Here is a 126,880-nt window from a genome sequence, read left to right as displayed (position 1 = left end):
TTCACCCACACCGCGTCTCACAAAGACACAGCGGCTTCAACCAAAAATCTCAAATTTGGACTCCAGACCAAAGGACAAATTTACACCAGTCTAATGTCCATTGCTTGTGTTTCTTGGCCCAAGCAGGTCTATTCTTCTTATTGGTGTCCTTTAGTAGTGGTTTATTTTCAGCAATTCGACCATGAAGGCCTGATTCACAGAGTCCCTTCTAAACAGTTGATGTTGAGATGTGTCTGTGACTTGAACTCTGTGAAGCATTTATTTGGGCTGATAACTCTAATGAACTTATCCTCTGCAGCAGAGGTAATTCTGGGTCTTCCATTCCTGTGGCGGTCCTCATGAGAGCCAGTTTCATCATAGCGCTTGATGGTTTTTGCAACTGCACTTGAATAAACTTTCAAAGTTCTTGAAATGTTTTGTATTGACTGACCTTCATGCCTTAAATTAGTGATGGACTGTTGTTTCTCTTTGCTTATTTGAGCTGTTCTTGCCATAATATGGACTTGGTCTTTTACCAAATAGGGCTATCTTCTGTGTACACCCCCCTACCTTGTCACAACACAACTGATTGGCTCAAACGCATTAAGAGGAAAGAAATTCCACAAATTAACTTTTAAGAAGGCACACCTGTTAATTGAAATGCATTCCAGGTGACTACCTCATGAAGCTGGTTGAGAGAATGCCAAGAGTGTGCAAAGCTGTCATCAAGGCAAAGGGTGGCTATTTGAAGAATCTCAAATATAAAATATATCTTGATTTGTTTAACTGTTTTTTGGTTACTACATGATTCCATATGTGTTATTTCATAGTTTTGATGTCTTCACTATTATTCTACAATGTAAAATAAAGAAAGAAAAACCCTTGAATGATTAGGTCTGTCCAAACTTTTGACTGGTAGTGTATAAAGAATGAAATTATTCACAGTATTGTGGTAAGAATGTGCCCAAAAAGCTGTCCGAATTGCTGATTTCTGAAGATGTTATGATCAATAATTGTAAACAGTAAATAGGATAACTTTGTATATAATTTTTAATCAGCCCACATCTATGAATATTTACATGTATAAATCGATTTTAAATGTTTGAAGATTAAATATTGCAATCAAGGATTTAAACATTATTTGGACAGCTATTTGGGCACATTTTTATCACAATTCGGTGAATAATTTAACATCTTTATATATCTGGCACACCTGGCTCATTTGGTTGTGTATTCTACATCACTATGAACATTTTAATATATTATTGGGCATACTACAATTCACAGGAGGTTGGTGGCACCTTAATTGGGGAGGACGGACTCGTGTAATGGCTGGAGCGGAATTGGTGGAATGGTATCAAATACATCAAACACATGGTTTGATGCCATTCCATGCACTCCGTTCCAGACATTATTATGAGCTGTCCTCCCCTCAGCAGCCTCCACTGCTACAATTATAATTTATACAGGTATGGTCATGTGAAATTGATCAAATACGACCCCATTGAGTTGTTTGGCAGCCATATTGGAAAAAGGCTTCTGGTGGATTAACCCTTTACACCCGTGGGAATTGGCCTATATGGATAGGGCTAAATTGAAATGTTTCTTACAGAAGAAAAATGAAAAGCATATGCATAACCATGGTAGCAATTGAAAGGGAACCGTTTGGAGAATATGGAGAAATTATTAGACCAAAGGTGAGGACACAAGTTCACCTGAGACAAGACTGAATCCAAACATTACACTCTTGCTGTTGATTTATTGTGCATTTTACATTTACTGTACTTTTTGCTGCATTTGTTGATAACGAAATCTGAAAATACTCTGGATACATTCAGTAACATGATAAGAATATTCCTGCAACATAAAACAAAAAATGACAAGGGTTTGAGTGAGAGGACTAACTGGTGTATCCAAGTGGCCACATACCTCTCCAAAGTGTTCACAGTTCCTTAGTAATTTCAAAGCACTTTTATGACTCAAAGAAGAGTCCTCAACTATAAGGTGCTTTTTTGAGCTCTGCTAGCTGTGCTGTTGAGGAACTAGAGCAGGGATGGGCAAATTCGATGGGGGTGGGGGCCACAAAAAATCTGAACTCATCATGAGGGGCCGGCCACAGTCCCCCCCCTCCCCCCCACACACACACACACACACTGCGAGCAAAGCATTTTAGTGGCCCCGCTCTTGACAGTGGAGAAAACATTTTTACGTTTTAGAGTTAATTTCGTGCAATTATACTTACTGTTGTTGTTTATGCAATCCAAACACGGTCCATTATAAATCGCAATCTAGGTCAGATGGGAATCATTTGAAAGCTTGTTATTTTGCCAACATGACTGGCTAAGTTAAAAAATACAATATTACAGTGTTAGGCTTTTACAATGCAATTCAGTGAAACAGATCGTAATGTTGGTGCACATAGAAAAGGAGTCATGAGTGCATTCAGGTGTGTGTGCCGCGGCAAATTTTCTTCACAATAGACAAACATTCTGTTCAGAACAACCCGGTATGACGCCATGTCATCTTGTAACTGTACATCAAACATAGTGATCATAAACGTTGACACTGTTTATGACATGAGTTTTATGTTATGGAAATGTGAAGTGCACATTTGGACTTGTGTGTTTGGCTTGCTTGTATGACATCAAAGCGGCATTTATTATATAATCCTCAACGTCTCATCTTTCAAAACACATTGAGTCCTCTTAATTTACAGCATTACCCTCACTCAGACAACATTTTCTAAAGTTGCCCAATTAGCGGGAGGGATGGGGGAGACTTCTTGTCGCGCGAGGTGCTCAAGTTCAGAACGGCTGTCAGTCAAAACCCATATACAGCACTGTGAAGCGCCTAGCCAGAGCTCTGACGTCATGTATAGCATGTTACTGTACAGCCACTGCGTTCCAATTTAGGCATTTATCCGTGGAAAAATCTGCCATTTTCAACCCGTATACGGGTATGAGTGTAAAGGACTACTGTGTGAATCCTGTGATTGCCTTACAGTGCATTCGGAAATTATTTATATAGACTTTTTCAAAATGTTGTTACATTACAGCCTTATTCTAAAATTGATTAAATAGTTTTTCCCCCTCATCAATCTACACACGATACCCCATAATGACAAAGCAAAAACTGAAATTTTTGCAAATGTATTACAAATAAAAACAGAAATATAACATTTACATAAGTATTCAGACCCTTTACTCAGTTCTTTGTTGAAGCACCTCTGGCAGCAATTACAGCCTGGAGTCTTCTTGGGTATGACACTACAAGCTTGGCACACCTGTATTTGGGGAGTTTCTCCCATTCTTCGCCCCAGTCTGAGGTCCTGAGTGCTCTGGAGCAGGTTTTCATCCATTCATCTTTCCCACCTATCCTGACTAGTCTCCCAGTCCCTGCCGCTGAACAACATCCCCACAGCATGATGCTGCCACAACCATGCTTCAGCATACGAATGGTGCCAGGTTTCCTCCAGACTTGACGATTGGCACTCAGGCCAAAGAGTTCAATATTTGTTTCATCAGACCAGAGAATCTTGTTTCTCATGGTCTGAGAGTCCAAGCAGGCTGTCATGTGCCTTTTACTGGATGATTTAAGGATGATCAGTGGAAACAGGATGCACCTGAGCTCAATTTTGAGTCTCATAGCAAAGGGTCTAAATAATTATGTAAATAAGGTATTTCCATTTAGTATTTTTATTTTTAATAAATGTGCAAAACTTTCTAAAAACCTGTTTTCGCTTTGTCATTGTAACCCTGTTCTAGCTGTGTGTGTGCAATTTGGTGCTTCTATCACCAAAGTTACAATCCAAAAACATTGCTTCCCAACTACATGGAATCCTATGGCTAAGTTTCTAACATTCTAATGTCAATGGCACAATACGGGCTATTTTAAAACAACAGTTGTAGGTGGTGCTTTCAAAGTTGGTTATAGTATATATTATTTTTAATGTAATTTCATGACTTTTCAGAACCACTTGTCAAACTAAGTTTAAAAAGTATCAGGGTTTCCTTTTAAAGCAATTTTTACTGTTAATTCTGATATGTACCCTAGAGGCCAAAGGTCAGTTATGTTGACCTGAATCTAAGCTTTCCAATGATAAATGATTAAAGGGTATACGTGAGCAATAATTTGTTGTATACTAACATTGTTTGTCATAGGGTAATGTCCCTATGGGAAATATGAATGGAATGGAGGGATGAATGAAAGCCTGACAACACAGAGAAAGCTGCCATTGCTGCACTGCCACCACACATTTTACAACTCTAGGGACATAGACCTTCAAGAAAATCACTATGGGACATCGTCACCCCAAGTGAGCCCGAAGTCCCACATTTGTGGGGCTTACCCATGGACTATAAAGAGCAGAGGTGGGCAACTCTGACTCTGGAGAGCCACTGTGTGCAGGCTTTTGTTGCAGTGTAACACTAATGCAGGGGAGCCCATCCTTGGCTGACTGTGGATGGGTTGGGTATAGGAGTTTGGAAACGGTGTCCAGAGAACATGACTATGTATCTAGTCCAGCCTAGCTCTAGAGAGCCCAAGGGGGCATTCCTACTGTAATGTAATGGATGGAATTGGAGTCATGATAAGGGAAAAGTCCAGCCAGACAGTTGCATAGACCATAGGGCAGAGTCAAAGCAGGACCAGCCAGGCATGTAGTATGGCACAGCATGGTGGAGGCTGACCCACTGAATTAGATGAGGGCTCACTTCCAATGCCCTAGAAAGTGTCAGTGTTATTTTTATATTTATGGTGATTTGTAATCATTTCATTGTAAATTGCACAGAAAATGTATAGAATTTAAGTCATACCACAGATTTTCAATTGGATTGTCCCGTGTAGCTCAGTTGGTAGAGCATGGCGCTTGCAACGCCAGGGTTGTGGGTTCGATTCCCACGGGGTGCCAGTATGAAAAAATGTATGCACTTACTAACTGTAAGTCGCTCTGGATAAGAGCGTCTGCTAAATGACGTAAATGTAAATAAGGTGCCATGTAGAATAGGCTTATTGGGAATCATGCCAGTCCTATATGCATTCATCCAGTCTATATAGGCCTGAATGGCTCTGCATTTACTTACATTCTGAACATTTCAGTAGGCTCCTGAACATGGCCCGATAGGAGCCAGGGGCCAAAGGAAGGAAAAAAGAGAGGTGACTGAAAAACCTCATCATTATAAAGAAGTATTCAAGAGTGTAGGCCTACTAGGCTATATGAAATATGTTGTTGCATGGTGCAACCATAGAGATCCCATTAAAGTATTCTAATTCCTAATTCTAAGAGTGCAACATGGTATTTCAGATGATCGATAGCATCTCCATAATTTACCACCATGCATGCAGTTGCAATTCTGATTTAACCAGATACATTGTATCATATTTGTATTGCATTGCAACATATAGGCTACATGTATTGAAATACACACTTTTCATCTATTGCATTTTCCAGAACCTGGAGATAACAGGCCATTTATTCTATCCCCAATAAATTGCAGCTGCGCTGGATTATTTTGTCGGCTGATTATTTTTTCGCATCACCTCTTCGCCACAGCCAACAAGGGTTTGCTGCCCGACGTTTATGTTCACCTTATGCTAAGGGTGGCATAAATGACGGGTGTAATCATGGAAGATATATATTGGGACAATTTTCTCGCATCAAATGAGGCTATATGAGTTTAGAGGAGAGCCGCTACGTGTGTCTCCCTCTCTCACACCGACCCCCCTCCTCCTCCGCTGGCAATTTATAAAGAACAAAAAATTCGACTAGGGAGGGGGTTGATACGCCGAAGCTGAAATCGAGAGGCGAACCCAGGAAAGGAGTATATTGTACACGCGACTTTCCCCCCCTTCGTCCCCCAAAAGGAGGGGGAAAAGTCACAATTGTGGAATCGAAAAGGAAAATAAGGTTCAAAAGACGTGAAAACGTCTTCCGTTGTGGATATCGTATATCTTTTTAATTCGAAAAAATATGGCCGAGAACGTTCTGGACTCTGGCCCGCCTTCAGCAAAGAGGCCTAAACTATCCTCTCCGGCACTGTCTGTCTCCGCCAGCGATGGGAACGGTAAATATTGTTTTTAATTTGGTTTGTTAGGGTATTATTTTGTATGTTTATTTGGTATTATTTTTAATGATTTGTGATTTTTATTCGAAATGGAAAGGGGCCGTGCGATTGCCCCACTGTTTTTGTCGTACTAGCTCTAGCTACTTGGTAGCTAGCGAGTGTGTGTCGGACTTGACTAGCAGTAGGCTAGTAATTTCAGAAATACGATGAACGCTGGCTACTTCTGTAGCGAGTTACGAATGCGGGGCTTAGATTGATGGCTACCTCGCTGCATGGGTAGTTGGCTACATACTTAGTATATTTGTCGTTATTATTTAGGTATTAAATACTTGCAAATAAAAATGGTATGTCAACAACACGGCTAATATTATTTTAAATTAATATCCCCGAGATTGACAAGGACGCGTTCCTTTTAGGCGACACGGCTAACGTTAGCTAGCTAACTATTTTTAAGTAGCTAACGTAAGCTAAAGCTCTAACTAGTGTTTAAGCTTACGGCTTGATCGGTGTGGCAAATGATGGTTGGAAAAATGTTTTATAATAAAGTAGCTAACTAGCTAATTCAGCTAACTAAGTGGCAATCCATGAAACACAAATGGTTCAATTCGCTCACTAGTAAATTGGCTTGCCTAGCCAAGTAGCTAGCTACTTTGCTTGCTAGTTAGCTATTTGTAGGTTGCTAGCTTGCTGTTTAGTCAGCTCGCTAGCTAACTTTCAAAGCGAGTTATGACAAAGCTCTCATCGCCATTCAATGCTAACTAGCTAACGCGTTAACTCATAAACACACCAACGAACAGTTAACTTAAACACTTTCTGATGTTTAGACATTTTCCAACAGAGTATTTCATAAAGTTAGCTCATTAACGATAACTATATATAACAAACGATATAACGTTAGCTAGCAAACTATTTGGTGAAGTTTCCTTCACCTGGTTACCTGGTAAAGTTACATGTTTCCAATTTAGTAAGCTAGCTTAGTTTTATTGATGTTTGCTAGCTAACGTGAATTACATAGACATAGTTAGATAGCTACTGCAGCAGGCCCATCCATGTAACGTTAGCTAGCTCGCTAACCGAGTGATTAAGTTCAAATTGCCATTGTTAGTTTTTCTGAAGATGTGTGGGAGAGACTGCAGGACCCAGGCTAGCAACTTTATACAAAAAGCAAAAAAATTACAGGGTTAAGACAAAAAGCCATAGAACTGGGCCACATTATTTACCACTGATGTGTTAAAATGGCCTTCTGCAGATGCTCGCTAGTAGTTATGTGAAAAGGCATTTTTGAAACTGTTCGTTCATTTTGCCATTGCATATCTACGGCCTCCCATTGTCCATCTATTACGTGCTAAAGTCAGCCACTTGACACAAAATACTTTGAGGTTCCAAGGTACCCTAGTAACAGAAAATTATCCAGTGCCTGTACTGCACTTTTGAAATGTATTTTTCCCCCATAATACTCAGAGAATGCTGTGGCAGTCCAATGTATCCAGAAAAACAATCCTGTAGGCCTATATGTAATTTTTAAAATTATCTAGTTGTCATTTTGTGATGATCAGACTCATCCCTGGGTTGTGTTCAATACTCTGGCACATCTTTGCAAAACGTTACCCTTCTGTTTCGCTCCATTTCAATGTTTTTTCTCCCGTTTGTTGCCTACTGAACATGACCCTGGTGATGGACCTGTGTGTCCAGAGGGTCTCTATTAACCTGTCTCTCTCAGTGTGGCGTTAACGCAGTGTCGAGCCCCATCCATCACACTGTGTGTGTAAACCTGTCTCTGTCTGCGCCAAGCTTTAGCTCGAGGTCCAGCAGTCTGTGGTCGGCCACTGTGTGTGTTTGTGGGGGGGAGGAGAGTGTCTGTTTGGGCATCCGCCTTCATTTCAAAGCTTTGGTTTTCCTCATTATACAAATGTAGTTCTCAGGCTATGTCAATTAGCCACCTCATTTGATGCAACCATGTCTGATTTATGTTTGAATGCAGTGCGCTGGATTTGGTTTTGTTAAGAGTAATTTATTCTTATGCCAGCAATGTACCCTAGCACACCTCTCACTCCTTCTCTCCCTTTCTCTTTTTTAAAATCTTCCAATCCCCTCTTCTCTTTCTCCATACTCTCTTGTTCTCTCCCTCCCTGCACAGATTTTGGCTCGTTGTTTGACCTGGAGCATGACCTCCCTGACGAGCTCATCAACTCCTCAGAGTTGGGCCTGGTCAACGGAGGGGACCTCAGTCAACTGCACACCAGCCTGGGAGGAGGAGGAGGAGGTGGGATGGGGTTGGGCCTGGGCCCTGGAGGAGGAGGGGGTGGCCAGGACGCGGTGGCCAAGCACAAGCAGCTCTCTGAGCTCCTTCGGTCAGGTGCTCCGCACGCCTCCACCCAGCAGGGCGCACTGGGCAGCCCAGGCGGGGCCAGCATGGGCCACCTGGGGAACATGAAGGCTTCCCCTGGGCCCCAGGGCATGGGACAGCAGCAACACCTCTCTCCCCAGCAGCAGGCCAACATGATGCAGCAGCAGGCGGGGATGGTGGGCGGCATGAACAGGGGCATGATGGGGGCCCAGAAGGGCAACGGACAGCAGCAGCAATCCATGATGGGCGGGCAGGTGATGAACGGATCCCCCAGGATGGGCTTCTTGAACCAGGGGATGGGGGGGAACAGTAACCTGCTGGCTGAGAATCTGCAGCAGCAACAACAGCAGCAGGGGGCTGGTGGACAGTCTGGACTCAGAGTACAGCAACCTGGAGCAATGAACAAGGTATGTATGGACCCTTCAGACAACAGGGCAGATATGTTTTTTTAATTGACCAGTTCTTTATTTTACCAAGGAGGGGACATTAAGATTGGTGTATTTTTTTCAAGTAAGCCCCCCTGACCAAGAAAGCTATATGCAGTTATTTTTTGCCCACACAACATTACAATGCAACAGTTTATTCACGCGAAAAGAGAGCAGGCTAAAATAGCATTATTCATTACTCATATTAAGGATGTATTAATCATGGTTTAAAAAAAAAAAAAAGATCAAAAAGATATCAAAAGCTCGGGGTGGTTAAGGGCTCTGTCGGGGAGGAGGAAGACCATTGAAAAGAGCATGGCTGGGATATGGAGGGAGAAAGCTGGGGAGGAGGGATATATGCAAATTGATGAAAACATTCACTTAACCCCCAGCTCTTAGAGAGGGGGAGATGCACACACACCAGCGCCACTGCCTTCTGCATTGCTTGCTCTTTGGGGTTTTAGGCTTGGTATCTGTATAAGCACTTTGTGACAACTGCTGATGTAAAACGGACTTTATAAAATGTGATATTTTACTACAAATTGGGAGCCCTGTGGAAGCCCTTGATTAATTGAACACATCAGTGGTCGTCTTATTCCAACATGTCAACATGAAATGTGGGGCAACCGTGGCATGGCGGAGTGGTAATTGGGCTACCTGTTCTGAGACATCATTAATGAGTTAATTGAACCCACCAACGCTACCTGCCGCTAATTGATTAGAAATTAAGTATATTGTCTCTCTTTAGAAGTGGTTGATTTAATTGGTGTGTAAATGGCAGGGAGGGGAAGATGATTAGTGGTAAAAAGCAGCATGATTTAATAATCGCTCTCTGAAAGGGAGATGGTTGTTCTTTTAGCTTTGATGCTCTTCACTTTGTTAGTGAGTAATACCCCTGTGGTTGTGTTCATTTAACAGGACTACTCTGTCTGAAACGACACAATTCAATTGACTTGAACACTTACATTTTCTAACTCATTGTTTGGAACAGCATATAAAAGCTGTAGAAATAGATGTCAATTTATTTCACTGTCGTTGTCCCCCCCCTCCTCAGATGGGTATGATGGGTAACCCGGGCCCCTATGGAGGCCCCTATGGAGGGCAGCAAGCAGGCCAAGGCCTTGGGGGAGCAGGGCTGGGTCCTCCACTCCAGAACAAAGGCTCCATGCCCAACAGCCTGGCCCAGTTCAGCATGGACAAGAAGAGCCAGCCCATGCAGGGCATGGCTGCCATGGTAAGGAAGTTGGCTAGCTAGTCTCCTACCTATCATTTCTAACTTACCTGTCACGGAGCCTTCTTATGCAGGAGGTGCTACCTTTTTTGGGTACCAGTCAACTGCAATGACCAGCCCTTAACCTACGATTATGGTTGCATTAATGTCGGTTGTTGTCTTTTCTCTGTTCCTCCGCTCTATCCCCAGGCCTCCCAGCAATCTGCTGCAGGTGTGGGCGGTGGAGCCGGGGGCACTGCAGGGATGGTCCCCAACGCCCAGGGAGGCCTGGGGCCTGCCGTGTCTGCAGCCGCAGCAGCCGGGGCACCCCCTACGGCCGACCCCGAGAAGCGCAAGCTTATCCAGCAGCAGCTAGTGCTCCTGCTCCACGCACACAAGTGCCAGCGGCGGGAGCAAGCCAACGGGGAGGTGCGCCAGTGCAACCTACCACACTGCCGCACCATGAAGAACGTCCTCAACCACATGACCCACTGCCAGGCCGGCAAGTCCTGCCAAGGTGAGCTGATGAGACGCAGAGTAGACCTGCAAGATGGTTCCCTGTCACACCTATACCCGAGATGTGTATGATATTCATCAAGCGCTGTCTGAAGTACTCATCACATTAGCTTTTTCTCCCTCCCTCCCCTTTATATTTTCCTTCTCTCTCTGTCCCACCCCCCTCTCCCTCTCTCTGCCCCAGTGGCTCACTGTGCTTCATCCAGACAGATCATCTCTCACTGGAAGAACTGTACGCGGCACGACTGTCCGGTCTGCCTGCCGCTCAAGAACGCAGGGGACAAGAGGAACCAGCAGTGTGAGTGTATCTGCTGTTCTCTCTCTACCCCTCCCTCCCTCAGTCTGTTAGCTGGCTCGTGTAATAGTTGTATGCGCTTGTAGTAGTCTTATTGGGTTTAAAGAGCCGTCAGGTCTCAACTCTTTCAAGTAGTGTGTATGGATGGACATTGTTTTATGATTGCACTCTGCCATGGACTGTTGCCTTATAAATATGTTGTAAGTGACTACGTTTTAAACTTTGACAGAAGAATGCCTTGTTCCTGACCTAGGTGTTCATAGCATATGTCCTAGAGGACAGAAGTATTATCAGCCATCGATCTCTCCCGTCTCTACAGCTCTACTAGGAGGTTCTGGTGTAGGTCTGGGTAGTTCCTTGGGCTCAGTGCCCGGAAGCCAGCCCAGCACCCCAAACCTCAACCCCCCCAGCCAGATGGACCCCAGCTCCATCGAGAGGGCCTACGCAGCCCTGGGGCTCACTTACCAGGGCACCCAGATCCAAAACCAGGCCTCTCTGCCCTCACAGGGCCTGCAGAGCCAACCGGGCATGAGGCCGCTCAATCCCATGGGTAAGCTGTTTAGTTAGCTAGTCCAGTCTACTGTATGTTTTTTTTATTTAATTTTTACTGGTGTAAGTAATTGATGTACTACAGCAACAGTGTGCATGTTCCTCTTGGGGATTGAAGCTGTAACCAGTCAATATCCACAGTAGTAAGTTTATACTGCTGCTTTCCCTAACCCGAAACCTCCCCCTCTTCTCCACTTTAATGGGAATTACTCCAGCACACACACACACACACACGTTTACCTCTGCACGTTTTGTTTGTCAACATTTGTCAAGTTGACCTTTTTATCAAGTCATTTGCAAATAAAACATGCAGGGGGAAGAATTTCTGTCATTGACTTCTAAGTAGTGTTTGTTTTTTTGGATTCTCAGAGCCACAAACAAAGGTCATGTTGAATATTGACCGTGTGTATTAATGTTTCTTACTCCCTGTCAGGTGGTAACCCGATGGGGGTGAATGGAGGAGTGGGTGTTTCACCCCAGAACCAGCAGGCCAGCCTGCTACAGGACACCATGCTACACCTCAACATGAACTCCCAGGGGTGAGTAGCAGACCTGCCTTCAAATATAATTATTAGCTTTCTTTTCAATACTTCTAGCTGCGTTTTGGCGCAATGGAACCAATAGAATAGTCCCAAAAGTGCAAATCCCATCGACCACACCTGACACTCCAGGCAGGCGCTATCAAACACTCAAAGTTAAGTAATTTCTGGATAAAAACATAAAATAATTTTAGTGATGAATTTAACTTTGTGTTCTAGTCTGATGAGCGACGCGGGCGGGGCGGGTAACATGGGGTCCATGCCCACGGCGACCCCACCCTCGGCAGCGGGCATGAGGAAGAGCTGGCACGAGGACATCACCCAGGACCTGAGGAACCACTTGGTGCACAAACTGTAAGTGACTTTGAGCTGGGATGGAGGGACAATACAGCCTCTGGATGAGGCCTAAAAACACAGTCTTATACAGCTAAAGAGTTACAGCCTATAGATAATGAAGACATCCTGCTAAACTTGGCTTTTGATTTAGAAGTCTTTCTTTCTTTTGAATTTGGTTCAATTAGTTGTATACAAGCCAAAAACTAGCCTCCGTTTCAATGCAGCTATCTCATGTCATAGATGGGTATCCTGTAAGAACATGGAACATTGAATTGCTAGGAAAAATAGGAAATATGAAGAGAAGTATGTGGTAAATGTACCAGCCCAGACATTGCCGAACAGGCCACAGACAGTTTCACAGTAAACTCACATCCTCTGAGATTTCATGCAGTGCAGAACTATAGAAACACTGACTATGACAAAACACACTGACCACATTCACCACATCTAAGCACCTCCCCACTGTCATCCAGCTCAGACACGGCTAGCTAGGTGTGATTGAGTCTGCTTACGACACTCTTCCCTGCTGTATCTCCGCTAGGGTTCCTCTTTTAATCATTATCTCGATGGGACAAAATAAAAGTTAACAAAAGTTTTATTTGCTCTGAAATGTGCTTTGCGTCCTACTCTCGTTCACATTTCCTCCCAGTTTCCCTAATGTCTTGTGTGTGTGTGTAGGGTACAAGCCATCTTCCCGACCCCAGACCCTGCTGCTCTGAAGGACAGACGGATGGAGAACCTAGTGGCGTATGCTAGGAAGGTGGAGGGGGACATGTACGAGTCTGCCAACAGCAGGGTAAGCTGCTACACTGACTGAGTGAAGAGACTCTTTCACTGAGTTTCTATTGAGAGGGGGCCAACCCTAAGACAATACAACTGTCTGTGGAATACAAGTGCACTTCAGAATTTGTCTCCTTTCGTGTATTTGTCTATTCCTATTATGTTCTAACTAATTCCCCCTCTCTTTCCCTTACGCTATTCCCCTTTCTCATCATTCCCCCTCTTCGATCATCCTCTTCCTAACCTTCATTCATCTCACTCTATCCTTTCTCCTTGCTTAATCGCTCTCTCCTCCTCCCAGGCGGAGTACTACCACCTGTTGGCTGAGAAGATCTATAAGATCCAGAAGGAGTTGGAGGAGAAGAGGCGGACGCGGCTCCAGAAGCAGGGTATGTTGGTGCCCACTCAGCCTGGTCCTGGGCCTGGCATGCCCCCCTACAGGATTTAGGTCTCTGGGCCAGCTAGCATGCCCCCCTACAGGGTTTAGGTCTCTGGGCCAGCTAGCATGCCCCCCTACAGGGTTTAGGTCTCTGGGCCAGCTAGCATGCCCCCCTACAGGGTTTAGGTCTCTGGGCCAGCTACTGCCTCTCACTGAGTGGACCGGACACACATATGTAATAACACAAACAGATGCTCAGACAGGATACACATACTCTCTATAGTGCGATCGCTGCAATACATCCGCTCTCTTCCTTATCGCTCTCCATCATTTCGCCTCTCCACCCCTACAGATGGTCCCCTCCCTGACCACTCTCTGGTGCGGCCCGGTGGAGCCAACCAGATGGTTAATAGGATGCAGAACCCTGCAGGTGAGTCCATGGGGACAGGAGAGAGGGGTCGCCAAACAGAGACGTAACATTATTGGGCTGTTTTCAGTGGTGGTATACCTCATAGTTTCACTTGAGAGGTTACTACATTTGGCTCATGTTGACAATCATGTTTTTTTCTGTAACCTTATTAGTGTGCCTTGAGTCAAATCTAATTTTATTTGTCACATACACGTGTTTAGCGGGTGTAGCGAAATGCTTGTGCTTATAGCCACGAAAGTGCAGTACTATCTAACAATTTCACAACATATACCCAATACACACAAATCTAGTAAGGAATGGAATTTAAGAACATATGGCCAAGCAATGACAGAGCTGCATGGACTAAGATACAGTATAATATTATAGAATACAGTATATACAGTGAGGGGAAAAAAGTATTTGATACCCTGCTGATTTTGTACGTTTGCCCACTGACAAAGAAATGATCAGTCAATACTTTTAATGGTAGGTTTATGTGAACAGTGAGAGACAGAATAACAACAACAAAAATCCACGCATGTCAAAAATGTTATAAATTGATTTGCATTTTAATTAGGGAAATAAGTATTTGACCCCCTCTCAATCAGAAAGATATCTGGCTCCCAGGTGTCTTTTATACAGGTAACAAGCTGAGATTAGGCGCACACTCCACAGAAGCAATCAATCAATCAGATTCCAAACTCTCCACCATGGCCAAGACCAAAGAGCTCTCCAAGGATGTCAGGGACAAGATTGTAGACCTACACAAGGCTGGAATGGGCTACAAGACCATCGCCAAGCAGCTTGGTGAGAAGGTGACAACAGTTGGTGCGATTTATTCGCAAATGGAAGAAACACAAAAGCACTGTCAATCTCCCTCGGCCTGGGGCTCCATGCAAGATCTCACCTTGTGGAGTTGCAATGATCATGAGAACGGTGAGGAATCAGCCCAGAACTACACGGGAGGATCTTGTCAATGATCTCAAGGCAGCTGGGACCATAGTCACCAAGAAAACAATTGGTAACACACTACGCCGTGAAGGACTGAAATCCTGCAGCGCCCGCAAGGTCCCCCTGCTCAAGAAAGCACATATACATGCCCGTCTGAAGTTTGCCAATGAACATCTGAATGATTCAGAAGAGAACTGGGTTAGTGTTGTGGTCAGATGAGACCAAAATGGAGCTCTTTGGCATCAACTCAACTCGCCGTGTTTGGAGGAGGAGGAATGCTGCCTATGACCCCAAGAACACCATCCCCACCGTCAAACATGGAGGTGGAAACATTATGCTTTGGGGGTGTTTTTCTGCTAAGGGGACAGGACAACTTCACCGCATCAAAGGGACGATGGACGGGGCCATGTACCGTCAAATCTTGGGTGAGAACCTCCTTCCCTCCGCCAGGGCATTGAAAAATGGGTCGTGGATGGGTATTCCAGCATGACAATGACCCAAAACACACGGCCAAGGCAACAAAGGAGTGGCTCAAGAATAAGCACATTAAGGTCCTGGAGTGGCCTAGCCAGTAAATGTATGCACTCATTGCTACTGTAAGTCGCTCTGGATAAGCGCGTCTGCTAAATAACTTAAAAGTAAAGTCTCCAGACCTTAATCCCATAGAAAATCTGTGGAGGGAGCTGACGGTTCGAGTTGCCAAACGTCAGGCTCGAAACCTTAATGACTTGGAGAAGATCTGCAAAGAGGAGTGGGACAAAATCCCTCCTGAGATGTGTGCAAACCTGGTGGCCAACTACAAGAAACGTCTGACCTCTGATTGCGAACAAGGGTTTTGCCACCAAGTACTAAGTCATGTTTTGCAGAGGGGTCAAATACTTATTTCCCTCATTAAAATGCTAATAAATTTATAACATTTTTGACATGCGTATTTCTGGATTTTTTTGTTGTTATTCTGTCGCTCACTGTTCAAATAAACCTACCATTAAAATTATAGACTGATCATGTCTTTGTCAGTGGGCAAATGTACAAAATCAGCAGGGGATCAAATACTTTTTTCCCCTCACTGTACATATGAGATGAGTAGTGCAAGATATGTAAACATTATTAAAGTGACTAGTGTTCCATTTCTTAAAGTGGCCAGTGATTGCAATAGGCAGCAGCAGTCTATAATGTGCTAGTGATGGCTATTTAACAGTCTGATGGCCTTGAGATAGAAGCTGTTTTTCATTCTCTCGGTCCAAGCTTTGATGCACCTGTACTGACCTCGCCTTCTGGATGATAGCGGGGTGAACAGGCAGTGGCTCGGGTGGTTGATGTCTGCTAAATGACTAAAATGTAAATGTTGATGTCCTTGATTATCTTTTTGGCCTTCCTGTAACATCGGATGCTGTAGGTGTCTTGGAGGGCGGGTAGTTTGCCCTCGGGAATGCGTTCGGCAGACCGCACCACCCTCTGGAGAGCCCTGCGGTTGCGGGCGGTGCAGTTGCCGTACCAGGCGGTGATACTGCCCGACAGGATGCTCTCAATTGTGAGGGTTTTAGGTGCCAAGCCAAATTTCTTCAACCTCCTGAGGTTGAAGAGGCTCTGTTGCGCCTTCTTCACCACACTGTCTGCGTGGGTGGACCATTTCAGTTTGTCAGTGACGTGTACGCCAAGGAACTTGAAGCTTTCTACCTTCTCCACTGCGGTCCCGTTGATATGGATAGGGGGGTGCACCCTCTGCTGTTTCCTGTAGTCCACGATCATCTCCTTTTTGTTTTGTTGAGTGAGAGGTTGTTTTCCTGGCACCACACTCCCAGTGCCCTCACCTCCTCCCTGTAGGCTGTCTCGTCATTGTTGGTCATCAAGCCTGCTACTGTTGTCGTCTGCAAACTTGATGATTGAGTTGGAGGTGTGCTTGGCCACACAGTCATGGGTGAACAGGGAATACAGGAGGGGGCTGAGCACGCACCCTTGTGGGGCCCCAGTGTTGAGGATCAGCGAAGTGGAGATGTTGTTTCCTACCTTCACCACCTGGGGGTGGCCCGTCAGGAAGTCCAGGACCCAGTTGCACAGGGTGGGGTTCAGACCCAGGCCCTCGAGCTTAATGATGAGCTTGGAGGGTACTATGGTGTTGAATGCTGAGCTATAGTAAATGAACAGCATTCTTACATAGGTATTCCTCTTGTCCAGATGGGATAGGGCAGTGTGATGGCGATTGCATTGTCTGTAGATCTATTGGGGCAGTAAGCAAATTGAAGTGGGTCTAGGGTGACCGGTAAGGCAGCGGTGATATGATCCTTGACTAGTCTCTCAAAGCACTTCATGATGACAGAGGTGAGTGTTACGGGGTGATAGTAATTTAGTTCAGTTACCTTTGCTTTCTTGGGTACAGGAACAATGGTGGCCATCTTGAAGCATGTGGGAACAGCAGACTGGGAAAGGGAGAGATTGAATATGTCCATAAACACACCAGCTAGCTGGTCTGTGCATGCTCTGAGGACACTGCTAGGGATGCCGTCTGGGCCGGCAGCCTTGCGGGGGTTAACATGCTTAAATGTCTTACTCGCGTCAGCGACGGAGAAGGAGAGGCCGCAATCCTTGGTAGTGGGCCTCGTCGGTGGCACTCTCCTCAAAGCGGGCGAAGAAGGTGTTTAGCTTGTCTGGAAGCGAGACGTCGGCGACATGGCTGGTTTTCCTTTTGTAGTCTGTGATTGTCTGTAGACCCTGCCACATACAGTGGGGAGAACAATTATTTGATACACTGCCGATTTTGCAGGTTTTCCTACTTACAAAGCATGTAGAGGTCTGTAATTTTTATCATAGGTACACTTCAACTGTGAGAGACGGAATCTAAAACAAAAATCCAGAAAATCACATTGTATGATTTTTAAGTAATTAATTTGCATTTTATTGCATGACATAAGTATTTGATACATCAGAAAAGCAGAACTTAATATTTGGTACAGAAACCTTTGTTTGCAATTACAGAGATCATACGTTTCCTGTAGGTCTTGACCAGGTTTGCACACACTGCAGCAGGGATTTTGGCCCACTCCTCCATACAGACCAATACGGACTTTCAGCTCCCTCCAAAGATTTTCTATTGGGTTCAGGTCTGGAGACTGGCTAGGCCACTCCAGGACCTTGAGATGCTTCTTACGGAGCCACTCCTTAGTTTCCCTGGCTGTGTGTTTCGGGTCGTTGTCATTTTGGAAGACCCAGCCACGACCCATCTTCAATGCTCCTACTGAGGGAAGGAGCTTGTTGGCCAAGATCTTGCAATACATGGCCCCATCCATCCTCCCCTCAATACGGTGCAGTCGTCCTGTCCCCTTTGCAGGAAAGCATCCCCAAATAATGATGTTTCCACCTCCATGCTTCACGGTTGGGATGGTGTTCTTGGGGTTGTACTCATCCTTCTTCTTCCTCCAAACACGGCGAGTGGAGTTTAGACCAAAAAGCTCTATTTTTGTCTCTTCAGACCACATGACCTTCTCCCATTCCTCCTCTGGATCATCCAGATGGTCATTGGCAAACTTCAGACGGGCCTGGACATGCGCTGGCTTGAGCAGGGGGAGACTGTGGTCCCAGCTCTCTTCAGGTCATTGACCAGGTCCTGCCGTGTAGTTCTGGGCTGATCCCTCACCTTCCTCATCATTGATGCCCCACGAGGTGAGATCTTGCATGGAGCCCCAGACCGAGGGTGATTGACCGTCAGCTTGAACTTCTTCCATTTTCTAATAATTGCGCCAACAGTTGTTACCTTCTCACCAAGCTGCTTGCCTATTGTCCTGTAGCCCATCCCAGCCTTGTACAGGTCTACAATTTTATCCCTGATGTCCTTACACAGCTCTCTGGTCTTGGCCATTGTGGAGAGGTTGGAGTCTGTTTGAGTGTGTGGACAGGTGTCTTTTATACAGGTAATGAGTTCAAACAGGTGCAGTTAATACAGGTAATGAATGGAGAACAGGAGGGCTTCTTAAAGAAAAACTATCACGTCTGTGAGAGCCGGAACTGTTACTGGTTGGTAGGTGATCAAATACTTATGTCATGCAATAAAATGCAAATTAATTACTTTAAAATCATACAATGTGATTTTCTGGATTTTTGTTTTAGATTCCGTCTCTCACAGTTGAAGTGTACCTATGATAAAAATTACAGACCTCTACATGCTTTGTAAGTAGGAAAACCTGCAAAATCGGCAGTGTATCAAATACTTGTTCTCCCCACTGTATGTCTAGTGTCTGAGCCGTTGAATTGCGACTCCACTTTGTCTCTATACTGATGTTTTGCCAGTTTAATTGCCTTGCGGAGTGAGTAGCTACACTGTTTGTATTCTGCCATATTCCCAGTCACCTTTCCATGGTTAAATGCGGTGGTTCGTGCTTTCAGTTTTGCGCAAATGCTGCCATCTATCCACGGTTTCTGGTTAGGGTAGGTTGTAATAGTCACAGTGGGCACAACATCACCTATACGCTTCCTGATAAACTCAGTCTCCGTTTCAGTGTATTCGTCTAAATTATTTTCGCAAGCTACCCGGAACAAATCCCAGTCCGCGTGATCAAAACAATCTTGAAGTGTGGATTCCGATTGGTCAGACCAGCATTGAGTAGTCCTTAGCACGGGTACTTCCTGTTTGAGTTTCTGCCTATAGGAAGGGAGGAGCAAAATGGAGTCGTGGTCAGATTTGCCGAAAGGAGGGAGGGGGAGGGCCTTATAGCCATCCTGGAAGTTCGAATAGCAATGGTCGAGGATTTTAGCAGCGCGAGTACAACAGTCGATATGTTGATAGAACTTCGGCAGTCTAGTCCTCAAATTTGCTTTGTTAAAATCCCCGGCTACAATAAATGCAGCCTCAGGATATGTAGTTTGCTTAAAGTCCAGTGAAGTTCTTTGAGGACCGTCGTGGTATCGGCTTGAGGGGGGATATACACAGCCGTGATTATAACCAAAGAAAATTATCTTGGGAGATAATACGGTCGGCATTTGATTGTGAGGTATTCTAGGTCGGGTGAACAGAAGGACTTAAGTTCCTGTATGTTACTACAATTACACCATGAGTCGTTAATCATGAAACACACACCTCCGCCCTTCTGCTTCCCGGAGAGATATTTATTCCTGTCTGCGCGATGAACTGAGAACCCATCTGGCTGGACCGATTTCGACAGAATATCCCCAGAGAGCCATGTTTCCGTGAAACAAAGTATGTTACAGGTCTTGATGTCTCTCTGGAAAGAAATCCTTGCCCGGAGCTCGTTGAGTTTGTTAGACTGAACATTAGCGAGTAGTTTACTTGGAAGCGGTGGGTGGTGTGCGCGCCTCCTATGTCGAACCAGCAGGCCGCTCCGAGTGCCTTTCCTCCGCCGCCGATGTTTTGGGTCAGCCGCTGGAATCAGTTCAATTGCCCTGGGAAGAGCAAACAAAGGAGTCATCCTGGTTACTACGCCCGACGTTACGCAGCGTGTTTAGATTACCACGCCCGACGTTACGCAGCGTGTTTAGATTACCACGCCCGACGTTACGCAGCGTGTTTAGATTACCACGCCCGACGACGTTACGCAGCGTGTTTAGATTACCACGCCCGACGTTACGCAGCGTGTTTAGATTACCACGCCCGACGACGTTACGCAGCGTGTTTAGATTACCACGCCCGACGACGTTACGCAGCATGTTTAGATTACCACGCCCGACGACGTTACGCAGCGTGTTTTAGATTACCACGCCCGACGACGTTACGCAGCGTGTTTAGATTACCACACCCGACGACGTTACGCAGCGTGTTTAGATTACCACACCCGACGACGTTACGCAGCGTGTTTAGATTACCACGCCTGACGACGTTACGCAGCGTGTTTAGATTACCACGCCCGACGACGTTACGCAGCGTGTTTTAGATTACCACGCCCGACGACGTTACGCAGCGTGTTTAGATTACCACGCCCGACGTTACGCAGCGTGTTTAGATTACCACGCCCGACGTTACGCAGCGTGTTTAGATTACCACGCCCGACGACGTTACGCAGCGTGTTTAGATTACCACGCCCGACGACGTTACGCAGCGTGTTTAGATTACCACGCCCGACGTTACGCAGCGTGTTTAGATTACCACGCCCGACGACGTTACGCAGCGTGTTTAGATTACCACGCCAGACGTTACGCGGCGTGTTTAGATTACCACGCCAGACGTTACGCAGCGTGTTTAGATGCACAAGCGCCCAACTGCATTGTTCTCTTTGATCATCCTCATGCTTGTGTTTTCTTCAGGTATGAACCAGTTCAACCAGATGGGGATGCAGTCTACGGGTCAGAGGTCGACCCCTCCTCTCCCCCTTACACCCATCAACCAGGTCAGTGCTCTTTTATGTGCACTTAATGGGCGCTGTTTTGGAAAGAAAGCGTTATACCCAAATACAAACGTTTTTGTGTTCAATAGATCTTATAGATGTATTTTGATGCAAGAGGAACCGTATCATGTCATAGCACTAACGTATACATTGATGCAACACACGGAGTAGTCCCTAGTATCAAAAGTGTCTGAAAGGACTAATATGAGCGCTGTTCTAAACCAATGTCTGTTGTGTCCCCTGTAGATGGGCATGGGGAACCCCAGGATGGGCCAGCCCAACGTGGGCCAGCTCCAGAACCAGTACCTACCCCAGGGACAGTTCCCAGGCTCCGGCCCAGGACCAGGTCTCGGCACGGGGCAGCCCGGCATGGTACAGCCTGCTATGAACCAGCAAGGCAACCAGGGAGGCATGGCACAGATGAGAGAGGTGGGCAAAAGTGGAAGTATATGGTCTGTCGCTGCCCTCAAAGTCCTATGTAGATGCATGAAACGGAAGGACAGATTGGGTACCCTTTATGAGGGATTCTATGCTGTTGGTTTTAATTGTGAACCTCATCACCAAACCAACTAAACACAGTCACTAATGCATTTCCACACATCTGTACATGCACAATGAATCCCTCCTTCCTACCCTAGTGTTTCCTCATGTAGGTTCACTGGAGGGATGCCCCCGTCATACATAATGTATGTTAATGTCTGAATAATGTATGAACTATTAATGCTAAATGCCTTATCTCTCCCTCCCAATCTCTCTCTCCTTACAGACTCAGATACCCATTCCTTCCCCTCTCCCCGTCAACAGCCCTCTAGCCGGGCCCGGCTCAGTCGGAGGGGGTAGCGGTGTCCCCTCGGTAGGGCCCATGGGTCCTCAGAGTGTGGGTGGAGGCCCCTTGTCCAACCTGCCCCTGTCCAACAACCCCCAGCAGCCCAACTCCATCCCCCACCTCTCGGCCATGCGCCAGAGCTCTCCCTCCCCCGCCCGTAGCCTCACCCCCACACCCCACCAAACGCCACCCAGGCTAGTTGGCTCACAGACCCCCCAGCCCCACACCCCCAACCCGTCCCAGCTGGCCCCCCCAGGCCCTCAGCAGCAGCTAGGGCCCGGCAGCCAGGGGCCAGGCTCCAACAAGCCCATGCAGCAGGGGGTGGGAGCGGGGTCCACCACCCCATCTCACCCTGGTCATCCCTCAACAACCCCCAACCCCCATGGAGGCCAGCTCCCTCGCACGCCTCGCACTCCGGTGAGATTTATTAGATAATTTAGAAACGTACAGCTATATCTCCAACACATGGTATGAATAGTACATTGAGTCAGTACAAGTTTTACAAAAGTGATCACAACGTTGACATACAGCTGCAAAATGGAGTAGTTAACAGTCAATGTAATAATCAATTGTTTAGGAATTTCCTCTGACCTCTCACTCACCTGAATGCACTCAATTGCCTGTCAATTTCCAAACCTTCACTGTAACTCCCATGGGGGTTGTTGCATTCTCTTGTAGTATCTATCCTTTTCTAACAGTGTTCTGTCTCTCTGTCTCTCTCTGTGTCTGTCTCTCTCCCCCCAGATGTCCCAGAAGGGTGGCTTCCAGTCCCAGGACGGTCAGGCTCTGACCCCAGCGTCGGTCAGCAGTGTGGACACGGCCTCCCAGCAGGCCTCCCAGTCAGACACCTCTGCTTCCGTGGACCCCAAGACGGAGGTCAAGCAGCAGCAGGATGAGGACGACGATGGGGAGGAAGGCTGCTCCAAGGGGGGGAAGTTATCCAACATCAAGCTGGAGAACAAACCCATCAAAATGGAGGGGGTGAAGAAAGAGGAATGTGGAGGCGACGGGGGCAAAGGTGTTCCCATGGAAACGTCATCATTGGCAGGGGTTAAAAGTGAAGACAGGGTGAAGACTGAAGACCGGAAGCCGGAGGTGAAGAAGGAGCCGAAAGAGGAAGAGAAGGGATCAGAGTCCCCTGGTACACCGTCTGGTGCCCAGAACAAGAAGAAGAGTAAGGACTGCTTTATTCTGTTAATGATTATGTGATCGCATTTGTACTGTGTACAAGTTATGTTTCTATACTCTCTGTGGTTATGTTCCTGCTTCTGCAAATGTATGCAGTTATAATCCGTGTCTGAATCCAACTCGAACCCTAACCTATCTCTCTACCCCTCTCCCTCCTCCTCCTCTCCTTCCACCTCTCTCAGTCTTTAAGCCAGAGGAGCTGCGCCAGGCCCTCATACCCACCCTGGAATCTCTGTACAGACAGGACCCAGAGTCTCTGCCCTTCAGACAGCCTGTGGACCCTCATCTACTGGGCATACCTGTACGTACTGCGTATTCACACTGTTTCAGTTTAATGTTCTATCACAAAAATGTGCTTTTTACATGTGAAGCTAGCCAAATAAATGTCCCACCTGTGGAATAATAAAGGAACCTTAACTTGACCCTATCTCTCTTTCTCCCTCCCCAGGACTACTTTGACATAGTGAAGACCCCCATGGACCTGTCCACTATAAAGCGGAAGCTGGATACGGGTCAGTACCAGGAACCCTGGCAGTACGTGGATGACATCTGGGTCATGTTGAACAACGCCTGGCTTTACAACCGCAAGACGTCCCGCGTCTACAAGTACTGCTCCAAGCTGGCCGAGGTGTTCGAGGCCGAGATAGATCCCGTCATGAAGGGCCTGGGTTACTGCTGCGGCAAGAAGGTGAAATGGGAGTGTGATGCGGGGTTGTGTGGTTGGTTATTAGGGTGTGTGGGTGTCTGTCTGGTGTGTGTGACGTGTAGTGTCAGGCTAGATGTAGTTATTGCATCTCTATTGCATTGCTAGTTTCACATCCAGTTCTGTGCATGGAGACGAGGCTTGGTATAACACCACCATATTAAGTTTCAACACTTTTAATATTGACCATAACCTCGCAGCTATTTCTGACTTTGCTCATGAATGGGCTAAGCTAAGTGGTCAACAGGGATGACTAGAGCGTCTCCTTTTATGAAAACGAGGCAAAGCGGTCGGGCTGAGCCCTTCAGATGGCCCATAAGGCCGGACAGCTGTTGTCATTTACTGTGACGGTGAGCCTGAAGGGCCATGTGAGCCAGGGCTGGCACATTCCTCTGGCCTAACCAAATGACCTCCATGATAACGCCAAAATATTTTCTGTTGCTTTGGGCAGAAGCTCTAGATGTAGCAATAGTCTGTCCTCTTGGGTCTAATGGTGCTCATGATCATGGATTGGGCAGTTTCCCTGGTCGCATGGTCTTGTAAAACTCCTGGCAATACTTAACATAAAGATTTTAATTAGCCAACTTTTTTTCATTCTCCTTCCTCCAGTCTTTGTTTGTTAGTACTTCTATTTTATACTTAAAAAAAAATGTGTAGCACTTTGTTGAAAAGCGCTATACAAAAATTATTATATTACTGCTAGTGTTGAAGGACCAAACTGTTTTGAAAGTTAATTAGGCGATTTTAAAGTAGTATTCCTTTATCATCTAACTTTCTCCTTCCTTCTCCTCCGTCAGTTGGAGTTCTCTCCCCAGACGTTGTGCTGCTATGGAAAGCAGCTGTGTACTATACCCCGGGACGCTGCCTACTTCAGCTACCAGAACAGGTATGGAGAGAGCTGAGGGACACACACGGTGATCAATATCAAAATGATTGTATGTTGAATTTTGTGTTTCTATGGGAATAAATGGTTTGCCACTTCATTTTCATATCTGTTCAGTGTCTGTATTGTCCCATATTTCCTCCACCTCCAGTTGATTCTGTCGCTGCTGTGCTGGTGTTGCTCATCTTGTCCAAATGCTAATCTGCGCTTTGCCTCGGCTTTCTGCTCTGTTGTCTTGTCCTCTGTCCTCCCCCTCTCCTCACCATCCAACCCTTTCGGTCCTCTCCCTCTGTTGTCAATGCCTGTGACATCTGCATTGGCTTGCTTTTGTCTGGTCCAATCATGCGCCTCCAAACCCTACCCCTCCCTCCCCCTTCAATCCTGAATCATGATTGGCTGTTCTGACGACGACCCCTGCCCTGCCCGCTCTGCGCTCCTCCTGCGTGCTTGCTCCCGCCCTGTCCTGCCATGCCTTGCCCTGATTGGTGGCTGCCTCCCTGTGCCTTCTCTGTGATTGGCTGTGCTGTTGGGGAACGGTGTAGTTCACCAAAATTTGGGCTTCTTGCTGACAGGTACCACTTCTGTGAGAAGTGCTTCAACGAAATCCAGGGGGACAACGTGTCCCTAGGAGACGACCCCTCCCAGCCTCCGACGTGAGTATAACGTTACCCTCTAGCCTTCCCTCAACTTGTCTTTAGTTTTAACTTACATTTTATATTTAGGCTTCTATTATTTGACTCCTCATATGCCAAGCTTCTCCCTCATATCTGCTTAAAGTACCTCCATTTGCTGTTATTGGTAATATTTTGTGAATGTCTCCTTTCCATTTCTATGTTTTCTGTGGTATTCTGTCTCCTGCAGTAGTTGATTGTTTTTATTGTACATCTGTACTGCCGCTGTTATTGTGTCTCACCTCTCACACTGTGGTTTTCCTCAATAGGCCTAGATCTGTTCTGTTCTGCAGCATCTCTTTAGTAAATCAAGATTGGCAACATTGCATATTTAAAATATCGGGCCAGGATATCTGGCGGATTTCATGAGTCTTAAACTTTTAATATATGAAATGTTGGACAAGGGCCCAGCCAGAGAATCCAATGATCCCACCTTGTGGTGATTTAGAGTTTGATGCTGTATTTATTTAATGGTTGGTAAAACAAAAATGTGAAATGTCGGGGGGGGCGAAACCCTGTAACTGTTAGACCAGTGGTTTTCATCCGGTGTGCCTTGAGGAGCGCTCCGGTGTGTCGTGAAACTTTTCCTAATCTTGATTTTAATTTTATTATACACTCACTTATAAACGTGACCTGTGGAATGCACTTTGAATTGGGAATTGAACCAGTGCCGCTCAGATAAATACATGGTTACATCTGTATCGTCGTTTCAAGTCCGGTGTTCTCAGGCTGTTGTTACAAAATGGATGATATTGCAGTATGGATCAGATGAGATGGAGGTCATTACCACTAAATAAATGTAATGGACTTTTTTTAGGTGTGCTGCAGATAATCTATTTTAATTTTTTTTGTATCCCATCAAGGTGTGCCATGGTTCAAAGATGTTTGGGAACCACCTAGACTGTGGTTCATCCATCGTACCCTTTCCATTTGTATTTTTGTTAATGAGGCTTTTGACTGGGTGTGTCATGGGGTGGCCTGGTTGACTGGGGGGGGGCCTGGTTGTTGACTGGGGGGCCTGGTTGTTGACTGGGGCGGCCTGGTTGTTGACTGGGGGGGCCTGGTTGTTGACTGGGGCGGCCTGGTTGTTGACTGGGGGCGGCCTGGTTGTTGACTGGGGGCGGCCTGGTTGTTGACTTGGGGGGGCGGCCTGGTTGTTGACTGGGGGGGGGGCCTGGGCGGCCTGGTCGTTGACTGGGGGAGGCGGGGGTGGTGGCCTGGGTGCGGTTGTTGACTGGGGGGGGTGGCCTGGTTGCGGTTGTTGACTGGGTGGTGGCATTTCTTCTTTCTCATTTCAGTTCCATCGGTAAAGATCAGTTTGAGAAGAAGAAGAATGATACACTGGACCCTGAATTGTAAGTCCACCATTAGAAGTATATATCTTGTTGAATAATTGCATTCATATTTACATTTTAGTAATTTAGCAGACGCTCTTATTTTTTTATTTTAGTCATTTAGCAGACGCTCTTATCCAGAGTGACTTACAGGAGCAATTAGGGTTAAGTGCCTTGCTCAAGGGCACATCGACAGATTTTTCACCTAGTCGGCTCTGGGATTAGAACCAGCGACCTTTCGGTTACTGGCACTACGCTCTTAACCACTAAGCTACCTGCCGCTTATCCAGAGCGACTTACAGTTAGTGCATACATTTTCATACTGGCCCCCTGTGGGAAACGAACCCACAACCCTGGCGTTGCAAGCACCATGCTCTACCAACTGAGCTACAGGGGACTATTGAGCGCAATGTAGTTGTGCAGTTGTAAGCAGTCGCAGTGATTCGATTTCGCTCCTCTCTGCAGGCTTGTGGAATGTCTGGACTGTGGACGTAAGATGCACCAGATCTGTGTCCTGCACAACGACACCATCTGGCCGTTAGGGTAAGTCTGTCTGCCTGCCCTGTAACCAGAAAAGATTAGGCAGTTTGAGTCTTAGTAGACTCTGGTTTCTCTAATGAACTTTCTCCCACCAGTTTTAATTGTGATGGCTGCTTAAAGAAGTTGAATAAGACTCGTAGAGAGAACAAGTATGCCGCCAAAAGTAAGTACCAATGTCTTCTTTCTTTTTTTTATCACTAAATATTATTTACCGGTCTCCATTTTGATGTAGTTCTTCCCTCTTTACCTAGCTTACTTGTAACTAAACTAAGCTCATCTCACTCCCTCTCTCCAGGGTTGCCCCACACTAAACTGGGCTGTTATTTGGAGACGAGGGTGAATGACTTCCTGAAGCGTCAGAGCCACCCTGAGTCGGGTGACGTCACCATCCGAGTCGTCCACGTCTCTGACAAGGTGGTGGAGGTCAAACCAGGCATGAAGTCCAGGTAAGGGACAGGCACTGCGGGGGGGGGTAGTAAGCATGTTACCCTGAAGAAATAGATCAGGAGCAAGGGATACAGGTAGTGGTGGAACGAGTGGGGTTAATGTAGTAATTTGCTGAATCCCATATCAACCCCTAGGCACTGAGAGGATTGGATTACTTCTTTCTCTCAGAATTTGAGTTTTTTTTCTTTTCAGAATTGTTAGATGGAGAAGCTGTAACTCTCTGAATGGTGAAGATATAAAGATATTGGTATGCCGGGTTGGGGAGTAACTGATTACATGTAATCTGATTACAAAACTAATCAGTTACATTACCAGCGACAGTATTGTAATGAGATACTTTTGAAAAACTAGATTACTTCTTGGATTACTTTTACATTTTAAGTTTGTTCCACATGACCGAGTCTGATCACAAGTCAGACCAATATGATGATTCACAAATGATGGATCCTTTTAGTATTCTTCTTCTAATGCCTCTTAAGGGGACAGTAGTCTAAAACTAACTGAAAGTAATCAGATAACGTTACTGATGACCAGTAACTAGTAACTAACGGATTACATTTAGAAAGTAACGTACCTAACCCTGTTGGTATGCATCCATTGTAGCATCAATCTCACTCTTGTCGTGTCTCCCAGGTTTGTGGACACTGGGGAGATGTGTGAGTCATTCCCATACAGAACGAAAGCCCTGTTTGCCTTTGAAGACATCGATGGAGCTGACGTCTGCTTCTTCGGCATGCATGTACAGGAGTACGGCTCCGACTGCCCTCCTCCCAATCAGAGGTAATGGTTCTTTTTAAGGGTCAATGTTATCTCGACTCAGTTGGGAGCAGTTTTATGTACATGGATCAAAGGACTGGACCTCATCCTTGCTCTCTCTGTCTCTCTCTCTGCCTACTTGTCTACCCCAGACGAGTGTACATCTCGTACCTGGACAGTGTTCACTTCTTCCAGCCTCGTTCTCTGAGGACGGGCGTCTACCATGAGATTCTCATTGGCTACCTGGAGTATGTCAAGAAGCTGGGGTACACGACGGGTCACATCTGGGCATGCCCACCTAGTGAAGGGGATGACTACATCTTCCACTGTCACCCTATGGACCAGAAGATCCCCAAGCCTAAGAGGCTACAGGAGTGGTATAGGAAGATGCTGGACAAGGCTGTGGTGGAGCGCATCGTGCACGACTTCAAGGTAAGAGGCTTGAGGGGTCCTTGCGGGGACAAAGTTCAAATTTTAATTAAATTGTCTTGCTCTCATCCGCAAGTGGAAGGGTTGAGTACACAAGGACAGAGTCATGGATTGGCTTCTGAGATGGAGAACCATGTTATCACTGTTCATGTTGTTGTGACCACTTGAAGTGGTGTTACTCATTTGTTACATAAAGCAGAAGGAGTGGATCTGTGTTTAATCTCTTTCCCTCCCTCTCGCAGGACATCTTCAAGCAGGCCACGGAGGACCGTCTGACCAGTGCCAAGGAGCTGCCGTACTTTGAGGGGGACTTCTGGCCCAATGTGCTAGAGGAGAGCATCAAGGAGCTGGAGCAGGAGGAGGAGGAGAGGAAGAGAGAGGAAAACAGCACTTCCAACGAGAGCATAGATGTAAGTGAGATGGGTAGTTACTACAAGGTACATTGCAGTGTGTTCTTATGGATCTTTGTTGTGATGTCTTTCAATGTGATAATTTTATTCAATTGTTTTATTTAAATACATGCTTGTATGAACTGCATTTCTACATTCGAACTAAAAATTGTTACCATTGTTAATAATTCACCTTCACCACACATCCAGGCCACGAAGGGCGACAGCAAAAACGCCAAAAAGAAGAACAACAAGAAGACTTCTAAGAATAAGAGCAGTATGAGCCGAGCCAATAAGAAGAAGCCAGGCTTGCCCAACGTGTCCAATGACCTCTCTCAGAAACTCTATGCCAGCATGGAGAAGCATAAAGAGGTAGGAGGGAGAGACCGTTGAATGTTTTTAATGTATTTCTGAACATAAGTTACAAACATTAGGTAGTAAATCGGGCTCCCTTGGAGTAAATTGGTGAGAAACAGATTTTAGGACCGTCTGAACGAGTCACTTTAGCAAACACAAAAATAAATCAAATTGTATTTGTCACCATGAAATGCTTACTTACAAGCCCTTAACCAACAATGCAGATCAAGAAATGGAGTTAAGAAAATATTGATTAAATAAACTAAATTGAAAAGTAACACAATGAAATAACGAGGCTATATACAGGGGGTACCAGTACCGAGTCGATGTGCGGGGGTACAGGTTAGTCAAGGTAATTTGTACATGTAGGTAGGGGTAAAGTACTTTCCACTAAGACAGTATCTTTTCACTCTTCTCTGTTAACCCTCCCTTCTCTCCTCGCCAGGTATTCTTTGTGATCCGTCTGATAGCGGCGCCCATGTCCAACACGCTGGGTCCCATCACGGACCCCGACGGCCTGATGGCCTGCGACCTGATGGACGGGCGCGACGCCTTCCTCACCCTGGCCCGGGACAAACACCTGGAGTTCAGCTCGCTGCGCAGGTCCAAGTGGAGCTCCATGTGCATGCTGGTGGAGCTGCACAACCAGAGCCAGGACCGCTTCGTCTACACCTGCAACGAGTGCAAGGGCCATGTGGAGACACGCTACCACTGCACTGTCTGCGAGGTGAGGGTTAGGGAGGGGAAGGGTAAAGCTGGGACGATAAACTGAAAATTACAGACATTGCCTTCCTCTTACCAAAGCAATTTTGCTTATGTAAAAAAAAATTGTTCTAAAACAATTTTGGGGTCATTATTCTGATCCCTGCAATGAAAGTATATGTCCTGTCCCTGTTTCACTGCCTGTCCCCATGTGTACACGAATTGTGTCCATTGTGCAACATTTCCAAATTGCAATTGTGGGGAAAAACACTGTTTTTTAAAGCGACTACCATTGTCAAAGAGAGGAGAGTGTAAGCTTTCTGAGTATAACATGTATTTCTCATCTCTGAATATTGAGCAAATGGCACCAGCACTTTACAAACGATTGTGAAGCCTAATATGGTTGAGATTATGCGCCCGCGGAGAGTAGCACGCCATTCACATTGAATACATCAAGTAGCCTAGGCCTACAGACTGAAGGTTTTTGTAGGACATTAAAGCTAGAATCCTTAGTTGCTACATACATTTTTGGACTTATAAATTGATGAGTAAAGAAAGGATTGTGTAACCAACACCTACATGCTTTCTCCCCCCCTCTGTCCCAGGACTATGACCTGTGCATCACCTGCTACAACACGAAGGGCCACATCCACAAGATGGAGAAGCTGGGTCTGGGCCTGGATGACGAGAGCAACAACCCGGCCTCCTCGTCCATCGCCAACCCCGGGGACTCGCGGCGCCTCAGCATCCAGCGCTGCATCCAGTCTCTCGTCCACGCCTGCCAGTGTCGCAATGCCAACTGCAGCCTGCCGTCCTGTCAGAAGATGAAGCGCGTGGTGCAGCACACGAAAGGGTGCAAGCGAAAGACCAACGGCGGCTGCCCCATCTGCAAGCAGCTCATCGCCCTGTGCTGCTACCACGCCAAGCACTGCCAGGAGAACAAGTGTCCCGTGCCGTTCTGTCTGAACATCAAGCACAAGCTGAGGCAGCAGCAGCTCCAGCACCGTCTCCAGCAGGCCCAGATGCTGCGGAGGAGGATGGCCAGCATGCAGAGGGTGGGTCAGCCACCTCCAGGACCGGGGGGAAACGGTGGACTACCATCCCCTGGAAACAACAGCACCACAGGGCCCAGTACACCCTTGTCTGTGGGCACGCAGCCCCCCACCCCTCAGACCCCCACCCAGGGGAACATGCCCCAGCAGGGGATGGGTCAGGGCCCCCCAGGGCAGCAGCAGCAGCAGAGCAGCATGACCCAGCAGCACCACATGCACCACCAGTTCCAGCAGCAGATGCAGCAGCAGATGCAGCAGCAGGGGGGAGGGGGATTGATGAATTCTCCTCAGCAGCAACAGATGGTCCAACAACAGCTCCAACAGCAGCAGCAGGGCCAGTCTCCAAATGTTCAGCAGATGCAGCACCCAGGAGGTCTTCCCCCTTACACCCCCAGACCTCCAGGAGCCTCGCCCCTCCACCAGTCCCTGGGTAAACCCGGTCTGGGCCCAGCCACCCCGCCACAGCAGCAGGCCAACACCGGCCAGGGCTCCATGCCCCAGGGACAACCGCAGCAGGGGCCTCCTCCGGCAGCGGTGGAGATAGCGTTGAAGATCCAGCGTGTGGCAGAGACCCAGCGTCAGATGGCACAGGCCCAGGCCCAGATCCTCCAGAGGCAGCAGGCGGCCCAGAGTGGAGGCATGATGCCCCCTCACCACCAGAACCCCCAGGCCCAGATGCAGGGCATGGCCCACCCAGGAGCAGGCATGGTAGGACACCAGGGGATGGCTCCCCAGGGCCAGGGTGTGGCAGGAAGAACCCTGATGGAGCAGCAGGGGATGGTGGTAGGGCCAGGAGGCATGCAACAGCAGTCCCAGCTCCCCCCTCAGGTTCAGCTCCAGCAGCAGGCCCAACTCCAGAACCCCAACCAACAGCAGTGGGGCGGCCCGGGTGGGATGACCCCCCAGCAGAGGCAAGGCATGATGGGACAGATGGGTCACCTGACACCGCAACAACAACAGCAGCTTGCCCAGCAGCAGCAACAGCAGCAGCAACAGCAAGGTCAGACCCAGCAACAACAACAGCAGGCAGGGCAAGGGGGGTTAATGGGGCTGATGGGAGGTCCAGGGGGCGTGGCCGGGGCGGCAGCGGCGATGGTGGGGACAGGGAACCTCCCCCAGGCAGCTCTACAGGACCTCCTGCGTACCCTCCGCTCCCCCAGCTCCCCTGGCCAGCAGCAACAGGTCCTCAACATCCTCCGCTCCAACCCCCTCCTCATGGCTGCCTTCATCAAGCAGCGAGCCGCCCGATACCAGGGAGGTCCAGGGGTGCCTGAGGCACCAGGAGGGGGGCCTGGAGGCGTGCGGTTCAAGGGGGCCCGTGGTGGGGTAGGAGTGGGCCCTGGAGGGCCTGGTGGTAACCAGGTTGTCATGGATGGTCAGCAGGTCAACGTAAACCCCGGTGTGGCCCAGGCAGGTATGAACATGGGCCAGGGAGTAGGAGGAGGAGGAAACATACCCACTATGGCTCAGCTACAGCAGTTACAGCAGCAGCAACAGCAACAGCGCCCCCTCCTGCCTGGGAGTTTGCAGCAACAGCAGCAAATGGCAGCACTACAACAGCAACAAGGCGGTATGCCAGGCCAAGGCACCCCAATGTCCAACATGACTCCCCAGTTCAGAGAGATTCTGATGAGAAGGCACCTGCAACAGCAGCAGCAGCAACAGCAACAGCAACAACAGCAGCAGCAACAACAGCAACAGCAGCAGCAACAACAGCAGCAGCAACAACAGCAGCAGCAGCAGCAGCAGCAACAGATGAGTAACAATGGTCAGTTCCAGCAGCCCCAGCCCCCTCAACAGCAGCAGCAGCAGCAGGGTCAGGTCCAGCAGGGCTTCATGCAGCAGGGCCAGCCTGGTCAACCAGGCCTGACCCAGTCTGGGGGAGGAGGGCCGCAGCAGGGGGGGCCCCAGGGGCCCCAGCCGGGTCAAGGGCAGGGCCAGCAAGGGCAGGGCTACCCTGGAACCATGTCCCAGCAGGTAGCCACAGCCCTGCAACAGAGACTGCAGCACCAGATGCAGATGCAGCAGCAGATGCAGCAACAACAGGATGGTGGGGGGCCTGGGCAGCTCCAACAGGGTCCCCAGCAAGGCCAAGGTGGTCCCCCCCAGCCCCAGTCCTCCCATACCATGCTCCAGCAGGCCCTCCACCAGAGACTCCTCCAGCAGCAGCACCTAGGAGGGGGCTCGCCCGCCCAGCACGGCAGTCCTATGAGCCCCCAGCAGCAGATGGCCCAGTCCCCCCACCTCCAGGGTCAGGCTCTGGGCGGTCAGTCACTCAGCAACCAGGTGCGTTCTCCTCAGCCTTCCCCTCGGCCACAGTCCCAGCCGCCTCACTCCAGCCCCTCGCCACGCATGCAGCCCCAGCCTTCCCCTCACCACATCTCCCCCCAGACCCAGACAGGCTCCCCGCACCCGGGTCATCTCTCCCAGCACCACCCTAGCATGGTGGCCCCCCAAAACCCACAGCAACAATTGTCACAGCAACAACAACAACAACAGACTAACTCTGGGGACCCGGGTACGTTTGGTTCGGACCCCAGTGCTATGATGTCCCAGATAAGTGGGATGGGGGGCTTTCATGGCCCGGGGCAGTCGGACATGTTGGGTAATAACAACCAGGACCTGGGGACGAACATTAACCACAACAATGTAGACATTATGTAACCTACTACTACGTCTGTCTCGGTGCTCTGAAGAACTGCCCTCGTGGGTCTGGCTGGGATGGAATGGAAGGGGATGGCAGTTTTAGAAGTTATTTTTATTTAATATTTTTCTGATGTATAAATGAAAAGATCTTAACTTCCTATGGGAGATGCACCATTTAAATCTACAAGTCAATAAATGAATAAATTAAACGAATGGTAAGTTATTGCTGTTAATATATATCTATATTTTTGCCAATTGTGTACAAAATGTGTAAGGGTTTTCTGGACGGGAGAGTTCTTCCTTAGTATATGACACAAGTAATATTTTTGGGGACTGAGAATTTTTTTGCCTTTTTTTACAAGTATTTTTAAGATTTTAAATGTGGTGGGAAATTAGTGAGTTAATACAATGGACCTTTTTTTATCGTTCCATTTTCCTTCATAAAACCAGTCATGATTGTATCTGTTTTGCAGAGAAGTGTTTTGAGTTTTTTAAATATTATAATTATCAATATTATTTTCGCTGTATCTGCAAACAAACATCACAACATATCTTCCTTTTTTGGGTGGGTGGGTGAGCTTTTTTTGGTGGGTAAATGTACCTTGCGCCTGCTACATTTCACATAGAATATATTTTTGTTAATGACTGTCCAAAAACCGAGAGGATTGAGAAAGGTGAGTTTATTCTGACTTTTTTTATGGTTTGTTAGGGATCCAAGTTAAACTTAAACAGTGTTGCTGGGGGGTGGCTGGCTGATCTCCCTCTTGGACTGACTGAGCGTTTCAGGTCGGAAGCTTCCTGTTTGATGCCCAGATCTTCTTCTACTCAAGCCACCTCTCCCCCGTGTCTCCCCCCCCCTTTTTTTTTTTTTTCTCCCATGAATGTGCACTCCCCTTTTACCCCCACACTTACTACAGAATGATGGATGAACTTACTGCAGATGTTGCCAGCTGATTCGGATAGATTGATGGCTGGATATCTGTATGTAGTGTGTGTATATACCCTCATGAACTGAAACACAGGGGATATGGCGGTGGGGAATGTATAGAGGGGTTTGCAAGGTATCGTCATTCTATTTTTTTTTTTACTTTTGTCAACTATGCCGCCCTTCCCCGCCTCTCTTCCTAGTCACATCCCCCTTGTCGTCTTTTGCCCTGAACCGTTGGGTTTAATCTAATATTACTGTACAAAGAACTGGACTTTAATGAAATACTGCTTTTGTAATAAAATGAACAGCATAAATTTGAGCTGTACAGACTTTAACCTATGAGTAGAGACTCTTTCTACTGCAGATGTTCTCCTTTGATTTGGTTTCCTAGCAACCGGGGCTCCTCCCAAACTGAAAGTATTGAGATTTCTGTAAGGTACAGTATGGGGTGTAGGTCATTTGAGCACCAATGCGCCTTTGTATTATTGACAAACTGGGGTTATTGTAACAAATCACATCTTGATTGCTGTGAGCACCAACACACTCACAAAACCGGGGAGAAGGCTTATTAGTGTGGTCAGAAAATGAATTGGTCATTAAAGATTTCACAAGTTCACTTATTTTTCTCTAAAGGTTGGGATTTGAGGGGAGGGAGAAACAAAACAAAGTGGCAATATATCTTGAGACTTATTTTATAAAAAAAAAAACAGTCTTTTATATATAGCTATATTATTTAATTTTTTTTTTATAAAACTTGAAGCTACAGGAATTAATAGATTAAACTTTTTTGTATTGAAGATGTAATGGTGATGCAGAATGACTGCGGTCATTGATAGCCCTCTTTGGGGTTGATGAGTATCATGCCATTTTGAAGAGATGTACATGCATATAAGTGTATACATACTGAATCACTGTAGAAACCATGGCAACTGAACAACTTTTGTTTTGTTTGTGTTTCTTCCTAAAGAGACTGGAAATAAGACTATTTAATATTTGTTTAGTGTTCAAATGGACTCTTTGACCACTTCTCTTTACATATTTTGGTGCTTGTGCTGAAAGGAAGCAACAAAAAAAACTTGCTCCATTTTCATTAGTTTCAAATTTTTTAAGTTATTTTGGTGGTCTGATTTTTATTTTTTTTTGCAAATAATTTAATTGTACAATAAAGTATGTTTGTACCATTGGAAAAATACCTGTATGTCGTAATGGCTTTTATTACACTAGCTACAGTTCCATCACATGATTCAGCCAATCATACATGGGTGGGACGGACAACACATTTACTTCATTATCTCGCAACCATGACAGCCAATAAAATAAGAAATCAATCACAAATCAACAATTAAAGATGGTAAACAGCCACATTTTATTTTTTATACAATATAAATAATCTCAGACGTTGACAGTTTATAGACAATGTTTTTTGTGGATTTATTACATCACTTTTCCGATAAGACAAGCCATAATAAAGTGCAACATTTCTTTGCTCAGCAGTGAATATTTAAGCAACCAACCACATTTGGCAATTACAAACGAGAGTCTTGTCATGGCTACAGCATTAGCGCATAGTTTAATCAGAAGAAAAATTGGTAACACTTTACTTGACACCCAGTGTCATAACACGTTACGACACGGTCATAACCCTGTCATAACACTCATGACCCATATTCACACCTGTTGTGACACGTGTTATTTTATGGCTGGTTATGACCTACATAAGTGTCAAAACCCACATTTATTGTAATTTTTTCCGCTGCCAACAACTTTCCTTTCGCTTGAAATCCTTTGTTGTAATGATGTCTTTAGTCATGTTTTTTTCATATTTTAAATAACTTGTAGAAAATACACTCTGACAATGTCATGAAGCATTGTGACCACCCTGTGTTACTTTACTTGGACCAAGAATCATTATGACCATCCTGTCACTTTACTTGGACTAAAAAAATTATTTTACACCGTCAAGAAGCATTATGACCATCACAATCATATAAGCCAGATAGGCCTATCATATACATGCCCTTATATCTGTCATCAGTCAAAAAGAGGGTGTCTTGTCCTGCTCCTGAAATCTGCTCCTACATTCATCCCAGTCATCAGCAACAGAGCATTGGGGTAGGTGCATGTCTGACATCAATGTGTGCGCAATTACAATGATAATTTAATATGGTCAATTAAAGGCACACTTATCCTCTGCAGGAGAGTTAACTCTGGGTCTTCCTTTCCTGTGGTGGTCCTCATGAGAGCTAGTTTCATCATAGCGCTTGATGGTTTTTGCGACTGCACTTGAAGAAACTTTCAAAGTTCTTGACTGACCTTCATGTCTTAAAAGAATGATGGACTGTTGTTTCTCTTTGCTTATTTGAGATGTTCTTGCCATAATATGGACTTGGTCTTTTGCCAAATAGGGCTATCTTCTGTATACCACCCTTACCTTGTCACAACACAACTGATTGGCTCAAACGCATTAAGGAAAGAAATTCCACAAATTAACTTTTAAGAAGGCACACCTGTTAATTGAAATGCATTCCAGGTGACTACCTCATGAAGCTGGTTGAGAGAATGCCAAGCGTGTGCAAAGCTGTCATCAAGGCAAAGGGTGGCTACTTTGAAGAATCTCAAATATAAAATATATTTTGATTTGGTTAACACTTTTTTGGTTACTACATGATTCCATATGTGTTATTTCATAGTTTTGATGTCTTCACTATTATTCTACAATGTAGAAAATAGTACAAATAAAGAAAAACCCTTGAATGAGTAGGTGTTTCCAAACATTTGACTGGTACTGTATATATAACAAACACACTGTTGACAGGTAGGCTATGGTGTAATGGAATGTTTTGCCTTGTGTGGTTTTCACACTTATGTAGGCGTCATAACAGCCATAAAATAACGCAATATATGTCACAACATGTCGAAATATGTCATGACAGTGTTATGACCATATAACAGGTTATGACAAGTTATGTCAGCTGTTATGACATGGTTATGAACGTGTCATAATGTGTTATGACGCTGGGGGTCAAGTAAAGTGTTACCAAAAAAAGATGTTCTTCAGTATTTACTAATCCACAAGGTTTCTCCTTCAAATAATAAATACATTGAATTACATTCAGTCAGATCGATATAGAAAAATAAGGACTAGAAATACACAATACCCTTCAGTCTGTTTCTCCTAACCCTGGAGTTAAGGTGGAAGAAGCATTCCTCTTACTTCAAGCTCAAAGGATAAGCTGAATAAACATCCAAAAAGAGGGGGTAGTTAGTGTTGCATTGTTGTGCATGTGCATACGCACGTTTACAAGCCCCAAAAGATCTCCAGAAAGAGTAACTTCAGGCAGTCCCATAATCCCTTGCTGCATTGTGATCGCAGAGGGAGATCATTTTACTGAGTCACACTCACAAGACACCATCAGCCTCGGCTTGGAGTGGGATAAACAGCCACTGACCAATGGGAGATGACCAGGAAGATTCCACAAAGATGACATAAACATCATGATGTAAATACAGTGCAATTCAGAACAGACTGTTTCCAAAACAAAAAAATGGGGTTCCACTTTTAAGGTTAGTTTACACTGCATGTGTTGCACAGGGCTTTAGTGGGAACCAAAATGTATTGATTATCACTATGTACCAATAGGGGGGAGAAGAGAAAGTCATGCAGGCTGATGGAGTCATTTTGTAGAGGATTTCTAAATCATTACAAGACTCTAAGCCACATCTAATAATAACAGTCCAGATGCAGTGCACAAAACCTGTTTTTGTATAGAAGGCTATGATATACAGTATACTGTGTACAGCCAGCTCGATGTAGAAGGAGTGTATGCCCATCTCAATGTAGTAAGTGTATACTGTACACTACAGTATGCCTATTGAACGGAAGAGGAAGTTAGTGTGGACAGAAGTCACTCACAAGGCCAGAAAGGGAAGAAGGGTAAAAGGATGAGGAGAAAATCTCTCTCTCTCTCTAGAACTCTCTAGAACTCTCTAGAACTCTCTCTCTCTAGAACTCTCTAGAACTCTAAGCCCCAGCCTCTGAAAAAGCCTTTGGCTGCCAGGGCCTCTCTGAAAGTCACTGTGAGAGAGTTTATGGTGACGTCAGTCACGGTCACCTCCCCTGGGCCAATCACTGTGTTCCAAACGTCCGACCTCTCTGACATGGATACTTCCTCTGAGCCAATCAAGGAACTCCAGTTCTCTGCCCTATTCTGCCCTAACAGGAGGGGAGGAAAGATGGAGAGAGAACAGGAGAGGGTAAGATTGCTGTGATTACATCAAGTCTATCACGTGTATTAAATGTATGTGTAAATCTTCCCATTCTAAATCAATAGATATGTCAGCTTAATGACTTTAAACAGTTTTTATCATTATAATAACACATTTTAGCTACAGTTGAAGTCGGAAGTTTACATACACTTAGGTTGGAGTCATTAAAACTCGTTTTTCAACCACTGCACAAATGTCTTGTTAACAAACTATCGTTTTGGCAAGTCGGTTAGGATATCTACTTTGTGCATGACACAAGTAATTTTTACAACAATTGTTTACAGACAGATTACTTCACTTATAATTCACTGTATCACAATTCCAGTGGGTCAGAAGTTTACATACCCTATGTTGACTGTGCCTTTAAACAGCTTGGAAAATTCCAGAAAATGATGTCATGGCTTTAGAAGTTTCTGATAGGCTAATTGACATAATTTGAGTCAATTGGAGGTGTACCTGTGAATGTATTTCAAGGCCTACCTTCAAACTCAGTGCCTCTTTGCTTGACATCATGGGAAAATCCAAAGAAATCAGCCAAGATCTCAGAAAAAAACTTGTAGACCTCCAGATGTCTGGTTCATCCTTAGGAGAAATGTCCAAACGCCTGAAGGTACCACGTTCATCTGTATAAACAATAGTACGCAAGTATAAACACCATGGGACCACGCAGCCGTCATACTGCTCAGGAAGGAGACGCGTTCTGTCTCCTAGAGATGAACGTACTTTGGTGTGAAAAGTGCAAATCAATCCCAGAACAACAGCAAAGGACCTTGTGAAGATGCTGGAGGAAACGGGTACAAAAGTATCTATATCCACAGTAAAACGAGTCCTATATCGACATAACCTGAAAGGCCGCTCAGCAAGGAAGAAGCCACTGCTCCAAAACCGCCATAAAAAAGCCAGACTACGGTTTGCAACTGCACATGGGGACAAAGATCGTACTTTTTGGAGAAATGTCCTCTGGTCTGATGAAACAAAAATAGAACTGTTTGGCCATAATGACCATCGTTATGTTTGGAGGAAAAAGGTGGTCGCTTGCAAGCCGAAGAACACCATCCCCACTGTGAAGCATGTGGGTGGCAGCATCATGCTGTGGGGGTGCTTTGCTGCAGGAGGGACTGGTGCACTTCACAAAATAGATGGCATCATGAGGAAGGAAAATTATATGGATATATTGAAGCAACATCTCAAGACATCAGTCAGGAAGTTAAAGCTTGGTCGCAAATGGGTCTTCCAAATGGACAATGACCCCAAGCATACTTCCAAAGTTGTGGCAAAATGGCTTAAGGACAACAAAGGCAAGGTATTGGAGTGGCCATCACAAAGCCCTGACCTCAATCCTATTGAACATTTGTGGGCAGAACTGAAAAAGCGTGTGCGAGAAAGGAGGCCTACAAACCTGACTCAGTTACACCAGCTCTGTCAGGAGGAATGGGCCAAAATTCACCCAACTTATTGTGGGAAGCTTGTGGAAGGCTACCCGAAACGTTTGACCCAAGTTAAACAATTTAAAGGCAATGCTACCAAATACTAATTGAGTGTATGTAAACTTCTGACCCACTGGGAATGTGATGAAAGAAATAAAAGCTGAAATAAATCACTCTCTACTATTATTCTGACATTTCACATTCTTAAAATAAAGTGGTGATCCTAACTGACCTAAGACAGGGAATTTTACTTGGATTAAATGTCAGGAATTGTGAAAAACTGAGTTTAAATGTATTTGGCTAAGGTGTACAGTGGGGGAAAAAAGTATTTAGTCAGCCACCAATTGTGCAAGTTCTCCCACTTAAAAAGATGAGAGAGGCCTGTAATTTTCATCATAGGTACACGTCAACTATGACAGACAAATTGAGAAGAAAAAAATCCAGAAAATCACATTGTAGGATTTTTAATGAATTTATTTGCAAATTATGGTGGAAAATAAGTATTTGGTCACCTACAACCAAGCAAGATTTCTGGCTATCACAGACCTGTAACTTCTTCTTTAAGAGGCTCCTCTGTCCTCCACTCGTTACCTGTATTAATGGCACCTGTTTGAACTTGTTATCAGTATAAAAGACACCTGTCCACAACCTCAAACAGTCACACTCCAAACTCCACTATGGCTAAGACCAAAGAGCTGTCAAAGGACACCAGAAACAAAATTGTAGACCTGCACCAGGCTGGGAAGACTGAATCTGCAATAGGTAAGCAGCTTGGTTTGAAGAAATCAACTGTGGGAGCAATTATTAGGAAATGGAAGACATACAAGACCACTGATAATCTCCCTCGATCTGGGGCTCCACGCAAGATCTCACCTCGTGGGGTCAAAATGATCACAAGAACGGTGAGCAAAAATCCTAGAACCACACGGGGGGACCTAGTGAATGACCTGCAGAGAGCTGGGACCAAAGTAACAAAGCCTACCATCAGTAACACACTACGCCGCCAGGGAATCAAATCCTGCAGTGCCAGACGTGTCCCCCTGCTTAAGCCAGTACATGTCCAGGCCCGTCTGAAGTTTGCTAGAGTGCATTTGGATGATCCAGAAGAGGATTGGGAGAATGTCATATGGTCAGATGACACCAAAATATAACTTTTTGGTAAAAACTCAACTCGTCGTGTTTGGAGGACAAAGAATGCTGAGTTGCATCCAAAGAACACCATACCTACTGTGAAGCATGGGGGTGGAAACATCATGCTTTGGGGCTGTTTTTCTGCAAAGGGACCAGGACGACTGATCAGTGTAAAGGAAAGAATGAATGGGGCCATGTATCGTGAGATTTTGAGTGAAAACCTCCTTCCATCAGCAAGGGCATTGAAGATGAAATGTGGCTGGGTCTTTCAGCATGACAATGATCCCAAACACACCGCCCGGGCAACGAAGGAGTGGCTACGTAAGAAGCGTTTCAAGGTCCTAGAGTGGCCTAGCCAGTCTCCAGATCTCAACCCATAGAAAATCTTTGGAGGGAGTTGAAAGTCCGTGTTGCCCAGCGACAGCCCCAAAACATCACTGCTCTAGAGGAGATCTGCATGGAGGAATGGGCCAAAATACCAGCAACAGTGTGTGAAAACCTTGTGAAGACTTACAGAAAACGTTTGACCTGTGTCATTGCCAACAAAGGGTATATAACAAAGTATTGATAAACTTTTGTTATTGACCAAATACTTATTTTCCACCATAATTTGCAAATAAATTCATAAAAATCCTACAATGTGATTTTCTGGATTTTTTTTTTCTCATTTTGTCTGTCATAGTTGACGTGTACCTATGATGAAAATTACAGGCCTCTCTCATCTTTTTAAGTGGGAGAACTTGCACAATTGGTGGCTGACTAAATACTTTTTTTCCCCACTGTATGTAAACTTCCGACTTCAACTGTAACTGAGGATTTTTTGGAATGGAGACCACAGACGCACACATCTAAGGTCATTAACCCTTTAAAAATAATTTACTAAAGTTCTATTTTTAATGCTTTTGCTCACAGTAGCTAGGTTTCCATACAATTGGCGACAGAATTTAATGTGAATATTCTAGAATCTGTGTAAAAAAAATATGCATTTTCTACCTAAAGTACTTGTTGTGGATAAAAAATCAGTGCGTGATGACGTAGTGCACACAAAATGTACTTTTATGCTTAAGTGTTCATGTACCGAATAAAAAACTAAAATTCAGTGTGTTTACATCGCATTTTTAACTCTACCCATAGTTTTGTGAAAAACAGTTGTGTTAAATAGCAAATGTGCCTACTCTGGTCTTGGCACCTGCGCTCTATCCAACAGCTCGCACATAGGCTACAGTGTGTTTAGGCTGTGCGGGTTGGCTAGTCTACATGATGGGATTATTACGGATAACAGCGACAATATTTGTATTTGTCAAACGGCAGTCAAGCATCGATCATCATGTCACCAGAATAAGACCCTCGATATTTATTGGAAAGGAGCATCAAGCTCATCACCGTGCACATTCACCACCCATCATAACTTATTTCATCTGTAGCCTAATCAACTGCATGGTTTCCCGAGTCGTAGTGGGAGGACCACACACCATATCATTGCGTGACTCCAAATTTACTTTGATATGACGGTTATAATATTAATATTTGCGCATATAGGCGTTCCCACTTCCACCGCCCTTTCCCACATTGTTTTTGTGGATGTATACAATACATAAAATACTTTTGTTTACTGTCTAGCATTCTAAATAATAGATATCTCTAAATCCCTAAAAGATGTCACTACAATTCTACTCATCACTACAGGGACAAGCTAATTTGCTTGCTCTTGGTACTTTATACAATGCATTAAGGTAAAGTTTTGCAATATGAACGATTTCCGTTATGTTTTAGTTCAATATAAACAAAAAAACATGTATGATTTGTAACTATTTGTCATTTTAAAGTGTTTTTCAAGGTTGCAAAGCCGGGAGACGCAAATGCCACCACAATTCAAGAACGATCCTATTATTAAGTTGCGTTTCCATGGTGACCTAGAGATTGTGTATCTCATTTGTCTTCCATTCCTGATATCATGAACTCACTGACAGAGATTGATAAGAGCACTGTGCATTGCCTGTATGGTGAGTACATTGCCTGTAGGCTATGCATAGGACATCTGTGTTCTACCAGGAAGTTTGACACGTACTGTTCTTCGCCATACATTAAACCCCATTGTCAACCCTCTCCCTTGCCATTCCTTGTGTCTGTTTGCTGTGCCAGTGGCCAGTTTGGATGGGATCGGGGAGCTTATGTTCCCGGTTGTCTGCCCAGCGGGCCTCCTGTACTATACCTACTAACAGGTTGACACACACACACACACACACACAGCAGTGTCCTAGTCTAGAATGAGGTCAATTTGGTGATTAGGCAGAATAGGAACTTCCTGTGACTGACTAACACACTTACCATTCAGAATGCCGCTGGACATCTCTGTCTCTCGCTCTGACTCATCCTGTCGAGCTTCCTCCTCCTCCTCCTCCCCCCTCCTTCCCCAGTCCTCATGTGTGGCGTCCTGTGTGGGGGTAGGGGGACCAGGGGGAGAGGCCAGGCACACGAACTGTGACCTCCTGGGTTTGTTTCTGCGGTGGGCCAGGCGGGGTTGCAGGCTCCGTCTACAGGCCCCATAGGTCGGATCCTCTGCCTCAGAGTCCAGTGAGCGAGTCAGGGAGAGACGTAGGCGAGCTTGAGGCTTCTCTGGGGCCTTGTGGGCACTACGGAGATCCATGGTGTAAATAGTGTTCTACAGAGAGGGGAATAATAAAGTTGTCTTATAGAGTAGCAGTGTTTTCTCCAACATCATGCCCCCTTTAGTTAGTACGCCAACTAGTATTACTCTGTCTAAACAGACACAGGAGAAGTTATAAATAACATTAACCCATCCCACCTGTAGTAGAAGCCTTTTAGCTTTGGGTCCTCTCTTCCGGTACCCTAGAGCTCTGTCCTTCTGCTCTCTGGTGGAACGGTAAGGTCAGTCAGTACAAACAGGTATAGTTTACTACTATGTTAGTACGGTGTATTACTACTACTACTACTACTACTACAGTACTATGATATTCGTTAGCTAGGTAAGGCCTCTACGTAGTGTGCAGTGTCTCATGGACCTACTTCTCCTCATAGGCCTGCACCAGACGCTGGTCCAAGATGTGCTCCTCTGGTTCCCATGTACTGTATCTGTCCAGACAAAGACATCGCCGTGGTTACTCATCCTCATCCATCCAATAATACTCTGCATGACTCATGGTCCTGGATTACTGGATATGATGATGATGTCATAGAGATGATACTCACTTGGGGGGCCATCCCTTCCACTTCAATAGATATTCCACCTTCCCCTGTGACACAGAACGTTGGAGACAAACATCAATCAGGGAGAAAGAGGAGAGTGTGTGTGGGAGGATGTTGATGGTGATGTTGCTATGATCACAGTCTACTCCAAGCACAGAGATAAATAGCCTTTAATAACTTTTGAAAATCAAGGAAATGCATGTCTTCTCATCCTATACCGCTTCTCGACTGACAGCTCCTAAATAGCATGACGTCATCGCACATGATCGCACTGGTGACTGGAGAGAATTGGGATCCTCACGAGACCCCCCCCCCCCCAACTCACACTCTCAGAACATTATAAAATAATGTGTGGACTGGACAGTGATTAAAGCTAAGCCAACAATATTTGACAGAATGCATTGTTTTTCCCTATGTGACGGGGACTAGCTATAGTAACGGTTGATGGTGGATGCGCGCCTTCACTGACAATGACTCATGCACTGTATCGAGTTCACTTTTAATGCACTGCGAAATACGATATTAAAGACCCAACACTTACAAGGACTTGGTATCATACAGGATGCTTGTCAAACGAGGCGGCCGCGTTTTGCGCCCTAATAACCCACAATCCTGTACCTGCCATTTCCTCCGCGAAACTGCGTAGCTCTTCACAAATGCGCAATAATTGCATAACCCGTGGGCTATTCATCTGCCATTGCACAGGACTGAATGCAATGTTTAGGTTCCGATATGATGCTTCTGTTAGGATAGATAGTTGGCACCCTGACTGTAATGCGATTGCAACACGCTCCAGGTTATGTTAAAGTTAAAGGGATACTCCCCACTCTCACGCCCCCTTATACGTTTATGTCAGTGGATACTGGATATAAATAGGCTCTTGGTACAAGTGCTTTTCAATGTAGCCATCTGTGTTCCCAACTGAATGGAGGGTACCCTATAATGGATATTCTCCAAATTGCGTAAAATTATCATCATATAATTATGGTACATGCGTTTTATTTCCAATATGAACGCCTTACCTTTCTAACTCTTTTCTTGATGATTGATTCCACAGCAAACACTTGTTCACCAATCGCTGACAGCTCCATTGGTCCAATAGAGAACGTTCTGCTCACTCTTTGAAATAAACTGATCCAGTAGAGATGAGAATAACCGCTGTTGGTTCAGCTCTCCTCTACAAAGTAACTGTATAGGCTATTACAAATATCTAGACGTCGCGTTTAAAAATGGTATGCTCCTCCCTCTAGAAAGTGAGCTTTGTTTTGGTTGGAGATTAATTTCTCCCTTCCACTTCCTTTTACCCGACCTCTCCGTACGTACAGTGACTTCTCAAATCTGCGACACATCTGCACTGTTTGGCGCGTCCCCGTACTTCCAAACGCGCGTCCTATGCGCGCTCTTCGTTCCACAGTGCCAAAACAACGCTCAGCTCAAGCGAAACGCCTGGAACATGGGTCCGCGCACGCAAATGACACTAACAAGCAGTAGCAGGATAACAAAGTAGACAACCCTACGCCCGTTACTTATAAATGTGCTCAATTTTCCATCCAAATTCCAACACCAATTTCACTCAAGAAATTAAGCCACATCCTCACAAAGGGGTGTACATATAAAGTGCCATTACAAGCATTTTATTTCTGTGAAAAAAGAGAAAACAGTAACACAACCAGGACCCTTTAATAGAAGGGTGGTAGGTGGGATTGTCATGGCAAAAATCTAAATCCACTATGACACTACATACTGGTTTAAAGGGGATTTTCTACCTGTGTGTTTGGTTGCCCAACCTGAAGTCCCCTAGGGCAGCCTCAGACCAGCAACCTCATTGTTTTGTCTCATGATTAGTGATTGTTGCAAATGATTAAATTATCAGTTGAATGAATCATGTGATTGGATGCTCTGGTGAATAGCAAAGCTGTTAGGATTGAGCCCACCTGGAGCAAAATTGAACAACCCCTCTTTAGGTAGACAATAATGTCTGCTTCCTCTGTAAACAAGTTAAGGCCTTATTAAGTCTTCAATAATTCACAATATGTCGTTGTGATGATGATAATAATCTATCAACCAAATCTCTCAAACAGCTGTAAAAAATTCTCTCAATTTCTAAACTAACAACAGGTCTTGCTGGACTCCTCGAACTTTCACTTTTTCTTCTACACATCGATCGGACATACTTTCTCTTTCCATTACTCCTTCAACTGTCAACCTTTTCCCTCTTACTCCACTTCACTTTTCATCGTACCAACTTCCCTCAACGCACTCAGCATTCTGGACGTTTCAGCCGTGGCCAAGACATCTTCAGATAGATCAAAATCTAACATCAGTGCATTTCCAGTGAATAACTGTACACCTTGGGTATAATAACCATTTCTACCGATTCCACAATTCTGTATATTTGGCAGGTGGATTTTTCAAGATAACTATTTATCCATGGTCAATTGCCCATGTTTAGGGTCAGGAGTTTTTCTTGACCACATGATCTAACCAGAAAAAACTCTGGGCCCTGATTAGCCAATAATACAGGTTTGTGGCTTTTCCTGGTCAGGTCGCATGGTCAAGAACAAATCCTGGCTCTACCATGTTACAATATATAGCCATTTGTCAATACCTGGGCCTAACATGGCTTTAGCCAAGAGGAATTCTAATTTGATGACATGAACTAGCAGGGTTTTCTACTAACAGACAGAGATGGTCTCCGCAGTAACTGAGAGGATAAAACAGCTACATACACTCAGGTCCTCCTGTGCTATTGAGAAAACATGCTTCTCACCAACTATATTACAGTCTGTGTACACAATAGACACACCATGGAGTGTTTGGCATTATATTGGTTGCTGTCATCATTAGCTCTGTGTTTGTACAAACATTCATTTTTTTGGAGGGGGGGGGGGGTGAATTTAGTGTTGGCCGAGTGAAACACTCTCATTGTGAGCAGTGACATGATCAGAGGAAGACAGACAGGTAAAGAAGAGATGTACACAGTCACAGTAGAGCAGACAACGACAGATAAATGAGAGAGAGAGAGGGGACAGAGAGACAGATATATATATAGAGAGAGAGGGGACAGAGAGACAGATATATATAGAGAGAGAGAGGGGACAGAGAGACAGATATATATAGAGAGAGAGAGGGGACAGAGAGACAGATATATATATAGAGAGAGAGGGGACAGAGAGACAGATATATATATAGAGAGAGAGGGGACAGAGAGACAGATATATAGAGAGAGAGAGGGGACAGAGAGACAGATATATATAGAGAGAGAGGGGACAGAGAGACAGATATATAGAGAGAGAGAGCGCTAGCGAGAGCGACAGACGGGTAGTATTACACACAGTCACATGCCTCTCACACTTGGAAACTGGAAACGGTAACGTACAAAAAAAATCAAAAGTAACATTGAAAAATAGTCATCAATATATATAAAAACACATTAGAATCCCAAACACGTTTATAAATCTGAGTATTGTGTAGTGTGATTTCTTCGTGACCTCCCTGTATTCGTCTGTTTCCTTCATCGCTTCAGGTCTCATCAGCCATAGTCCAGCAATATGTGTGTGAGCAAAAAAAGTATGTCTGGTCGGTGTGCATCTGTGTGACTGGCTGAACACAACCCCACCGGCTCTTCAATCTGTCCCCTGATTGGATCATGCCTGTTATCCCGAGCAAGAACTGGGAAAAGTCTAATCCGGTAGAGAAAAGGTCAATCAACAGCCATCTGATCTCCATGTTTGGTGGACCTCCACCTCCTCAGACACCACCAATAGGAGCTCACCATTTTTCCCTCTCAGCTGGTGACGCAGGAACTTCCTGTTGTGTGGAGGGTATCGAAAGAACAGAAGGAGAATAAAGATGTCAGCTTGTTATTTATTAGGTGTTAGACAAGGATCAATCATCATTGTGAATGGTGGCCTTGGAATTGACTATTATTTGGGAATGAGACTGTGATTTTGTATTACTATCTGGCACCACCTAGTGGAGACAATACAAATTACGTTCTCTCTTGGCCGCTCCACAATGTATGTAAAATGAACAACGCAAATCATGATGGACTCAATCTACTGACTGGACAGGATAATTGGGATGACACACACGCGCGCAGTACCTGAGCTCATCAGGGTTTCCGATGGTGTGTGGACTGCGTAGTTTGGAGTCAAGGTTGTAATAGACTCCGCCCACCTCCCGCACCCCTATCCAGTGCTGGCGTTTGAGTGGCAGGCGCAGCGGACCCCAGCGCAGATTGGACGGGACGTTCAGGATGAAGCCCGTTACGTTGGTTAGCGCAATACTGCCCACATCCCTGCAGGAACACAATACACAAGTCAATCACACACGGACTTCCATAGGTCTTGTAGGAGTGGATTTTCAGTAGCTACTGTAATGTTGTAAATCCATGATGATGTCTGTAGGGGAGAGTGGGGTAAATTGAGCCAAAGAGATTAGTTGTTTCTAGATAACTATAAACAAACTTAATCATGTGACCAAATATTTATAATAGGTCTTAATTTCATGGCATCTGTGAAGAAACCACATGGGAAAAGTGATAAGAAAGTTATGTCCAAAGAATGGATTTTCACAAAGTCTAATGATTTTATGTTAGAGGTTTCATGATGCTTGTATCTAAACCAAAGTATACTTTTAAGATTGTTCTATACATCAGTTGGGGTCTTTATAAGCTACAATATGAGTTCCTAAACCTAGCATGAACATGCATCCTTGTAGCTGTGTGGGCTAATATAGCCAAAATGTTTGCCTTGGGGTAAGTTGAGCCAATGGCCACCATACCCCATACAAATGATGATTACATTTAGTCAGTTCTACACATAATATGCATAGTAGCATGGTATTTTTGCAATGTGTCATGCTTATGAACTCAAGATAGTGCATTTTTATTGTTACAGAGCAGACATCATCATGCCCTGTGTATTCAAACGTAAAACAAGCAGGGGTCTTGAGGTTCTTGAGAGAGCAGCCAAGGAAGTGAGAGAAGCAGCAAGGGGTGAAACAAAGACAATGACACAAAATAAAACAATACATGTACCTGTGAGAAAGAGAGGTTATGATAGAGTAGCAGAGGCACACAAGGTCTTATCTGATGACATGGTGCCTGAGCTTGATAAACATATCAAGAATTTTGCGGACCAGTTTCATGGGCTTAGAAGCCTGAAATGCAGAGAACTTGCCTACGAATTTGCACATTGAAACAACATACCTGTCCCAGACAACTGGTCAAGAAATGGAAGGGTAAGTGATATTGAACAGAGAGATCTATGTCTGAATACATTTAAGATATACACTGAGTGTACAAAACATTAGGAACACATTCCTAATATTGAGTTGCAGCCCTCCCTTTTGCCCTCAGAACAGCCTCAATTCGTCGGGACATGGACTCTACAAGGTGTCGAAAGTGTTCCACAGGGATGCTGGCCCATGTTGACCAATGCTTCCCTCAGTTGTGCCAAGTTGGCTGGATGTCCTTTGGGTGGTGGACCATTCTTGATACATTGGAAACTGTTGAGCATGAAAACCCAGCAGCGATGCAGTTCTTGACACACTCAAACTGGTGCGCCTGGCACCTACAACCATACCCCGTTAAAAAGCACTTTAAACTTTTGTCTTGCCCATTCACCCTCTGAATGGCACACACACACAATCCATGTCTCAATTGTCTCAAGGCTTAAAAATCCTTCTTTAACCTGTCTCCTCTCCTTCATCTACACTGATTGAAGTGGATTTATAAGGTGACATTTTCACCTGGTCAGTCTGTCATGGAAAGAGCAGGTGTTCCTAATGTTTTGTACACTCAGTGTACAATATAGCATATTGAATATATCAAAGGAGGCTGCTGAGGGGAGAACGGCTCATAATAACGTCCGGAACGGAGCAAATGGAATGGCATCAAACACCTGGAGACCATGTTTGATGTATTTGATACTATTCCACCACTCCGCTCCAGTCATTACCACGAGCCCGTTCTCCCCAAGTAAGGTGCCACCAACCTCCTGTGCAATATACCACACCCCCATTCCATGAATTAAACTTTGATCTACCAGCCCCATCACCCACTTACCCCAAGGCGGCTCAACTAACCCCATATATTGAGCCAAGAGACCACTTTTTTTTGACAATCTATGTTTTCAAAACTATCATGTTTACATGAATTCTGATTATTTCCAGGGAAACCCAACATCCTGAAATATATGTAGATATCTGTTAGAAAGAAAACAATATTTGCCTTGATGTAGTGATGCTGAATGTAAAAAAAGTGCTAAACTTCCCCCACTCCCCCCTATGAATGCACCCTACATATGTCTGTATGTCTGTATGTCTGTATGAGTAGCTGCCTTGTGCTCGACAGGGATTCAGAGTGAAGAGGATATGTAAATAAGTCTTCCTCTTTATAGCCAGTGATTGAAGTGAACTAAATTGAGCACGGCTGAACCGACTGACATAGTTGCTGCCAACACACGCACCAAAAAGGGAGAGGAGTAAAGAAGATTGAGAATACGAATGAGCATAGCATTGTGGCTCCAATGGCTCAGTGGGTTGGATGGTGCTTGTTGTGGATTTGAAAACTCCTGCATGGGCCATGTACATCGCTTTGGATAAAAATGTTAGACAAATGACTAGATAGGGTAGAAGGCCATATAGCTTTGATGAGAACAGAGGTATACCTTCTTTTATCCCACCAGACAGCCTCGTATCCTCGTGTCTGCAGAGCGGCCATAATGACATTCACGTCATAGTTCCCATTCCCCAGCATGCTCTTCTTGTGGGGGGTTACCAGAGTGCCAGGAGAGAGTCTGTGGAGAAAGGGACAAGATAGAGTGATGAGGACAGAAGAAGCAAGAGAGAGAAAAAGATAAAGGTTGACAAAGGTAGAGAGAGAGAGGTGCAGAAGGGAGAGAAAAAGTGAGAGAGGGGATGAAAGAGGAAAGGACTTTGAGAGACAGAGAATGGATGAGAGAAATATCTCCCCTAGAGGACACAACCTTAACCCCCCACCTCTGGTAGATGTCCTGGAGAGTATCCCTGCTGAAAGCTGCCCCATCCTGGAAGACGTTATTGAGCGCGTGCAGAGCACACAGCTCCCGCCGCTGCTTCTCGTGGTAGATGGGCAGTGGAGGCGGGGCCGGAGGGGTCGATAGATCATGCTCTCCAAGGTCTGACCTCTCCTCCCCCCCTCGCGCCACCACCTCTTTCTGCTTGCTCAGCTTCCATGGCATACAGCCCAGGTCCTGCAGCCCCCCTCCCGCCCTCCCCTTACCGGAACATGGAGCACTCCCCATCACCCTGTCACTACACCGACACGACTGCAGTCGCCATGGCAACCTTTCAGCTGCTGTAAGGGCGTGCGTGTGGCTAGGGGGAGGTGGGTTACACTGAGGGGGTCCAGGTCACTTCAGCTACACCTGCCGTTTCAAAAGGGACAATTGGAAGAAAATAAAAAAACTGCAGGCTAACAAACAGTGTTCAAGTTTGGAGTGGAGGAGGCCTGGATTGAATTATGTGAACAAAACGTTGGGTGTGTAGACATTGATATTCCAGCTGCTTCAGTATAAAAAGAGAATCAACCACGAGGGTCATCGATGGCAAAACAAAAACTAGCAAGAGAAGCAAGAGTACGCGTCTCTTTTTTCAACTTCCTCCATTCTGATGTCTGTCCTCGTGACTTTTATTTTTTTTAGCACCTCAAGTGTCACTAGAGCTTACGAGTTCTTTCCATTTCTAGAGAGCCAAGAGGACCACGGCTCCACCATTAAGAGTTAGCTCCAGCGGAAAAGATGAGGGACTTGATACAGGACGCTTTGTGACATTTAGACAGGACTCCTTAGGAAAATAGCTGAGGGAGGCAGAAGAGAGGCAGAAATTCATGTTTAGAGGTTGTCACCGAAATCAATGTCATGCTGAAATAATTTAGGGATAACCAGGTGTTTTTCTAAAGAGTATTTTCAGCAGTGGTCAGCAGGAAGGAACAGAAGACACAGGGTAAACATTCTACTAACAGCTGACTCGATAAGAGCGGCAGGCTTGTGGCAACATCACACTAAACTGATATAACTAGACAACAGGCGTAAGAGACAGTCTTGGTATTATTTAGTATTCTGTAACACAAGTGATATTTACAGATTAACAAAATATGTCAAATCTACCTGATATTCAAATCCATCGCTCTAGCTAAAATCCAGTGGAACAGGAAGGCAGCTGCAAAGAAAGACTAGATTTGTCTGGCTGTACGTTCTATTTGTTTGATAGCGTAAGCATGGATGCGAAACCCTTCGTATTTAGTCGATTTATCTGTTGCCACTTACCTTTCGCTTTATGCGATACTACTGTAGTAGGGTTGTCATAATCCTGGTGAAATTAATCGTTTCGCCTCTTTTCCTGGGGTTGTTTAGTCCTTTGTCTTCAGCACTTTTTCCTTGTAGCGCCGTATTTCTATATGAGCATGCGCAAAACGTCAATAGCTTGTTTGCTTGTCACAGCCTGCGTCAACCCAATCTGCGAACTGTACTCCCTCTACTCAGTCCCTCCCTTAAGACTGCTAAACACTAGATTTAGTTTGTTTTAATATAAAAATGGGTTGAGACCAAAAATAATTTGTTGCAAAACATCCGAGCTCTCCAACAATAACGTTTAGATGGGCTCTTTTGACCTGGAGTTATTACACTAGCAGGAAATAGTCCGAGTCAATGGATTTATTTGGAAGCAACTTTTTAATACTTCCAAAAAAATTATGAAACCATGGGAGGAATGTAGTAGACACATACAAGAAAGAGTGTGCAAGAAAACAAAGTAGGGTACATGAAGGCAAATTGACATTGATTAAATACTGTTCAATAACAGCAGTACCGTAAGAACATGATCTTGACATTTTACAAAACAAGCCCATGCTAAGTCTTACATACTTAACAATAATTCATACAGTCAGTGAAATGAGGATCAATTCCCCAAACACAATAACATACCCAGAATCCAAGAGTGACAAAAAAAAGTCAACAAAATGCACCTAAACCCAAAATGAAGTATTTCTCTTCTACTCTCAATACTCCTGTCCCAGTTTCCGTGCCAACACAGAGGCCATGTCCATCAGCAGTTCCTCCATCACACTGTCCTCCCTTTTCTGCAGCTCGTGGGTGTAGTGTCCCCTCAGTGCCCTCATCTCTGCTACCCTCTCCAGCAGCCCCCTGGCCAGCTCCCTCCTCTCCGCCACCGGCCTGTCTGGGTTGTTGTCCACAAGCTCAGCCCGCTGACCACACAGAGACAGAGCAGTTCTGAGGCCTCCAGCATCATCCTCCAGTAGCTGGGCTAGCGTGGAGCCCGGGCCCAGACAGTCAGCATGGGTGAGGACAATGAGGATGTGGCCTGTGGCACTCTCCCCGACCAGCTCTAGGAGGGCCCTGGTGGCGCTAGCAGCGTCCTGGTCCACCCCATCTCCAGGGATCCGGAGCACCAGTAGAAAGGCATGGGGGCCTGGGCTGGCCAGCTGCAGGCTGCGGAGGGCCTCCAAGGCTCTCTTACTGTCGCCCAGAGATGGACCCAGGAGGTCTGGGGTGTCTATTACGATCAGCTCTCGCCTGTCCACCACCGCCCTCCGCTTGGTACACTCCATCACAGCCCCCAGGGACCCCCCAACTTGAGGGAGGCTGCAGCCAACCAGGGTGTCTGCAAGGGAGGTCCGGCCTCCACCGGGAGGCCCCATAAGGATGAGCCTCAGCCCAGGCTCACTGGGAATAGGGCTGGGAGAGGGCTCTGTGCCTGGGGGACTGTCACTAGAAGCCCCTGGAAAATAAATAGACAAGGGAGTGCATAAATAATTCACAAATTTGTTGGTCTGAGCAAAAATGAAAAGGAACATGAGAGCAGAACAGTTAATTCAATGAATGGAGGGATTTATGTCATGATTTCATCAAGTGCCATTTCTATTATAAAGGAAAACAACCCACAAGATTAAAGGACACAGTTGATAGGATGTTATTTGTGCAGGAATACAGATGCAGCTAGGAACATAATATAAATGTTCTAAATCCTCTTTCAGTTTGCTGACAGATTCCACACATTGCTTCACATTTGATAGTGAACCTGAGGGGAACAGTATGGTAAACTAAATTACACATAAAAAAGAACAGAACTTACAATTAAATAGAGAAGGGAGAACGAGTGAGAAAGGGGAGAGAAACTTACCAGAGTTGTTTTTAATGATAACAGTGAACCCGCTGAGTTTTGAGAATGAAGCTGATAGACGAACAAAACAATATCAATACATTATCAACACTTTGTAATCAATCAAAGACATGATCAGTCATATGGTGGGTGGGTATTAGCAATCTCTTACCAACTATAAACCTCCAAATACGAGACAGACACTTCAGAAAGTACTGTAAGCCTGAAACACAAAGACAGAATTAACAAATCATTCACCACAACAACATACATTACTCTACTTTAGGATTAACTCAAATCTGTGATGCAATCAATTAATCTACTGCATATTTTACATTCAGATGAGTTTAGTAAACATGTTAATGAATATTGAGAAAGGTTAAGAATTGTGACAGTACGTACTACGAAGAGTTCCCATCAGGTGGCTCACCCAACCCCACAGTGAGGACAGACCTAAAACAGAGGGAATAGTATTTAGTTTAAAATAGTATTTAATCAAGACATTTAATTTAATCTGTTGCTCAGATGAAGATACTCAGATAAATGTTGACACCTGATGAATGATTAGACATGTAGGCTGAATAATGCAATACGGTTCAAGGTTCAACCTCCAGTTGGATCCCAGCCATGATGACGTACCAGTGAGCGTGCAGAAGAGATGGATGGGCCATCTTATCAGAGCTGGGAGGGCTGTAGCGAGCCAAAGAGATAAATGAACTCAATCAGGATCAAACAAAGGAATACTATTTACGGACACAAAACAAATTGATTATCAAGCAATCAGATACACAACACCAGTTGATGTCAAAACCACAGTCAGTCCCCAGATGGGAGAGAGGATCATCTTACAGATAAGACAACATTATGTACATCAAATAAGTATTTGCTGACAATAGTACTGTTGTGGCTAAGACTACTGACCCTGTGAGAATCTGTAGAGGAGATAGCCCACCACAGTGAGAGCTCCTGTCAAAACACTGTTGAAGTCCAACCACAAACCTGCAGGGAGAGAGATAAGTAGTGAAGCATGAGACTGATCAATTTTCTTTACTTGTCAGGAGTTTAACCTTTAAACCCAAAACGGTGGCCTTATCAGCTTAGTATACTTTTGCGTTTTGTATTTATTTTCCTAGTCTACATGCGTTATTGTATATATTTATAATATGTAGCCTACATTTCGGACTCAACCGTCTCTAAAGTGATACCAAACAAACAGCGACTTTGTCATTGATATTAGGCCCGTCAATACAAAACAGAAAGATTGTAACAGAAAAATAACTCCGTTCGACATGTTACACAGACGGAGCAAATATCGGTATATTACTTGTTACTTTTACATCTTGGTTGGATTGACTAATAGTTATATTTGACGGACGTGAGTATCCTTCTTACCAGTGCTACCATCTCCACAGTAGGCTGAAGTTGAGGTACAATCGCTGTCCGGTTTGCAGTCACACTGGTCCATATTCACAGGTAAACCCGGCCCGTATGCTACTGGCCAAAACCAAAGCGCCATCTCCCGTTACGTGAAAGTACTTTGATGACTCGCCCGAACAAAATTGTTCTTTATTGTGACTGAAGGAGCGATATAATGCTGTATTTGTGGCACTGAGACACGCCTTTTTCTAATCATACAAGTAGGATGGGAAATACAGGTAACTGCCAAAATAAAGGAAACACTTGAGTAAATGAGGGACACAAAGTATTTTAAAAGCAGATGCTTCCACACAGGTGTGGTTCCTGAGTTAATTAAGCAATTAACATCCCATCATGCTTAGGGTCATGTAGAAAAATGACCAGTTGCCCATTATTTTGCCTACCATGGCAAGAAGAGATCTCAGTAGCTAGGTTTCCATCCAATTGTTGACAAATTTAATGCGAATATTCTCAATAATATGCGCATTTTCCCACCAAATGGACTTGTGGAGAAAAATCAGTCAGTGATGACATGTTGCGCACAACATTTACTTTTTCGTGTACGTTTTAATGTACTGAATAAAAATCTAAAGTTCAATGTGTTTCCATCACATTTTCAACTCAACCGATAGTTTTGTCACAAATTGTTGCGTGAAATATAAAATGTGCCTACTCTGGTCTTGCATGTGCACTCTAGCCAACAACTTGCAGATAGTGCGGGTAGGCTATAGTCCACACCAGGGTTCTTCAATTCCGGTCCTGGAGGGCCGAAACACTTCTGTTTTTTATTTCTACCTGGTAGTTAATTGCACTCACCTGGTGTCCCAGGTCTGAATTAGCCCCTGATTAGAAGGAGAGGATGAAAAACGCAGGTGTTTCGGCCCTCCAGGACCGGAATTGAAGAACCCTGGTCTACACGTTGATATTATTATGGATAAGAGGGAGAATATTTGTATTTGACAAATGGCAGCCAAGCATCGTTCATCATGTCACCATAATAAGACCCTCGATATTTATTGGGAAGCAGCATCAAGCTCAACACCATGCACATTCACCACCCTCTGAAGTTGATCATAACTTATTTCATCTGTAGCCTAATAAACTGCATGCTTTCCCGAGTCGTAGTGGGAGGACCACACCACATATCATCCCTTGACTCAAAGTTTACTTCGATATGATTGTTCTTACACTCACTGAACAAAAATATAAAAGCAACATATAAAGTGTTGGTCCCATGTTTAAAAAAAAAAATCCCCGACATTTTACATAACTACGAAAACCTTATTTCTCTCAGATTTTGTGCACAAATTGTGCATTAAATTCTCTGGCAACAGCTCTGGTAGACATTCCTGCTGTCAGCATGCCAATTGCACGCTCCCTCAAAACTTGAGACATATGTGGCATTGTGTTGTGTGACAAAACTGCAAATTTTAAAGTGGCCTTTTATTGTCCCCAGTACAAGGTAAGCCTGTGTAATGATCACGCTATTTAATCAGCTTCTTGACATGCCACTCCTGTCAGGTGCTCACTAACAGGGATGTAAACAAAATTGTGCACAACATTTGAGATAAATATGCTTTTTGTACATATGGAAAATTGTGATCTTTTATTTCAGCTCATGAAACATGGGACCAACACTTTACATGTTGCGTTTATATTTTTGTTCAGTGTAGATTAAATAGGGTTTATTTGAACTATTTTCATAGCTCCTTACTCATGATAAAAAAAAAGGTATTTAGTTTTGAACGGTTTGAGCTAGAGACTAGTTTTTCTGCATTGTTAAGGTGCAACCACGGACACAAAGCCATGCTTGTGTGCATGGAGACAGCTAATCCTAATCAAATGCCCGTGCTAATGGTTCTCACAGGCAAAGTAAAATTATATAAAATTACTGTCTGGGATTTTTTATTTCAGCTCTTGAAACATGGGACCAACACTTTATATGTTGCTTTTATATTTTTGTTCAGTGAGTGTAAGAACAATCATATCGAAGTAAACTTTGAGTCAGGGGATGATATGTTGTGTGGTCCTCCCACTACTCTCAGGAATGCATGCAGTTTATTAAGCTACAGATGAAATGTTATGATAAACTTCAGAGGGTGGTGAATGTGCATGGTGATGAGCTTGATGCTGCTTCCCAATAAATATCGAGGGTCTTATTATGGTGACATGATGAACGATGCTTGGCTGCCATTTGTCAAATACAAATATTCTCCCTCTTATCCAAAGTTGTTTTAGAGAATTCCGCAGTGTGTCCGCAGAAGGGGAGCAACTCTCGCTCCCTTCCGTCTTCAAGAGAGCGAGAGTTGCTCCCCTTCTCAAAAAACCAACACTCGACCCCACTGATGTCAACAACTACAGACCAGTATCCCTTCTTTTTTTTCTTTCCAAAACTATTGAGCGTGCCGTCTTTAGCCAACTCTCTTGCTATCTCTCTCAGAATGACCTTCTTGATCCAAACCAATCAGGTTTCAGGACTGGTCATTCAACTGAGACTGCTCTTCTCTGTGTCACGGAGACTCTCCGCACTGCCAAAGCTAACTCTCTCCTCTGCTCTTGTCCTTCTAGACCTGTCTGCTGCCTTTGATACTGTGAACCATCAGATCCTCCTCTCCACCCTCTCCGAGCTGGGCATCTCCGGCGCGGCTCACTCCTGGATTGCGCCCTACCTGACCGGTCGCTCCTACCAAGTGGCATGGCGAGAAGCTGTCTCCGCACCACGTGCTCTCACCACTGGTGTCCCCCAGGGCTCAGTTCTAGGCCCTCTCCTTTTCTCCCTATACACCAAGTCACTTGGCTCTGTCATATCCTCACATGGCCTTTCCTATCATTGCTACGCTGACGATACACAACTAATCTTCTCCTTTCCCCCTTCTGATAACCAGGTGGCGAATCGCATCTCTGCATGTCTGGCAGACATATCAGTATGGATGACGGATCACCACCTCAAGCTGAACCCTGGCAAGACGGAGCTGCTCTTCCTCCCGGGGAAGGACTGCCCGTTCCATGATCTCGCCATCACGGTTGACAACTCCGCTGTGTCCTCCTCCCAGAGTGCAAAGAGCCTAGGCGTGACCCTGGACAACACCCTGTCGCTTCTCCGCCAACATCAAGGCGGTGACCCGCTCCTGCAGGTTCATGCTCTACAACATTCGGAGAGTACGACCCTGCCTTACACAGGAAGCGGCACAGGTCCTAATCCAGGCACTTGTCATCTCCCCGTCTGGACTACTGCAACTCGCTGTTGGCTGGCCTCCCTGCCTGTGCCATTAAACCCCTACAACTCATCCAGAATGCCGCAGCCCGTCTGGTGTTCAACCTTCCCAAGTTCTCTCACGTCACCCCCCTCCGCACACTCCACTGGCTTCCAGTTGAAGCTCGCATCCGCTACAAGACCATGGTGCTTGCCTATGGAGCAGTGAGGGGAACGGCACCTCTGTACCTTCAGGCTCTGATCAGTCCCTACACCCAAACGAGGGCATTGCGTTCATCCACCTCTGGCCTGCTGGCTCCTTCCTCTGCGGAAGCATAGCTCCCGCCTCAGCCCAGTCAAAACTGTTCGCTGCTCTGGCACCCCAATGGTGGAACAAGCTCCCTCACGACGCCAGGACAGCGGAGTCACTCACCACCTTCCGGAGACATTTGAAACCCCACCTCTTTAAGGAACACCTGGGATAGGATAAAGTAATCCTTCTAACCCCCCCCAAATTGTAAAGTGGTTATCCCACTGGCTATAGGGTGAACGCACCAATTTGTGAGTCGCTCTGGCTAAGAGCGTCTGCTAAATGACGTTAATGTGCCCTTGAGCAAGGCACTTAACCCTAATTGCTCCTGTAAGTCGCTCTGGATAAGAGCGTCTGCTAAATGACTAAAATGTAAATGTAAATGTATGTCCAACCGGCCTCACAACCACAGACCATGTTTAACCATGCTAGCCCAGGACCTCCACATCCGGCTTCTTCACCTGCGGGATCGTTTGAGACCAGCCACCTGGACAGCTGATGAAACTGAGGAGTATTTCTGTATGTAATAAAGCATTTTTTGTGGGGAAAAACGATTTCTGATTGGCTGGACCTGGCTCCCCAAATGGGTGGGCCTATAACCTCCCAGACCCACCCATGGCTGTGCCCCTGCCCAGTCATGTGAAATCCATAGATTAGGGCCTAATGAATTTATTTCAATTGACTGATTTATATTTAATGAACTATAACTCAGTAAAATCTTTGAAATTGTTTCATGTTGCATTTATATTTTTGTTCAGTATAGTTCTTTTTATTCGGTACATGGGACTTTAACCGCAAAATGTATTTTTATGTGCACTATGTCATCACGCACAGCCTTTTATTTGCAACAAGTAAATTTGATGGAAAATGTGCATATTGTTTTTATGCAGATTTTAGAATATTGATGAAAATCTGTTGCCAATTGGATGGAAACCTAGCTAGTGACTTTGAAAGAGGGGTCTTAAAGGTGCATAGGGGATTTAAAGGGTGTGTGTGTCTCAGTAACCAGATCTCAACCCAATTAAACACTTATGGGAGATTCTGGAGCGGAGCCTGAGACGGCGTTTACCACCACCATCAACAAAATACCAAATGATAGAATTTGTCATGGAGTCACATGCCTCCAAAATAGTTCCAGACACTTGTAGAATCTATTCCAAGGCGCATTGAAGCTGTTCTGGCGGCTCGTGGTGGCCCAACGCCCTATTAAGACACTTTGTTGGTGTTTCCTTTATTTTGTGAGTTCAAGAACTGCAGACACAAGTCAAACTTGAAGCAATTACATTTTACATTTAAGTCATTTAGCAGACGCTCTTATCCAGAGCGACTTACAGTTAGTGAGCGCATACATTTTTTCATACTGGCCCCCCGTGGGAATTGAACCCACAACCCTGGCGTTGCAAACACCATGCTCTACCAACTGAGCTACACAATCTCAGACAATTACATTGTTCCTCTTCATTTTTTATTTCAAAGTTTAAAATATGTAAAGAAACAAAAAGTAATATTCTTCTTCTAGCAACGCAAATGAGAAACATTGCATATTTTCCCCATTTGAAGTACAGTGATATATCTCAGATTAGAAATCTTGAAATGTAAGCCTAAAGCAAAGACAGACCAATAATCCTGCTTCTTAGTGCCTCTGACCAGAATATCGAAAGCGTAGATGTCAACATATTTTGACATCTAAGCCTCATTTCGTTAGCTGTGCAGTCAGGGCGTCTATTAGCTCCTGTTTCTTGGTCCCTGTGACCTTCACCCCAAACTGCTTGCAGGCGTCCTTCAGCACGGGCACCGTCAGCTTACCCAGGGTGCCTTTCTGTACGTGACCCCTCAGCTCGTCCTCAGACATCTCCACCTTGGGCTTCTTCTCTGCGCCGCCTGCCGCCTCAGCTGAACACACACAGGGCCAGGATGTTACAACAACCAGTATTTCAACAGTGACACTGCCAGCTACTACACTGATATTTCTTACTCCATGTGCCAGACCCAAATCTCCCCTACGGGACACATAGCAAGTAAACCATTCACCACAATATAGATCACACAGAACTCACCTGGTTTGCGTTTGGGTGCAGTCTTGCCCTCTGGGTTGTAGTCAGCAGGGTACACCAGATCTCTGAACTCCTGAGCCAGGGAACCAAGACGCTGGTCCATCATATTCACATTGGGCACTGAGGGAGGAGCGAGAGAGAGAGATAGATAAGGAGAGATTGAACAGAAAGAATGGACAAGAAAAAGCGAGCTTGAGCACTGCTAAAAAAGAAGCATGTGGGCCAATCAAAAGCATATGGTGTGTGTATCAGTCTTACTGGTGTGGTCCTCTATGTGCTCTGGGGCCATGAGATCTAAAGCCAAGGCTTCCAGGTTCCTGTAGTGTTGCTGGAGGACTGGGTTCTCAAACGCATCACTCCTGGAACACAGGAAGAGCAACACATAGACAACACTGGAGTGGGAATCTCAAGACTCTTTCAGGTCATATTCTAGGATGTTTACAATAGTGTTCCCTTCGTTTTCTACTACGCTTTTACTTTCATGTTTTATGCTTTAACTCTTTTAAAAATGTGAATCCTGGTATGAAATAATAATAATAATAATGTTTAGTATTCACTGTAATAAAAAGGCCGTACCTGTATTTGAAGCGTAGCTTGTGTACTATCTCCTTCATCTTGTCCACCTGGGCGTTGGAGGCCGTGGGGAGCTGAGGAGTGTCCAGGGTACGGATGTCATCCGCGTAGGGCAGGAAGATGCCATGGAAGCCTGAGACGAACACAAACACACATCACTACAATTAGTCTGAACGTTTAAAAGTATATTAATTGTGTGGTATTTGTGCAAGACCAGCGGCTACAGTGGGACCCAATGACTGTACCTGGAGCTGCAATCTGAGCCTGGCCCTCATCCACCTCCTCTCTTTGGGGCACCAGCGCTAAGAAGCGCGGGGGAGAGTTACGAATCCGTGTGTATTTACACAGAGCGAACACGTTCCTCTCACTACATCTGCGCAGCAACGCTGTGAAAACACAGGCACTCCCTGGGATGGAAAAACAGAAGAGATTGAGAAAGGGTTTAAAGTTGGAACTCAAAATGTAATGGAATTGGAGTACGAACATGGGCTGACGTTTCTCAGATTACATTTTGACTTGTAGTTATGTATTCAACTGTCACCGTCTCTCTTCCCATCATAGTGACAGGTTCATAGTGTTGAGGGACGCACGCACACACCTGTGACCATTTCCTCCTCTGGGTAGATGAAGACAGCAGATCTGAGGTGGTGGTGCAGTTTGAGACGCTCCATGGGCTTGAACCCAATCAGCTCCAGACCCGGGTCAGAAAACTTCTTTATCACATCCACCTCGTCTTTCTCCATCACTATTTGCCTGCCTGCATACACCTACACAGACAAACACACAACCACAAATCACATCTAGACTGAAATGAACCTGACAGAATGAAAAATATGAATTCTGGCCTTAATGGCCATGTACTCTTATAATCTCCACCCCTCAGAGCCTGGTTCCTCTCTAGGTTTCTTCCTAGGTTCCTGCCTTTCTATGGAGTTTTTCCGAGCCACCATGCTTTTACATCTGCATTGCTTGCTGTTTGGGGTTTTAGGCTGGGTTTCTGTATAGCACTTTGTGACATCTGCTGATGTAAAAAGGGCTTTATAAATACATTTGATTTAATTCATACTTTCTTTGATACACTTCAAATATATATTTATTTGGTTTGATTTGAGATTCCCACTTAGTTACCTGAGCCTTCTTGGTGTCGCTGGGGAGCAGCAGGCTGCCCGTCTGTGTGTGGTAGAGGCGTGTCTTAGTGCGGACGGGCTCGTTGTTGTCTCTGTAGAGCTTGATGGCGTTAGGCTTCTTGGCCTGTAGGGCCGTGATGTACACACCCACCGCCATGTTCATCCCTTCCCCCAGACACAGATTCAACCTGAGACACAGAGGACAAGAGAGGAGCCATCAGCAACCAGGGCCCTGTTCAGTGTTATTACATGTTTGAAACATCTAAACATGTCCTATAAGAACACAGCGCCACGCCTATACAATGGAGAGGGAAACAGTGCTGGGCTGTGCTCTGTACCTTGCGACCGATCTCTTCTTCATCTCCTTGGCTCTGACCCTCTTCTGGAGGTCCTCCAATTTCCCACAAGGCTCCATCTGCAGGCCCAGCTCAGCCTCGTCCTCGGGGGGGCTCACCACGTCGCAGAAGAAGAGCGAGACGTCGAACCCACCTGGCTTCATCAGATGCATCAGGTCTATCACCACACCTGTGAGTGAGTGAGTGACAGAGAGAGAGAGAAAGAGAGATTACTGATCCTACATTGTTTGTGATAAACTAAACATTTGCAAGACCAAGATGTATTTCAGGTCACTTTTCAAACCCCTCCACCTACAACACAGTTACATCAAGGAGGCCAACTGGCATAAAGATACAACTATATGTGTTCTCTCTCTTTGACAACTGCCTTCCCCCTTTCTCCAGACCCACCAGTCTCTTTGAGGTCGCTAGCCTTGGTGCGGGCCTGGCGGTCGTGCTCGCTGTCGCCCCCGTGTGGCATGTCTCGGCAGGTGAAGATCATGAGGCGTTTGTGGGAGAGCCGAAGCTTGATGTCACTGTAGAGGTTGGAGCAGCACCACAGGGCCTCGCCTAGGTTGGTATACCCACTGCCCATGGTCTCCGCTGCCACATGGGCACCCTTCTCCCCACGCAGCCCGTCCACGTCCTGCACTCGACGGGCACCTAGAGGAGAGAGGGAGGGAGAGAGATGGATGGATGGATGGGGGTAAAATAAAAGGATGGACAGAGAGATAGGTGAGGAGACTCCAAGACTCTTTCAGAACACACACTGAAACTGCAGGCCAGGGGGACATACCAGGTGAGTCCAGGTCATGGTAGATATAGACATGCTTGAAACTGTTCCTGGGGTTCTTGCTCTGTTCCGTCCCATAGAACACTAGAGCCACCAGGTCCTTGTCACTGCTGATGATCTTACTGGTGTAGACGCTGCGGACACACTGGGGAGGGAGAGTAGCACAATAGAATATATTACAACACTGTCAGAGGGCTAAGTAGGACCACAGAGAGATAAAGAGAGGAGGGTGAGTGGGAAAGGGCCATCAGTCATGTCACTTTTCATGATGCTGAGAGTTCAGTAATATTGATCATGTCTGAGATAAGGAGAGAAAGAGAGGGGGTGAAGAAAGGACAGAAAACGGTAGGGGAAAGCAGAGAGGGCGTTAGAGACAGCGAGAGAGAAAGAGAGATCTACCTGCATGGTCATGTCAAATGGCGAGGGCTCTCCATCCTCCCCCTTGATGAACATCTCCTTGGAAGCATCCACCAGAAACACCAGGCTGTCACGCCCTGTGCTCTTATAGTCCACTGGGGAGAGGGATTGCGTTGACATTACATATGCTAAACTCCATACTATTCAGTATTGATCCATTCAATCACCATCAATGTTGTTCTTACCTCCAGACTCATCCCCTTCCTCTCCATCCACATCTTCATCCTCATGGTGGTAGTCGTTCCACTGTGCCATTGTGGCATGCACTTGTCCTGCCCTGAAAATAACAAGGACACAAACGCATACACACACTGTGTGAGAAGTGTGAGAGAACTGTGGTTGTTATACAACTCTGATCAGGTAATACCAGATGATGTCGGGCCAATCAATCATCAATTTAAAGTGGCACTCCAGTCACCTTTTGGTAAGTGGCTAGTTAGTTCTTGAGAACCCAAGGGGGGTATACCCATTTTACAGTTGGCCCCCCTTTTGGGTTCTCAGCTGATGGTACGGACCATAGCTGGCTCCATGTGAACTACAATCCCGACGCTCTGTTTAATCCCGACACTCTAAACGCAAATACGCTACGGTTTTGTAAACCTTTGATACTTAACTTTTATATAAGCGAGAAAGAATCTTTCAAATACAAATACACACTTTTACTGTGCGCAGTTGAGCAAAGTTGCACCCGGCTGTTTTCACACAACGCCTCAGCTACGATATACTCTCTCACATTCACTCGTGCTGTATCTCCATTGCACCAATACATTCTACATTTCCGGTGTTTCTCAAAAGGACAGCCGGGTGCAACTTTCCAAAACTGCATACAGTAAGTATTTTGTATTAAAACAATTTTTTTTCACTTATATTCAAGTTAAGTTCCAAATGTTTCCAAAACTGTATCCAACACCTGCATTTGCGTTTAGGCAGAACATTTGGGGGAGCGTCGGTGAATAGGCGGCAGACAGCTTTCTGAATAGAGTATAATCACAGAGTTTCTAAACGGTATATTGTTAGCTTAGCAACCATTTATCAGCATAAATAACAATGCACTCTCATTTAAAGTATACAGCAGAATGAAAGCATACCTTATGGCCGAGTGTATGATGTTACAAAAGTGGTTTCGGTTGAAATAGCCAGCTACAAGCCTTGTTCTGTCTTGATGTAGGTGTTGATATCAGACCATAGTCGCGTCACATAGTTTGATCGCGTCCTCTGTTGCGACGTGAATGCGCATTACTTTTTCTATGGTGAAAATGTTGGTGGGTTCATGTAAAGCCGAAAGTGCATAGCGCCATCTACTGTGCGATTGAGGTAGAGACGATTTATGAAACAAATATTGTCTAAATATTTGTGATATCAATCGTAAAACTCACTTGCACAAACACAAGATTTCTTAATTTTATTACGGATTCTTGCGTCCATTTCATAATATTTTATCAGACGCTTTGACGATATAGGTCGTCACGGTCAACTGTGTGAAGCTAGCCACAATAAGGATTGTGGAATTTGCGGTTCGCCTTCAAAATAAGATTCCCCCATTGAAACATGCAAATGAATACAAATAATGGAATGATTGCATATTTGGACTAGATACTGAACAAGGTTATAAGAAGTTAATTTGACCCCCCAAAAAGTAAAGACTCAGTTGAAACCGCACTGTGGATGTATTAGACTTCAGTATTGCATTGGGGGCGTACTTATAATAAGTACAATCAATCAAATAAAATCACATTTTATTTGTCACATGCGCCATCTATTTTACAATGCAAATAGTCTGGGTAGCCATTTGATTAGATGTTCAGGAGTCTTATGGCTTGGGGGTAGAAGCTGTTTAGAAACCTCTTGGACCTAGACTTGGCGCTCCGGTACCACTTGCCGTGCGGTAGCAGAGAGAACAGTCTATGACTAGGGTGGCTGGAGTCTTTGACAATTTTTAGGCCCTTCCTCTGACCCCACCTGGTATAGAAGTCCTGGATGGCAGGAAGCTTGGCCCCAGTGATGTACTGGGCCGTACGCACTTCCCTCTGTAGTGCCTTGCGGTCGGAGGCTGAGCAGTTGCCATACCAGGCGGTGATGCAACCAGTCAGGATGCTCTCTATGGTGCAGCTGTAGAACCTTTTGAGAATCTGAGGACCCATGCCAAATCTTTTCAGTCTCCTTAGGAGGAATAGGTTTTGTCGTGCCCTCTTCACGACGGTCTTGGTGTGCTTGGACCATGTTAGTTTGTTGATGATGTGGACACCAAGGAACTTGAAGCTCTCAACCTGCTCCACTACAGCCCCGTCGATGAGAATGGTGGCGTGCTCAGTCCTCTTCTTTTTCCTATAGTCCACAATCATCTCTTTTGTCTTGATCACGTTGAGGGAGAGGTTGTTGTCCTGGCGCCACACGGCCAGCAATACACACAATATGCTGGAAAGTGAGGTGATTTCCCACATTTAAAGTCCCACAATAAGAGCAACGATGCTAATATTTGTGTAAACTCTTCACAATTGTGTTTTGTGGGTGCACTGAGTAGGCTGATAGCCCATTTCATGGACCCAAGATCCATAGGTCAGGCTGTACATTGCAATATGAATGTCAATACGCACAATAGACTGACTGGGGAGGTGATTTCCCACAGTCAAAGTCCTGCAATAAGAGCTACGACACTAATATTTGTGTAAACTCTTCGCATTTGTGTTCTGTGGGTGTAACTGAGTAGGCTGATACCACATTTCATGAACCCAAGATCCATAGAAAAGGCTGTTCAGTGCATATAAGTATACCTCCAATGCACCCACAGTGCGATTTCAACAGACTTAAATTAACTACTTATTGTATTTTTTTGAATTTATATAACAACATTCCAAACTTGTTTAGCATTATCTAGTAGAAATATGGCATTATTCCACTATTTGTGTCCGTTTGCATCAGTTTCAATCGTGACTTTTATTTTGAACACGAACCGCAAATTCCACTATTGTGCCTAATTCTTATTGTGGCTAGCTTCACACATGTGTCCCAGTCCCACTCTATCCATTCATTGGCTGTTTTCTAAGCCGTTTAATGTATGTGCATTTTTGACAGATGTATTTTGTTTTGAGTCACAGTGACACAGCAACAACTGACTAGCATGTTAGCTAAGAACTTCCTACGGTCGTGACTTGGGAATTTGCCTCAATTATTAGATATTCGTTCTAATTAAGCTTACCTACTATATGCCTTTTTATTTTGCCCAATTTATGGCATTTCGGACTATTTGCCGAACCATAACGAGATAGGTAGCTAGATAACACTAGCTAGTCGGATAGTTAGCTAGATAACACTAGCTAGCTAGTTCGTACACATTGAAGACAACAGAGCACTCAAAAACCTAATTTTACACCATCAAGCTGAATTATGGACCCAAATAACACCTCGTACCCTGTGAAACTGTACGTTTACGACATATCTAAAGGAATGGCTCGCCAGCTGAGCCCCCTCATGCTAGGTAAGTTGCTAACGCGTTAGCTAGCTAGCTAACTAGCTAAGCCTGCAATATGTTGTTTTACCCGCGGATAGTGACGCGAGAGCTCGGAAAGATGAGCAGAGGCCGATTATGCATTTTAGGCCTATGCGCTGAACTTAGAATCACCCTTTTCTATATCTTATGTACGCCTAGCCAGCTACAAAATGTACATTTAATGTATATATAAACTATTCTGTTCTATTCACAGGTAAACAGCTTGATGGAATATGGTGAGTAAATTATGTATTCTTTGAATGATTTAAATCATTATTTTAGTGAGGACAAAGGTCAAGTTATGTATGTGAAATAAACTGTAGCCCTTTTCCTCTCACTTAGGCACACTGCTATTGTTGTCCATGGAGAGGAGTTTTTCTATGGGGGAGAGGGCATCACAAACTGCCCACCTGTAAGACAACGTTTTATTCTATTCCTTTCTACCATAAACTAGACCTGTAAATCTATGTTTGTTTTTGGTCTACAAAAGTCTAAGTTAGTTACCCCAAGCATAGGTCTTGTGAGTTGTGATGCACAACGAATCCTGGGGCTGCATATGGGCCATTGGAGGACAATTGAGCAAGCAGGTGGCAGGTAGCCTAGTGGTTAAGAGCATTGGGCCAATAACCGATAGGTTGCTGTTTCGAATCTCAGAGCCAGCAAGGTGGAAGAATGTGCCGTTCTGCAAGGCAGTTAAGCAGTTAAACCCAGAACAACACCTGCTCCCCAAGGCAGTTAAACCCCAAACAACACCTGTTCCCCAAGGCAGTTAAACCCCAAACAACACCTGCTCCCCAAGGCAGTTAAACCCCAAACAACACCTGCTCCCCAAGGCAGTTAAACCCCGAACAACACCTGCTCCCCAAGGCAGTTAAACCCCGAACAACACCTGCTCCCCAAGGCAGTTAAACCCCGAACAACACCTGCTCCCCAAGGAAGTTAAACCCCGAACAACACCTGCTCCCCAGGGTTGAATGCATTCAGTTGGACAACTGACTGAGCATCTCCTTTCTCTTACAAGCTGTTTGTATTTGTTGTGTGTTTTAGGGCGGGACGTCCCTAGGACAACCAAACTCCATAATAGACCTGGGCACGACAGAGGTGACTGAGGAGATCTTTATGGAGTACCTGTCTTCACTGGGAGAGTCCACGTACAGGTGAGGCTGTGGTACATGATGGATCTCAACCTGGTGTATCTCAACTCCACAGAAATTAGTGTGATGATGTGCAGTCTCGCTCTCGCTCTCTCGCTCCCCTCTATCTTTACTCTGTTCCTATCTTTGCCTCATACCTTCATACAACCCCTCCTCTCTTTCGCTCTCTCTGACCCCCCGCCGCTTATCTGCAGGGGGAACCAATACCATCTGTTTGAGTGGAACTGTAACACGTTCAGTAACGAAGTGGCCCAGTTCCTCACCGGCAGCAAGATCCCCGGCCACATCACAGACCTGCCGGCTGAAGTGCTCTCCACGTGAGTTACCCCTCTCTCCCCTCCCCTGTCTCTATAAAAATAAAAAACAAGAACCTGTTGTCAGACGTGTGGAGTGTAGTACGGGGCATAGCACAGCAGTAGTGCTGCAGTCTTCCAAGCACATATTGTCCATGAGTGACATGGGTAAGAATTCCACCCACAACACTCTCTCCTCTACCTGTAACCCTAAATAGACTTTCAATACTGTCTGAATAAAGATAAAAACACGGAAGGAGGACAAGTCTCCGTTCACATGTAGAGTGTAGACACTATAATGTTATAAATTATGATAATATTTATGATATAAATCAGGACAGCTTGTTCAAAGCACAAGTCGCTGTGTATGGCGTTCATCATGTTACTCCCCCATGATCTGATTCTAATTTGTGTGGTGTTCCACTCTCTGTCACCCACAGGCCTTTCGGCCAGGCGCTACGCCCTCTTCTGGACTCCATCAATATCGCACCTCAGGGGGGAAACTCCTTCAACGGACACTATGGCCAGAGATAGACCAGAGATAGACCGATAACACAGGTGCACAGAGTAATATACTATACCATCAGTGTGTGTGAGGGATGGGAGATCTGCAGCTCTGGACCTTTTTGAGTCCCTTAGGCTGCGTTTACACAGGCAGCCCAATTCTGATATTCTTTTCACTAATTGGTCTTTTGACCAATCAGATCAGCTCTGAAAAAGATCTGATGTGATTTGGTCAAAATACCAATTAGTGACAAAAAGATCAGAAATGGGCTGCCTGATCCAGGCAGCAACCTAACCCTACCTGACACCAGCCCAGCCTGGCACACCCCATCCCCAGCCTGGCACACCCCATCCCCAGCCTGACACACCCCAGCCCCAGCCTGGCACACCCCCAGCCTGGCACACCCCAGCCCCAGCCTTAACTTGAGTCTACCTAAGTCTCCCCTTTTCCACTATAAACTTGGCCTGATCCGTGCCTGTATTTTAATATGTCCACGGTTATCAAGATGGCATTAGGCCGTAAGTCTATAATAAGATGAAGCTTTCTTCTACTCTCCATAGGATCCCATGATCAGCTGAATGTAAAACTAGGGAGCTGCAGGGTTTCTCTCTAGAGCTAGAGCTGTAGCTCTTTCCTACACAGGGGTGGGTGGGGGTAGGGTATCCTTTTACATACCTTCTATTTTTTAGTAAATAAGTATTAAGCTATTTTACTGTTTCATTGTTTGTTTTGTGTTTTTTAATGACCATGACATGACTGCATTGCCACTAGAGAGGGAGAAGGGTTAGAGAAGAAGAAAAGGAGATAAAGTGGTGATAAAATCTTGACAAATATACTTGCACTTGTCTTTGTATTGGGAACTTGCGTATTCACGTATCTTTGTACCAACTTCCAACTGTCTTGTGTCAAGGTTTATCCATCCCTTGAACACATCGTCGCACACTCAGGGTCATCACGCGACAATGACCTCAAAGTACTGAATGTGTGATTTTACAATAATACACTGAACAACTGCATCTAAGATTTTTATAACTAAACCAAGATGGACCACAGCCTGCCGTTTCAAATGGGAACAAATGAGTCATAGTGGGCAGAACAAACAAGGAGGTGGGGAGAGCCAAGTACGAGCTAGCGAGATCCTATTGGCGCGTTCTAGCAAACCTTTGCATATTTCTGTTAGGGAACGCCTACTCTGTGAAGTGTGCGTGTGCAATAACTCAATTCGCCTTTGCACTTCTTCTAAACAATGCCATTTTTAGAAACTTTAGCCAAGGGTGAAGTCTAGAAAACAGTGTCCTCTCTTTTCATAACAGATTATAGTTTTGGGCACAGAAAACTGTATTGAGATAAAATGTTTAATCGATGAGTAAATTAGCAGAATCTTGGCCAAAACCCATCTTGTTCCATCTTCTCCCGCTGCCGGCCACTGGGCTTCCTCTCACTACCATATTTCGTAGTGAGTGGAACGCCAAGCGGATGCTTCACATTTATACAGCCGGTGAAATATCTGGCTCATTGTTCTATCTGTGTCTGGATCTTTCCAGAGTTTTTGTATTCTCACAGTGGTGGAAAAAATACCCAATTGTCATACTTGAGTAAAAGTAAAGATATGTTAATATAAATGACTCAAGTGAAAGTCACCCAGTAAAATACTACTTGAGTAAAAGTCTAAAAGTATTTGGTTTTAAATATACTTAAGTATCAAAAGTAAAAGTTTAAATAATTTAAAATTCCTTATATTAAGCAAACCAGACGGCACCATTTTCTTGTTTTTTACATTTACGGATAACCAGGGGCACACTCCAACATTCAGACATAATTTACAAACAAAGCATTTGTGTTTAGTGAGTCTGCCAGATCAGAGGCAGTAGATTACCAGGGATGTTCTCTTGATAAGTGTGTGAATTGGACCATTTTCCTGTCCTGGTAAGCATTCAAAATGTAACGAGTACTTTTGGGTGTCAGGGAAAATGTATGGAGTAAAAAGTACATTATTTTCTTTAGGAATGTAGTGAAAAATAAAAATAGTAAATTACAGATACCAAAAAAAAAAACTTAAGTAGTACTGGAAAGTATTTTTACTGAAGTACTTTACACCACTGTATTCTCATACCTTTCAAATGAGCAGGAATACACCAAATACAGGAATTCTTTAAGATTGAAATGTTGTGCAGCCTGATGTTGGTCCAGCATAGGAATCAGAAAATCACTCTTCATATCAAGAGCCATGCCAACTGCCATTCACATTTTCCCTGATATTAAGTATCAGTGATTTGTTTTTTTGTGTTGTATTTTTATTTATTCAGATAATATATAGACAAGGCTGTCTTTGCAAGTTAAATATTTTAATTAATTAAGTAATGTTATTATGATCATAAATATCATTATAACTGTTGTATTATCAAGATTAATATATTCAGTAATTCACATTGGTATTAAGTCAAAGTTGTGATATCCCCCCAAAAATCCATCCTTACTCTCTCGACTATTGTGATGTAAAATATCCCGTTTATATTTTACGAAACTCTTGCCTCTGCTTGATAAAGAACCTTTCTCTAAGTATGGTTGTCTGTGTGTCTTCTTGTGTTAACTCAACACTCTTTAAGAAAGATCCAGAAGGACGGAGTTGGACAGTGAAATGCACAACACACCACAGTGCAGTGTGCTACCAGCCTGTCTATGGCTATTCTAGAACTGGTAGTTTACTGAACTAATACTTCAAATATCCCTTCACCCATATAGCCAGTTATCAGTGGGGAGAGCGTACTACTACATACGTAATGTGATAGTGTAAGAGACTACTTCTTCAGCATACAAGTGCTTTTGATTATTGTAATTCCCAGAATGGCCACATGGTGGGGATGGTGGTTTTCTAGTTTCAGATCTTATTGTCTTGACTCCAGTCTCCTGACAACATGTTGAGAAAACAAAACCATTAACCTGTGTTTGAGCAGCTTGAACATCATTGCTTTGGATGGTAATGGTAACTGTATGTGCACCCCCTTAGGGTGCCATGATGTTTTTTCATTATACTCTCTTGCCCACTGTAGCCTCTCCCTGCATCTTTGTTTTCCTCAGCTGTGGCAACGGAGTATAGCTACAAAGATGAAACACACCACATAGTATTGATCATTTTATCTAAAAAAACAAACAAATCAAGTTATACAAATAACACTTAAGGTATCTTTTGAGAGAGACATTTAAAAGTCTTACAATAGTAACATCATATTTCACCTTAATCTGACGTCATTGGCATCAAAAACTAAAAAATAACATGTATACTGTACGTACATGTACAAATAAGTAGTTTGGTCTTTGATATAAATATTTTTTGCTCCAATATATCCTTGATTTTTATTCAGCACATAATATCATACATGTATCACACTTCTATTAGATAATTATATATTTGGTCATAGTATCTTAAACATTTAATACTGCACGGTGTAATTTTGACTGAAGTAGGTATATTCATATTATGCATTGGTCTAGTTGTATTTGTCTCAAAAGAGGCTGTAGATTCAGTCTTCAGCTGGTGACAGCTTTGTTACTGTGCTGCAGTGAGGCAGCCCGAGGTGTGGATCTACAACTGAGCAGAAGATACCCTTAGTCAGACAACATCAAAACATCAGGGATTCCCAAAGGGGAACTGTAAGAATCTGTATGTCAGATCAAAGTTTATTGGTCGTGTACACAGATTTGCAGATGTTATCGCAGGTGCAGCGAAATGCTTGTTTCTAGCTTCAACCGTGCAGTAATACCTAGCAATACAAAAACATTTAAGACACACATAATCCAGAAAAATTAAGAAATCAGAACGAGCAATGTCAGAGACCGGAACATAAATATATATATACATATATATAATGTATGTGGGAGTATTACCTCTCCTTTTACCAAACACACATTGTCAACAAGACACATCTTATTTTAGAATAGAATGGATACTAATTTGGCTCTGAACTCCAGCTGATTAGGTCACACCATGGTGGACTCTGGTCTGACAGATCAATTGCAATTCAATGAACTATCAATTTAAATATACTTTTTCTCAGATCATAAAGCCCTTATCCAAACAAAATATTAAAACTCCACATCTCATAATAAACTACATTATATACAGTGAAAACACGATTTTCTGTTTTGGTATGAATGGTAAATGATGTATTGACCATCAAATTAAATGGTGCTTACAAGAATACATAATTATACAGTGCATTCGGAAAGTATTCAGACCCCTTCACATTTTCATAATTTTGTTATGTTACAGCCTTATTCTAAAATGGATTAAATAGTTTTTTCCCCTCATCAATCTACACACAATACCCCATAACGACAAAGCAAAAACAGGTTTTTAGAAAATTTTGCAAATGTATAAAACATAAAATACGGAAATATCACATTTACATAAGTATTCAGACCCTTTACTCAGTACTTTGTTGAAGCACCTTTGGCAACGATTGCAGCCTTAAGTCTTCTTGGGTATGACGCTACAAGCTTGACACACCTGTATTTGGGAGTTTCTCCCATTCTTCTCTGCAGATCCTCTCAAGCTCTGTCTGGTTGGATGGGGAGCGTCGCTGCACAGCTATTTTCAGGTCTCTCCAGAGATGTTCGATCAGGTTCAAGTCCGGGCTCTGGCTGGGCCACTCAAGGACATTCAGAGAATTGTCCAGAAGCCACTCCTGCGTTGTCTTGGCTGTATGCTTAGGGTCGTCGTCCTGTTGGAAGATGAACCTTCGCCCCAGTCTGAGGTCCTGAGTGCTCTGGAGCAGGTTTTCATCAAGGATCTCTCTGTACTTTGCTCCGTTCATCTTTCCCCCGATCCTGACTAGTCTGCCAGTCCCTGCCGCTGAAAAACATCACCACAGCATGATGCTGCCACCACCATGCTTCACCGTAGGGATGGTGCCAGGTTTCCTCCACATGTCACACTTGGCATTGAGGCCAAAGAGTTCAATCTTGGTTTCATCAGACCACAGAATCTTGTTTCTCATGGTTTGAGAGTCCTTTGGCAAACTCCAAGCGGGCTGTCATATACCTTTTACTGAAGAGTGGCTTCCGTCTGGCCTCTCTACCATAAAGGCCTGATTGGTGGAGTGCTGCAGAGATGGTTGTCCTTCTGGAATGTTCTATCTGCACAGAGGAGCTCTGTCAGAGTGACCATCGGGTTCTTGGTCACCTCCCTGACCAAGGCCCCACTCCCCCGATTGCTCAGTTTGGCCAGGGGGCCAGCTCTAGGAAGAGTCTTGGTGGTTCCAAACTAATTCAATTTAAGAATGATGAAGGCCACTGTGATCTTGGGGACCTTCAATGCTGCAGAACGTTTTTGGTACCCTTCCCCAGATCTGTGCCTCGACACAATCCTGTCTCTGAGCTCTACGGACAATTCCTTCGACCTCATGGCTTGGTTTTTTCTCTGACGTACTGTCAACTGTGGGACCTTATATAGACAGGTGTGTGCCTTTCCAAATCATGTCCAATCAATTGAATTTACTACAGGTGGACTCCAATCAAGTTGTAGAAACATCTCAAGGATGATCAATGGAAACAGGATGCACCTGGGTTCAATTTCGAGTCTCATAGCGAACGGTCTGAATACTTATGTAAATAAGGTATTTCTGTTTTTAATGTTTTATACATTTGCAAAAATGTCTAAACCTGTTTTTGCTTTGTCATTATGGGGTATTGTGTTTAGATTGATGAGGAACATTTTTTATTTAATCAATTTCAGAATAAGGCTGTAACGTAACAAAATGTGGAATAAGTCAAGGGGTCTGAATGCTTTCCGAATGCGCTGTATGTCATACGTTTATACCAACAGAACATAAAGCACAAGTATTACCTGTAAGTACAAGGGGATATCATTGTTGGGTTGGAAAAAATGCATGGTGTCATACTGGAAAAGATTGGAACACTTCCTTCAGTGCTAAAAACAATGACTTAAATACTGAAATATTAAGAACTATTTATATTGCTTCAACCTTTTTCCTCCCTCTTTATTACCCTCTCTACTAAGTGCTGCTTGCACTGTTTTTGCCCTGGAGGGCTCTGTGTCTCGCTCATGTTGTGTTATGTTACATATGTCATTGTTGTGGTGGTATGTCTTACAATTAGTTTTGAGGCTGTAATGTTACAGGATTGGTGTTGCATCGGATCTGATTGGTTCTCACTTGAGGAAGGGAAGCAGTCAATGCAAAACCTAGCTGAAAATGGGTCTGTTTTCTGTTCTTGTAGTCAAAACATTTGTTTTAGTAGCTGCCACTGGCGTGGGAGTCATTTACACACTGTGTCTGGTAGTGCCAGTCATGTTCATGGGGAAGCTGTGAGAGTACACATGCCCTTGTCCTCAGCCCACTGCTCTGACACACACACACACACACACACACAAGCCTGCATCCTGGGGTTGTGGGGAGATGGGGTGCTTGGACTGGGGAACTGCTTGGAGGAGCCATTGTCAGAGCAGGGGGCCAAAAGACTATCAGTTACACTGTCTGGAGAGAACAGAGGGAACATGAGCGAATGATGGACGGAGGGAGGGAATGAGAGAGGGAGGGAATGAGGGAGGGAATGAGAGAAGGAGGGAGGGAATGAGAGAAGGAGGGAGGAAATGAGGGAGGGAATGAGAGAAGGAGAGAGGAAATGAGGGAGGGAATGAGAGGAGGGAGGAAATGAGGGAGGGAATGAGAGAAGGAGGGAGGGAATGAGGGAGGGAGGGAGGGAATGAGGGAGGGAGGGAATGAGAGAGGGAAGGAGGGAGGGAAGGAGGGAGGAAATGAGAGAGGGAGGGAATGAGAGAGGGAAGGAGGGAGGGAAGGAGGGAGGAAATGAGAGAGGGAGAGAATTATGGAGGGAGGGATGGAGGGAGTGAGGGATGGAGGGAGTGAGGAAGGGAGGGAATGGGGGGAGGGAGGGAGTGAAGGAGGGAGGGAGGGAGGGAATGAGGGAGGGAGGGAATGAGGGAGGGAGGGAATGGGGGATGGAGGGAGTGAAGGAGGGAGGGATGGATGGAGGGAGTGAAGGAGGGAGGGATGGATGGAGGGAGGGAATAGAGACTTGATGAGAGCCGAGAGAGAAGGAAGAGATGAAAGCAGGAGAGGAGCCAGAGAGAGGAGATGATTACAACTGGAGAGGAGATGATCTCGCTCTTTGAGGCCGACGTGAGTAAGGTCTTTAATCATGTCAACACTCGCAAGGCCGGACGATATTCCAGGGTGCGTTCTCGGAGCATGCACAGAACAACTGGCAGGCATATTCATAATAATTTTCATCCACCGTCATTCCTGTTCACAAGAACTCTAAGGCGTCATGCCACAATGACTACCACCCTGTAGCACTCACATCTGTAATCATGACGTGCTTTGAAAGGCTGGCTATGGCACACATCAACTCCATCATCCCAGACACCCTAGACCCAATCCAATTTGCATTCCGCCCCAACAGATCCATAGACGAAGCAATCTCAATTGTACTCCACACTGCCCTCTCCCACCTAGATAAGAGTAATACCAATGTGAGAATGCTGTTCATTGACTACAGCTCAGCGTTCAACACCATAGTCCCCTCCAAGCTCGTCACCAAGCTTGGGACCCTGGGACTGAACACCTCCATCTGTAACTGGATCCTGGACTTCCTGACTGTCCGACCCCAGGTGGTGAGTCTGAGAGAATGTCCTGTAGACCGATGAGACCAAATTAGAGCTTTTTGGTACAAAATGAAGCCTTCAAAGAAAATAACACCTTCCCTACAGTCTAACATGGAGGAGGTTAGGTGATGTTTTGGGGTTGCTTTTTCTGCCTCTGGCACTTGGTGTGTTGAATGTGTGCATGGCATCATGTTCAGGTGTGTTTTGGCATGTTCAGGTGTGTTTTGGCAAATTGCAGTCAGGCTTTCTTATGTCGGACCCAGTGTAAGAAAGCTGGGTCTCCGTCGAAGGTCATGGGTCTTCCAGCAGGACAATGACCCCAAATACACTTCAAAAAGCAGGCAAGAATGGTTCAAGACAAAACTCTGGACTGTTCTGAAGTGGCTAGCAATGACTCCAGATCTAAATCCCATTGAAAACTTGTGGAGAGATCTGAAAACAGCAGTTGGGAGAAGGCACCCTTCAAATCTGGGAGAACTGGAGCTGTTTGCACAAGAGGAGTGGGCCAAACTGCCAGTATAGAGGTGCAGGAAGCTCATCGATGGCTATAGGAAGCACCTGATTGCAGTTATTTTGACCAAAGGCTGTGCTACCAAATATTAAGTCTAGGGTGTCAATAATGTAAATTCCATTTCTGTTTAGTTTCTGATTTAAATGGATATATTAAGAAAGGTTCTGTAATATTAACAGTGAAATAAAGAATTGTGGAGACCAAATAGCTACTGAACCTGGAACTGACCCTGTATATAGCTACTGACCCTGGAACTGACCCTGTAAATAGCTACTGACCCTGGAACTGACCCTGTGTATATATATATACTGACCCTGGAACTGACCCTGTATATAGATACTGATCCTGGAACTGACCCTGTATATAGCTACTGACCCTGTATATAGCTACTGACCCTGGAACTGACCCTGTATATAGCTACTGACCCAGGAACTGACCCTGTATTACATTTATTTACATTTACATCATTTAACAGACACTCTTATCCAGAGCGACTTACAAATTGACGCATGGGATGTTCCCAGTTCTGGGTCAAAAGTGTGCAATGGCTTTTTCAACATAATTATTTAGAGACGTACTCTTAAATCAACATAATCTTTGTTTCATATATATATATATAATTAACCCCCCCTTCACCTTACAGAAGACATCTATAACCTTAAACATAAACAAAATACCTTAAGAAAAGAGATGGCAGACCTAAACATGGACAAAAAAGATGCAATTCCATTTATGGCCCAAGTCATCTCTAATTCTCCCAGCATGGCACCAAAGAAGAAGAAAACTAAAGAAAACAAAGCGTCACAACAAGGCTTAGTCTGGAGTAACGTTGGAACAAGGCTTAGTCTGGAGTAACGTCGCAACAAGGCTTAGTCTGGAGTAACGTCACAACAAGGCTTAGTCTGGAGTAACGTCGCAACAAGGCTTAGTCTGGAGTAACGTTACAACAAGGCTTAGTCTGGAGTAATGTCACAACAAGGCTTAGTCTGGAGTAACGTCGCAACAAGGCTTAGTCTGGAGTAACGTTGGAACAAGGCTTAGTCTGGAGTAATGTCACAACAAAGCTTAGTCTGGAGTAACGTCACAACAAGGTTTAGTCTGGAGTAATGTTACAACAAGGCTTAGTCTGGAGTAATGTCACAACAAGGCTTAGTCTGGAGTAACGTTACAACAAGGTTTAGTCTGGGGTAACGACAGGATCTATACGGGGAAAAATTGACCAAAAAGAACTGTTTGGCTTACGAATTCAGACCATGAGGTGGGTTAGAAAAGTGTGACATGTTTCTTCTGGTTTGTAAGTGCAATGTTTTGAACTGATTTCCCCTAGATGTAAGAGCAGGAGTTCTCCCACCCAGGTTCTTTTTGCGAACTACTGGGTGGTGCAGGCTTTTGCTCCAGCCCATCACTAATGTACCTGATTCTACTAAGCAACTAATCAGGGCCGTGACGGTCTGAATGATCTGGTGTGTCAGTAAAGGGCAGGAGGGAGACCCAGCACCACCACAAGCTCTCCAGGACCCCCTAGTGTAGAGGATGAGATGTGTGTGTGTGTGTCTGTCTCCTTCAGTAAATGAACTCCCCAGGAACCTCTCGGAGGGCGCTGAAGGGCTCCTCGAACTTGAAGCGTTTGGAGATGGCCTTCTGGTCGGGGTTCATGACCTCCTTGTCTGTTGACTGTTGACTGGCAGCAGTGGCCCAGTGCGTACGCCGCCACCACGATCAGCTCCTCCGTTTCGGGGCCTTCCTCCTCCTCCCCCCTGATAGGGCTCTCGGGGCTGGCTGGCTCAGAGCTGCACCTGGTGGTACTGACCCTGGAACCCTGGTCATGTCTCCCGAGTGGCGCAGTGGTCTAAGGCACTGCATCGCAGTGCTAGCTGTGGCACTAGAGATCCTGGTTCGAATCCAGGCTCTATCATAGCCGGCCGCGACCGGGAGACCCATGGGGCGGCGCACAATTGGCCCAGCGTCGTCCAGGGTAGGGGAGGGAATGGCCGGCAGGGATGTAGCTCAGTTGGTAGAACATGGCGTTTGCAACGCCAGGGTTGTGGGTTCGATTCCCACGGGGGGCCAGTATGAAACATTTAAAAAGAATGTATGCACTCACTAACTGTAAGTCGCTCTGGATAAGAGCGTCTGCTAAATGACAAAAAATGTAAAAATGTAAAACTGACCCTGTATATAGCTACTGACCCTGGAACTGACCCTGTATATAGATACTGACCCTGGAACTGTCCCTGTATATAGCTACTGACCCTGGAACTGACCCTATATATAGCTGACTTACTTTCTCGTATTCTTCTTATTTCTATTTCTCATGAGTTTTTGTTCTACTTTACTTTATTTAATAGTACTACTGATATTGATTACTGCACTGTTGGGAAAGAGCCTGCAAGAAAGGCATTTCACTGTACTTGTGCATGTGACAATAGAAACTTGATTAGAAAAGGGTAGAGGAGGAATAGAGAGAAGATGAAGATGAGGAGGTGGTGAGGAGGAGGAGGAGGGGGAGAGAGAAGCTGAGGAGAGGGAGAGAAGCTGAGGAGGGGGAGAGAGAAGAGGAGGAGGTGGAGAGAGAAGCTGAGGAGAGGGAGAGAGAAGCTGAGGAGGGGGAGAGCGAAGATGAGGAGGGGGAGAGAGAAGATGAGGAGGGGGAGAGAGAAGATGAGGAGGGGGAGAGAGAAGATGAGGAGGGGGAGAGAGAAGATGAGGAGGGGGAGAGAGAAGATGAGGAGGGGGAGAGAGAAGATGAGGAGGTGGAGAGAGATGCTGAGGAGAGGGAGAGAAGCTGAGGAGAGGGAGAGAAGCTGAGGAGGGGAGAGAGAAGCTGAGGAGGTGGAGAGAGAAGCTGAGAAGAGGGAGAGAGAAGATGAGGAGAGGGAGAGAGAAGCTGAGGAGGGGGAGAGAGAAGATGAGGAGGTGGAGAGAGAAGCTGAGGAGGTGGAGAGAGAAGCTGAGGAGGGGGAGAGAAGCTGAGGAGGGGGAGAGAAGCTGAGGAGGGGGAGAGAGAAGAGGAGGAGGGGAGAGAGAAGAGGAGGAGGTGGAGAGAGAAGCTGAGGAGAGGGAGAGAAGCTGAGGAGGGGGAGAGAAGATGAGGAGAGGGAGAGAAGCTGAGGAGGGGGAGAGAGAATCTGAGGAGGGGGAGAGAAGCTGAGGAGGTGGAGAGATAAACTGAGGAGGTGGAGAGAGAAGCTGAGGAGGTGGAGAGATAAACTGAGGAGGTGGAGAGAGAAGCTGAGGAGAGGGAGAGAAGCTGAGGAGGGGGAGAGAAGCTGAGGAGAGGGAGAAAAGCTGAGGAGGGGGAGAGAGAAGCTGAGGAGGTGGAGAGAGAAGCTGAGGAGGAGGAGAGAGAAGCTGAGGAGAGGGAGAGAAGCTGAGGAGGTGGAGAGAGAAGATGAGGAGAGGGAGAGAGATGCTGAGGAGGGGGAGAGAGAAGCTGAGGAGGGGGAGAGAAGCCGAGGAGGGGGAGAGAGAAGCTGAGGAGAGGGAGAGAGAAGATGAGGAGGTGGAGAGAGAAGATGAGGAGGTGGAGAGAGAAGCGGAGGAGAGGGAGAGAGAAGATGAGGAGAGGGAGAGAGAAGATGAGGAGAGGGAGAGAGAAGGTGAGGAGAGGGAGAGAGAAGATGAGGAGAGGGAGAGAGAAAATGAGGAAGTGGAGAGAGAAGATGAGGAGGTGGAGAGAGAAGATGAGGAGGTGGAGAGAGAAGATGAGGAGGTGGAGAGAGAAGATGAGGAGGTGGAGAGAGAAGATGAGGAGGTGGAGAGAGAAGATGAGGAGGTGGAGAGAGAAGATGAGGAGGTGGAGAGAGAAGATGAGGAGGTGGAGAGAGAAGATGAGGAGGTGGAGAGAGAAGATGAGGAGGTTGAGAGAGAAGATGAGGAGGTGGAGAGGGAAGCTGAGGAGAGGGAGAGAGAAGATGAGGAGGTGGAGAGGGAAGCTGAGGAGAGGGAGAGAGAAGCTGAGGAGAGGGAGAGAGAAGCTGAGGAGAGGGATAGAGAAGATGAGGAGAGGGATAGAGAAGATGAGGAGGTGGAGAGAGAAGCTGAGGAGGTGGAGAGAGAAGATGAGGAGGTGGAGAGAGAAGATGAGGAGGTGGAGAGAGAAGATGAGGAGAGGGAGAGAGAAGATGAGGAGGTGGAGAGAGAAGCTGAGGAGAGGGAGAGAGAAGCTGAGGAGAGGGAGAGAGAAGATGAGGAGAGGGAGAGAGAAGCTGAGGAGAGGGATAGAGAAGATGAGGAGGTGGAGAGAGAAGCTGAGGAGGTGGAGAGAGATGAGGAGAGGGAGAGAGAAGATGAGGAGGGGGAGAGAGAAGCTGAGGAGAGGGAGAGAGAAGCTGAGGAGGGGTAGAGATGTGCGAGGTAGGGGGTAGTAATGCGTCATCGTGACTCATGTAAAGAGCTTAGTTGTATTCATTGCCTTCATTATTATTCCACTTCCGGAAGTGGATTCATCTGAAGTTTGTTTGTGCTCAACTCCTACCTTCCAAGAGACAGTAGCATCGATTTGGCTTCTTTGATCCTTAGTATACATTTCTGTCCCATCGTCTTGGTTTTAGAACTACTGCCACTGACTAGAGGTACTACTATCACCAGTCCCAGGCCTGTTATGTGGCATTTAGTTGTGGTTGCACAATAATGCCCTAATAAAAGTATCCTACTGTTTAACAACAGTTCTGTTTCTCTATTCTTCTTAGTGCAGCCCTTCAGTGGTTAATCATTGTCCTGGTCAACCAATATGCACCACTAGAATAGGGCGCTTCCCATGCTATTTAAATAGTCTCGTAACACCTCTAGAGCTCTAGTCCGTGCCCTTTACTGTCTGTGCATCAGGGGGAAGACATGGAAATACCTCCGCCACTCTGGGGTGCGAGACGCCGCAGTGAATTCCCTTCCACTGACTATTTTTTAAAACAAATATACTTTGTCCTTTCCTCTCATCCAGCTTTCCTCTCAAGATCTGTAGTGATCTCTCTCTCCATACCTTGTGCTCTCCCTCCCTCTCTGTCCTGAGTTGGAGCAGAGGCTGATTGGAGCTGACGTGACAATGGCATTGTCCCTGTTGAGTTCATGTGGCCCCGGGGGTGCTATCATCCCTCTAATGGCCTGAACACGCTGCTTCTACGGGCGGAGGGGTCGGGCTGCGGGGGCTGTTGTAGGAGTGGGAAACAGAGGATATAGGAGGAAGAACACGGCCAGAGAGGAATGTATGGAGAGATTTAGTTAGTTAGAGAAAGGTTTAGAGCAACACAGAGTTGTGTTGGACATAGAGACTGAGAGTGTTCGGGTTCTGAGGCTCAGAGGTGTTCAGAGAGCGACAGTGTTTCTCTTGCCTTATCAATGTCTTAATGATGTCTGTGGTTGTTATTGTATTAGAGTGGCGATGCTGATGCGTCGTTGTCCTTTCTTGGAACCCCCCTTTATCCAGTATCTGTATCATGTACATATTTGTATCTGTTTCTGTATCTCTGTAGGTACAGGGGAACTCCGAGCCCCATGCTCAGACAGTGACCTCCGTCTTGCTGTTGGTGGAGTAGCTCTTATGCCTGGTGTGGCGGTAGGAGGATGGGTGGCTGTACGGCACAGGGTGGTTGAACAGCTCCGGGAAATTCTCTACGCTGTGCTGTCTCCTGGTGGAGTAGGCATGCCGGTGGGCCGAGATGTGCCCAGGGTGGGAGGTCTGCCTCTGGACGTGGTGTCCACTTGTGTCCCAGGCTTTGAAGGCCGAGCTGGAGAACAGGGGGTGGCTGGTGGTCTTGGGCAGGCGGGCCCTCTCCAGGTGGCTCTGGGGGATGGAGATGGAGAGGGGGGCGTGGAGGTTGTGCTGGGAGGGGAGCTGGTGGTGGTCCTGGTGTAGGTAGGACTTGTCTTTGGGGTGTAGGGAGATGGGCTGGAAGGCTGGAGGGCCTGCCTGGTACTGGGAGAAGTCCATCAAAGGGTAGCTCTTATAGTAGCCCCTAGAGGCAGTGTTCGCTGCAGAGAGAGAGAGAGAGCGCTATGGGATTGAGTCATAATACTCCCTTTCACACAGATGATTGTAGCTTTCGCTTTCGAATGAAGCACCATAGTTGGGGTCAATTCCATTTCAATGGATTTAAATTTATTTTCAATGAGGATTTGTCCAATTCTTGGAAAATTGGAATTTCAATTCACTTCCTGAATTTAGAGAATTGAAATAGAATGAATTCCAACCCAACCTGCTGCTGTGCGTGTGCATGTGTGTGGATGTGGATGTGTGTTCCTACATACGTGCATATATGAGTGTCTATGTCTACATTTGTGCGTATGCATGTGTGTGTGTCATCTCCAGGTCTCTGTCAGGTCGGATCAGCGTTGTCTGCCAGCTTTCTCTGCCAGGCGATGTGTGTGATGCCTGGATACTCATTAGAGCCGCTGAGCGACATCTATGACAGTGAGAATGCTTCTGAGAGGAACTCCGAGTGCATTTTGGGTTTGGAATACTTTCCATTCTACTCTGCTCAGTGAATCATCCCTCTATCCCTGAAAAGTAGACTGTGGAGTGACAGAGGTTCCTATCCCTTTCTGTTGCTAGGTTTCTCTTCAGTCTGTCAGTGTGGATGGTGTGTTCTGCCCAACACACTGCCAAAATGTTGCTTCAGTCACACTATTATAATGTTGCTTCAGTCACAAAATAAAAAATAAAAGTGAGTGTACGACTTTATTTCTTTTTTTGTTCTAAGTTTATGATCTGCCAATCTGTACCACAACATCACTTCAGTTCCTACTCTACAGTAACTAACTTGAACGTGGTTGTTTGTATGACTTTGACCTATATGGCTTGGACCTAATCTTTCTAGTAAAGGCCTGTGACTATGACCTGTATATGGCTTGGACCTCATCTTTCTAGGAAAGGCCTGTGACTATGACCTGTATATGGCTTGGACCTCATCTTTCTAGTAAAGGCCTGTGACTATGACCTGTATATGGCTTGGACCTCATCTTTCTAGGAAAGGCCTGTGACTATGACCTGTATATGGCTTGGACCTCATCTTTCTAGTAAAGGCCTGTGACTATGACCTGTATATGGCTTGGACCTCATCTTTCTAGGAAAGGCCTGTGACTATGACCTGTATATGGCTTGGACCTCATCTTTCTAGTAAAGGCCTGTGACTATGACCTGTATATGGCTTGGACCTCATCTTTCTAGGAAAGGCCTGAGACTGTATTGCCTGTAGTATATCTCCTTTCATTCATGATATCTCTCTGCCATGAGGGGAACCCAATCCGCATCAGGCATCAGATGCCAGCTGGAATGCCTTGGGCTGGTTTGAAAGGTTACGGTGCCAGTCTGAATTATGATCAGCATGTCCTGGGTGTACATTGGATGTGTCTGTGTGTGTTTACATGTTCGTGTGTTTGTGTGTCCATATGTTTGTGTGTGTTTTTATGTGTGTGTGACCTTACCCACAGCCCTGAGGGAGGTGTACTTGTTGAGGCCTAGTCCACTGAGGTTGCTGTGGGGTTGAGACGTTCCTGGGTAGAAGGCTGAATTGTTCAGGTGGTAGTGCTCTGTAGGGAGGGAGGAATCGAGAGGGAGAGATTAAAATCAAAATCGCTTTATTCGACAATTGTACAGACCGCAAACTGTTTAAATGCTCCTAACATTTCTGACTGGCTTTGAGAATTCTTATTTTCCTAGTCCAGATCTGTCACAGCCCAACACTGTCTGTTGCAAAGGGCTGTTTTGCGGAAGGAGAACGTGGCCTCTAGTGTTAAATGAGGTGTGGCTAATTAACAATGGAACAAACAAACTAGGTCAAAACCTGTCACTAATTGCATCAATGAGTGCTGCTGGCCCAGCCTCTGTCATGCTGTCAGGGGGCACACGGAAATTGGGACACTGGGGTTGCATAGAGGCAGATTCTGCTCATATTCTGCATGGCCAGTGGCAATACAACTGGGGTCAGTTGGTAACCTATATGAGCACATAGGCAAAATGATTCAATCAATCAATCACATTTTATTTATAAAGCCCTTTTTGCATCAGCAGATGTCACAAAGTGCTATATAGAAACCCAGCCTAAAACCCCAAACAGCAAGCAATGCAGATGTAAAAGCATGATTATTCCTACATACCGGTACACTGCCATAAAAATCCCCCAAGTTTTTCAGCAGTGCCATGGCAGTGCAGTTAGCAATATGATGTGGGTATACGTTTGTGACCTCTAAATGTTGATTGATCTGTTGATTGATTCAGATTGAGTGTGTATCCTCTTTTCCCTGAATTTGCCACATACCGTGTGTGTGTGAGAGAGAGAGAGAGTATGGGTGTCTCTGTGTGTGTGTGGACGTATTTAACTATACTTGTGTGGACCAAAAGTCCCAACAAGAATAACAAAAATTCGACCAACTGGGGACATTTTGTTAGTCCCCACAAGGTCACATTTCTAGGGTGTTTCGAGTTAAGGTTAGAATTAGTATTAAGGTTAGAATTTGGGCGGCAGGTAGCTTAGTGGTTACATTTTACATTTACATTTTAGTCATTTAGCAGACGCTCTTATCCAGAGCGACTTACAGTTAGTGAGTGCATACATTTTTTTGTGGTTAAGAGCGTTGTGCCAGTAACCGAAAGGTTGCTGGTTCTAATCCCCGAGCCGACTAGGTGAAAAATCTGCCGATGTGCCCTTGAGCAAGGCACTTAACCCTAATTGCTCCTGTAAATCGCTCTGGATAAGAGCGTCTGCTAAATGACTCAAATGTAAATGTAATTAGGGTTAGGAGCTAGGGTTAGTTTTAGGGTTAGGAGCTAGGGTTAAGGTTAGGCTTTGGGGTTAGAGTTAGAGTTAGGGTTAGGGAAAATAGGATTTTGAATGGGACTGAATTGTGTGTCCCCACAAGGTTAGTTATACAAGAGTGTGTGTGAGTGAGTGAGAGTATGAGTGTCTGTGTGTGTGAGAATGAATGAGTGTGTGTGCGCTCAGTTGTGTGCGTATATACAGTATGATGACAGGTGGGTTTGACTGGTGTCGTGGACAGGTATGTTTGACTGGTGTCGTGGACAGGTCGGTTTGACTGGTGTCGTGGACAGGTGGGTTTGACTGGTGTCGTGGACAGATGGGTTTGACTGGTGTCGTGGACAGGTGGGTTTGACTGGTGTCGTGGACAGGTGAGTTTGACTGGTGTCGTGGACAAGTGGGTTTGACTGGTATCGTGGACAGGTGGGTTTGACTGGTGTCGTGGACAGGTGGGTTTGAATGGTGTCGTGGACAGGTTGAGAGGACTGTAGCTTCAAACAGCCTCTTGGCTGGCAACCTTTCATCACAGACCTAAGAGATGCAACGAGCCAGCCCCTCGAATACTAATCACACCCACTACTACAGAAAGAGAGAGGGATGGAGAGATAGAGAGAGGGAGGGAAAGGGGGATACTGCAGTCAACTGAAATGTGTCTTCCACATTTAACCCAATCACTCTGAATCAGTGCGGTGTGGGGGGCTGCCTTAATCGACATCCACATCATCAGGCGCCCGGGGAGCAGTTGTTGTTGGGGGTTAACTGCCTTGCTCAGGGGCAGAAAAACAGATTTCTACCTTGTCGGCTCGGGGATTCGATCCAGCAACCTTTTGATTACTGGCCCAATGGTCCTACCCGCCAGGGAGGGAGAGAGAAGTAGAGTGGGACAAGGGGAGAGAGAGAGAGCAGGATTTGCAGAGTGAATACAGTAACTAGGTAAGGACATGAGAGAGAGATGATGGAGTGAGGGAGGGAAGATGGCAGGTTGTGTGTTTGTGGAATAAATTAGGACATTTTGCTGTAAGAAGGGAAGAGAAATGTCAGACGTTAGACATTAAACTTCAGTCTGAGCCCCTACACACGCACACGCGCACGCGCACACACACACACTGTGGAGGATTTTTTTTATATTAATTACATACTATACTGTTTAATTAGACACACTATGCTGTTTTTTACTTAAAGATTGTCCATTGTTAGATGCTAGTATTTTTTTTTACTGATACAAACTTGTCTTGTGTGACTTAGTCATAAATCTGAGCAAACAGATTTATGAGCCGTTTGGGTGCGACCGCAGTATGTGACCTCCTGTGTTTACGATTGGCAGGAATTTAGCTATGTGGGAAGTGCAGGGAGGAACAGAGTATGGTGGCAATATCAGCTATCTTGTTCTACAATTTCTTTTTACAACTCTGTTCCAAGGGCCTGTTTCTGCACATCTGCTAACTGTCACAAAGATAAGAGGATGTACTTTTTATAAAAGGAGAAAGCCAACTCTGTTCGTTGGGCTTTTCAACTCTGAACTATTTGAGTGATTGTTGAAATTGCTAAATTTTTGCAAATCTTATAATAAAGTTGTTTGAAAGAATCTGCAGTCTCTCTTCCTATAGAATTTCTACCACAATTTTGCGATGAGGATGGGATGGCTAACTCCGTCTGCTGATTGTTCCTGGGGAGACCGAGGTTAACTGCGCGCAGGGGCTGCGTTAGACGTAGCTCAGGGAGCAAACACTCCGACTACGCGGAGCAGGAGGGACCCGCCTCGGACCCGGCAGGGAGCACATTACGTCTTTGTTGAAGCAAAGATACCCCTAGTTAGAAACTTTGTTGTAGCAGAGTAATTAAGAACTCTGTTGAAACAGAGATATCTTTAATTAAAGGAGGAATTCTGGGAAGAATTGCCCTGTTGGAGCAGGGTAGGGGGATCTGGGTAAAACAGTTGGTTATGATTGGGAAACCAGCTATAAATGTAAAACCTACACGGAAATTTGCATAAGAGGAACTACCATGTGGGTATAACATTTAAAATTACATAGAATAATTAAGAATATTTATATAAAACTCTCTTTTGAATTATAAGAAAGGAAGAAGTTCCTAATAAACACTGTTGTTTTGTGTGTTTGTGTCTGTGTACAGTGGAGTTTCACAATGGGAGCCAAGAGCATCATGGGAGAACCTTGCCTGCCCGATCCGCTGATTGAACCGGTGAAGGTAATGGTGGATAAGTGGGGCAGGGACATTCTGGAACAGGTACCGCTCTGCCACAGAGTAGCAGATTTTCCCTTAAAAGGCACATTGAGTTAAGTTTTATTAGCAGAATGTAGAAAGAAGTTAGAGAACTCTGAGGGAACCAAGAAAGGCAAGAAATGTCGAATAGATTGGGTAAGTTTAGAATGTGGGAGAGGGATGCCGAAAGACAGTCAGACAGGAAAGTTAAAGGAATGAAAGAAAGTAAGAAGAAGAAACAGACGGAGGAAGATAAGAAAAGGAGAAACAGGGATGATGATGATCATGACTTTCCACCCCCCTATTATACCCCTGTATCCCCTGTATCCACTGCACCAGCACCAGCCCTGGTTGTCCAACAGCAGCTCACTCAGCCGTCTCCCCCGTCGCAGCTCTACCCCCGACAAGACCTGATACAACTGCGGGACCAGCAGACCCCTAGGAGGCAGCCCATGAGCAGTGGAAATCCTTTCCGTACACCGCCCACATTGAGTCCCGTCTCTGGTGTTGATGGACTCTGGGAACTTAGTCCACCATCGACGTCGACCCCATCGGTCACGATCAGAACACGTCAAAAAGGGGACCCAGACACAGCTTTTCTCCAGGCACCTTTTGTAACGTTCCCTAATCCACAACCGTGATCTGCGGATGGTGAAGAGGGCCATGACGAATGGCACCCGCTCGTCGACATCCAGAAGACTTGGAGAAAGGACGAAATGAAGGACATTGCTAAAGAACTTCCAGATCCTACAAAGGATGCTGGTGATTTTACCACACAGCTATTTAAGATGGCCCGGCTGTACAAGCCATCGTCCCTCAGTGCAGGCGGAATCGACGCACTATCTGACGTAAGACAATGCTCTACGTCAGGGACACACAGAGGCAATCTGCTGTCACAGCATCTCTGACCTCTCAGGAGGAGGCCTTACTGGATGTTCATTACACATGAGAACGTGAAAAGGGTATACAGTAAGAAGGGATATAACATACTGTAGTACTCATATGGTATCTGAAAACTTTGAGCAGATAGAAGAACATACAAATAGCTTCAAACTAACTAGAATCAGTCTTCATCATGTTTCATCTGTTCAGTAACCTTCTGTATGAGTGTCACCAGCGTATTACTGGAACTGCTCTGTCATTGTCATAATAATGTTGGTGGGTTTGTGGAATAAGCCCCATCTACACAGAGCCCCAGGCCTCCCAGATAGAGGCTTGGTGGGAAACCATGCTGGCTGGGACTGTGGGAGGCAGAGGGCTCAGTCGGGGGGTATTAGGGGCTCCATGGGGGGCTTCAGGGGCTGTCTGGTGGGGGGCTTCAGGGGCTGTCTGGTGGGGGGCTAGTTAGTTATGGTAATAGGAGCCCAGTGAGGCCCTATGGGGCCTGAGTTACTGAGTTACTGACGGTTCAGGAGCCTCATCAGGGCTTCTCTTTCTCTGCCTTTGATGAACTTAAGCTCTGTGTTTAACCACTAATTTTCCTCCAGCTGTTCACACACACACGCACGCACGCACGCACACGCACACACACAGTATTCAGAACCCTTGACTTTTTCCACATTTTGTTATGTTATGTTATATTTTGTTATGTTGTTTTGTTTTTCCTCAACCTACACACAATACCCCATAATGACAAAGCAACAACAGGTTTTTAGAAATGTTTTCAAATGTATAAAAAAATTAAACACTGAAATATCAAATTTACATAAGTATTCAGACCCTTTACTCAGTACTTTGTTGAAGGACCTTTGGCAGTGATTACAGCCTCAAGTCTTCTTGGGTATGATGCTACAAGCTTGGCACACCTGTATTTGGGGAGTTTCTCCCATTCTTCTCTGCAGATCCCCTCAAGCTCTGTCAGGTTGGATGGGGAGCGTTGCTGCACAGCTATTTTCAGGTCTCTCCAGAGATGTTCGATCGGGTTCAAGTCCGGATTTGGCTGGGCCACTCAAGGACATTCAGAGACTTGTCCCAAAGCCACTCCTGCGTTGTCTTGGCTGTGTACTTAGGGTTGTTGTCCTGTTGGAAGGTGAACCTTCGCCCCAGTCTGAGGTCCTGAGCACTCTGGAGCAGGATTTGATCAAGGATCTCTCTGTACTTTGCTCCGTTCATCTTTCCCTCGATCCTGACTAGTCTCCCAGTCCCTGCCGCTGAAAAACATGATGCCAGTTTTCCTCCAGACGTGACGCTTGGCATCGAGGCCAAAGAGTTCAATCTTGGTTTCATCAGACCAGAGAATCTTGTTTCTCATGGTCTGAGAGTTCTTTAGGTGCCTTTTGGCAAACTCCAATCGGGCTGTCATGTGCCTTTTACTGAGGATTGGCTTCCGTCTGGCCACTCTACCATAAAGGCCTGATTGGTGGAGTGCTGCAGAGATGGTTGTCCTTCTGGAAGGTTCTCCCATCTCCACAGAGGAACTCTGGAGCTCTGTCAGAGTGACCATCAGGTTCTTGGTCACCTCCCTGACCATGGCCCTTCTCCCCCGATTGCTCAGTTTAGCTGGGAAGCCAGCTCTAGAAAGAGTCTTGGTGGTTCCAAACTTCTTCCATTTAAGAATGATTGAGGCCACTATGTTCTTGGACCTTCAACACTGCAGAAATTCTTTGGTACCCTTCCCAAGATCTGTGCCTCGACACAATCCTGTCTCTGAGCTCTACGGACAATTCCTTCGACCTCATGGCTTGGTTTTTGCTCTGACATGCACTGTCAACTGTGGGACTTTATATAGACAGGTGTGTGCCTTTCTAAATCATGTCCAATCAATTGAATTTACCACAGGTGGACTCCAATCAAGTTGTAGAAACATCTCAAGGATGATCAATGGAAACGGGATGTACCTGAGATCAATTTCGAGTCTCATAGCAAAGGGTCTGAATACTTATATAAATATGGTATTTCTGTTTTTAATTTTTAATACATTTGTGCACATTTCTAAAAACCTGTTTTCGCTTTGTCATTATGGGCTATTGTGTGTAGATTGATGAAGGAAAAAAATAATTTAATGAAGTTTAGAATAAGGCTGTAACATAACAAAATATGGAAGAAGTCAAGGGTTCTGAATACTTTCTGAAGGCACTGTACATACACACACAGAGCGACTGGCCCCCAGCGATTGGCCCCTGTCTGTGATAATATTTAAATATCCACACTAACCACCATTTAAGCCATGGCTCCCATTCGGCAGCCCTGTGTGTGTGTTTGCATCTTGCTTGTGTGTGTGTGTGTGTGTGTGTGTGTGTTTGTGTCATTGCTTGTGTGTGTTTGCGTCCTTGCTTGTGTGTGTGTGTGTGTGTGTTTGCCTCCTTGCTTGTGTGTGTTTGTTTGCGTCCTTGCTTGTGTGTGTGTGTGTTTGCATCCTTGCTTGTGTGTGTGTTTGCGTCCTTGCTTGTGCGTGTGTGTTTGAACTATATGTGTGTAGACCTACATCAAATGAAAGGTGTGTGATCTAACAACGGAGAAGCTGGGAGATGGAGTTGTTCTGCGCATCTCCATTAAATGATAACCAAGCAGCAGTACTATCACTACTAGCAGTACTAGTAATGCTTGGGTTATTACACGAGAGGCCAGGAGGTGTGTTTGTGCGTCATTCTGAACACACTTACCCATAGTGCCTTAGTACAACCTGCTCCCAAGACCCAGCTATTGTGTGTGTTCACTAAGAGCCGTGAAACACTAAGAGACCGCTGAGACGAGCAAGCGTGTGTGTGTGTGTGTGTGTTTGTGTTTGTGTGTGTGTGTGTTTGTAATGGTACATTAAAGAGTATTTTGCGCCTTAGGGAGAGTGATAAAGAGGAGAATGCATAGCGAGACGTCTGTAAGACACGAGTGAGTGTGTGTGTGTGCGTGTGCGTGTGTATGTGGCCCTAATGCGTCTCTGTATTGCTGTGAGAGCAGTGTAGTCTCACATTGGCTATTTGAGCATTACTAGTGTGGCGGGCATAGCGACAGACACACACACATAAACCTTGTTCCCCCCTAATACCACCCTGTATAAAGACCCCTGTTACCCCCTGATAATACCACCCTGTATAAAGACCCCTGTTACCCCCTAATAATACCACCCTGTATAAAGACCCCTGTTACCCCCTAATAATACCACCCTGTATAAAGACCCCTGTTCCCCCCTAATAATACTACCCTGTATAAAGACCCCTGTTACCCCCTAATAATACCACCCTGTGTAAAGACCCCTGTTACCCCCTAATAATACCACCCTGTATAAAGACCCCTGTTACCCCCTAATAATACCACCCTGTATAAAGACCCCTGTTACCCCCTAATACCACCCTGTATAAAGACCCCTGTTACCCCCTAATACCACCCTGTATAAAGACCCCTGTTACCCCCTAATACCACCCTGTATAAAGACCCCTGTTACCCCCTAATAATACCACCCTGTATAAAGACCCCTGTTACCCCCTAATACCACCCTGTATAAAGACCCCTGTTACCCCCTAATACCACCCTGTGCTTAAAGAGTCACACTTGGCCAGTCCCGGTGAGAGACTGGTTTCTATATATTTTTAACTGGAGTGCTTCACTCAGGGCTGGAAGGAGGGGGGCTACCAATCCCTCCCTGCTAAGATCTGTAATTTATAAGAATAACAAGCTGCTTGTGTCTTTTTTAGATCCTGGAGATGGAGAGGTGGGGGGATGGAGAGATGGGGGGATGGTTAAGATACTAAGAAAGAAAGGGAAGATAAATGTGGGTGAAAAAAGTTATTGCAGAGAGAGAAAGAGACAGAGAGAAAGATGTACGGAAGAGAGAAAGAAAGAGCTACAGTGGCTTGCGAAAGTATTCACCCCCCTTGGCATTTTTCCTATTTTGTTGCCTTACAACCTGGAATTAAAATGGATTTTTTGGTGGTTTGTATCATTTGATTTACACAACATGCCTACCACTTTGAAGATGCAACATTTTTTTGTGTGTGAAACAAACAAGAAATAAGACAAAAAAACTGAAAACTTGAGCGTTCATAACTATTCATCCCCCCTAAATCAATACTTTGTAGAGCCACCTTTTGCAGCAATTACAGCTGCATGTCTCTTGGGGTTTGTCTCTATAAGCTTGGCACATCTAGCCACTGGGATTTCTGCCCATTCTTCAAGGCAAAACTGCTCCAGCTCCTTCAAGTTGGATGGGTTCCGCTGGTGTACAGCAATCTTTAAGTCATACCACAGATTCTCAATTGGATTGAGGTCTGGGCTTTGACTAGGCCATTACAAGACATTTAAATGTTTCCTGTTAAACCACTCAAGTGTTGCTTTAGCAGTATGCTTAGGGTCATTGTCCTGCTGGAAGGTGAACCTCTGTCCCAGTCTCAAATCTCTGGAAGACTGAAACAGGTTTCCCTCCAAGAATTTCCCTGTATTTAGCGCTATCCATCATTCCTTCAATTCTGACCAGATTTCCAGTCCCTGCCGATGAAAAACATCGGGGTGATGTGAGGTGTTGGGTTTGCGCCAGACATAGCGTTTTCCTTGATGGCCAAAAAGCTCAATTTGAGTCTCATCTGACCAGAGTACCTTCTTCCATATGTTTGGGGAGTCTCCCACATGCATTTTGGCGAACACCAAATGTGTTTGCTTATTTTTTTCTTTAAGCAATGGCTTTTTTCTGGCCACTCTTCCATAAAGCCCAGCTCTGTGGAGTGTACGGCTTAAAGTGGTCCTATGGACAGATACTCCAATATCCGCTGTGGAGCTTTGCAGCTCCTTCAGGGTTATCTTTGGTCTCTTTGTTGTCTCTCTGATTAATGCCCTCCTTGCCTGGTCCGTGAGTTTTGGTGGGCGGCCCTCTCTTGGCAGGTTTGTTGTGGTGCCATATTCTTTCCATGTTTTAATATTGGATTTAATGGTGCTCCGTGGGATGTTCAAAGTTTCTGATATGTTTTTATAACCCAACCCTGATCTGTACTTCTCCACAACTTTGTCCCTGACCTGTTTGGAGAGCTCCTTGGTCTTCATGGTGCCGCTTGCTTGGTGTTGCCCCTTGCTTAGGGGTGTTGCAGACATTGGGGCCTTTCAGAACAGGTGTATATATACTGAGATCATGTGACAGATCATGTAACACTTAGATTGCACACAGGTGAACTAATTATGTGACTTCTGAAGGTAATTGGTTGTACCAGATCTTATTTAGGGGCTTCATAGCAAAGGGGGTGAATACATATGCACGCACCACTTTCCATAATTTTTTTTTTTGCATTTTTCTTAAACAATTTTTTTTTGCATTTCACTTCACCAATTTGGACTATTTTGTGTATGTCCAATACATGAAATCCAAATAAAAATCAATTTAAATTACAGGTTGTAATGCAACAAAATAGGAAAAACGCCAAGGGGGATGAATACTTTTGCAAGGCACTGTATTGAGTGAGAGGAAGTGGGAGGTGAGTGTTGTGAGTGATGCTGATGTGGTGGTTTCCTGTTGTTTGATAACTTGGTCATTGGGAGTTTTGTACTTTTCTTCTGTGGCCTCTCTTGGCAATCTCTTTCTTACGTTAAAGGCACAGTGCAGTAAAAAACGTGATTTTCCTGTGTTTTATATATTTCCACACTATGAGGTTGGAATAATGCTATGAAATTGTGAAAATGATGATCATGCCCTTTTTAGCATAAGAGCTGTTTGAAAAGAAGTCTGAAATGTCAGCCTGTTTTGGTCAGATGGAGTTTTGGCCTGCCTGGTGACATCACCAGACAGTACATTTGTTAATAGACCAATAAGAAAGAGTTCCAAACCTCTCTGCCAATAACAGCTAGTTTTCAGTTTTCCCCTCCCCACTCACATGCTGACCAGACTGCCCACGTTGCGTGTGCGAGCGTTGCAAAAAATATATGTACACGTTATTCAATCATTTCATCCAAACTGCTTGCGGGAGTCAACGGGCGTCTGCGTAGCCAGGCGTTAAAATAGGACTGTTCTATTTTAAATGGTTGACACGCCGCATGTCCCGCCTCTCCCATCTACTCATTGGTTTTTACAAGCATACAGTGAGGGAAAAAAGTATTTGATCCCCTGCTGATTTTGTACGTTTGCCCACTGACAAAGACATGATCAGTCTATAATTTTAATGGTAGGTTTATTTGAACAGTGAGAGACAGAATAACAACAAAAAAATCCAGAAAAACGCATGTCAAAAATGTAAAAAATGTGGTTTCGAGGCTGACGTTTGGCAACTCGAACCTTCAGCTCCCTCCACAGATTTTCTATGGGATTAAGGTCTGCAGACTGGCTAGGCCACTCCAGGACCTTAATGTGCTTCTTCTTGAGCCACTCCTTTGTTGCCTTGGCCGTGTGTTGTCATTCTGGAATACCCATCCACGACTCATTTTCAATGCCCTGGCTGAGGGAAGGAGGTTCTCACCCAAGATTTGACGGTATATGGCCCCGTCCATCGTCCCTTTGATGCGGTGAAGTTGTCCTGTCCCCTTAGCAGAAAAACACCTCCAAAGCATAATGTTTCCACCTCCATGTTTGACGGTGGGGATGGTGTTCTTGGGGTCATAGGCAGCATTCCTCCTCCTCCAAACACAGTGAGTTGAGTTGATGCCAAAGAGCTCGATTTTGGTCTCATCTGACCACAATACTTTCATCCAGTTCTCCTCTGAATCATTCAGATGTTCATTGGCAAACTTCAGACGGCCCTGTATATGTGCTCTCTTGAGCAGGGGGACCTTGCGGGCGCTGCAGGATTTCAGTCCTTCACGACGTAGTGCGTTACCAATTGTTTTCTTGGTGACTATGATCCCAGCTGCCTTGAGATCATTGACAAGATCATCCTGTGTAGTTCTGGGCTGAATCTTCACCGTGCTCATGATCATTGCAACTCCACGAGGTGAGATCTTGCATGGAGCCCCAGGCCGAGGGAGATTGACAGTTATTTTGTGTTTCTTCCATTTGCGAATAATCGCACCAACTGTTGTCACCTTCTCACCAAGCTGCTTGGCGATGGTCTTGTAGCCCATTCCAGCCTTGTGTAGTTCTACAATCTTGTCCCTGACATCCTTGGAGAGCTCTTTGGTCTAGGCCATGGTGGAGAGTTTGGAATCTGATTGATTAATTGCTTCTGTGGACAGGTGTCTTTTATACAGGTAACAAGCTGAGATTAGGAGCACTCCCTTTAAGTGTGTGCTCCTAATCTCAGCTCATTACCTGTATAAAAGACACCTGGGAGCCAGAAATCTTTCTGATTGAGAGGGGGTCAAATACTTATTTCCCTCATTAAAATGCAAATCAATTTATAAAAATTTTGAAATGCGTTTTTCTGGATGTTTTTGTTGTTATTCTGTCTCTCACTGTTCAAATAAACCTACCATTAAAATTATAGACTGATCATTTCTTTGTCAGTGGGTAAACATACAAAATCAGCAGGGGATCAAATACTTTTTTCCCCTCACTGTAAGTGCTTTAATATGTTTGTACCCCAGGAAGGCAGCAGCAGCTAATGGGGATCCCTAATAAATACAAAAAAAATACAGTACAGAACTGTTTTGCTAGGACAGACTGGAATATGTTCCGGGATTCTTCCGATGGCATTGAGGAGTACACCACATCAGTCACTGGCTTTATCAATAAGTGCATCGATGATGTTGTCCCCACAGTGACCATACGTACATACCCCAACCAGAAGCCATGGATTACAGGCAACATCTGCACTGAGCAAAAAGGGTAGAACTGCCGCTTTCAAGGAGAGAGACACTAACCCGGATGCTTATAAGAAAATCTGCGATGCCCTCCTACGAACCATCAAACAGGCAAAGCGTCAATACAGGACTAAGATTGAATCGTACTACACCGGCTCCGACGCCCGTCGGATGTGGCAGGGCCTGCAAACAATTGAACTACAAAGGGACACACACCCGCGAGCTGCACAGTGACACGAGCATACCAGACGAGCTAAATTACTTCTATGCTCGCTTCGAGGCAAGCAACACTGAAGCATGCATGAGAGCATCAGCTGTTCCGGACGACTGTGTGATCACGCCGATGTGAGAAAGACCTTTAAACAGGTCAACATTCACAAGGGCGCAGGGCCAGATGGATTACCAGGAACGAGTACTCCTAGCATGCGCTGACCAACTGGCAAGTGTCTTCACTGACATTTTCAACCTGTCCCTGACTGAGTCTGTAATACCAACATGTTTCAAGCAGACCACCATAGTCCCTGTGCCCAAGAACACTAAGGTAACCTGCCTAAATGACTACATACCCGTAGCACTCACGTCTGTAGCCATGAACTGCTTTGAAAAGCTGGTCATGGCTCACATCAACACCATTATCCCAGAAACACTAGACCCACTCCAATTTCCATACTGCCCCAACAGATCCACAGATTATGAAATCTCTATTGCACTCCACACTGCCGTTTCCCACCTGGACAAAAGGAATACCTACGTGAGAATGCTATTCATTGACTACAGCTCAGCGTTCAACACAATAGTGCCCTCAAAGCTCATCACTAAGCTAAGGACCCTGGGACTAAACACCTCCCTCTGTAACTGGATCCTGGACTTCCTGACGGGCCGTCCCCCAGGTGGTAAGGGTAGGTAACAACACATCTGCCATGCTGATCCTCAACACGGGGGCCCCTCAGGGGTGCGTGCTCAGTCCCTTCCTGTACTCCCTGTTCACCCATGAGTGCATGGCCAGGTACGACTCCAACACCATCATTAAGTTTGCCGACGACACAACAGTGGTAGGCCTGATCACCGACAACGATGAGACAGCCTATAGGGAGGAGGTCAGAGACCTGGCCGTGTGGTGCCAGGATAACAACATCTCCCTCAACGTGATCAAGACAAAGGAGATGATTGTGGACTACAGGAAAAGGAGGATCGAGCACGGCCCCATTCTCATCGACGGGGCTGTAGTGGAGCAGGTTGAGAGCTTCAAGTTCCTTGGTGTCCACATCACCAACAAACTATCATGGTCCAAACACACCAAGACAATTTTAATTGAAAACAATCACGGTAAGGTACTTAATTGTTATACAGAAATTATTTGAGATTTGGACCTTTAACCATCTTTTTTTTTTAAACAGTTTTGTCTTTGGACTGAGAGTGGTTCATAATAATACACAAAAGCATCTTCAGTTGCCCTACCTGCCTACACTTCAATGATAACGAAAAAAGGGGGTCGCTTGCAAGCCGAAGAACACCATCCCAGCCATGGCAGCATCATGCTGTGGGGGTGCTTTGCTGCATGAGGGACTGGTGCACTTCACAAAATAGATGGAATCATGAGGAAGGAAAATTATGTGGATATATTGAAGCAACATCTCAAGACATCAGTCAGGAAGTTAAAGCTTGGTTGCAAATGGGTCTTCCAAATGGACAATGACCCCAAGCATACTTCCAAAGTTGTGGCAAAATGGCTTAAGGACAACAAAGTCAAGGTATTGGAGTGGCCATCACAAAGCCCTGACCTCAATCCTATAGAAAATGTGTGGGCAGAACTGAAAAAGCGTGTGCGAGCAAGGAGGCCTACAAACCTGACTCAGTTACACAAGCTCTGTCAGGAGGAATGGGCCAAAATTCACCCAACTTATTGTGGGAGGCTTGTGGAAGGCTACCCAAACCGTTTGACCCAAGTTAAACAATTTAAAGGCAATGCTACCAAATACTAATTGAGTGTATGTAAACTTCTGACCCACTGGGAATGTGATGAAAGAAATAAAAGCTGAAATAAATAATTCTCTCTACTATTATTCTGACATTTCACATTCTTAAAATAAAGTGGTCATCCTAACTGACCTAAAACAGGGAATTTTTACTACGCTTAAATGTCAGGAATGTATGTAAACTTCCGACTTCAACTGTACCTACCTACCTACACTTCAATTATAACGAAGCCTTTTCAGCTGCCCTACCTGCAAACACTTCAATGATAATAAAGCCTTTTCAGCTGCCCTACCTGCGAACACTTCAATGATAATAAAGCCTTTTCAGCTGCCCTACCTGCGAACACTTCAATGATAACAAAGCCTTTTCAGCTGCCCTACTTGCCTACACTTCAATGATAATGAAGCCTTTTCAGCTGCCCTACCTGCCTACACTTCAATGATAATGAAGCCTTTTCAGCTGCCCTACCTGCCTACACTTCAATGATAATGAAGCCTTTGGGCCAAACTTACTAAGCATTTGCACCAGGTTCAAAGTTTAAACCTGTTGACACAAGTTCACACCTTTTTTTCAAGTGAATACAATTTTTTGAAGGTAGACCAGAAAGGTAAAATAAAGGTTGAGAAAGTGTAATAAGCTTTATTTTAGCATTTTATCCCCTATTGAAAAACCTGGCGCATACTTTGCACCTGGAGAAAAATGCTTATTGAATCTGACCTTTTGGTCAGTGAGCAGACTGCATTACTTTTTCCAAACTATCTCTTTTTTTATTCTCCAAACCATATCTTTCTCTTTCTAAAGCATCTCTTTCTCTTTCCAAAGCATCTCTTTCTCTTTCCAAAGCATCTCTTTCCCTCCTAACTGGAAATGCCAATACAGTTTGGCACCATAATGTGCTGTAATGTCCCACTCATCTAAGAAACAGAGATGGAACCTGAACAGTCAATTGACGGGACCAAACCATAGCGTTTTAACAACACCTTCAGAGCCAGACCCTTTAAAGCCGCCTGACAACTGCTTCAATCCCATATCTCTGAGACAGCGTGAGATTAGAGCAGTGACAGAACTGTAAACCAGAAGCACCACTGTGTCAAACTGAAATACTTTAGAAAAGAGGAGTAAAAAGAGGGATTGGTGAGCCTGGCGGAGTCTACGGTTCTTACCGCAAATCCTACATCACTGACGGCACAAATCCTCAAGACTGGAGGAGCGCTGTGTGTGTGTGTGTAATCCTCTGAGCTGCATTTGCACAAATGATCCAAGTTCAATCTCTACTGCTACAGCCATTGCCACAACACACAGTAAAACAGAGCCTTGATGTGTGTTTGTTTGTGTGTGTTTTATTGTGTGTGTGTGTATTTTGAGGGGAATCACAGAGAATACTGTGGATAGTCTGAGATCCACAAGGGGTTTTGGGTGATGTGTGTGTGTGTTCTCTCTAATCTAATTCTATGGATGCACAGTCAGCTGGAGGGGTGAGGGAAGAGGTAGGGGCCCTCTTAGATCAAACACTCCCCACCACCCCTCTCTCTCACACATACACACTCCCTTCTGCCCCTCACACACACACAAACACACACACACACACACACACACACACACACACACACAAGCTGGATCTGGACGTATAGAATTGGCACATGCCAATTTGTGGATGTCCATCATACATTTTCGTACAATATGTTACAAATTACAATACGTATGATGTGTTAGCTAGGTGGCTAACGTTAGCTAGGCTAGGGGTCAGGGATTAAGGTTAAGGTACGGGTTAAGGTTAGGGGTTAAGGTATGGGTTAAGGTAAGGGTTAAGGTTAGGGGAAGGGTTAGCTAACATGCTAAGTAGTTGCAAAGTAGCTAAAAAGTAGTAAGTAGTTGCTAATTAGCTAAAATGCTAAAGTTGTGCGTGATGTGATTTGAAACACGCAACCTTTGGATTGCTTGACATTCGCGTTATACGCCCACCCATCCTCCTCCACCAACCTCCCTCCTTTCATTTTTGGCTTAAGTAACCTTCTGTCTTATGTAAAAATACCAAACATAACCTATCATAAAAATTTGAGTGTCACGTATTTATGTTTACTATGTTACCTCTAGTCTATGAGACCAGGCTGGTGATTGCTGCTGGTTTCGTTATTGATGTTTACCATGTGTACCTTGCACGTGGTCTACTTACAGATGTCCCTGCTTTTCTTCTCTTTTCCCTAGTTCCTTGTCTCCTTGATGTGTGTAGTATCTGTTGTTCCCACTACCGGACAAGGAACTCTCCAAATTGATGTCTCACTGATGTTATCAACCACTAAGGCATGCTTTGTGTTAACTTGACGCCACTATCAGCACAGTGTACACACCATAGAATTAGAACAAGTAATTGTTATTCTACGGTAGCTACACACACATACATGCATATTGTGATGTATACCCAGCTGGATTCTAGTGAAGTACGTGTACAAATACATGAAACTTCTCTGGTCATTGAAAGACGAGGGCTCCAGAAATCATGTTGTGTCTGCTGATGTACCTCGTGTCATACACGTATAGAATAATTTCATCATCCTGTAATATGATGGACTGAGTCGCTCTGAATTCCTCAAATAGTCACACAGCATTTGGGTGCAGGGTTATAAGTGCACCATAGAACCTCATCCTGTAACCACACACTAAGGGTATGACTCAGTGCTGAAACTGCAGTATTTGGTCTGGCAACTTTAGTGATGCAAGAGAAGAGAAGTGGCTGTTCGGTAAAGTTTTCCCATCAGGCAAAAGTACGGTAAGAGAAACCAAGCCCAGCTCTCGTCCTCCAATGAGAGAGGGACCTTATTTTTTCCCACAGAGGAACAAAGAGAAACCCTCAACTTCTTTGATTCGTTGGGAGTGTGTTAGCGTGCCTGTGTGCTGAGTAGCTGTGCTTACCGCTGCGGCTGCGTAGCATCCTTGTTGAGATGCCGTTGGTTCCGATAGGGGGGTTGGTGATTGTACTGTCCACTGAGCTCACCTCTCCTCCGGGCTGCTTCATAAGCTCTGTTATGGTCCTGTAGACGGACAGACAAACATTACAGTTAGACTTCAGTCATTTAGAATGACTCTCTACATGTATGAGGAGGAGCAGCCTGAGCAGGGATTGAAACAGCAATCCTGCGGTTACAGGCAATCGAGCCAAGCACTAAACCTAAACTCCTGGGCCTATAACTCCCCAAAGCTAGCCACTGTGTGTGGCTGTAGGCTTAGTCAAAGGCAGAAATAAGGACAGCAACACTGCAGGGGAACATGGTAGAAAGTGATGGGAGCCAGAGAATTGGGCTGAGTGTGTGACAACATAATCTGAAGAGAGAGAGAGTGAGAGGAACACTGAAAATGGGCCATTTTAATTGCGTGTAATCTTATCAGACACAGTCACAGTCACATCATTGAGAACACACTGCTGTAGTGACAGACATCATCTATGTCTGTGTGTGTGTTAGGGACCCAGGCCTCGGGAGAAGTGGGGGGCCGGGGCTCTCCTCTCCTGGGAGGGATTTCCTGAACAGATAGACCTTCCCCTGGAATGTGGTTTACTGTACGGTACATTGTGTGCCAGGAATGTGTATAAATGTTGGGAGAGTGCTAGTGTGTAAATTGCCCTCTCTAGCTGAGCAGAGCAGAATGGAGATCAGCTGAGGGAGATGTATCATATGGAGAGAGATATGTACACTCTTAGAAATAAGGGTTCCAAAAGGGTTCTTCGGCTGTCCCCATAGAAACTTTTTTGGTTCCAGGTAGAACCCTCTGTAGAAAGGGTTCTACGTGGAACCCAAAAGGGTTCTACCTGCAACCAAAAAGGGTTCTTCAAAGTGTTCTCCTATGGGGACAGCCGAAGAACCCTTTAGGGTTCTAGATGGCACCTTTTTTTCTAAGAGTGTATCATATGGGGAGAGATATTTAACACGGGAGAGATATTTATCATATGGGGAGAGATACAGTGTATTCAGACCCCTTGACCTTTTCCACATTTTGTTACGTTACAGCCTTATTCGAAAATGGATTAAAAAAACTAACAGAATCTCATCAATCTACACACAATACCCCATATTGACAAAGCGAAAACAGGTTTTTACACATTTTAGCAAAATGTAGTAACCAAAAAAGTGTTAAACAAATCCAAATATATGTTATATTTGAGATTCTTCAAATAGCCTTCCCCTGGGCTGTGGTTTACTGTACGGTACATTGTGTGCCAGGAATGTGTATAAATGTTGGGAGAGTGCTAGTGTGTAAATTGCACTCCCTAGCTGAGCAGAGCAGAATGGAGATCAGCTGAGGGACATGTATCATATGGAGAGCGATATGTACACTCTTAGAAAAATGGGTTCCAAAAGGGTTCTTTGGCTGTCCCATATAACCTTTTTTGGTTCCAGGTAGAACCCTTTTGGGTTCCAGGTAAAACCCTCTGTAGAAAGGGTTCTACATGGAACCCAAAAGGGTTCTACCTGCAACCAAAAAGGGTTCTTCAAAGGGTTATCCTATGGGGACAGCCGAAGAACCCTTTAATCTACACACAATACCCCATAATGACAAAGCGAAAACAGGTTTTTTGACATTTTAGCAAATGTATAAAAAAATTTAAACAGATCCCTTATTTACATAAGTATTCAGACCCTTTGCTGTGATACTCGAAATTGAGCTCAGGTGCATCCTGTTTCCATTGATCATCCTTGAGATGTTTCTACAACTTGATTGGACTCCACTTGTGGTAAATTCAACTGATTGGAAATGATTTGGAAAGGCACACACCTGTCTATATAAGGTCCCTCAGTTGACAGTGCATGTCAGAGCAAAAACCAAGCCATGAGGTCGAAGGAATTGTCCGTAGAGCTCAGAGACAGGATTGTGTCGAGGCACAGATCTTGGGAAGGGTACAAAAAAAATTCTGCTGTATTGAAGGTCCCCATTCTTAAATGGAAGAAGTTTGGAACCACAAAGACTCTTCCCAGAGCTGGCCACCCGGCCAAACTGAGCAATCGGGGGAGAAGGGTCACCTCCCTGACCAAGACCAAGAACCTGATGGTCACTCTGACAGAGCTCTAAAGTTCCTCTGTGAAGATAGGAGAACCTTCCAGAAGGACAGGCATCTCTGCAGCACTCCACCAATCAGGCCTTTATGGTAGAGTGACCAGACGGAAGCCACTCCTCAGTAAACGGCACATGACAGCCCACTTGGAGTTTGCCAAAAGGCACCTAAAGACTCTCAGACCATGAGAAACAAGATTCTCTGGTCTGATGAAACCGAGATTGAACTCTTTGGCCTGAATGCCAAGCGTCACGTCTGGAGGAAACCTGGCACCATCCCTACGGTGAAGCATGGTGGTGGCATCATGCTGTGGGGATGTTTTTCAGCGGCAGGGACTGGGAGACTAGTCAGGATCGAGGCAAAGATGAACGGAGCAAAGTACAGAGAGATCCTTGATGAAAACTTGCTCCAGAGCGCTCAGGACCTCAGACTGGGGCGACGGTTTGCCTTCCAACAGGACAACGACCCTAAGCATACAGCCAGAGCCCAGACTTGAAACCGATCGAACATCTCTGGAGAGATCTGAAAATAGCTGTGCAGCAACGCTCCCCATCCAACCTGACAGAGCTTGAGAGGATCTGCAGAGAAGAATGGGAGAAACTCCCCAAATACAGGTGTGCCAAGCTTGTAGCGTCATACCCACGAAGACTCAAGGCTGTAATCGCTGCCAAAGGTGCTTCAACAAAGTACTGAAAAATACCTACTCATTCAAGGGTTTTTCTTTATTTCTATTCTACATTGTAGAATAATAGTGAAGACATCAAAACAATGAAATAACACGCATGGAATCATGTAATGACCAAAAAAGTGTTAAACAAATCAAAATATATTTTATATTTGAGATTCTTCAAATAGCCACCCTTTGCCTTGATGACAGCTTTGCACACTCTTAGCATTCTCTCAACCAGCTTCATGAGGTAGTCACCTGGAATGCATTTCAATTAACAGGTTTGCCTTCTTAAGTTAATTTGTGGAATTTCTTTCCTTTTTAATGCGTTTGAGCCAATCAGTTGTGTTGTGACAAGGTAGTGGGGGTATACAGAAGATAGCCCTATTTGGTAAAAGACCAAGTCCATATTATGGCAAGAACAGCTCAAATAAGCAAAGAGAAGCGACAGTCCATCACTACTTTAATCCATGAAGGTCAGTCAATCCGGAAAATGTCAAGAACTTTGAAAGTTTCTTCAAGTGAGTCGCAAAAACCATCAAGCTCTCATGAGGACCGCAACAGGAATGGAAGACCCAGGGTTACCTCTGCTGCAGATGATAAGTTCATTAGAGTTACCAGCCTCAGAAATTGCAGCCCAAATAAATGCGTCACAGAGTTCAAGTCACAGACACATCTCAACGTCAACTGTAAAGCATGGAGGAGAAGGTGTTATGGTGTGGGGGTGCTTTGCTGGTGACACTGTCTGTGATTTATGTAGAATTCAAGGCACACCTAACCACCATGGGTACCACAGCATTCTGCAGCGATATGCCATCCCATCTGGTTTGGGTTTAGTGGGACTATCATTTGTTTTTCAACAGGACAATGACCCAACACACCTCCAGGCTGTGTAAGGGCTATTTTACCAAGAAGGAGAGTAATGGAGTGCTGCATCAGATGACCTGGCCTCCACAATCCCCCGAACTCAACCCAATTGAGATTATTTGGGGTGAGCCGGACAGCAGAGTGAAGGAAAAGCAGCCAACAAGTGCTCAGCATATGTGGGAACTCTTTCAAGACAGTTGGAAATGCATTCCAGGTGAAGCTGGTTAAGAGAATGCAAAGAGTGTGCAAAGCTGTCATAAAGGCAAAGGGTGGCTATTTGAAGAATCTCAAACATGAAATATATTTTGATTTTTTTAACACTTTTTTTGTTACTACATGATTCCATGTGTTATTTCATAGTTTTGATGGCTTCACTATTATTCTACAATGTAGAAAATAGTAAAAATAAAGAAGAACCCTTGAATGAGTAGGTGTGTGTCACGCCCTGACTCTGAGGACTTGTATTTGTTGAGTCAGGGTGTGTATTTTCCGTGTTGTTTGTTGCTATGTTGATTTCTATGTTTTAGATCTAGTATGTGCAGATCTATGTTGGCCGGGGTGGTTCCCAATCAGAGGCAGCTGTAGCTCGTTGTCTCTGATTGGGGACCATACTTAGGCAGCCTTTTGGCACCTGTTAGTTGTGGGATCTTGTTCTGTGTAAGGTATGTTGTTTGTATGCTACCTTGGACTTCACGTTTCGTTTGTTGTTTTGTCGGGTGTTTATTCAGTAGATAAATAAACATGAATGCTTATCACGCTGTGCCTTGGTCCTTCTCGTTCATAAACGATCGTGACAGAAGATCCCACCAATCCTGGACCAAGCAGCGTGCCGAGGAGAGAGGATGGACTTGGGAGGAGATGAGCGAGAGTTTGGCAAGAGGGATGGAGGCCATGATCACGGGGGAGAGACAACCCCAAAACATTTTTTTGGGGGGCACACGCCGTGGACGACGAGGCAGCGGGGGGCCGCGATAGAGCGGGTCCGCTGTTTAGCAGAGGAGGCCACCAGATTAGGGAGGCCATTGGTTCAGAGGGAGCAGAAGGAAAGTGTAGAGGCACGGCGAGAGGAGCTGGTTAGGCAGCAGAAGGAGCGGGGGTTAATGAAGGAACCCAGTCCCGCTCCTCGCACCAATCAAGTGGTGTGTGTCGCCAGTCCGGCCCGTTCCTGCTTCCCGCACTAAGCCAGTGGTGCGTGTTCCCAGTACGGTTCGGCCCGTTCCTGCTCCTCGCATCAAGCCAGTGGTGCGTGTCGCCAGCCCGGTCCGGCCTGTTCCTGTCCCTCGCACCAAACTAGTGGTGCGCGTCGCCATCCCGGCCCGGCCTGTTCCTGTCCCTCGCACCAAGCCAGTGGTGCGCGTCGCCAGCCCGGCCCGGCCTGTTCCTGCCCCTCGCACCAAGCCAGTGGTGCGCGTCGCCAGCCCGGTCCGGCCTGTTCCTGTCCCTCGCACCATACTAGTGGTGCGCGTCGCCAGCCCGGTCCGGCCTGTTCCTGTCCCTCGCACCATACTAGTGGTGCGCGTCGCCAGCCCGGTCCGGCCTGTTCCTGTCCCTCGCACCAAGCCAGTGGTGCGCGTCGCCAGCCCGGCCCGGCCTGTTCCTGCTCCCCGCACCAGGCCAGTGGTGCGCGTCGCCAGTTGGGTACGGCCCGTTCCTGCTCCCCGCACCAAGCCAGTGGTGCGCGTCGTCAGCCCAGTCCGGCCCGTTCCTGCTCCCCACACCAAACCAGGGGTGCGCGTCATCAGCCAGGTCCGGCCCGTTCCTGCTCCCCGCACCAAGCCAGTGGTGCGTGTGTCCAGTCCGGCACGGCCCGTGCCTGTTCCACCGGTGCCTGGTCCGGCACCGGTCAGCTGCTCCACTCCGGAGCCAGAGCAATCCGCTCCACCGGGGTCCAGTCCAGCTCCGGTCAGCGGCTCCACTCCGGAGCCAGAGCAGTCCGCTCCACCGGTGCCTGATCCAGCTCCGGTCAGCGGCTCCACTCCGGAGCCAGAGCAGTTCGATCCACCGTCGTTGGGTCCAGCTCCAGTCAGCGGTTCCAGTCCAGACCCAGACGTCAGCCCCTCTCCAGGTTTGTGGTCTCCCACACCAGGGTCCAGACAGGGCTTGGTACGTCGTGGGAGGAAGGAGAGGGGAAGCAGCGCGCCGAGGATCAGACCAGACCAGGGGCGCAACGGGGAGGTGGAGAGTAAGTGGTGGTCACACCCGGATCCGCCTCCGAGGCGGAATGCCCACCGGGCCCCTACCCTGTTATGTTTATGTGGCGTGGTCGGAGTCCGCACCTTTGGGGGGGGGGTACTGTCACGCCCTGACTCTGAGGACTTGTATTTGTTGAGTCAGGGTGTGTATTTTCCGTGTTGTGTGTTGCTATGTTGATTTCTATGTTTTAGATCTAGTATGTGCAGATCTATGTTGGCCGGGGTGGTTCCCAATCAGAGGCAGCTGTAGCTCGTTGTCTCCGATTGGGGACCATACTTAGGCAGCCTTTTGGCACCTGTTAGTTGTGGGATCTTGTTCTGTGTAAGGTATGTTGTTTGTATGCTACCTTGGACTTCATGTTTCGTTTGTTGTTTTGTCGGGTAGATAAATAAACATGAATGCTTATCACGCTGCGCCTTGGTCCTTCTCGTTCGTAAACGATCGTGACACTGTGTCCAAACTTTTGACTGGTAGTGTATACACACACACACCTAAAATTGATTAAACCTAATCATTATCTTAACACATAAATCTAATCTAAACCTAACTCCTCACCCTAAACCTATCCACCTTTATTGTAACCCTAACCCTTAAGCTTAAAATAGCCTTTGTCCTCATGGGTAATGGGAAATGTCCCAACAAAGGAGAATTTTTATTGTTTTACTATCCTTGTGGGGATTTTAGGTGCCAAGAGGATAGAAGAACAAGACACACACACAACTCCCAACCCCCAGCGCTCTCGTTCATCACTTTAGATAAACATGGTTTATATCTTTGAGTCTGTTTAATTGTCAGAGTGGACAGCTCTCCCTAGATCCATTATTCACACACTGGGCCTCTGTTCCGCTAACTTAGCTCAGTGTATCGCCCACTGCCAAATTGTGCTCCTCAACCCTGCACTTCAGGGACTGGGACCACATGGTAAGAGAACCAGCCAGAGGGGAACCCCTGTGTTAGAGCTGCCAAAAAGTGAGCCTGTGACATTGGCACTGCTGAGTGATACAGTGTGTAGGTTTGTGTGTGTGTGTGTGTGGGACTTCGACCACATCTGCCAAATTGTGCCCCTAAGGGGAGTGTTGTGGTGCCATATTGAGAGGGAAGCGGTGTTGATGTCAGACGTGATAGCTCGCTGTTTTCAGTTGGAACAAGAGTCTCATTTACAGGGACTCCTTCCTCTCTCTCTCTCTCTCTCTCTCTCTCTCTCTCTCTCTCTCAGTTTAGGGACTGTGTAGCTAACTACTTGTTGGGGCAGGAGAAAATGGCAGTGTGGAAAATGATAAAGCATCAGATGAAGGAGACGGGTTGTACAGAGCAGAGCTATGCTGCTGGGGCTCTGCTGACACTGGAGCATACATATTGCAAACTGGTGAATTGCCTGGGGGACTTTACAGAGGTTTGGGGCGTCAGTTTCTTTTTCAGAGGTGTGGGGCATCAGGGGGGTTCTATATGTACAGTGGATAAAGACAGGGGCTTGGTTTTAACTTTTTAGTACCGGTACAATTAAGTAAAAGATTGTGCTCAAATGATATAACTACTGGGCCAATGAAGGTATTTTTAAACTAAAAAAACCTCTCTCCTCTTTCAAGCCACCTAAATCTCTAAATATTCCCTCTCTCGCTCTCTCTCTCTCTCTCTCTCTCTCTCTGTCAGTCTTATGTCATGTCAGTCTCTTTCTCTGTCTTATGTCATGTCAAAAATATTTAGTAAATAAACTAAAGTAAAAAATAAAATAAAATAACAACAACGAGGCTATATACAGGGGGTACTGGTACCGAGTCAATGTGCGGGGGTACAGGTTGGTCGAGGTAATTTGTACATGTAGGTAGGGGTAAATTGACTATGCATGGATAATAAACAGTGAATAGCATCAGTGTAAAGTCAATGTAGATAGTCCGGGTGGCCATTTGATTAATTGTTCAGCAGTCTTATGGCTTGGGGGTAGAAGCTGTTAAGGAGCCTTTTGGACCTAGACTTGCCGCTCCAGTATTGCTTGCTGTGCGGTAGCAGAGAGAACAGTCTATGACTAGAGTGACTGGAGTCTGACCATTTTTAGGACCTACCTCTCCCTCTCTACCTCTACCTCTCTTCCTCTACCTCTCCCTCTCTTCCTCTACCTCTCTTCCTCTACCTCTCCCCCTCTTCCTCTACCTCTCTTCCTCTCTAACTCTCCCTCTCTACTTCTTCCTCTACCTCTCCCTCTCTACCTCTCCCTCTCTACTTCTCCCTCTCTTCCTCTACCTCTCCCTCTCTTCCTCTACCTCTCTTCCTCTACCTCTCCCCCTCTTCCTCTACCTCTCTTCCTCTACCTCTCTCCCTCTCTTCCTCTACCTCTCTACCTCTCCCTCTACCTCTCTACCTCTCCCTCTCTTCCTCTACCTCTGCCCTCTTCCTCTAACTCTCTTCCTCTACCTCTCCCCCTCTTCCTCTACCTCTCTACCTCTCTACCTCTCTCTCTCTCTTCCTCTACCTCTCTACCTCTCCCTCTCTTCCTCTACCTCTCTACCTCTCCCTCTCTACCTCTCCCGCTCTACCTCTCTTCCTCTACCTCTCCCTCTCGTCCTCTACCTCTCTACCTCTCCCTCTCTCCATCTCCCTCTCTACCTCTCCCTCTCTTCCTCTACCTATCCCTCTCTTCCTCTCCCTCTCTAACTCTCCCTCTCTACCTCTCCCTCTCTACCTCTCCCTACCTCTCCCCCTCTCTCCCTCTCCCTCTCTCCCTCTCTACCTCTACCTCTCTACCTCTACCTCTCTACCTCTCTTCCTCTCCTCTCTCCTTCCTCTCTCTCTCTTCTCCACCTCTCCCTCTCCCTCTCTCCCTCTCTTCCTCTCCCCTCTCTACCTCTCTCCCTCTCCTCTCTCCTCTTCACCTCCTCTCTCCTCTCTCCCCTCTCTACCTCTCTCTTCCTCTACCTCTCTCCCTCTCTACCTCTCTCCCCCTCTCTCTCCTCTCCCCCTCTCCCTCTACCTCTCCCTCTCTTCCTCTACCTCTCCTCTCCTACCTCTCCCCTCTCTCCCCTCTCTCCTCTACCTCTCCCTCTCCCTCTCTACCTCCTCTCTCCCTCTCTCCTCTCCCTCTCTACCTCTCCCCTCTACCTCTCCCCTATCTTCCTCTCTTCTCCTCACCTCCTCTCCCTCTCTCTCTACCTCTCTCCCTCTCCTCTCCCTCTCCTCCTCTCCTCTCTCTCCTCTCTCTCCCTCTCTTCCTCTCCCTCTCTCTCTCCCTCTCTACCTCTCCCTCTCTCCCTCTTTCCCTCTCTCCCTCTTTCCCTCTCCCTCTCTTCCTCTCTTCCTCTTCCTCTCCCTCTGTTGTGGAAAATAACCACCATACTTTATTACAAATAAGGTCTTACAGAGTTTTTGTTGCACCAAGAAATGACTTTATTAAAGTTTCCAACAAAGCCGATACTCGTCTGCAGAGGAGCACCCATTCTTAAGGTCCCCCTCCATCTTATATAGTCCTCTTCAGTTTTCCCGCTCTTTTATTGCTCTGCCCACTTCCTTTGTCCCTGAGGACGGCTGAACTATTACTCCAACCAATCACATTTATTGCATTTCTAGAGGCTAAGTTTAACTTCCATCTAAAAAAAAACAAAATGTAATTGAGAGATGTTAGCTTAAGTGAGGAAGTTTTACACTAACTTTACACTACTAGCCTAACGTGTGTTTGATGTAAATTAGGATTAAATAACTACAGTAAAGTAGATGCAGGCCATCAGTACGGGATATACTGTAAAAAACCTGGTACTAAATTTAAACAAGGGATGTTCATCATTACTGCCCACTCATTTAGGACTCAGCCTACAATGTGTAAACAACACTGTGTTTATCTATAATCAAATCAAATCAATAATGTATCTTCAAGGTCATAAATGTGAGAAACATAGACCAGAATCCTCCTTTCCACTTGAATCCCAGTGACTTCATGATAACATCTCAAGAGTCAGTCAGTTTTGAAAGACACCACCGTCTTGCTGTCAATGAGCAACAATAGGCTTATGTCTCGTCCTTCTCCTGCAGAGCAGGGAAGGTAAAGCATTGAGCATCACTGAGGACTAGCCTACATACAGTACAGTCTCTGTGTGCATGCCAAATGGCACCCTATTCCCTACATAGTGCATTACTTCTGACCAGAGCCTGTGGTCAAAAGTAGTGCACTAAATAGGGAATAGGGTGCCATTTGGGACACAGTCTCTGTATCTATAGCCACTTATATAAGACTTCCTGCGTTGGAGCGTTCGTGATATGATCGCTAATCCTTTTTGGTGAAAGCGCATCGTATCAAATAACGAGAGTGAGACACGCGTCTTCTAATGCTGTGTAACAATCAATTATCCCTCCTCCCATATCAGAAAGGCAGATAGCTAATTAGCAATTCTCAGTCCTAGTGTTCATCACTCACCACCACTGTTTCCAGCCCAGCTCAGAATCGATGGTCTGTACTGTACAGTCCCCACTGTGATGATTGGGAAATCTAGCCCTCTGATCTAGCTCAGAATCGATGTACTGTACCGTCCCGACTCTGATGATTGGGAAATCTAGCCCTCTGATCCAGCTCAGAATCTATGTACTGTACCGTCCCGACTCTGATGATTGGGAAATCTAGCCCTCTGATCCAGCTCAGAATCGATGTACTGTACCGTCCCGACTCTGATGATTGGGAAATCTAGCCCTCTGATCCAGCTCAGAATCGATGTACTGTACCGTCCCGACTCTGATGATTGGGAAATCTAGCCCTCTGATCCAGCTCAGAATCGATGTACTGTACCGTCCCGACTCTGATGATTGGGAAATCTAGCCCACTGATCCAGCTCAGAATCGATGTACTGTACCGTCCCGACTCTGATGATTGGGAAATCTAGCCCTCTGATCCAGCTCAGAATCTATGTACTGTTCCGTCCCGACTCTGATGATTGGGAAATCTAGCCTTCTAAAGTAATGTACTAGTGTACTTCATCTCTTATTAACTCTGTGGGCAGTTTCAAAAGCAGAGATGTCCTTGTATTATCTGCCATCATGTTTTATCCTTTAATTTATTAACCATATTCACAATGAACATATCTGGTAATTCAAAGGTTTCCATGGCCGAGCAGCCGCACACAAGCCTAAGATCACCATGCGCAATGCCAAGCGTCGGCGGGTGTGGTGTAAAGCTCGCCGCCATTGGACTCTGAAGCAGTGGAAACGCGTTCTCTGGAGTGATGAATCGCACTTCACCATCTGGCAGTCCGACGGACGATTCTGGGTTTGGCGAAGGCCAGGAGAATGCTTCCTGCCCGAATGCATAGTGGTCTGGGGCTGTTTTTTTATGGTTCGGGCTAGGCCCCTTAGTTCCAGTGAAGGGATATCTTAACACTACAGCATAATTCAAAGGTCTTACTTGAGAAAAGTTTCAGCACTATTATCATATGGAGCACTTCCGGTTCCTACCCCGGACTGGATTTGGAATCGGTGTGAATAACATGAATTGGATTGTTGAAATTCGCTTCGTTGTTATAGTGATGAGTGACGAGAGAACCATCAACAGGAAGGAGATTACAGCAAACAAATTAGGCCTGGATGAGTTGTGATGGATTGATGTGTGTGTTTTGTGTGTGAGTTTATGGATGTTTGTATCACCTCACATCTGACCTTTTCTCAAAACAGTGCTTCACCTCTCTGTCCGTGTCAGACCCCATTTGCTTTGTGATCCATTTCTCTCTCTCTCTCTGCCTCTCTCCCCCTTTCTCTTTCCCTCTCCATCTTTCTCTCTCTTACCCTCCCTTCTTCTCTTTCTCCCATTCTCTCCCTCTCCATTTTCCTTTCCCACTAGCTCTCTTCTCATTTCCCTCCCCCCTCTGTCAACAGTGCAGTTAAAACTCACTCAGAATCCCCTGTCAGTTCAGATTAGGGTTACAGAAGAGGGACATCACCAACAGCTCCCAAAATCTGCGCACGTACACCAAGTGGCACTCTACGGCCCAATGGGAACATGCACACCCATTCAGAGATGCATTGGGAACAGCATTAACCAATTACAAATCGACCCCTATCCCTCATCTCTACGCTATTCATTTAAAAATAATGGATTGGTTTTAGCATTGGTAATACGGTATTGGGCACGCTGCCCAATGCTACTGCCTAATGGTAGGCAGATCTAAGCGCTCAGAATGCAGGCTAGGGTTCCGTATGGAATTGATCATAACACATCCACTGACATTCAGAACCACACAGGATTCCAGGAAACCTATACAATATCTATCCAATCCTTTCAGATCTAAACAAGTGCTCAGGGGGCAGAGGTTAGAGATCGATTTGGCATAACACATGCAGTGGCATGCAGGCCCCTAACCTGTCCACTATGGACAGCCAAACACAGGATTAATGGTCACCCTAAATACTATAGCTAGCTGTAGGTCTGGGCAAAGATGATTCATTACTTCCTCAACACTTCCTCTCTTTCTTGAGTCCCCTGATGTTGGTTTCCCTCAGAACTCGATATCAATGTTCTGGCTTGGCCTTACATCCAATTCAGCGCCATTTTGTGGTATTTAGGAAAAAAAAGGGTAATGTGAGAATTCAACCCTTGGAGCTGAGTCAATGAGCAATGACCCACATGTGTGTCTGTCCAGGCACAGCCTCGAGGGGGGTGGCAGAGGGGGGAGGAGGAGGAGGTCAGGGGAAGGTAAATGTCACAAAGTTTCCATCACAGGTGGACTAGGAGGGCGGGAGGGTGGGGGGATAGGGGGATGGAGGGATAGAGGGATGGAGGGATAGAGGGATAGAGGGATAGAGGGATAGAGAGAAAGGAGGACAGACAGAAAGGGGTATGTGGGTGTGCTGTGTTCTATAAGTGCCCAACTCTCTGTCTGTCTGCGTCTTTCTTTGGGTTGCTTCTCAGGTTGAAGATGACACAGCTTTTAATGTTTTGTCCTAATACTGAAAGACATTGAAACCCAGCAGCGAAGGACAGGCGACGTAAAAACCCAGCAGTAAAGGACAGGCAACGTAAAAGGCATAACTCATCAAAGAAGAATGTAGAGGTAGAGGGGAAATTGGTATTCAATTTGCCTTATTGAAGGGCATAGCGGTATAAATAAGGTAAAGCCCTTTTTAGGAGCCATCTTAGTCCCATGTTATAGAACATGATATCTAAAGGACCCAAGGCTTGTCACATACACACACTTAGATCAGATCCATGGACTACCCAGTCCTCTCTTCCCAATGTTAATCCTCACCCTTGCAGATACTGTATGCCATGCTATCATGCCTGGGGCCCATGTCCTCTGAATGTTGTGGTCTGAACCATGCACTACCAACCTAAATGTCAGCATCATCATTCTTGTTGTTAATTTAACTATAAATCACTAATACAGTATGGGGAATGATGCCTTTTGGGATTTTAAATTTTTAAATTTTACCTTTATTTAACTAGGCAAGTCAGTTAAGAACAAATTCTTATTTACAATGACGGCCTACACCGGCCAAACCCGGACGACGCTGGGCCAATTGTGCGCCGCCCTATGGGTGAAGGATATTGTTGTTTGTTTAAGTTCTATGCAATGTCCCTTCCGGTTGATGTCCTCCATTAGATTTGACACGCATCACTGAGTAGAGTGACACATAGAGTGACATGTAGAGTGGTACATTCTGTCATTTGTGAACTGAGATTTGGAGAATAGGAGAATTGTGCTTTACTAACTGCTGTGAGTTTTTAGGGGGGTATTGAGAGGAGTAACGAAGTTAACACCTGCCCTGGTAGAAACTGGCTATCAGATTTGAGAGCGCAGATACTCTAATAAGTGACCTGTAGAGCATCACTGCAGGGTGCACGTTGTCGAAAGAGGGTGAAAGAAAAGAAGAGAACCCTTTTTTCTAAGAGTGTAGCATGAGTACAGCTAGACCAGCTGAACACGGCTAGACCAGCTGAACACAGCTAGACCAGCTGAACACGGCTAGACCAGCCAGGAGTAATAACTGGGCAGCAGAAGTGTAGCGACAGTATTCCAGTAATCTGAGATAAATTTATTTAATCTGTGCAAGTCTAATCTGGCCAGGGCCGTTAATCTGGTATGAAGTCTTAATCAGGCGAGGAGTGTATATCGTCGGGGGAGTGTTCTATTTCGGAGAGGTGTTAACCTCAGAAAAATATGAAGTCCTGCGAATATTTCTTAAAGCTGGAGACATAGATGGCCTCGTACCACTGTTCTCTCCCTGTGGGATAAGTATGTGGATTTCAGAGAGAAATATAAAATATATACTTCCCTTTGGGTTTTTAGGGGAGGAGGAGAGAGTGAGAGAGAGATGGAGGAGAGCGAGGGGGAGGAGGAGAGAGTGAGAGAGAGGAGGAGAGAGAAGGGAGAGAGAGGGGGAGGAGGAGAATGTGAGAGAGAGATAGAGGAGAGAGAGGGGGAGGAGGAGAGAGAAGGGAGAGAGAGGGGAGGAGGAGAGAGTGAGAGAGAGGAGAAAGGGGGAGGAGGAGAGAGTGAGAGAGAGATAGTGGAGAGAGAGGGGGAGGAGGAGAGAGAAAGGAGAGAGAGGAGAGAGAGAGAGAGATAGAGAAGAGAGAGGGATAAAGGAGAGAGAGGGGGAGGAGGAGGAGAGAGAAGGGAGAGAGAGGAGAGAGAAGGGGAGGAGGAGAAAGTGAGAGAGAGATAGAGGAGAGAGAGGGGAGGAGGAGTGAGAGAGGGGGAGGAGGAGAGAGAAGGGAGAGATGGATGAGAGAGTGAGAGAGAGATAGAGAAGAGAGAGGGGAAGGAGGAGAGAGAGAAAGCGAGAGGAGAGAGAGGGGGAGGAGGAGAGAGAAGGGAGAGATAGAGGAGAGCGAGGGGAAAAGGAGAGAGTGAGTGAGAGAGAGGGGGAGGAGGAGAGAGAAGGGAGAGAGATAGAGGAGAGAGAGGGGGAGAATGAGAGAAAAGGGAGATAGATAGAGAGAGGGGGAGGAGGAGCGAGAAGGGAGAGAGATAGAGGAGAGAGAAGGGAGATAGAGGAGAGAGAGGGGGAGGAGAGAGTGAGAGAGAGATAAAGTAGAGAGAGGGGGAGGAGGAGGAGAGAGAGGAGAGAGAAGGGGAGGAGGAGAAAGTGAGAGAGATAGAGGAGAGAGAGGGGAGGAGGAGTGAGAGAGATAGAGGAGAGAGAGGGGGAGTAGGAGAGAGAAGGGAGAGATGGAGGAGAGAGTGAGAGAGAGATAGAGAAGAGAGAGGGGAAGGAGGAGAGAGAGAAAGAGAGAGGAGAGAGAGGGGGAGGAGAGAGAAGGGAGAGAGATAGAGGAGAGAGAGGGGGAGAAGGAGAGAGTGAGTGAGTGAGAGAGAGAGAGAGAGAGAGAGGGGAGGAGAGAGAAGGGAGAGAGATAGAGGAGAGAGGGGGAGAAGGAGAGAGAAGGGAGATAGATAGAGAGATAGAGGAGAGAGAGGGGGAGGAGGAGAGAGTGAGAGTAAGATAGAGGAGAGAGAGGGGGATGAGGAGAGAGAGTGAGATAGAGGAGAGAGAGGGGGAGGAGGAGAGAGTGAGAGAGAGAGAGAGGAGAGAGGGGAGGAGGGGAGAGATAGAGGAGAGAGAGGGGGAGGAGGACAGAGAGGAAGAAAGGGAAGAAGGGGGGATGAGGAGAGAGTGAGAGAGAGAGAGAGGAGGAGAGAGAGGGGGAGGAGGGGAGAGATAGAGGAGAGAGAGGGGGAGGAGGAGAGAGTAAGAGAGAGATAGAGGAGAGAGAGGGGTAGGAGGGGAGAGAGGAAGAAAGGGAAGAAGGGGGGATGAGGAGACAAAGAAAGAGAGTTGGAAAGGGAGAGAAGAAGCGTGAGACAGAGAGAGAGATTCTGATTGGGTGAAATCTCTTCTCCCGTGCAGCCCTGCCTCCGTTGATTACCTACAACAACAAAAAAAGGGCCCCCGGAAGAGAGGAGGAGGAGAGGGGTAATAGAAAGTGAGATGAGGGGGATGAAAGAGAACAGGAGAACTGGTAAAAGGAGGGAGAGTTAAGCTTGTGTAGCGTAGCAGTGTTTCAGTAATGATGTCCTAGGGGTTCGGCTCCAACCCTGAACCAGATATTTAACATGACCAACGCTGGCTGAAACACTTTACAGGGAGATGAGGCCTGACTGGGAAGTCATGTGGTGTACATACTGTAGCTATTGGGGAATATGATACATTATTTTGAGTAAATGTATAGAATAAACTTGTCAATATGATTATATCTATAGGATTACCTCTGGTCATATTGTCCTCTCCTCTCTCTCTCTCTCTCTCTCTCTCTCTCTCTCTCTCTCTCTCTCTCTCTCTCTCTCTCTCTCTCTCTCTCTCTCTCTCTCTCTCTCTCTCTCTCTCTCTCTCTCTCTCTCTCTCTCTCTCTCTCTCTCTCTCTCTCTCTCTCTCTCTCTCTCTCTCTCTCTCTCTCTCTCTCTCTCTCTCTCTCTCTCTCTCTCTCTCTCTCTCTCTCTCTCTCTCTCTCTCTCTCTCTCTCTCTCTCTCTCTCTCTCTCTCTCTCTCTCTCTCTCTCTCTCTCTCTCTCTCTCTCTCTCTCTCTCTCTCTCTCTCTCAATTTCTGGAGCAGGTCATATTCCCTATAGATTGTTGTTAAACACCCTGCAGTTACCTTCAATATTGAACATGACAGTGTATGAAAGTAAATGGACCACTGGCTAAAGTGAACAGGTAGGTCCCTGAACAAGGTTGTGAAATTTTTATGAAATACACAAATCATATCAGTGGGTATTAAAACAATTAATTTCCTTACAATATGTTTCCCCCTGACAACACACACACACTTCATTAAAAGTTGCCAAATGATGTACTGGAATTTGCCTGATTAATTTCATGGTTGCAGCAAGACACACACACCCTCCCTCCCTCCCTCCCTCCCTCCCTCCCTCACCTGGAGTTGCTGAGGTCGTTCTGTGCCCCTGCTGATCCCCTGCTCTTCTCCAGGCCCAGCTTGGTGAAGATGCCCACCAGCACCATGATGGCCACCACCCCACAGATGATATAGACGATCATGTGGGTTCGATCCCTCTCCTGGTCGCTGTGGTCCTCGGTCACCGTGGTGATGGGCTTGCCCGTGTTGGCCCAGATGGGCGTGTCATAGTTTGAACAGATGCTCTGGTCTAGGCGCTGCCCTCTGAACTGGCAGCAGAAGCGGTAGAAGCAGGTGCCGCAGCAGTACAGGAAAACGCCCATGTTGCAGTTGAAAGGCGGGTCCCACTGGCCCATCACGTCATAGTAACCTTGGCAACGAGTGCCTTTTGTCGGGATGACGTCCTCATCGTCCGCGATGTCGCCGCTGGGCGTCGACACGCCACTGAACTCCGTGGTTACTAGCACGGTGATGGGCTTCGCCGTGGTGGGGGTCATCGGAGCTGTCTGATTGGCTGTCTGGGTTTGAACGTTGTCCGTGTTAATGGTGGTGGAGCCGGTGAGGTCCTGCGCCAGGCTGGACCCCGTCAGGAGGAAGGAGAGGAGGAGGAGGCAGGACAGGGGGCAGGCCACCATGGTACAACCCATCCTCATCCTCCGGGCCATGCTGAGGCTTTAGAACCGTCCTCTATACTGGGCCAGACCAGAGGTCAAAGGCGTGGAGTCCGAGTCAAACAAACAAGGTTGGGAAGAAACTACAAAGAAAAATGTAAAGTCCAAATGTATGTAGTTCCTGTCTCTCAAGCACACACAAACTAATCCTAATTGACGTTCCATAGTTTTTCAACAGAATTGATTTGTATTGAGTTGTTCACTCACATAGTTCAATCAATTACAAATGTGACTGATGAATAATGGAAACAAACAGAGATAGTTGGTTTTGTTTGTAGGTTTTAAATGTTTGTTTTGATAAATGTAGTGCATGCCAGCCACTCAAAACAGTGCAAAATAGCTCAAATATCTGATGCTCTGGACTAAAATTCTCTGAACCATCGCATTTAGATTTGTCTTACCTTTGTCCTTTGAAATTGCCTTTAGAGAAAGCAGCAGTTTCAATATTCCAGGGTATATTCCATTAACAATTGTCCACAAACTTTACTCAGCATTTTCCTTCATAGTGGACAAGAGTTGATATTTTTCCTTATGTGTTTTCCATTCTCTAAGTAGTTTTGTAGCAGCTTTGTCCACCACAGTCGACCTCTCCTCTCCTCTGCTCTCGTTAAATCTGTGTTTCCCTGTTCCTCCTCTCAGCTCAGTGTTTGCGGATAGCTTGGAGGTCCAGACTAGACCAGTCCACTAGTGGTAGAAATCCCACAGGTTACCGCGCTGCGCTCGCTGACAATCCTGCCTGTGTAAGTGAGAGAGTGTTATGTGCGAGTATGTACTGTTGGATGCGACTCACTCTGTGAAAACGCAACAGTTCAGGAGCCAAATGAAATCCCCTCCTCTCCCGCACTCAGCGAGTACCACACAGAGGGAAATAGAGAGGGAGAGTAGAGAGAGAAAGTGAGATAGAAAGGGAGAGAGAGAGAGGGAGGGGGGGGGTCCAATCCTATCCAGCTGCTGCTCACATCATCCTCTGAGAAGGAGGGAGGAGAGTGAGAAGGAGGGAGGGGAGTGAAACAGAGAAACGACAGAGCAACTGAGATGCACTTTACTTTCTGTCACAAAAAAAAAAAAAAAAAAATCTGAATAACACAGTGTGTGTTTGATCTGCTCTCTATCTAAATGTATGTAGTTATAAGTCAAACAGACATCTGTTTACTCCCTCCTATTGTTTAGTTGCATATGTTCTGGTTATCTCTGTCTGCTTCTCATTGGTCCTCATATGTTCTGGTTATCTCTGTCTGCTTCTCATTGGTCCTCATATGCTCTGGTTATCTCTGTCTGCTTCTCATTGGTCCTCATATGTTCTGGTTATCTCTGTCTGCTTCTCATTGGTCCTCATATGCTCTGGTTATCTCTGTCTACTTCTCATTGGTCCTCATATGCTCTGGTTATCTCTGTCTGCTTCTCAATGTTTCTCATTCTCTTTCGGTCCTCCTCTCCCTCTCAGACGGCCCCTCACATGGTGAGCACAGATGAACGTGTGTGGATGTGTGTGTGTGTGTGTGTCTGTGTCTGTCAGATTAAGTCCAGAGGTCCAGCTCTTCGGTCCTCCATGTGTTTGGTTTGTTACAAATCTCAACCTGTGCTAAGACCACAGTGATACCCTCAGCCTGTCAGTCCAAACCACAGCAGCTGAAATCCAATGACAAGGGCCTGCAAGGCAGCTGATGCACTGGTGATCCTCTCCCGCTTTGCATATCTGCTCACACACTGACGGCAGCTCAAATTATAACAGATTTTCCCAGTGTGGATTATAGAAAACATGAATTGTTTGAAATTATACAGGTAAAGATTGCCAAGGTTGTTTTTTTTTGCTCTTCGTCAACCTTGACTCTACTCTTCTTTCCGCTCCTTTACTTTCTCTTACACATCCTCCTTTTTCTCTCCTTTCTCAACACTTTCTCTTCCCCCAAAGCAGATCACTGACTGTGTCTGTTCACCTCTTCCTTTACATGGTCGTTCTAGATCAGAGAGAGAGAACTGGAGCGAGAGAGAGAAATGGAGAGAGAGAGGAGGGAATAGGTGACAACAGGGGGTGTATAGTAAGTACAGCGTGAGAGAGGGGGACGAAAAGGAGAAGAAAATAGGGACTGGAGACTTGAAAAAGAGAGAGATACTGGGCAAAGGAGGAGAGAGAGAGATACTGGGCCAAGGATGAGAGAGAGATACTGGGCCAAGGAGGAGAGAGAGATACTGGGCCAAGGAGGAGAGAGAGAGATACTGGGCCAAGGAGGAGAGAGAGAGATACTGGGCCAAGGAGGAGAGAGAGATACTGGGCAAAGGAGGAGAGAGAGATACTGGGCCAAGGAGGAGAGAGAGATACTGGGCCAAGGAGGAGAGAGAGATACTGGGCCAAGGAGGAGAGAGAGATACTGGGCCAAGGAGGAGAGAGAGATGCTGGGCCAAGGAGGAGAGAGAGATACTGGGCCAAGGAGGAGAGAAAGAGATACTGGGCCAAGGAGGGGAGCGAGATACTGGGCCAAGGAGGAGAGAGATTTACTGGGCCAAGGAGGAGAGAGAGATACTGGGCAAAGGAGGAGAGAGAGATACTGGGCCAGGGGGGAGAGAGAGAGATACTGGGCCAAGGAGGAGAGAGAGAGATACTGGGCAAAGGAGGAGAGAGAGATCCTGGGCCAAGGAGGAGAGCGAGAGAAAGATACTGGGCCGAGGAGAAGAGATAGATACTGGGCCAAGGAGGAACAAGAGAGAGAGATACTGGGCCAAGGAGGATAGAGAAAGAGATATACTGGGCCAAGGAGGAGAGAGAGAGAGATACTGGGCTAAGGAGGAGAGAGAGATACTGGGCCAAGGAGGAGAGAGAGATCCTGGTCCAAGGAGGAGAGAGAGAGATACTGGGCCAAGGAGTAGAGAGAGATACTGGGCCAAGGAGGAGAGAGAGATACTGGGCCAAGGAGGAGAGAGAAATACTGGGCCAAGGAGGAGAGACAGATACTGAGCCAAGGAGGAGAGAGAGATCCTGGGCCAAGGAGGAGAGCGAGAGAAAGATACTGGGCCGAGGAGAAGAGATAGATACTGGGCCAAGGAGGAACAAGAGAGAGAGATACTGGGCCAAGGAGGATAGAGAAAGAGATATACTGGGCCAAAGAGGAGAGAGAGAGAGATACTGGGCCGAGGAGGAGAGAGAGAGAGATACTGGGCCAATGGGAGATATATATATATATATATACTGGGCCAAGGAGGAGAGAGAGAGATATACTGGGCCAAGGAGGAGAGAGAGAGATATATTGTGCCAAGGAGGAGAGAGAGAGAGAGAGAGATACTGGGCCAAGGAGGATAGAGAAAGAGATACTGGGCCAAGGAGGATAGAGAAAGAGATATACTGGGCCAAGGAGGAGAGAGAGAGAGATACTGGGCCGAGGAGGAGAGAGAGAGAGATACTGGGCCAATGGGAGATATATATATATATATACTGGGCCAAGGAGGAGAGAGAGAGATATACTGTGCCAAGGAGGAGAGAGAGAGATACTGGGACGAGGAGGAGAGAGAGAGAACTGGGCCAATGGGAGATATATATATATATATATATACAGTGGGGAGAACAAGTATTTGATACACTGCCGATTTTGCAGGTTTTCCTACTTACAAAGCATGTAGAGGTCTGTAATTTTTATCATAGGTACAGTTCAACTGTGAGAGACGGAATCTAAAACAAAAATCCAGAAAATCACATTGGATTATTTTTAAGTAATTAATTTGCATTTTATTGCATGACATAAGTATTTGATGCATCAGAAAAGCAGAACTTAATATTTGGTACAGAAATCTTTGTTTGCAATTACAGAGATCATACGTTTCCTGTAGGTCTTGACCAGGTTTGCACACACTGCAGCAGGGATTTTGGCCCACTCCTCCATACAGACCTTCTCCAGATCCTTCAGGTTTCGGGGCTGTCGCTGGGAAATACGGACTTTCAGCTCCCTCCAAAGATGTTCTATTGGGTTCAGGTCTGGAGACTGGCTAGGCCACTCCAGGACCTTGAGATGCTTCTTACGGAGCCACTCCTTAGTTGCCCTGGCTGTGTGTTTTGGGTCGTTGTCATGCTGGAAGACCCAGCCACGACCCATCTTCAATGCTCTTACTGAGGGAAGGAGGTTGTTGGCCAAGATCTCGCGATACATGGCCCCATCCCTCCTCCCCTCAATACGGTGCAGTCGTCCTGTCCCCTTTGCAGAAAAGCATCCCCAAAGAATGATGTTTCCACCTCCATGCTTCACGGTTGGGATGGTGTTCTTGGGGTTGTACTCATCCTTCTTCTTCCTCCAAACACGGCGAGTGGAGTTTAGACCAAAAAGCTCTATTTTTGTCTCATCAGACCACATGACCTTCTCCCATTCCTCCTCTGGATCATCCAGATGGTCATTGGCAAACTTCAGATGGGCCTGGACATGCGCTGGCTTGAGCAGGGGGACCTTGCGTGCGCTGCAGGATTTTAATCCATGACGGCATAGTGTGTTACTAATGGTTTTCTTTGAGACTGTGGTCCCAGCTCTCTTCAGGTCATTGACCAGGTCCTGCCGTGTAGTTCTGGGCTGATCCTTCACCTTCCTCATGATCATTGATGCCCCACGAGGTGAGATTTTGCATGGAGCCCCAGACCGAGGGTGATTGACCGTCATCTTGAACTTCTTCCATTTTCTAATAATTGCGCCAACAGTTGTTGCCTTCTCACCAAGCTGCTTGCCTATTGTCCTGTAGCCCATCCCAGCCTTGTGCAGGTCTACAATTTTATCCCTGATGTCCTTACACAGCTCTCTGGTCTTGGCCATTGTGGAGAGGTTGGAGTCTGTTTGATTGAGTGTGGACAGGTGTCTTTACACAGGTAACGAGTTCAAACAGGTGCAGTTAATACAGGTAATGAGTGGAGAACAGGAGGGCTTCTTAAAGAAAAACTAACAGGTCTGTGAGAGCCGGAATTCTTACTGGTTGGTAGGTGATCAAATACTTATCTCATGCAATAAAATGCAAATGAATTACTTAAAAATCATACAATGTGATTTTCTGGATTTTTGTTTTAGATTCCGTCTCTTACAGTTGAAGTGTACCTATGATAAAAATTACAGACCTCTACATGCTTTGTAAGTAGGAAAACCTGCAACATCGGCAGTGTATCAAATACTTGTTCTCCCCACTGTATATACTGGGCCAAGGAAGAGAGAGAGAGATATACTGTGCCAAGGAGGAGAGCGAGAGAAAGATACTGGGCCGAGGAAAAGAGATAGATACTGGGCCAAGGAGGAACGAGAGAGAGAGATACTGGGCCAAGGAGGATAGAGAAAGAGAGATATATATATATATATATACTGGGCCAAGGAGGAGAGAGAGATACTGGGCCAAGGAGGAACCCAAGAGAGAGATACTGGGCCAAGGAGGAACCCATGAGAGAGATACTGGGCCAAGGAGGAGAGAGAGATACTGGGCCAAGGAGGAGAGCGATAGAAAGAGATACTGGGCCAAGGAGAGCGAGAGAGATATACTGGACCAAGGAGAGAGAGAGAGATATACTGGGCCAAGGAGGAGAGAGAGATACTGGGCCAAGGAGGAGAGAGAGAGATACTGGGCCAAGGAGGAAAAATAGATACTGGGCCAAGGAGGAACGAGAGATACTGGGCCAAGGAGGAACGAGAGAGAGAGAGATACTGGGCCAAGGAGGAGAGAGAGCGAGTGATACTGGTTCAAAAGAGGAGAGAGAGAGAGAGATATACTGGGCCGAGGAGAGAGAGAGAGAGAGAGAGAGAGAGAGAGAGAGAGAGAGAGAGAGAGAGAGAGAGAGAGAGAGAGAGAGAGAGCAGAGAGAGAGAGAGAGAGAGAGAGAGAGACAGAGAGAGAGAGAGAGAGAGAGAGAGAGAGAGAGATAGAGATACTAGAGAGAGAGAGAGAGAGAACTAAGAGAGAGAGGAGATACTGGGCCAAGGAGAAAAGAGGAAGAGCCGAGGAACGAGAGAGAGAGATACTGAGCCAAGGAGGATAGAGAAAGAGATATATATATACTGGGCCAAGGAGGAGAGAGAGATACTGGGCCAAGGAGGAACCCAAGAGA

General features: G+C 45.8%; 7 protein-coding genes across 9 annotated transcripts; 2 read left to right on the top strand and 5 right to left on the bottom strand.

Annotated features, from left to right (window-relative positions):
- The first annotated feature begins 5,663 nt into the window (after positions 1-5,663).
- LOC121576648 (histone acetyltransferase p300-like) lies at positions 5,664-36,149 on the top strand. 2 transcript variants are annotated; one of them, XM_041889967.2, is made up of 29 exons: positions 5,664-6,041; positions 8,179-8,795; positions 9,868-10,047; positions 10,234-10,540; positions 10,724-10,837; positions 11,154-11,384; positions 11,817-11,922; positions 12,142-12,276; positions 12,937-13,054; positions 13,340-13,427; positions 13,770-13,847; positions 21,027-21,109; positions 21,353-21,535; positions 21,873-22,349; positions 22,677-23,106; positions 23,303-23,421; positions 23,569-23,808; positions 24,621-24,709; positions 25,279-25,359; positions 26,676-26,732; positions 27,177-27,254; positions 27,347-27,414; positions 27,547-27,697; positions 28,332-28,478; positions 28,607-28,886; positions 29,126-29,293; positions 29,483-29,644; positions 30,075-30,356; positions 30,937-36,149. In XM_041889967.2, exons 1-29 carry the CDS (start codon positions 5,948-5,950, stop codon positions 34,045-34,047), a joined length of 8,274 nt encoding a protein of 2,757 aa, XP_041745901.2. In that variant the 5' UTR covers positions 5,664-5,947; the 3' UTR covers positions 34,048-36,149. The 2 variants fall into 2 exon arrangements, with proteins under 2 accessions (XP_041745901.2, XP_045078591.1); XM_045222656.1 differs by having other exon boundaries at positions 25,249-25,359.
- Positions 36,150-37,947: 1,798 nt separating this feature from the next.
- LOC121576642 (chromobox protein homolog 7) lies at positions 37,948-46,325 on the bottom strand. Its single transcript, XM_041889954.2, has 6 exons — positions 46,011-46,325; positions 44,992-45,035; positions 44,809-44,874; positions 44,588-44,654; positions 44,110-44,443; positions 37,948-39,170 (listed from the first exon to the last, which is right to left on the bottom strand). Exons 1-6 carry the CDS (start codon positions 46,077-46,079, stop codon positions 38,971-38,973), a joined length of 780 nt encoding a protein of 259 aa, XP_041745888.1. The 5' UTR covers positions 46,080-46,325; the 3' UTR covers positions 37,948-38,970.
- Positions 46,326-48,229: 1,904 nt separating this feature from the next.
- LOC121584415 (josephin-1-like) lies at positions 48,230-53,445 on the bottom strand. Of its 2 annotated transcripts, XM_041900285.2 has the most exons (6): positions 53,301-53,445; positions 53,142-53,193; positions 51,994-52,831; positions 51,663-51,791; positions 49,094-49,288; positions 48,230-48,798 (listed from the first exon to the last, which is right to left on the bottom strand). In XM_041900285.2, exons 3-6 carry the CDS (start codon positions 52,275-52,277, stop codon positions 48,696-48,698), a joined length of 711 nt encoding a protein of 236 aa, XP_041756219.1. In that variant the 5' UTR covers positions 52,278-52,831; positions 53,142-53,193; positions 53,301-53,445; the 3' UTR covers positions 48,230-48,695. The 2 variants fall into 2 exon arrangements, with proteins under 2 accessions (XP_041756219.1, XP_041756209.1); XM_041900275.2 differs by lacking the exon at positions 53,142-53,193.
- A 227-nt stretch (positions 53,446-53,672) lies between these two features.
- Positions 53,673-57,172, bottom strand: LOC121584409 (GTPase IMAP family member 4). Its single transcript, XM_041900261.2, has 7 exons — positions 56,545-57,172; positions 56,074-56,151; positions 55,792-55,842; positions 55,555-55,605; positions 55,325-55,375; positions 55,174-55,224; positions 53,673-54,771 (listed from the first exon to the last, which is right to left on the bottom strand). The coding sequence occupies exons 1-7, from the start codon at positions 56,666-56,668 to the stop codon at positions 54,032-54,034; spliced, it is 1,146 nt and encodes a 381-aa protein (XP_041756195.1). The 5' UTR covers positions 56,669-57,172; the 3' UTR covers positions 53,673-54,031.
- A 4,342-nt stretch (positions 57,173-61,514) lies between these two features.
- Positions 61,515-66,595, bottom strand: LOC121584402 (X-ray repair cross-complementing protein 5). The gene is made up of 13 exons (XM_041900248.2): positions 66,459-66,595; positions 65,556-65,647; positions 65,353-65,465; positions 64,957-65,098; positions 64,572-64,823; positions 64,164-64,350; positions 63,827-64,013; positions 63,297-63,465; positions 62,944-63,105; positions 62,702-62,831; positions 62,384-62,484; positions 62,129-62,245; positions 61,515-61,964 (listed from the first exon to the last, which is right to left on the bottom strand). Exons 2-13 carry the CDS (start codon positions 65,623-65,625, stop codon positions 61,765-61,767), a joined length of 1,830 nt encoding a protein of 609 aa, XP_041756182.2. The 5' UTR covers positions 65,626-65,647; positions 66,459-66,595; the 3' UTR covers positions 61,515-61,764.
- A 1,834-nt stretch (positions 66,596-68,429) lies between these two features.
- Positions 68,430-71,644, top strand: LOC121576633 (desumoylating isopeptidase 1-like). Its single transcript, XM_041889941.2, has 6 exons — positions 68,430-68,845; positions 69,072-69,093; positions 69,200-69,269; positions 69,905-70,014; positions 70,206-70,328; positions 70,745-71,644. The coding sequence occupies exons 1-6, from the start codon at positions 68,755-68,757 to the stop codon at positions 70,836-70,838; spliced, it is 510 nt and encodes a 169-aa protein (XP_041745875.1). The 5' UTR covers positions 68,430-68,754; the 3' UTR covers positions 70,839-71,644.
- An 11,628-nt stretch (positions 71,645-83,272) lies between these two features.
- On the bottom strand, positions 83,273-120,896 carry shisa8b (shisa family member 8b). The gene is made up of 4 exons (XM_041900236.2): positions 120,176-120,896; positions 103,472-103,590; positions 86,385-86,489; positions 83,273-84,932 (listed from the first exon to the last, which is right to left on the bottom strand). Exons 1-4 carry the CDS (start codon positions 120,817-120,819, stop codon positions 84,460-84,462), a joined length of 1,341 nt encoding a protein of 446 aa, XP_041756170.2. The 5' UTR covers positions 120,820-120,896; the 3' UTR covers positions 83,273-84,459.
- Positions 120,897-126,880: the final 5,984 nt, after the last annotated feature.

This window comes from Coregonus clupeaformis, chromosome 1 (genome assembly GCF_020615455.1).
Source record: "Coregonus clupeaformis isolate EN_2021a chromosome 1, ASM2061545v1, whole genome shotgun sequence".
Classification (NCBI taxonomy): domain Eukaryota; kingdom Metazoa; phylum Chordata; class Actinopteri; order Salmoniformes; family Salmonidae; genus Coregonus; species Coregonus clupeaformis.
Note: the sequence above shows the minus strand (reverse complement) of the source record. Positions and strands in the feature narration are given on the sequence as shown.

Bases quoted from the DNA above. Each gene is read 5' to 3' on its own strand.
- LOC121576648 (XM_045222656.1), top strand. From the start codon at position 5,948: ATGGCCGAGAACGTTCTGGACTCTGGCCCGCCTTCAGCAAAGAGGCCT. The intron at 6,042-8,178 runs GTAAATATTGTT...CTCCCTGCACAG, and splicing joins CTCCGCCAGCGATGGGAACG to ATTTTGGCTCGTTGTTTGAC. The intron at 23,422-23,568 runs GTACGTACTGCG...CTCCCTCCCCAG, and splicing joins CTCATCTACTGGGCATACCT to GACTACTTTGACATAGTGAA.
- LOC121576642 (XM_041889954.2), bottom strand. From the start codon at position 46,079: ATGGAGCTGTCAGCGATTGGTGAACAAGTGTTTGCTGTGGAATCAATC. The intron at 45,036-46,010 runs GTAAGGCGTTCA...TCTGTGTCACAG, and splicing joins TCAAGAAAAGAGTTAGAAAG to GGGAAGGTGGAATATCTATT. The intron at 44,655-44,808 runs GTAGGTCCATGA...CCGTTCCACCAG, and splicing joins GTGCAGGCCTATGAGGAGAA to AGAGCAGAAGGACAGAGCTC.
- LOC121584415 (XM_041900285.2), bottom strand. From the start codon at position 52,277: ATGGGGAGTGCTCCATGTTCCGGTAAGGGGAGGGCGGGAGGGGGGCTG. The intron at 51,792-51,993 runs GTGGGGGGTTAA...CTTTCTCCACAG, and splicing joins CTCCAGGACATCTACCAGAG to ACTCTCTCCTGGCACTCTGG. The intron at 48,799-49,093 runs GTACTGCGCGCG...TCCACACAACAG, and splicing joins GGAAACCCTGATGAGCTCAG to GAAGTTCCTGCGTCACCAGC.
- LOC121584409 (XM_041900261.2), bottom strand. From the start codon at position 56,668: ATGGCGCTTTGGTTTTGGCCAGTAGCATACGGGCCGGGTTTACCTGTG. The intron at 55,376-55,554 runs GTACGTACTGTC...TTTGTGTTTCAG, and splicing joins CCTGATGGGAACTCTTCGTA to GCTTACAGTACTTTCTGAAG. The intron at 54,772-55,173 runs GTAAGTTTCTCT...TTTATTTTCCAG, and splicing joins TATCATTAAAAACAACTCTG to GGGCTTCTAGTGACAGTCCC.
- LOC121584402 (XM_041900248.2), bottom strand. From the start codon at position 65,625: ATGGCACAGTGGAACGACTACCACCATGAGGATGAAGATGTGGATGGA. The intron at 64,824-64,956 runs GTATGTCCCCCT...TCTCTCCTCTAG, and splicing joins CCATGACCTGGACTCACCTG to GTGCCCGTCGAGTGCAGGAC. The intron at 62,832-62,943 runs GTACAGTCATTG...TGTTCGTCTCAG, and splicing joins GGCTCAGATTGCAGCTCCAG to GCTTCCATGGCATCTTCCTG.
- LOC121576633 (XM_041889941.2), top strand. From the start codon at position 68,755: ATGGACCCAAATAACACCTCGTACCCTGTGAAACTGTACGTTTACGAC. The intron at 69,094-69,199 runs GTGAGTAAATTA...CCTCTCACTTAG, and splicing joins AAACAGCTTGATGGAATATG to GCACACTGCTATTGTTGTCC. The intron at 70,015-70,205 runs GTGAGGCTGTGG...GCTTATCTGCAG, and splicing joins CTGGGAGAGTCCACGTACAG to GGGGAACCAATACCATCTGT.
- shisa8b (XM_041900236.2), bottom strand. From the start codon at position 120,819: ATGGCCCGGAGGATGAGGATGGGTTGTACCATGGTGGCCTGCCCCCTG. The intron at 86,490-103,471 runs GTAAGCACAGCT...CCCTCCCTACAG, and splicing joins GATGCTACGCAGCCGCAGCG to AGCACTACCACCTGAACAAT. The intron at 84,933-86,384 runs GTAAGGTCACAC...CTCTCTCTGCAG, and splicing joins CACCTCCCTCAGGGCTGTGG to CGAACACTGCCTCTAGGGGC.